Source organism: Talpa europaea, assembly GCF_964194135.1.
Source record: "Talpa europaea genome assembly, chromosome: 2".
NCBI classification, from domain to species: domain Eukaryota; kingdom Metazoa; phylum Chordata; class Mammalia; order Eulipotyphla; family Talpidae; genus Talpa; species Talpa europaea.
The window spans coordinates 10,755,686-10,898,478 of record NC_140068.1 but is presented as its reverse complement, the minus strand read 5'-3'; the positions used below and the strand labels follow the sequence as shown (position 1 = coordinate 10,898,478).

Here is a 142,793-nt window from a genome sequence, read left to right as displayed (position 1 = left end):
CTCATTGGTCACCCCTTCTCCCTCCTTCTGGAAGAGCTCATTGGTTCAGGTATTCTGCAGGCCTGACAATTTAGCAAAGATTTATTAGAGGAAGTGGAGGGTAACACTGATTTATTGGGTATCTGCTCTGTTCAACAGTAACATTAATAATAATAATTACAGTGTCCTGAGCACTCAATGTGTATGTGCACTGACTCTCATAAATGTCACAGTGACTCTAGGTGCTGTGATTATTTTACAGATAAGAAAACAAGTAGCTTAAGGATCTTGCTCAGGTTTATACAAGAGGATGATTGACAATCTAGATGTTTCACTCCCAGCCCCAGCTATAAGCAAAGAGCTTATTGGGAAAGATACTGGCCCATATATAGCTAACTCTTATGCCAAGTGTGATGGTTGAATTGTGTCCCCCAAAATGATATATTAAAGTCCTACTCCTCAGTACCCCTAATATGGCCTTATTTGAAAATAATGGCAGCACACAGAAGAGTTAAGGTAGGATGAGTTCATACTGAAGTCAAGTGAACCCTTAATCCGATATGACTGGAGTCCTTATAAGAAGAGAGACAGAGAGAGAAGGTGGCTTTGTGATGACGGGGTAGAGACCGAAGGGATGGGGCCACCAGCCAAGGAAAGCCTGGGGCTACCAGAACCTGGAAGAGGCAGGAAGGATCCTCACCTGCAGGTTTCGGAGAGAGCTTGGCTCAATGACACCTTGATTTCAGTCTTCCTGTCTCCAGAACTGCAAGACAATAAGGCTCTGTTGTTTTAAACCATGCTTGTGATCCTTTGTTAGAACCCCAAAACACTACCATACCAGGTAAAGTAAAGAGTTTTCAAGAGATGTTTATAGCAAGGACTTTAGGAACTGGCGAGAAATGCGATAGAAAATAGAACTCCTGGAATCCTCGAGATTTTCTATAGAGGCGCTTTCTGTCAGCACTTCCCAGAAGATCCCAGGCTAGACACCTTGTGGAACATACACGGAAAATCCAGTTTTCTCAAAGTGTGTGGCAATGATATTATAAAACAGCTGGGAAGACTGGAAAAGAAAAGGGAGAGTTTGCTGCCTGTATTAATCCTGAAGGAAAAGTAGGGTCAGGAAGTGAAGAGGTGAGGTCTGGGGGCTGAGGAGCACCCCTGGGAAGGCACAAGCTGAGGCACAGGCAGGCGCACCTGTGGTGGGACCGAGGGAGGGGCAGGGCTGTGGGGTGATGCTAGGGGCTGTTAGCGGTGGGAGGCAGGGTGCTCCTCAGGCTGTGTCTGCCCCCAGCAGTGCCCAGCACCCCCGCCTCCTCCTCGATGAGTCATTTCCATGGAGGCCCAAGCTGTCTGTCTCTTCTGGCCCAGGGTCCTTCCTTCTCCAGAGCAGGGCTTCCTCTGCCGGACACGATAGCAAGAAGACCACTGCCCACCCTTTCTGTCTGCTCTTCTTAATTTTGAAAAAAGATTTTATTTATTTATTTATTTATTTGTGCATACAAGAGCTGGGGTACAGGCCAGAGGTGTGGGGGGTGAGAGGATTCACCAGAGACAGAGTGGGGAGCAGAACAGGCAGATTGACCGAAGTACACTGCTGAGGGGAGCAGCAGGCAAGTCAGGAGAGGTCTGCTGCGCCATGTGGGTAGCTCCCTGGCCAGGGATCCAACTTGTGCTGCAGTGGCTGCGGACAGCTTCATAGTGCTGAGACTTACCCCCTTGCACCACCAGGGAGGCCCTGTGCCTGTTCTTGTAACAGCACCGTCCTGCTCCCCAGAGGGATGTGCTGCTGGGGTCCGGGCTCAATATGTATTTGCGGGCCCCTCAGGGGAACTCAAGCTCTTCCTCTGACCAATGGTATCTGTGCCCTCACTGGACCTGCCCCCCCACCCATGGTCCCCTCTCCTGCTGAGTCTCCCAGATACCAGCCTGCCTGGTAGTACCCCTGCCCTGGCAGTGGGTGGACAGCCTGGCTCCCGGTGCCCGCTCTGTGGCAGCTGCAGCAGGCCTTATCCTGAGCTAGTGCTCTACATGTTTGTGACAGGAACACGCTGTGTTCCAAACCACAGCCCCTGCTGCCGGGTCAAGGCTGAACGGGAACACCGCTCACGCAGAAGCTGCGTCCAGCAGGGAGAGAGAACGTAATGATCATTTGCTGGCTCAGCGAACGGTCAGAGGAGCAACAAGGTGAAGGGTACCATGGTTATTCAGGACAGGGGTGTGAGCTGGTCCGGTCAGATGCAGGACGGGGAGGGTCTCCTAGAGGTGGGCCTTGCGTTTAGCTGTCCCGCTTCAGAGCGCTCCGCCAGCTGCTGGCCCTGCGCCTGTCCCCATGGCTTGGAGATATTTGTTTCTACCTCTTCGAGTATCTGGCAGGAATCACTGGGGATCAGGTGACTTAGAGTTTGCAGTGCTCTGCACCCAGGAAATGGGAAGAAGGATCCTCACTGTAGATTCAAATTCCTTAGAGCCAAAGAACAAGATACCACCTCGGTTCTCAGGAATCAGGGGACCCTGAGTGGGGGCTACCTGGCAGGCACACAGGTGCAGGATATAAAAAATCAGGCAGCCCAGGGCCTCGTGTGGGATCCACGCTGGGTAAGGGAGGCTGGGCCCTGGAGGGTTGAGAAGACGAGACAGTGACTTGAGCAGATCTGGGCACAGCAGGGACAAGAAGAACCTGACGTGTGATGCGATGCTGGCCGCCGAGGTGTGGGGGCTGGCCGGAGCCTCTCCTGGACTCAGGAGTTCAAGCTGGGGCAGAAAGCGCTGTGCAGTGCTGCTTACAAGGAGCAAGCTACTGAGTCAACCAGCACCCAGCGACAGTTGGGGGGGTTAGGAAGGTGTGTCCTGTGCAAGTAGACCACTGTTCAGCTGTGAAAAAGAGACTAAATCCTGCCATTTACGGCAACCTGGATGGGTTGTGTTAAGTGAGATAAGCCCGAAGGGGGAAAAGGCTGCATGATCTTGCTGTTTGTGGGAAATTGACAAACAAAGCAAAGGAGCAGACAAAATCCACGGCAAACAACCCCTGAGATCCCACTGCAGACCTGAGGATCCTGGAGTGAGGGCGGGGTGGGAACAAGGGGAGGAGGGCCCAAGGGACAAAAGTGGAGGAATATGGGGCCTCGGTGGTGGGTGTGGTGCGGAATCACGTTTGAACAGGTGAGAACCTGGACCCCTAAAACATACAGTATCGTAAATCTGCGTTACCTCCATAAACATTATTTTTTAAAGATTTATTTATTTATTTATACAAGCACTGGGTACAGCCAGAAGCGAAGGAGGGTGAGAGGATTCACCAGAGCCAGAGCGGGGAGCAGAACAGGCAGACTAACGAAATACACTGCTGAGGGGAGCAGCGGGCGGCAGGAGAGGTCTGTGCGCCATGTGGGACCCTCGCTGGCAGCCAGGGATCGAATCTGTGCTGCAGAAGCTGCAGGCAGCTTCGCAGCCCAGCGCTCAACCGCTGCGCCACCAGGAGAGGCCCAACATTATTTATTTATTTATTTATTTTTAAAAAGGAAAGAAACGGGCTGCAGAGACTGGGAAACAGCAGTGAGAGGGGCTGGGAAGAAGAGCTGGGGTGAGACGAGGGGATGCGGGTGGGAGGAGGGGAGGCCTGAGAGTGAGTCAGACTCTGCAGCCAGTGGGAGTGGCAGCGGGCACGGGTGCCCTCTGGGCCAGTCTGACCTTGGCGCCTGGCAGAGGCCCTGGTGAAGCAGGATTCTCCTACTGCTCCCGCAGAGGCGGGTGTGGAGAAGGCGCTCGTTCTCCCGGCCCCCCCATGACAGGCAAGCCAGGCCCTGTCCTGCTGCATGACCCAGCGTGTTGGGCTCAGCTTTCCAGAAGTTTATGCTAAAAATGGTGACAGCAATTGTAAATGAGTATAAATGAAACACTGCTTTGAATTCTATAACAAAAATGTTCAACCTTGAAAGAACGCTTGGCAGGTAACAATTGACAAGGAGCCTGGTGGTAAAAGACAAAATATGCAAGAGGAGCAGCTCAGCCCTTGGGGCATCCCCCAGAGAGTCATTTGATTATAATGAACCTCAAGACAACCCAGGTTGGAAAAGAGGGGTACAAGGAGGGGGGAGTTTGCCCTGCATTGACATTGCCCCTGCACAGCCACAGCATGGGGTGCAGGGCTGAGCGCATAGGAGCAGAATGGGGATGTGGCAGCTTCCCCAGAGACTCCAACTGCAGGGAAGGTGACCCCACGAAGCAACGGACAGGGCTGCATCATGAAGTGACCATGCTGGAAACCCTGCCCCTCTATAGGGCGAAAAATAACACTGCCCCCCTACTTCTTTCCACGAGCTCCTTTTCCGTGGGGACTAACAACCTACAAGCACAAGGTGAAATGAAAAAGGTAACAACAGAAAATGAAGGAGAGTGTTTTGCTTTTTCTACAACAGAAAAAGAACATATTTCTAAAATTAAATGCTGAGAACACAAAATTATAAGGCAAAAAACCCAATGAGTTTGATTACAAAGAACCACGGACAAAATGAATCCAGCTGATGGAGAAGATATTTGCAATGTCAAAAACTGACAAGTGCTAGAAAACAGAGGAAACTCTTGTAAACAACCAGAAAGCCTCAACAAAAATACAGGCAAATGAGGGAACAATTTCCAAATAAGGAAATCTGAAAGGTCAACCAGCTGAGTGGAGAGGTTGCAACATGCCAGCCATCCGAGGAAAACAATAGTGAGGTGCTTTGTACTTGTGGTCAGGGCACTAAGGAGGTAGAGTAGGGTGTGGAAATGTGGGACCCCTATATTCACTGAGGGGATGCAGGCCAGGGTGCCATTATGACACCCCTTGGTTCATTTGTGCCTGTCAGAGCTTGAGACCAGGACACCCACACACCTGCTCGAAGGGCACCCTTGCTTCATGCCTCCTGTCCTGGCGTGATTAGCAGGAGGGCCCCCTCCATTCTCCACATTGCCCCAGTTTAGGTGGGAAGTTATGAGGCCACCTTCTTAGGATGCAAATTTCATTTATCTGTCCCAGGGGAATTCTCAGGTCCCTGGGGAGCTGAGATGCTGTATTCCTGGATCTCTGGCATAGCTCCAGGAGGGAGGGCAAGTTCCCTGGGGGAGGCACTAGCAGATCAGGCAGGTGGAGGGGCCTGGTGAGCCCTCAGCAACACAGGTGGGTAATAAAAGCAGTGCAGGGTGTGGGGGGTGGGGGGGAGAGGGTGGCTCGGAGGAGATACACAATCTTCTCCCATGTACACAAATCCAGAGGACATCTCCAAAACAATAGGCAAGCCCCAAAGACATATGGGGGAAAGGTGGAAAACAGGAACAAAAAAGTAATCGCAACCTAAAGGGCAGGTTCCAGCTTAGCAGGTAGGATATCTGTGCAAGGTGGCTGGGATGAGTGTTCAGGGGCTTACCCAGGACTGCTCCCACTCGCTGAGAGTCTCGCGTGCTATGGGGTGTTGCAAAAGGAGCGTCCTGGTCCAAGGGAATCGGGTGCCAGAGAGTCCTGCCATGTCCGACTCGGTGCCAGACCCGGGGAATCAGGACTTGTGCCTTCGAGGACTCACCACCACTTCCTGCCTTGACGGGGAGACTCACTGATGACAAATTCTCTCTGACATCGCTCACTGGAACATAAATATTTGAGCCAAGTTAGTCTGTCTCGAATGCTTTGAGGACTGTACAGAGAGGAGTGAGTCCAGGGTGTCACTGTGGGGAGGCTTGATTCTTGACTAGCATTTTCCAGGCAGGGCTAGAGTGTTCCTGGTGGGAAACTGGGAGAAGCCAGGAGCAGCTCCCAGGCCCTTGGGGCACTTGGGAGGGGACAGAGGCATGGGGGCTGGCGCAGAGACCAGATGGAGCTCAGCCTGGCAGGGGTCAAAGACAGATGGGTAAAAGCCTTCCTGGCCTTGACATCTTTCATAAAGCGGGGTTTTCATTTTTCATAGAGGCATCTGGAGAACAGAAGTAGGAAATTCTTGGCCCTGAAGTGAGGACTGTGCTCTCTGGAGGGTGCGGAACAGACCTGAGAGGTGGTGGGAGGTGAGAGGCATCCTGCAGGGCTGCTCTCTCCGTCCAGGCTCTGAAAGAACTGCAAAGCCCTAAAGCTTGATTGCTGATAAAGGCACTATTGGGGAAGGTGGCCCAGACCTGTCAGCAAGTGGACAACCTCAAATGCATGGGCAGGATGAGAGGACATGCCACCTCAGAGAGGCGCCCAACACTACACGTGTCTCCCGTGGGGCCAGCCCTGTAACAGGTGTGGCTTGATGAGGCCAAGCGGGCCTCTTTGTAGGCCGCAGCTGGTCCCCAGGAGAAAGAAAGGGCTGAGCTGCATGCCCTTGGGAACTCCCCCAAACTCACCACTACTCCCTGAGAAACCATCTCCATTGAGGGCGTGGGGGGGGGGTGCCACTGTGTTACCTCCTGGTGCTCCCTCAGAGGGAAGGAAATAGCCCTCAGTTATGGGAACTTCTTACTTGCAAGTTTCAGAACACTGTGACCAGGTCTTGGGACAAAGGGAAGGGACAGCCCCAGAGTTCTCAGCTCTCAAGGTTCGCAAAACCCAGCTTATCAACTGATACTTCCAGTTTCATCCCTGCCCACCAGTTGGCACCCCCTGCCCATGTCTAGCAAGCAGAGGAGGACCACCCAAGTCAAGGGGACCACCCCCTCGGAGAGTTATAGTGGCTTCTAGGTGGTGGGGGACTGCTTTGCTTTCTCTTTTGTGAAAATAATTTCCAAGAGAAAGCAGTGTCGGGAGCCATGCACCTAATATCTCGGGTGTGTCGGTGGCCCCAGAAGGGGAAACAGGAGCCTTTGCAGGGGACAGTTGTCCGGGCACTGAGACAGTGCCTATCACCCTCATGGTGTTCTCGGTCTTTCTCTGGACTCAGGGAGCACGTTTCCCTGAGAGGCAAGGAGCGTCAGTGCAGCGGGTGTGGGTCATTGCTAGTTTAGACACAGAACACAAGAGCGCTGGCAAAGAGGCGTGCAGGAGGCTGGAGCCACTCTTGGCTGTTGTGAGTGTGCATGAGGAAGAAAGGACCCAGCGGAGCTGGCAAATAGCTGTGGCCAGCTGGCACCGGGGCACTCAGCACAGAGAAGGCCTGCCAGGAGCCCCTGCTGTGTCCACCCCACACAGGGTACCCCTTTCCTCGAATACTTGCCTTAGGACAAGGCTTTGAGTTATCATGACAGTTTCCAGAACAGAAAGTGTGGCCACAAGAACCGTCCTTATAGAGTGGAAGGACACGTGGTGGGGGCTAGGGGAGCATTTTCTACCCAGTCTAGACCCATGGGGGGGGGGGCAGCCCCTGCCTGCAGTGCAAGGCCTGCCTGCAAGGCAGACTTGGGACCTGGGCGTGGGGCGTTACCCAGCACAGGCTCAGCCCCTGTGCACAGAAGACAAGGCAGCATGTGTGCCCGCCGGCGGACGTGTTTTGTGTGCCTGGCAGTGTTTTGAAAACATTTTGTAACTCATTGCCAATATTTAAGAATCAGAAAATTTTGTGTTAAAATCAGGATTGCAAGCTTTTTCAAAAGTTAGATGTGGGGCAGCCAGAACCCAGCCTCCAGCATGGCAGCAGCCATCAGTGGATGCTTCTAGACCATCTGCCTCTATGGTGACTGCCTTTCCTTTCACCGGGCTGTGGCTGCTGCAAGCCTTGCATCTGCAGCTGTGACTGAGGTACAGAGTGGGGACCAGTCCCAGACCCTACGGTTGTCCTGACCCCACCTCCCAAGCGCCACTGTGTTTCCAGGTCAATTGTGAGGGGTCGCTTGAGGACCCAGTCTGAGAAGGTCTTGGAAATGCAGGTTGGCCAGTTGACAACTCTGATTTCATCAACATCCATGCGAAATCTGCTAAACCCCCAACAGCCCAAGGTCAAAGTTTTAATTAAGTGTGAACTTCAGGGGTTCAGCTGTTTTGTCCCCTTGTCCCTCCCTGTAGCCCATCGCCCAACAAGGGACAGGAGCTCGGTAACTATTTGTCCAAGGAAGAATGTGGTCCGTGTTTCAGCCTAAAGCATGCTTAAGATGTTCGGGAGACAAGTCATTTGGACCTGAATCCCTCTTGTGTTCAGTGAGCTCTAACTGGTCACTTAACTCATCAGTCAGCTGCCACAGAGTTTTGTCCCTCCTGTTACCAAATGGCCTTTTTTTCTTGTAAGTGTCAATTCTGCAGTTTACATGACAAGTCTCTGGGAGCCATACTTGTGAATACTTGATGAGATACGTCATCACTACAGAGAACACACAGGATTCTGAGTTCAATTCGGCCTGAAAAACTGTTAACTGAGCTCCTCCTACATGCAAGAGTCTAGGTCGTTCAGCTCCCAGCAGACTGGCCCAGTCTGAGCAAACAATCAGCCAATGAAAGCCAAAACCATCAGTGTTACACTGGGTGTTTTCAGCACAAACCGCTTTATTTATATTTTTTAAAGGTTTATTTTCATGTATGCATACAAGAACTGGGGTGCAGGCCAGAGGTGTGGGGTGTGAGAGGATTTACCAGAGACAGAGTGGGGAGCAGAATAGGGGGAATCTACTGAAATACACTGCTGTGGGGAGCAGCGGGTGAGACAGGACAGGTATGCTGTGCCCATGTGGGTCAGCTCCCTGGCTGGGGATCGAACTCATGCTGCAGTGATTACTGAAATCTTGATAGTGCTGAGACTTAACCCCTTGTGCCACCAGGGAGGCCCACAAACTGCTTTATTAAGTTAGTTTTTATTTTTTAAAAAGGGAAAAGAAAGGAAAGAAAAAGTCCTGGTGATTTTTCAGTGTTTATTATTTCTATTCTATTGCAACTACACACCTAATTAATGACACTTAACTTATGTGGAAAGGAATTGGTTTCACATAGGTGGATTTTCTTTTCATATAAAACATTCACCCAAGCATGATGGAGATAAAGCAACTTTAGAACAGGCGACAGTTAGTGCTTTATTTTTCTCTCAAAAAAATCTGAAGCTAACATGATAAATATTATGACTTGCTAAATCTGGATAGTGGGTACATGGTTATCTATTGAATTATTTTCTGAAGATGCAAAACATTTTACAACGGTTTTAAATTATAAAATATCCTGTTTTCTGATAGTATAGAGCAGATGTGTATAAACTCCTTTCCTGAGAAAACTGCCATCCTGCTCATGGATGCAAGCCCCAGCCAGGCCTGCATGGCATGACCCAGCCGGCTGCACTTTGAGATCTGGGTGAGCCTCTGACTCCCTGCTGTCAAGCATCACTTCCCACTGTCTGCTAGTACCTGGCACCCTCTGTTCTCATCTGCAGAAGATATCAAATCAGACTTGCTAGACCCCCAACTAATAATGGAATTAATAAACTTTAAGGGAAACCTGGAAAGATTCTAAATAGATGGATACTTTTTTCTTTTTTTACATTTTTCTCTACTGTTATTTGGTTTTTGCTGGGTTTTGGACAGCTGGGGTTGCTAATTAACAGACTTCTAGGTAAATGAGGTACTCCTGAGGTTACAGCGGCCCAGCAGACAGCAGTGCAATAAACTGGAAAGAAAACGAAGCTGAGTACACTGCCTTTGGTGCTCACGAGCAGTGTCTGATTATTCAGAATACTTTCTGAATATCAGCTAGATGCCAGGCGCTGTGTCAACCACAGAGGGCACAGCTGTGAGGACAGACAGGAGCGGCAGTTCTTGGGGGAGAGGGGAGGGAGGGAATAAGGACAAGAAGGAGCAAGAGAACACCAGAGGCGGTCAGTCAGGTGGGATGGCAGGATGATCATGAGGGGCGGGGAGCTGGCCTTTCCTGAGGGAGGCTGCGCAATGCTCTCCCTGGGAAGACATGGCAAAAGAGAATAGGACAGGTCCAGGCAGAGACCCCCGAGGCAGGAAAGCCAGGTGCCAGTGCAGAGCCGCACCTGCAGAGGGATCGGAGCGGGATCTGAAGAAGCAGGTGGGAACGGAGCATGTAGGGCCAAGTAAAGGGGTTCAGTTCTAGTCTAAAACCAGCTGGCAGGGGAGAGACACAGCTGATCATGCAGAAATGAGGCTGTTAGCCCGCTGAGTTGGATGCATAGGGATGGGGTGGGGGTGGGACAGGATCGAGGGAAAGAGGAATTAAGGGTGACTTCAGGTGCAGGGCCAAGCAAACTGGTGGGTTTTGTTTGCTGAGAAGACATGTTGGGAATATTTTTCAAAACTCAAGAGTATCACAGACAGCAAGTATTACTCAAGAAAAGAATGGGGAGCAGAACAGACAGATCGACCGAAATACACTGCTGAGGGGAGCAGTGGGGAGACAAGAGAGGTCTGCTGCGTCATGTGGGTCAGCTCCCTGGCTGGGGATTGAACTCAAGCCATCAGGGTGACAGTGCCAGGACTTAACCCCTAGGCCACCAGGGAGGCCCATCACCCTAGTTCTTTTACCAAAAATAAAATAAAATAAAATAAAAATAAATAAAAAAACCCAAATGATTACAGCGATCAAGGAAACAATGAAAACAGCAGCAGTGGCCAGCCTCACAGCTGCCCCGGGTGACGCTGTGCGCGCAATCATCAGCGGGCTTCTTCAAACTCCTTCATCCTGGAAAGGGAAAGACCCTGACAAATTATTTCTAGGTACAATGCAGACTGGCCACCTGCCACACCGTGGGGGATCCTGTGCACTGTCACTCACACTGTAAACACCAGAGGGACCCCTCCAAGGGGCCCCAAGAAAAGTTAATCACGTCAGGAATCAGCGAGTGCAGGTGACTCTACAGGATTCCTTCTCTTTATCCATCACCTCTGCCAGCAAAAAGCTTCCTGATGTTTTATTCAGAATACTTAGTCCCACAAGAAGGTACAAAAGATGCAAAAGGGCACTGTGGGTCACCGCTGCATTAAAGACCACATTCGATTGCAGCCCACACCCGCCTTCCAGATGGTCTCCAGCTGGGATTTCATCCCAAGGTTATGGTCCTGAAAACAACCCACAGCCTTGAAATATGTCTGCAAGTCTCCCTCTGGCCTGTTGACTGTTCTTGTGAAGTGACTGGGGCGAGAGGTTGTCATGCTATCTGTGAGCCTTTCTTATTGGCTGAGATTAACTGGCACCAGCATGCAGATAGGCTCCCAGGTGATCTGATAGGAGGCCGCATACCGGGACCTGGATGTTCCACCAGACTCCAGCCCTCCCGGGTCTGAGGCTCCCCCACTCCCTTGGTGTAACCTTGCCTGGAGAAACCGTCCTTTCACCAGCAAGCCCTTCACCTGCTCAGTCAGGCAGCAGACTGGCCTCCTCTACCTGGGGGAAAAAAAAAAAAGGAAATCCTGAACCCAGGAGCAGTGGTCAAGGTCAACAGCTAGAAGGAATAAGCGCAGGGTTGGCTGCCAGGACGCCAGGCTGCAGCTCTCCCCACACCTGCCATTGATTACCCCCACGGAATAAGCCATGACCTTCACATTGGGGAGTAGCTTCACAAAATGAGGATGAAGGGAGAGGGTAGGGCAGATTGAACGTGAGGGGCCCTCAGACTTCCTTGTTTGTCAAACTCACCTGCAGGACATCCTGAAGAAAGAGATCCTGGGGTTCAGCCATGATCCCTAGGGGGGGGTTCAGTGAGAATATGACACTTAGGCTTCAGTACCAGGGTCCTATGCAATTCTCAGAGGTTCCATGGGGCTTAGTCTACTGCATGTGTCGGGAACAGGGCAGGAGAATATATAAATTACCCATGGAAAACCCTCTTAAAACACTTATGAGATCCAGTGAAATGCTGTGGAGAGAAAGCGCCCGCAAGTCACAAGCAGGCATAACACGCAGTGCTCACAGCCAGCGGCTCAAGCAACATGACAGCCTTTGGAGACAAAAGTGGGTGGATAAGTTGAATCTGAGTGAGTTAAATGCTCCCATATTTTGGCTCAGGGACACAGGACACGGAGAGCTATGTCACTGTCCCCATGCTGTGACGAAGAGGTAGAGCCGAAAGGTCGAGAGACCTGCCCCAGCCTGTACGTGCGGGGACCAGAATTCAGCCTGGAATATGTCTGCTCCAAGGCTACACTTTTACCAACAGCCACAGACCAGGTCATTTTTCACCATCCCCCAAGGGTAAAGTTCAGAAATGTCCCAGGAGTCTCAGACCACTGCTACCTTAAACATCCAGTTGAGAAGACAAGCTACTACACAAGGAAATCTCAAGATAAAAGTTTGAGGTGTGTCCTTCCTAGCAACAGAGGTGCAGACCAAAAATGGTTGCCCGGAGGCTTGGAGATTAGGAGGGGAGGTGCGGAGAGGCAGCGTGAGATGACCCATCCCATATGAACCTATCACTGCAAGTTATTTAAATGTCTTTCAAGATTTCCTTCCTACCACAGTTACCTATACATCTTCATATTAATAAAAAAGAAAGTCTTATTTGCAGCAACATGGATGGCGCTGGAAGGGATCATGCTCAGCGAAATAAGCCAAAAAGAAAAAGAAAAATACCGGATGGTCTCACTCATAGCAGGAATCTAGAAAACTTAAATAAGGGACCAGGAAAATGAATAACTATAAGATAGTGAAAATCAAAATCAACAAAAAACTATGAACCAGAGACACTTTTAGGGGGGCGGGAGGGGAGGGTTGGGGTCAGAATGGGGGGGCTGCAATTGTATGGGGAATATAACAATAAAATTTATTTAAAAAAAAATAAAAAAATAAATAAAAAAGAAAGTCTTTCAGAGGGAAAAGATGTGCCAGGATAAAGGACATTTCAGAAAGGCCTAGAACTCTGAAGTGCACAGGCTGGGAGGTCACAAGGAGGCTGGAAGAGGTCGGCCCCATGACAGGTTAGGCAAGACTAGGAGCACTCCCTGACCCCCAGGCGTGCAGGCTCCCCACCTGCATCCTCTCATTTAATCCCTACCTGTGCAGGTTGGGAGTGCTGTGGGGCATCCATACTACACTGGGAAACTGAGTCTTAGAGACTTTGATGCTTTAGACTCGTGTGCTTACTATCTGCCAGGCGCTGTTCTAGACCTCTGACGTGTCCTAGCTCCATCCGTCCTCGTACAATCCTATGAGACAGGTGCCAGGTGCCCGAGTCACAGAGGAGCCTGCTAAGCCAAAGCAGTTAGAGTGGCCAGCGAGCGCCCACCGGGAGACAGGGGTGAGGCCAGGAGAGGAGTCCAGGAGCTCTGAAGCCCACCCCACAACACCTTGCCATCCCCAGGCTGCAGGGCCTCAGCCCCCAAGTTTCTGATTCTGACTTTGTCTCTTCTGCAAGTTGCCAGGGGCTGCTGGTGCTGTCTTTCTGGGAAGCAGGCTTCGAGAACACAGCTTCAGAGCCAGCTGCCTTAAGTCACCTTGCATCAATCCTGAAGGCCGCCAAAGTACCTGTGTTTTCAGAAACTCCTCCAGAACCATTGGCCAGAAATGTTTAAAATAATTCCTAGAATTTCTCTCAATGGAGATTTTTGCTATAGCTTGGCGGTCAACAGAGGCCGCAAACTCGTCTTTTAACGGGAGCCCCGCGTCTTCTAAGTTTGTTGTTAGCCGCCCAACGCGAGCACAGATCTCGCACCCAGACCCCGAGGCCAGGTAGGACGCCCCGGGCCCGCGGTGCTCGGGAACCCGCCCGCCCGCCGAGGCGCGGGGACAGCGGAGAGACCCGACCCGGGGGGCAGCCCCACCCCCGAGCGGCCCGGCACCTGCCCAGGGCGGGTCGGCGCTCCTCGTTTTTTATTGACATTTTCTTGATTTCCCCGCACCCAGTGCGCACACAATCTGGCACCTCACACCCGCAGGAGTTGAACAAAATTCGCCAAAGTTCTTCTCCAAGGGCGCGGGGACAGGAGGCGGGCGAGGAGGGAACCGTCTCAGGCGAGGGAAGCGACCGGGCAGGTGGGAGGCGGGGGGCGCCCCCCTCTGTGGTCTCGCGGCCCTCGGGGTAACAGGGCGCAGGGTGTGGTGTGGGGGTTCTGGTGGAAATGGGGGGGGGGTGGCGGGCAGGGCGGTGAGAGCGCCCCGGCGCGGGCGTGGTGGGGCGCGCCGAGCCGGGCAGGGGGCGCGGGGCACCCCTGGCGCGAGCGGGCGGCCGCAGCCATCTTACGCCCTGGGAGCGCCTCACAGGTCGGGAGGGGCGATGAGGGGCGCGGCGCCGGACCCCGCCCCGCCGGGGCCTCTCGGGGGCGCGGGCTGCCGGCGCCCCGCGCCCACACACCGCCCGCCGGGCAGCGCGCGTCCGCCGAAGGCCCCGCGGGTGAGCGGGCGCGGCGGGGGGCGGCCGGGGCGGGGTTCGCGCCGCGCGCCCCCGGAGGGGACGTGGCGGGGGCTCGACGACAGGTGTCCGGGTCCACGTGCAGGGCCGCCCGCCGCCGCCGCCGGGCGGGGCGCTCGGGTCCCGGAGTTCCGGGGAGCCCGAGGGGTCCTGGCTCGGGGAACGGGTCTCCCGAGAGGCCCCGAGGAGCTGCAGGTGGCAGCGCCCGCCGGGGCCCCGACGCCCCTCCTCCCTGCGCGCCGGGCCTCCCCCAGGTGCCGCGGGACCGCGAGGCGGCCGCGCCCCACCCGCGCCCCTCCCGCCCGCCTGCCGGGCGCGGCCGCTTTTCAAAGAGCGGCTCAAAGGCGGGACCCGGCGGTTTCAGCCCGAGGCCAACGGTTGCCTCGCAAAGCGAAACTCGCGGCCGCCGGCTTCTGCGCCCGGAGGAAGTGCGGGGGGAGCCACAGCCCCCCGCGGCCGCGCCACACCCTCCCCGCGGGCCCCGCGCCTTCTCCGCCCCTCCCCGCCGGGGTGCCCCCTCGTCCCCGCAGGGTCGGCCCTCTACCCCCGGGGTCCCCCGCGCTCCCCACTGGGGTCTCCCGGCCCCTGCCTCCCCATGGCGCGCGCTCCCTCCCCATGGCGCGCGCTCCCTCCCCGGGGTCCCGCGGCACCCTCCGTCCCCGGGACTCGCTCCTCCGTCCCCGCCCTTCCCCCGGACTCCCCGCACCCCCTCCCTCCTCCTGGAGTCCCCGCACCCCCTCCCTCCCTGGGGGCTCCCGCGCACCCCCGGACTCCCCCCTGCGTGCCCTCGCTTCCCCGGAATCCCCGCGCCCCCTCCCCGGGTGCCCGGCACCCTCCGCCCCCCGGGCCGCCCCCCGGGCCGCCCCTCGGGCCACCCCCGCCCCGCCCCGCCCCGCCCCCCGCGGGCGCCCCTCCCGGCCCGCCCGGCCCGCCCGGCCCGCCCGGCCCGCGGTAATTGCAGGTTGGGCGGAGACGCGCCGGGCGCCGCCCGCCCGGCTCTTAAGCGCAGCGCGCGGCGGCGCCGGCCTCGGGACGGGAGGAGGCGCGCGCCGAGTCCGCTCTGCCCGCAGGTCGCGCCGCGCCAGCGCCGCGGGGAGCAGCTTCTCGCCGGCCGGGGACACCACCGCCGCCAAGATGCCGAAGCCGGTGAGTCGCCGGGGGCCTGGGCGCGCGCGGCGGGCTTGTCCCTCGGGGTTTCCTACCTGGGCGGGAGCGGGGGCAGGTCCAGGTGGAGCCGGGCGCCTTTTCCAGCGACCCCGGGCAGGAGGGCAGGGTCCTGCCTCTTTGTTGTGGGTCTGTCTGTGGCGCTCTGGGGGAAAAGGAAGGACGATGGTCCTTTCTGTGCGCGGTCTCTGTGCTGGCGAGCCTCCCCTCCATTTATAAAAATGAGTGCAAATTGTTGTAAATTTCAGCATCCTCGCTTGCACCGCGGCAGTTCTTTTTAAAAAGTGTATTGTGGTGCGACTCGGAAGTTTCCAAAGAAGTTACTTGAGTCTCCGGGAGATCAGGTGGCCGCGAGGACACACCCCAACGGCAGAGCCTTTCATTGTGCGGAACTTGGGCTCCTGCTGTGGCACTTGCCGGGCCTCCGAGGGAGGCCGCCGCTGGGCAGCTGCGTGGCCGTGGGCCCGCCTGGAGCGGCTCTGCGCGCCGGGAATGTGCTGCTGGCAGCAGGATTCCTGTCTCCGACAGGTTTAGTAATGCGCTGGAATTACAGATGCGGGAAGGCCGCGCTGGAGCCTGATAAGGAGGCTCCTTGGGCCTCCGGCCGTGCACTCCCGGCCACATCATAATCCCTCGTAAATACCAGCTGATCAAAGTGCTGCTGGGCCTCACCTCTGTCCCCGGGAATCCGATCAGGTTGCCATGGCAGTTAGACTGCTCTCGGGGCCAGGGTGTTGAAAGTTGTGTGTATGCTACCTGCTTGAACACAGGTGGACTGGTGACTAGGTGCTAGGGAGAGGCTGTCCATCTTTTTATCATAAAGATTTATTTATTTATGTATACAAGAACTGGGGTATAGTCCAGAGGTGTGGAGGGTGAGAGGGTTCACCAGAGACAGAGTGGGGAGCAGAACAGGCAGACGGACTGAAATCCACTGCTGAGGGGAGCAGCTGGAGAATCAGGAGAGGTCTGCTGTGCCATGTGGATATCTCCCAGGCCAGGGATCGAACTCGTGCTGCAGTGGCTGTGGAGAGCTTCATAGGTTGCGTCTTAACCCCTTGCGCCACCAGGGAGGCCCCTGTCTATCTTTTTAATTGAGTTTGGATTCAGAGTGGAGAAAATACCATGATTTGTTAAAAATTGCATGGGAAGGTACACATGGAATTTATTTCTAGTTTTTCAAACAAATTGGTTTGTGCTTATGTGTTTTTTCAGCCATTAAAATTTTCATTCTCTAAAGAGTTCTTTATTAATAAAGTCCTATTTTATTGCTAATTTTAATAAATTAATCTGTGAACACACTAAGAGATTCAGAAGCCATTATAGTTTTTGCCTGAGTTACATCATGGAGATGATTCATTCATGATCTAGAAATTTTTTTGCCTACACAAAATTCTTTTCATTTCAGACTTGCAGATGACATGCCATCTCGGCCTTGCAAGCTGAACTAAAAGCAGCCCCTTCCTCAGGGCCCAGCCCAGGGCAGTGTGGGTAGGGCTGTGGTCACCAGTTTACTGGCCCTGTTGTGGTTTTCTTTATTTCACTGAGAGAAGATGCAGAGTTCAGTTTTTAAGATATCACTCAGAAAAAAGTCAGGAAACAAGTTTCCAGTCACTTCTCTTTTCTCATAATGAACTGTAATTTCTTTCATTCTTTATCTCTTTTTTTTTTGTGTGTGGTAAAATAACATAAAGTAAAGTCACCATCCTAAGTATCTTTGAGTGCGCAGGTCACTGGCACTTTGGTCCCCACCATCCATCCCCAGAACATTGCTCTCCCCACACTGAGCCACACCTGTGAAACACCAGTTCCCAGTGTCCTGCCCCCATCCCCCCACCCTGGGACTTTCTGTCTTTGAGACTCTCAGCACCTCACCTTCTTGGAATCTGACTGTAGCCTTTGGTGACTGGCTCCTTTCGCTCCGCATGATAGCCTCCAGGGTCATCCTCATGGTGATGTGTCAGATGCCCTTCCCTTTTAGTTCTATTTCTTACTGCAAGTATGTTTTCATTTTCTGTAAAGGTCTTTTCAGGTGGATGAGAGACTTAGGAAAGTTCTTCTGACAGAGTGAACAAGATAGTCGTTAGACTTAATTAAGGCAGGCAGCATCCTGTGTTAGAGTCCCAATTAGCAGGACCACATTTGACAGACCATATATTATATAATATCTACAGCTCCTTTTCAGGTCAGCCTAGAAGGAGGAAGTGCCTCTCTGCCCCCCACCACTGTTGTTGTAGGAGAGGGTCCTGGAGCGTTTGCCTTGGTGTAAGATAAATAAGTAAGCCTTTTCTTGTCCAATTTGTTAGGATGGGCCCACAGGACTTTGAGGAGAGCTTGCTGACCCACACTTTTTAATGTGCCACTTAAGGCTGTTACAGAGTATCTAGCTTTTGTTACTGTTTTTCTTTTGCTGATAGTTACAGCATCCACCCATAAATAGGATGGATGCGTCCTTTCAAGAAAGGATTGTTCATTCTTCTTCACATCTAATAAGGATTTTGTAAGGTGGTTGCCATGTGATCTGGATGCTTAACAATAGGGTAGGGAGGCAAACAGCTTGCCCTCAAGATGGTAACATGCTAGTAGCTGGGCTGCGGCTTGGGCCGCGGCTTCCTCCCGCTCAGCTGCTCTGCTGAGCCTTGAAGTCGCCAGGCGAAGACTTTTTGATTTGCCTTGATTGAATCAGTGGATGACTTTAACATAAAACAGTAAAAATGAAATAATATCTGTTAGCTGCTTTTTTTCTCTTTAATGCCTTTTTTCTCTTTAATCCTCAAGTCACCACTTGTTAAAAGTTCCAGTATCCTCCCATTCAGCAAGCCTGTGTCTTGCATGCTGAGTGTGTGTGAGTGTGTCGGGGTAGGGGGTGCACAAGTGGGTGAAAGTGTTCTTGTCTGGGGACTCACAGGCCGGACCCCTGGCCCAGACTCTCACTCATGCTGAAACAGGAGCCGGAAACTGGCCGAGTGCCATCACAGGGGAAAGAGGCTTAGGTGAAGTGCCATACGGTTAAGAGGAAGCCATCAGACGGGGATACAGCACTTGAGTGAGAAGTGAGGGGGTGGCTGCGGCCTCTGGGGCCTGGCCCTGGTGGAAGGTGATGGCCAACATCCTGGGAGGGACGCTGTGTGTTTAGGGTCTGCCTTTGCTTTTCCTGCAGTGGCTTTGGCTCTGTTTATATGTGACTGTCTGACTTCCAAGAAGGGTGACTTGGGGTCCAGAAGGCTCTGTGCCCCGCTCACCGGTCTGTTTGGCTGCTGTGTCTGTCCCCTGCAAAGAGGCCTAGCGGTGGTCCTGTGCCCAGGGTTCAGCGGAAGGAGGCCAGGGGACCCTTCTGCCTTCCTCTGCCCCACTCTTGCCCTCTTGGTTGTGATAGCGCAGAAGATTGGGTGGCAGAAAGGAAACCACAGTCAAGGAAACCACGTAGGCATAAGGGGTGTGTGCGAGGCCAGCTTTGACCGCCGTTCTCTGAGACAGACATGACCGCCCTGCCACCCCAACCCCCTTGAGTGGCACCCACAGTGCACTTATTCCTGGGGTGCAGATGTGGATGTTTTGCAGATAAAAGTAGGTTTCCCCCTCCAGGAGGAAAACTCTGAACAGCTGCTCAAATACTGCCCTCTGCCCGGATTTTCAGATAGCTTCTGAGATTACCCTGCCTGCCCCGGGAATACAGCGCTTTCTGCACTGGGTTTTTCAGCAGGGAGAGAATTTGCTGATTCTGCTGATACAGTTTCCATTCCTGCCACCACCGCCGGGGACACACTGGCATCTATTTTCTGGGCTCGCCTCCTTCACCAGGGCAGATGGTGAATTAGGCGGCTCAGATTTTCCAATGTGGCGGTGAGGAGTGGTGGCTACGATGAGTCATCCGTCCTCGTCACCGAGAGGCACAATGGCTCCATTTGTATGTCCATCCATGACTTAAGCAGATGTTTACTGCGTTACTATGCTGGATGCTGAGGCTACTGAGATGAGCAGACCCAGACACAGCCCGTCATCATGGATTTACAGTCCAGCGAGGGGCGCAGACAATAATCATTGAATGCATGGGTGTCTGTAATGATGTGTGTGGTGGGTGGTGGTTGGGGGGAGGGCTAATCAGGGAGGTCAGGAAGGCACCCTGAGGAGGTGATGTCCGTGCTGAGCAATGTAAGGAATGCTGGGCGTTCACCAGCTGAAGGGGGGAGGCAAAGAACACCGTAGGCAGAGGAAAGGACTTGTGCAAAGGCCCTGTGGTAGGAGTGAGTAGGGTCAACTTAGCATTCGCGGGGAAGACCAGTGTGGTCAGAGGGGAAAGGCAGCTCTGCAGAGCCTCCTAGGCCATAGTGGGGCATTTTTGAACTTGGGATGCTCTGGCGGGTTTCAACTGGAAGGAGGTGACCTCATCAGATTGGCCTTTTGAAAGGTCAGGGCGCCTGTGATAGGAGAGTCAGTAGGAGGCAGGTTGGGACAAGAGTGGAGCTGGAGGCCTGTTGGAGCAGCTGAGGTGGACCCAAGGGGTGGTGATGCAAATGGCACGAGGTGACCACGCACCTGACCCTTGACCCTGGAGGGTTAGCAGGGTGTGGGTTCAATAACACAGTCACCTCCTTGTCAGTTGGTTGAAATATTGGCATTGAAGCCTGTGGATGGGAAGGGCCCACTCTAGTCACACAGGACTTTAAGCTGGGGTGGGGAGCATGGGTGTCCCTACCCGAGTTGTGCCAGGGTCACCTGTATTGGGGAGGGAGACTTGCTAGGACTTGGTGTGCCTGGTTGGCAGTGCGGACAAAGGGGGTGACTTCTGGTTTGCCTGCTTGAGGAGTGGTGGTGCCATGCCCGGAGATAAGGAACCTGGCAGGGGACCAGGAGTGAAGGAAGGGTCAGAGTTTGGTTTCTACGTGTTGTTAATAGATTGGCAACTGAGCTGGATGAAAGAAGCTCTGACTTTCTTTCATAACTCTAACTACTGCTCATCATATGAGCCCTGCAGCTGCTTGTGTCTCCTGAGTGATCGCACAGACAGGGTAGGATCGGCTCAGTTCACAAACGTTGGAACCTCGTGGTACTACTGAAACCCCATTTCCAGAGGGAGGTAGAAGCTCCCGCAGCTGCTCTTGATGCACCCCCAAGTTTGGGAAGTGGTGGTTTTATAGAGAAGGGAGGCTTTGATAGGTTCCCTTCTCTTGCACACAGTGAGGCCCCTGGAGGGGGTTGAGCCTGGTGGCTGAGTGTATGGTGTGGCCAAGCTGGTCGAGATTCCAGAGCCAGCCCTTCAGGCGAATGGCTCTCGGACTGGGAGCAACACACAGTCAATTGCCTTTTTTTTTTTTTTTTAGATTTATTTTTATTTATTTATGCACACAAGAACTGGGGTGTAGGCCAGAGGTATGGGGGAGGGGATGAGAAGATTTGCCAGAGACAGAGTGGGGAGCAGAACAGGTAGATCTACTTGAAATACACTGCTGAGGGAGTAGTGGGTGAGACAGGAGAGGTCTGCTGTGCCTTGTGAGTCAGCCCCCTGGCTGGGGATAACCTCAGGGTGCAGAGGCTGGTGATAACTTCTTGATAACTGAGACTTAACCCCTGCACCACCAGGGAGACCCCTCAGTTGCCTTCTTAAAGTTCCAGCTTAAACTCAAGAGTGCCACTGTTGGTGTTTGGAACATGGCTGGGTGGGGAAAAGGAGGTATCTGGACAGATACCAAGCTCCAGAGAGATAGGCTGGCTAAGATGCCATCTCTCTCGGATTTGAACTTCTCTGCAGAGTACAGTTGCATAGCTTAATTTGGCAATGACCAGTGGCCTCTCAAATTCTGGCTTTCTTTGTTTTTACAGGAAAAAGCAAGCCTAGACATTTTCTATTAAATGGCAGGGAAGAAAGACATCCTGTTTCTCTTTTTCATCTTTTCTTTTCTCACTTAGTCCTAACACACAGGCTTCTCTTGTTAATTGCTGTCATAAATAATATAATATCTAGGAAAGTTTTGGATAATTTCATTAATGGTTATTATCATTTGGTTAAAAAGTATCATTATTATTGAATTATAATTATTTTTACTTAAACTTGTGTATCTTTGATCATTTGAAGATTTTTAGGCTAAATCTATGTAGTTCTTACACTTAGTAGTGCTTAGACATTTCAGCTCTAATTTGAAGCAATGAAATTCAGTCTGCTTTCAAAATCAGTGAATGCATTTTGAGTTATCCATTATATTTCAGTAGTAACTAGACTTGGAATTCCCCAACTACTCCAATTACTCTTTAACTTAAGGACTCGATGTGTGTTAAATATGGGCTATCTGTCCCATCCCATTAAATATGGGATAGCTATTCAAGACGAGAAGGGCGTGTTGTTTTCCATGCTAACATATTTATCATTCATGCCTGAGAAATAAATATTAAAATAAAGATCTTATTCCAGACCCTGTAAATATTTATTAAAGAAAGAGAAAACTGATATAATGTGACTTAGAGACTTTTACCAAAGTAAAATGCTTAATGTATAGTTAAGGCATATAATTTTCCAAATAAAAATGCAGAAGGCATACAAATAGTTTATAATCAATATACTATTCATGTGTCCTTTGGCAAGCCAGTTAGCTTCTTGAACCTCACTCTTGGCCATCTGGTAGTAAAAGTTTTTAAATGAAACGAACGTTACATAAACTAAACTGAGGCAAAACTTCTATCAGTGAAATCCAAACGATGCAGCTGCAGATGCTATAAATTTCATCTATTCCTTGGGTGCTTTTTTCTTGTAAATACGTTCTACAAACTTTTTGGTGTAACCTGACTAAAACTAGGAATTTTTGTCACGAGTTGCTATAAGCCAGGTGAGGGTTGGGGGTGGGCTTCTAAGGGAAGTAGCAATGTGAGGTGTTGGGCTGTCTAGTGAAGGCGCCTCTGTGACTTCAAATTGTCAGAGCACCCTTGCAATCACGTGGCCTCCTTCCTGCTCAAGGGAGGCCTGTTGCATGCCAATGTGTGCTAGATGCTGGCACTATTTTAAAAAGTAAGACAAGTTTTTACATTTTAAATCTGTAAACAAAGAATTACAGTGCCTGAGGGGGAGATTTACAGATTAAGGCACCCTGCAAAGCCAGGAAGGCCTCAGCCCAGGGGAGATGCTTCCAGTGAGTGTTGAGGGTTGCTGAGGAGCTCCCCAGGGCAGAAGGGCTTCTGGCGGGCAGCAGTGGGCATGTGTAGTTAGTTTCCTCTCCTTACACTTCGCTTTTTATTCTCTAAGCCCCTTCTGCCACCGACAGATAACTCATCAGCAAGCCTGTTTCAAAGGAAAGAGAAAAATGCATTAACACAATAAATACATTTTGAATCTCATGTGTTTGGTAAAACAAACCTTAAAAGCAAAATAAAAAATTTTCTCAGCTTGATCCAAATTCTGTTGAGGAACAAAAGGAACAGACAGCCCCAGGGTAGGTCCCCTATACTCAGTTTTTGTTTAGGTGTTTGTTAGGTTTGAGTCACTTTCCACAACCTTCTTTTCTATTTTGCCCAAGAGACAATCACTGTAAAACTGTCTATATCATAAAATTGTTGTACAAATACCATAAATAATTTTTTTAACTTTAGGATGGGGCAACACCCCATCTATCTGTGACCTGTTTTTCAGCTAAAACAGGTTTCCCTACCAGCTGGTGATTTTCACATTTTCAAAGGGGCATTTTAATACAGCAGCAATGTGCAACAAATGCAGCCCCCAAGGCCTAGAATATTTCTTTATAGAAAAGATTTGCCAACCCCTGCTTTAGGATAACAAAATTGCTCTTAAGCAGTTGTTAAAACCTTATATATTTTATGGCCAAACTAATGATACTTGAAAGGAGGTCCATCCATCCTGTTGGTGCCAGTTTTCAAAAAAATTCTTCTCACTGAACAAAGCATCTGCCTTGCTGGCCAGTATCAAGTGCATCACAGGTGCCGGGAAGGCCTGGCGAGGAGCAGACGTGGCCATATTTTCAACCAGGCTGGGCTCTGGCGTGCCTTTGTCCCTATAGAGAAAGTGGCAGTATCTTGTGTCACACTTGCTAAGCTCTTGTCTAGTGACAGATTTCTGGCCTTTGCTAAAAGAAAGCAATTTGTACCTGATATTTGAGTTGGAAAGGGAATGCTATGTGTTGCTTTTTTATCGCTGATAATTTTAATTGAACTTTCCCTACCATGGGCTGTGTGTAAATTTCTGACTGTAGGTGCTTTTCTATGTCAACCCCTGATTTAAGCTACTCTCTAAAATAGAGCCCTCCCCTCACTTTACCCCTGTCCCCACTTCACAGAAAACATTTCTGCCTTTAACGGTGTTAGACACTGGTAAATGGCTTGAAAAAACTGCATCTTTATCTGCTTCTAGAACAAACTTTAAATTATTGCTTTATTGGCAGGTAAAGGAGGGAGGATGGCCAGGTAGGCAGACACGCCTGCCTGTTTGTGAGTAGTTGTGGGCAGGCTTCCTCACTTCCCCACCCCCTCTCCCTCAGCTGGGAAATAAGACTTACCTGCCCAAGGGAAGCCCCTGGCCCTTTGCCTGGCGCTCTCTGTTCTCCGTCCCCACAGAGGGCAGGGGACGCAGCAGCTGGCAGGGGACACAGAAGCCTGCTCGCTCGGTGCTGTTCTGCCTGCCAGTGCTCCAGCCTCAAGATGGGCATTTCTTACCTGACTCCCTTACTCTGATACACCCCTTCCTTCCCTCGACAAGTAGAGGCCTGCTGTGGGGGGCTTTTGGTCCTGGGAATACATCAGTGAAGAAAGGGGGAAATGCCTGCTTTCAGAAAAGCCAGGGGGCAGACAACCCTACTGGGGTGTCAGGGAACCCCCCCCCCCCCCCCGGCAGATTTCCAATGGCTCTCCGTGGTGAGGATAAAGCCACGGGCAGACTTAGGCCCAGGCAGAGCTCTGTGTTGTTGATCTTTGTTGTTTGGTCAGTCACTTGCCTTGGACAGGGAGCCCAGGAGCTGCTTCTCCAGGAACTCATTTTCGGGAAGGCTGGAGATAAGGGCGCCATCGATTGCCCCACCAGCCTCGTGTCGCCATCTCTTCTCAGACCACGTGGTTTGGGGAAGTTTCTTCTTTTTTTATGCTTTTTTGCCTGTTTGGTCAGCCTGGCACCTGTAGGTTTCTTACAAACAATGTCATAGAAAGTCAGCCATCCTTGTTTCATGCTTCTAAAGAGAAAACTGAGCCACACACAGCCTTTGGTAAAGGCTGAGAACATGAATACTAGACTGGGACCTCCTCTTTGTGAAAATACAGGAGGGATGTTAGCGTGGTGTTCTTGCTAGGGCGGCATCATTACAGGTGTCGCCTCCTGAGTGTCAAGTATTTGCTTGCACCATACATTGCTATTTGGGTGAGACTTAAGTGGGACTTAGGTGGGAAGACTGGGTGGGGAGCACTTGGTGTTAATTAAGAAACTGCCCGGACTGGGCCGCTTGGCGCAGAGTGAGATGACAGGCTGCGAAGGGCATCAGAGGATTTGAACAAGTCATCTGTAAAAGGCTGTTTTTGAGGCAATGGGGGGAAATTGAATGTCGACTAAATTTTAAAGATAAGCAATAGTTTTTAATTATGTTGGACATGATGGTGGTGTGGTGGCAGTGTAAGTATATAAAATGCTTATAGTTAAAGACCTTTAAGACTACTAGGAGGCTTTTGCACATGAGGTGATATTTGATGGCGTTAACTAGGCCTGCAGACATTGCTGTGAGTGGCAGAAAGAGCAGGAATCCCCACATGCGGGGCAGGGGAGGGGGGGGCAGGACCTCACTAGACTCTTGTACTTTGTCAAGTTTTCAAGTGTTTTAAATAAAAGGTAGTTTTTTCAAAGCACGCTATGGGAGTAGAAAGGGGAAGGGCTGCCCTGTTGCAAATCACCAAGCACGGGAGTCCACTGCAGGGAAAGTGGGGAGTCAGGGCCCCTCCCCCTGGCTGTGCCGTGGTCCTGGGGAGCCTCTGTCCTTCCTCAGAGACCTTGGTCAGGTGAGAGGCCGGTTTCATCCCGCCTGGGCCCGTCGCCCTCACATGCAGGTTTTAGTAGAGGAGCCCTTAAGTCAGAATCGCCGGGACTTGGAAACACACTGCACTGTTTGTTCCCAGCGAGCTCCACTATTGCTCTGTATTCCCACGATGTGGGGGTAGGGGGAGATTGCTGTGACCCGACTGGAAATAGGTCATTGCCTCAATAGCAGCTTTCTCAGAGCTGGAAATTGCAAGTGAGCATAATAAGACGCGGGGCCTTCTGAGAGGAGTTCCATAGGGCCCTTTTAAGAGGATAGTGTGGGGTCTGTGCTGGGCCCCACAGGGGCAGGAGGGGCAGGACCCAAAGGGGACACAGCAGACAGAGCTGCAGGCTGGGTGGGTGAAGGCAGGTCCAGTGCACACAGGTCTGTGGGATGTAACATACTGGATTGTAACCATGTAAATTGAAGCACTTGATTGGATGTGTTTTAAAGTATAATTTCAGGTGGACTAGGTGGCTTAAAAATAAACAATTAGTTTGAGTTTGATTATTCAAGCAAATTTTGTAAGCTCGGTTTAGTTTGCATTTAAAAAAAAGATTGGGGTCTAACTTTTTGATAGATGGCAAAAGTAAAGAGCTCTTGGTCAAGCTCTTCACGTGTATCTTGGCTGAGCTCTTCATAGGAGAAATGTTCTTCAACACTGCAGGATATTACTGTACATGTGATCACAGCTGGGGATAGAGATTTATCTCAAAAATGGCACAAGATTTACATATGGTTATTTTACATCTTCCCTAAAACAACACGTTAACTAAAGAATTATATTGTTTTGACATTTTCATTTGTTCATGGAGCTCCCCCACCCCCGCACACTCTCTCTCTCTCTCTCTCTCTCTCTCTCACACACACACACACACACACACACACACACACACACACGATTAGAAAGGAAAAACTCTTCGGAGGCCAAAAAAATGTGCATTTCATGTAGGTATTGAAGTTTAGCCTTTAATTTCCTATCTTTCATGTGCCTAGAATCAGAACCACCGTAGCATGTGAAGGCTGTCTCAGCCTTGTCCCTTACATCTGTCTTGTGGGATCCTAAGTACGTGGATATAATTAACCTCACTTCTCCGGGAACTAAGTGGGTGCTGAAGCATGTCCGACACAGCTAGTAAAACGGAAATCACGAGTTATAGAATTGAGCCTTCACAAGCTTATTAGATAAAGAGAAAGTGACCTGAAGTGTCATTTATTTTGCCTGCCTTGGGGGGGGGGGGGAGGAGAAGGATGTAATATTTGTGTTTCTGGGAAAAAACAGTTTCTTTTGGAAAGTGTAACATTCTTGGATTGTTCTTTCCCCTTCCCTGTGTGAAGGAGTACCTAAGCTTTCTAGTTTAGTTCCCAGCTAAATTCATACACACAATGTATGTCATTCCCGGCATCAGACACTCACCATGAAAAGAATCTTAAAAAAAAAGTCAGATGATATCAGGAATGCTATTTTTCTGTGGCATCAGCAGGTAAGCCAATGCCCAGGGGTAATGCCGCAACACAGACTTAAAACTTGGGTAAAAGGGGTGATCATTTCATGTGTCAGAGCTGGAAAGCAGACTCTTCCTGCCTCAGTTTCCTCCTTGCAAAAGCTGGGACTTAGCTCAGGAGCTCTGTGTGTGTGTGTGTGTGTATGTTGGGAAGGGGGTTGGGGAGTGGCTGGGAAAGTAAAGGCAACTGCTCACTGGGCCCTGGGGTCTCCAGGGCCTAGCTTGCTCTGAGTGAGACAGGCAGAACTGGTCTGTCCGCTTTCTGTGTTATTAGGCAACCTAGGCTGACAGGAAGTGGGTCCAGGGGCAGGAAGTGGCTGACTTTCAGAGGCAAAGGAGCTCTTTTGAAAGGGATTTCATTTCGTGTGTTTGAAATTATGGGATGGATATTGGAGGATCTGGGCTTTTCCTGTAAATATATAAACTTTCACATACTTCTCACCCAGGAATTTGGAAACTTTCTAATTCAAGCATTTAAAATCATAGGTCTGTATTTTAAAATACCACTTTAGGAATAACATTTAAGAGTTATGTAAATATAAATATTTTTAGTAGCTAATTACCGCAAGTTGCATAAACCTTTCTGGATCTCAGCCTCCTCAGCCATCAAAAGAGGGTGATCCGACCAGGTGGCCGTACCTCATCCGTCTACGGTCACCTGTGAAATAGTTTATACCTCATCACATTTTAATTGCTCAGTACATAGAACATATATGATGACATAAAATGTAACAAAATAGAAACCCGAAACATAAATTTCTTCAGAAATCCCAAGACCCAGCTTTCAGGCTCCTACTCTGGCCTGTTGCGGTCTAGTCCATAATCAGAATTTAGCTTTTTATACCTTAAGCTTAGCCTAAGGATGGAAGAAAGCAGAGTAGGACAGGAGGTGATGGGTGTGTCGTGTTAATTTTCATGATTGACTTTGCCATCCTCAGAATTCCTTCAGGAGATGCTGAATTCTCTGTGAAGTAGTTTAGAGCCACCCCTGGTGCGATCATCTCAGGCCTGAGTGTGGAGCCGAGCTCCATTCTCCAAGTGACAATTGCTGGTCACAGTTCCTAAAACCCAATAAAGACTATGCTACCTGCACTGAGTAACTACTGACTGGCACTTATAATTTGTGATGAAGTTATTGATAAATCAGCTCCATTTGCACAATGGCCACAGTTATGTCTTGCTTTTCATTATTAACTAACCTCTGGGCAAATGCTTCCCAGTGAATGCTTGTTCACACCTCCCCCTAGAAGGAATGGAGTGGAAGACAGGGGCCTTCTAGTCCAGAAGGAGGGCGCCCTAGCCAGAGGGACTGATGTTGGTGGGTTAGTTGAGTTTCTGGGTAGATTCTACCTACGGGAATTGATAGTCACCCATCCGCTGTCCACATCTATCCATGTGCAGCCAACACTGAATCTCCCTTTCAGGGAAGTGGCCACCATCTCGAGGGCCCAAGTACCTGGAGGCCGTGATGGGCACCAATGACCGAGCCGCTCACATGGGCATCCCCGGCCTTCTCGTGTCTCTCCATACTTCCTGTTCCGGCAACAGTATGCCTGTCCATCCACCATTCCTAGAAAGTTCCAGGAAAGACAGAGCTGTGGTCAGCACTTTGACCTGTGCTAGTGCTGTGCTGTGGTTATCACAGGTGTTCTGAGTGGACTCTTGTCAGTGCCACCAGTTGATGACTTCATTATTCCTGTACTGAGGCAATAAAAGACGAGTGTATCATCCTAATATTGTATGATTATAGGAATCTTTATCAGAATATGAGTTTTGTATCCCTCCAACCCATCTGCTTCTGTTAGTTTGTTGTGCTACAGGCAAAATGATGATGCATGGAAATGTTACTGACTCACCCAACGATTTTTGTTATAATTGACCCTGCAGACTTGACAAGACGTGTGAGCGTGATGGTCAGTTTTTGTTGGCACCTAAAATTTTTTCTAAGTCTAACAGTCAAGCCAGTTTTTTCTTCACCTTCTGCTCAGGTTCTTCTTTAACCTTGAAAGAGAAGATGATACATAAGATGATGTAGTTGGGCATCATTTAAACAAGATACAGAGGAACTTGAAAGAAGGGACTTGCTATCCATTGGTTTACAGATTTGCACTTGTGTTGTTAATGAGATGTTTTCATACAGTCATGTCTAGCTTCTGTGAGCGTCGTTCCAGCAAGGGAGCTTGGTGTTCAGAGCATGGGCCTAGGTGGGGGATCCAGCCTGCTTTGGGCACAGTGTCTGCCGCTGTGGGTCGCAGCATCTTAGAGTGACCATCAGGCGTGCTGGATTACCACGTCACTTCACTTCATGAAAAGTTGGGCTTTCAGGACCACCTTTCATTCTGACTTGTCTTCTCTCTGTGCAGTGTTTGGTATCTTGATAGACATGTTCCCTTAGCAACACGGTCTGCCTTTCTTGGATAAAAGTTGCGTGCTTCTAACTTACATGCATGTTAGAAACTGAAATAATATGAAATATGATGGATGTTGGATTTTCAGTGGCAGCTGCCTTTATATGATTTTTAAAATTTTTTTGTTAAAGATTTATTTATTTATACAAGCACTGGGTACAGTCAGAAGCACAGGAGGGTGAGAGAATTCACCAGAGTCAGAGCGGAGAGCAGAGCAGGCGAACTGATGAAGTACACTGCTGAGAGGAGCAGCAGGCGTGGCAGGAGAGGTCTGCCCTCCATGTGGGACCCTCACCCAGTGGCCAGGGATCGAACTGGCACTGCAGAGGCTGCGGGCGGCTTCGCAACCCAGCGCTCAACCGCTGCGCCACCGGGGAGGCCCTGCTTTTATATGATTTTGTCCTTTGTATTAACATTGTTCCCAGGAACAACTTTTACATTTAACCAAGACAAAAATTCATTTTGTATAATAGACACAAAGTTATCTTTTCATTAACCATTACTGTGACACCCTAAAACAGTCTGGTGATATGGAGGGAGAAGAGCTAAAATCAAGACATCCACTTGCCTTTGGGGCTTTCCAGCTTTACCTTCCTTGGCTGAATTCACGTGTCTGCATTTCTCCACTTAGCCGGTCATGGTTTGCTGAGTGAGCGGTGATGTTACAGGAACTGCTCTTTGTCAGCCAGCGTCCTTGGAAAGTGACCACTGGTGTCATTGCTGATGTGAGTCACTGAGTTGGAACATGGCTCACAGGGATGGATTCTATCTTTCCCAAAGATAAGGAGAATCAGGACAGAGAGAGAACTGACATAGAGCATCGTGGCTTGGCTCATGGAGTCTGTCCCTGCGAGTATAGCTCTGTAACTGTACTCTAGTAATGCCAATTTTATAAAGATATTTTCACAGAATGGTCCATGCATAGTAGCAATAGATACTTGGATCTTGCCAAAAGGAGCTGCCCTTGCTCCTTGTTGCCTTTCCTGCTGGGCTGGCTGCTGGGTGTGGCCTCACCTGTGTACTTGGTGGAGCTGTAGGTTTATGGCCCCCTTCCCAACCTACTGAGTCAGAATCTCTAGATCCAGAAAACTGTTTCAATAAGCCCTTCAGGTCATTCTCTTGCATGTACAAGTTTGAGACCCACTGCCCTAGGGAGCATTGAAGGCCCAGGGAGTAGCATGTAAGGTGGGCCTGGCCTAGTTCCTGAACCATCACTAAGGGACCCCAGAATCCATAAAACATGTCTGGGACGGCCACATTTCCTTCTGCAGCGCTGGACGGGACTTGGAGGACTTTATGTTAATCCAAGAAAGTCTAAAATACAAAGGCCGTGTTTTGTTACTGTTCTTGGTTTTCTGTATCCACCTGCTGCCAGCTGCAGCGCACTCTGCTCCACTGCCCTTCCGTGTGGGAGGGAGACTCAGTCCTGCTTAAAATGTAGGGAAAGAACATGACAGGCTAGGGAAAACCCCGCAGAAGAGCCAGGGTTCTCACCTCTGCTTCCTGGGGTCAGCTGACCTGTGCCCTGGCCTCCTTTATACAGTGAGGGGGGGTCTCCAGCTCCCCTCCCGCCTATGCCCAGGAGCCAGTGCGGCTGTGTGAGCACAGCGGTCTGTTTGGGTGGCCACTGCTGCCATGGTCCTGAAAACAGAAAGTTTCATTTGCAACTTAAACAGTTAAATCCAATTTTAGTTTTCAAGTTCATTTTCTTTTTTTTTCTTTTTTTTTTTTTTTTTAAATATTATTTATTTATTTATACAAGCACTGGGTACAGTCAGAAGCATGGGAGGGTGAGAGAATTCACCAGAGCCAGAGGGGAGAGCAGAGCAGGCAGACTGACAAAGTACACTGCTGAGGGGAGCAGCGGGCGGCAGGAGAGGTCTGCAATCCATGTGGGACCCTCGCCTATGGCTGGGGATCGAACCGGCGATGCAGAGGCTGTGGGCAGCTTCGCAACCCAGCGCTCAACTGCTGCGCCACCGGGGAGGCCCTCAAGTTCATTTTCTTTCACCTTTGTTCCCCTTCAGATTTAGTTTTCATTCATGTTGATTTGAATACCCACTGACCAGGGATCCACTGGTTCAAATGACAGTGTTTCCAACTGCTTGCTCTATGCAGCAACTCAGGCTGGTGGAAAGTGAGAGTGACCGCATAGGCCTCAGCTGATGAATGGGCAGACAGCGGGAGCCAGCCGAGAGTGCCAGGTTATTTGTCAATGAAAGGGCAGTGGAGCACCGACACATGCTACAACATGGATGAATCTGGAAAACGTGCTCGGTGAAAGAAGCCAGGCACCAGAAACACATGCTGCATGATTGCTGTTTATTCAAAATGTCCAGAACAAGGAAGTCTGTGGAGACAGAAAATAGGTTCCTGTTTGCCCGGCCATGAGGAAGGAGCAGTGGGAAAGTTCTGCTGATGGGCATGGGGCTGCTTTTCGGGGTGATGTAATGTTCTAAAATTAGTAGTGTCGGCTGCATAACTCTGAATATACTAAGAGCCACTGAATTGCACATTGTAAATGGGCGAATTTTATGAAATGTGAATTGTGTTTCAACAAAGCTATTTTTAAAGTGTGTCATGATTCAACATGAAGATTAAAGTACAGTATTGTCCCTCTGATTACTCAATTATGTGAACCAAAATAACATCCAAAAAACTTTTCTGGGCCTCCCTGGTGGCGCAAGGGGTTGGGACGCTGTCTGCAGTCACTGCAGCATGAGTTTGATCCCCCGGCCGGCCAGGGAGCTACCCACATGGCGCAGCAGACCTCTCCTGACTCGCCCACTGCTCCTCTCAGCAGTGTGCTTCAGTCAGTCTGCCGGTTCTGTTCCCCACTCTGTCTCTGGTGAATCGTCTCACCCCCAACACCTCTGGCCTGTACCCCAGCTCTTGTATGCATAAATTAAAAAAAAAACTTTTCTAATTCATTTATTATTGGTTGTAAGAATTTCCCTCTTTTCTTCCCCCATTTGTGAAAGTTCACTCCATCTACTTCCTATCAGAGTGTTTCTGAGTATTTAAAAGGACTTATCCAAATATTTGAAAGCTGTTAGAAGTTGCTGAAGTGGCACCTTTGGCAGAGGGTGGAATGTGGCAAACTGCACTGACATTTGAAGTGATTAGGAAAGGTCAGTGTAACATTGGCGGGGCCGCCCGTAGCTCTCTTCAGACTCAATTTCTGAGTAAACGCAGACGCGATAATAAGGGGATTAGTCTGTTCCTACTGAATCCACTGCGGAAATCTAAACATTCAGACACTGTCATTTGAATTTCCCTTTTTGTTCTAAATCATTGCACACCTCCCCGCTGCGGTCCTGTGGCCACTAAAGTGGATCTGGCTGCATCCTCTGGGGTGTGGGAGGTTGCTTGTGTGTAGAAGGGTGGAGGAATTGGTCTTGAACTTTCCCCTCCAGTCTCGGCCTTCAATACAGTTTGACTTAATTCTATATAAGTGTGGTTGAAGAAGTAATCCTGCCATCTTCACGTTTTTTTAAATACTGTGTTTCCTTCCCAACACGACCTTCAGTAGCTCAGCTGGTAGAGCAGAGGACTGTAGGCAAGACATGTGTGAAGTATTTCCTTCCCAAAGGAAAAATTGTGCAAGTAAATTTATTTACCCAAATGAGGGAAACAACCTAGGATATAATTTGACAGCCAAAAACCCAGCACCCACACTGGGTTAGAAGTAAAATACCTTACAGCGCTCAGCCTCCGAAGGCATTGTGATTGTGAATGCAATTTTGATGAGAATTCAGCTGCGAAGAAGAAGACAAAGACATGTTTTCTGAAGTGCATTCTAAAGAATACTGGTCCTTTGACATATTCCATGGAGAAAACCTCAGTGGGCAGAATAATCTGGAACCCAGACTGAGGCCCTTGTCTGGGATCAGACAATTTGCATGACCACAGCAGACACTCAACCTCCTTTGGAAGGAAGGAAGGAAGGAGGGAGGGAGGGAGGGAGAAGGGTGGCAGGGAGGAAAAAGCACAGCTGAGAACTTTAACATAGGTGCCCTCAACACCCTGACCCCATGCCCTCTGTCCCTCTCAAGGTCAGCTGATTTTGAAAATAACTACGCAGCCGTTGTTGGCAGGAATCAGAAACCATGCAGATAATTTTTAACTGTAGAATGTTAGCGTTGGGAGATCCCTTACAGGCAAAGTCGTTTCTAGATGCCTCATGTCACAGACGATGAGGCAGGTGGGTCTCTTCAGCTCGTGGGGCCCCTGAGGCACAGCCGAGGTGCCTGGGCCAGCGAGGTCAGGCTGTGTGTTCACAACTCCTTGGCTGTCAGGGAAAGGGGAGTGGACATTGGGTTTATTTTGTTTTAGTGGGGTGAATTGTTAGTGAGTTTATTTTTTAAAAAAACAGATTGGGATCGCATGCCTGTGATTTTTCTTTCTTACTGGAAAGAGAGATGTCCATTGCACTGGAGATGTCCATTGCATTGGAGAAATAAGACGACTGAAGAGTTAGTCTCTCCCCTAGAAATCACGACTTTTTCTTTGTCATCTAGACAATTTCCTGGCCAGCTTGTAATGCTTTTAACAATTTGTTATTTTTCGCATGCCTCTTCCCACCTCATCTGCCACATTCCCCAGGAAGGGTTTGCCTCCCAGGTCTCCTCATCTATAGCTTTGTAATCGCATCTCACCTTGCCCCTCTGAACCGTAGGCCTAGGAATAGCCTCATCCAAGACCTCTACTTGTAGACGAGGGGTCTGATGCTCAGGGGGAGGCTGTCATCTGCTTGAGGATGACAGGATGCCTCCACCCCAGGCATTCTACCTCTTGTCCCCTTGCAGTGACCCCCGAATTCATCCTGTCTCCAAATTACTCGAGTGGCCTTTAAAATGACAGAGATTCTTAGGCTGAGGCCCAGAAGCTCTGGGTATTCCGTGGTTAGTCCACTTTGGGGAGGACCACAGTGCATGGTGGCTGTTTGAGGGCCAGCTCTATTTGTCAAGGGCAGGGAGTTCTGACTTTCCTCTGTGTCCACTGGGACCCCTCATGGTGCCCGGTACCCCCAGAGGTATCTGTGTTCGTAGAGGGAGTGAGCCCCAGCTTACAGAGGCTGCTTGCCTGCTGGCTGGGCCTGCTGAAACAGCAGAAGATAAAGTCAAGATAGTTAATCTCTGTGTCCTGTGGTACCTTTGAGCTGAGCTCACCCATAATGAGAACAGCGGAATTTTTTTTTAAAGAGCTGATTATTAAGCAGGAGGGTAGAGACAGTATCATAGTTAAATTTTCATCAATTTTATCAAGTAAGGCAAAGGTAGGGGTAAATGTTAAGTCCTGATGTTAATAAATAGGGGTGGCAAATAGTCGGGTGGCTGGTGCAAAGAAATAACCTCTCAACTGCAGTCGACCCCGGGGAATAGAAATACACGTGAGTTTTGCATAAATCTAAGTTTTACTGGCCAGGTTCCTTTTCTTTCTTTCTTTTTAGAAATAAAACTAAACTCATTCCTATTTTTGTTTTTAGGCTGTTGTCTCTTGTATATACTGACACTCAAGTAATAGATACTTACCTCTCCCCTGACATGAAATCATAGCCCATGCTCTTGCAGACTATTACCAGGGGCCCAAAAGAGAAAAGACTTTCTTGCTAACTGTAGTCAGTGTGACAAATATACTTACACTCATTAGAACCCCATCTTGAGGGTTCAAGCATCTTCATCTGAGATTTCCCAATGTGCATCAAAAATAAGTCACCTTATTCTAAAATTCTGAGAGTATGCAGCTGTTGGGGGACTTCATTTTTTTTTAAAGATTTATTTATTATTTAATTATACAAGAACCAGGGTACAGACCAGATGTGTGGGAGGGTGAGAGGATTCACCAGAGACAGTGGGGAACAGAACAGGCAGACTGACGAAATACACTGCTGAGGGGAGCAATAGGCGCAGCAGGAGAGGTCTGCTGCGCCATGTGGGATTCTCGCCGGCCGGCCGGGATTGAATCGGATTGAATCGGCGCTGCAGAGGCTGTGGACAGCTTCACAGCACTGCGCTCAACTTCCTGTGCCACCAGGGGAGGCCCCGAGACTTCATTATTTTTAGTCTATGGAGTGCTGCTTAACTCTCACATGTAAACTTATTTGCAAATACCCATTATAAATCATCTGGTTCCTTAACTGTTCTAACATTTGGCATTAGCTTCCACTGGATTAGTGTTGGGAGGAGAATCATGGAATACTGGTTATCACCCACGCTGGTTATCATCCACGCTGATTATCATCCACATGGTTCTGTGTGTTTGTGGATGGGATTGGGGCAGGGGTTAGTCAACACCACCTCCCACCACCACCACCACCACTAAGCTGATGTTAAAGGGCTTGATGCTTTAGCAAGCCCGAGACAGGTAACTGCCCTGTGGGGTGGACTGTAAGGACTAGTTGCAGGTTCCTTCTCCACCTACAACCACCCTGTGAGGCTGCCTTTAATGAAAGTGTGTGATCTGGGGGACTCACCAGGACAATAAGAACTCCAGGCTGTGTCCTCGCGCGCGGCGTAGTGGTGTGTTTGCTCTGGGAACCTCTGTATTTTTGTGGGGCCAGCATCACGCTTATTAGGCATAACCACACAGTCCATTTTATTTCTGTGGCACTTGGAAATATGAGTTCAGGGTTCCAGCCTCATGCATACAATCCACTAAAATCAATTGCTCACGATAGAAATCAAAGATCATGGAAAGAACCTTGGATTTAGATGTTTCCTTAGTTGCTAAAAGTGGTCTCAAAGCCCCTAGATAAGTAGATCAGAACATGTGTGTAAATGAACTTGTCCCCCCAGTAAATGTGTCACTGGAAAATGATAAAAGTTTGTACTAATTCAGCACATTATTGAAGATCCATGAAGTTGAAAATAATCTAGTTAGCCTTCTTGAAACTGTTGAATATACTATTGATGAAGGCCCTGCCTGGCTGTGCACCTTGATCTTGATCTGGGTAGGAGACCCCTCCCTCCTAGGAAGTGTTTGGAAACATGGGGGTGGGGTGGGGGGGTCTTTTTAGACAGCTCAGTGCTGGGGACACTTCAGTAAGGGGCCTTGGGATGCTGAGTGTCCCCCAGTGCTGGGACTGCCTTGCACAGTGAACCCTGTGCTGCCTGGAATCCATTGTCCCCCCAGTGAGGAACGCTGGTGGTGATGAGAAGCAGGCGACACAAACACCCACTGAGGCGCATGCCTGGCCTTGGCACTAACACACCACTGGATCATGTGATTCCATTTCACACGCGCTCCCTTCTCAGCCTCTGTATGAAGATGGTATCGCATGCATTCTCCATGAATGTACACGTATTCATTAACATTAATTTTATAATTTATGGAGGGCTTTGAGAATGGGGATAATTCTGATGCATCCCTAGATCAGAACTCAGGGCAGTAGTATGAGCAATGGAGGCAGTGCCTGCCGCTCCCATGGCTGGAGTTCCTGGGGCCAGCTCGATCCTGGCCTTGGGCACACCACCTGGGTTGAGGTTCATGGCCTCCCGGGATTTGGAGCATCTGGGAAGAGGTCTGTGGAAAGGCCAACCCCCAACCCCCAAACTGGCCAGAGGGCTTAGCTGGAATAGCTGATGCTGGAGAAGGTCCTGCCTGGGGTGTGGCTGCAGGTCACACAGACACGCCCAGTGTCTCTGCTGGTTGAGTTCACTTTGCACACAGTCACTTCCCTCCCTCCAGCCCTATGAAAATAGTCACTTTCCAAGAGTGAACTTTGAGTCAAATGTGAACCTGCTTCAGAACCTTTGAAATAGTTCTTCTAGATTCCTACTGATCACTTGAAAAAACGGTTAAGCGACATCCTTTCTATGTTGATTATTAGCTTTGGTTTCAGGAAGTGACATTTCTCACGGTCCTCAAATTTGGAAGTGCTCAAGACCAGAATTTAGTGTCCAAAATCTCCTGTGCACAGATTCTGATGTTTTATACTTGTCTAAAACAGGGTGATGGCCTTCAGTGGCCTTGGGAACAACAGGTTACTTGGTGGTTCCGTTTCTGAGTCAGTAAACACTAGAGGGAAAAAGTCCATGAAGGGCCTACATTTACCCCCGCCCCCAACTTCACTTTGTCACTGGGGGCTTGTGAGCAGCACTTGGAGCTGTGCTCATTGCTGGAATATTTGGTTTTGTGTCTACCTTTCCCGTTTCTAGTCTCTGCTCTTGGATCCATAACTGAGAAACGTAATTGTTTTATGTTTCTCAAGAGTCATTTTGACATCCAAGAAAAATTGTCATCAGGAAAAGAAACTTAGTTTTTTATATTTTCATGCAATTGAAGAGCTTAAAATATGCCTTATTGTTCTGAGTCAATGCCGCTTCTTTCATTTGTGGGCTTGAGGTTGGAGGGGAAGGTTTTTTTTAAATCTGGAAAAGAAGACTCATTTCATCCTCCCAGTAATCAGCCAGAGCGTCCAGAGAGACTGCACGGATATAAAGTATCTTAGTCACCACGGCCTCGAGTGTCAGGGGGGAAATGACTTGTGGGAGGGGATGACTCCTGTTCCCGAAGGGAGGACTCACAGGGAGCTGACAGTGACTGTCCCGGAGGCGCTGACACTGTCAGCTGAGCCTTCACCAGTTCCCCCTGTGCCCCACGGCATTAGGGCTGTGTCGGGAAGGACTGAGGATCAGTCACCCCAGCTGTCTGCATCTTTATCTCACTTGAAAAATGGGAAGCCCGAGCATGTCTCAGCATGACGCAGGATGGTCTGGGTGATTTTCCTCCAGGACAGTGACAAACTAGCCAGATTTGTGTGTTCTTCATATACTAGGAAATCTGGGCTTTGTTCAAGTGATAAATTTGAAAACTCCTTGGAATGCGTTTTTTAAGCAAACTATTAAATGGCACCATGTTCAGGCCCTCCTGTCGCCACCACCTCTCCCCCTCCTGGTAATGCTTCCACCTTTGCATTTCACTCTCACCTTTCGTCCAGGTAGACCACATGTCACACTGATAGGCTGTGTGCCATTTGGCTTGTCATGGTTTCAATTTTGGAAGCAATTTTGTTAAGTTTCTACTGTCTTCATAACAACTATTTCTAATGCTTTACGTACCCTGAGCCTTAGTCACGTAACATTTCTCTCCTCGCTGTTAGATGGTTTCCAGGGGTGCTGTGAACATTCGGGGTATAGAGTCTTCTCTTCCTTTCAACTGCTGCCTCAGTCTGAATTCTGAGGAGGCGCCCACCCCACCCACCATTGTGAGGGTCAAGAGGTCGTGTATGGAACTTCATCCGTGGGTGTCAGTATTTCCTAGAAATGCAGCTTAGACCTAACTGAGTGTGCTCTGTTAGGGCAGAGGGCACACCTTGGAATCCAGGCTGCACAACCTGAGACTCACCGGCTTTCTCAAAGCCTATGCATCTGCACACGTGTGCACATGTGCACACATGTGCATGTGTGTGGCAACTAGCATAAGAATGGGTCCCAGGGGAGCACACCCCTGCCATCTTGCTAAGTTGCCTTGCATTTACGTGGATGGCTAAGGAGATTATGAAGAGGAAGAAATTCAGCTAAGCGTGATTGTTTCCCTGTTTTCTAGATCAATGTCCGAGTCACCACCATGGATGCGGAGCTGGAGTTCGCCATCCAGCCGAATACGACAGGAAAGCAGCTTTTCGATCAGGTTGGTCTCTGAATTTACAAGGGAAGATTCTCATTTAGGAAAACATTTTTGCAACATCTAAAATACTTGGTTTGCTAAGCCTGCTCCTGGCTTGCTGCTGGCCTTTCCGCGGAGCACACTGTTTTCCCCACTCGCGGGGGCACCGCACCCCTGTGAACGTGTCCAGGCATCCCTGCTCACAGCCCAGAAGAGGACATCAGGGCCTGCAGCATCCTCAGCAGCAGGGGGCTGCATCCAGAGGCTGGGCTGCTGCTCCCCCATCTCCATGGTCCCCGGCTGGTTCTTGTGGGAGGCTTGGCAGCTGGACAGCTGTGTGGCCAGATGCTGCCCCAGGCTTGAGCTGAGCCAGGCAAGTGCCTCTGCCAGTGGCTCCCTGGCTCTTTCTCCAACCAGTCAGCTATTTGCCTCTTTCTGTGGCCCACCTCATCTCAGCCCCCGCTCCCCATCGGCGCCCAATGCATTTTCCACCCGATAAACATACAGTAAAGGAAACTTAGTGGAAGTAAATAGGCTTAACATTTTTTTTTATTTCCATACATCTTTGTTGGGTGTATGGAGCTTGATGAAGACAGACTTGATGCTGTCATATGCAGAGTTCTGTGGGAAGGGTCTGCTTAGCAACTTGGATCAGAATGGAAGGGCTGCCTGGAGGCAGTGGGGGCAGGAAGACAGCTCAGGGAGACCAAGACCCCAGACTTTCCTGGAGGTGTGCCCAGGGGTGAGCATGCTGGGGCTGAGTCTAATTTTCCTTGGCTGCTGATACCTCCTGGAAGTTGGGGGCATCTCTGCTGCCTCATGTCCTATCTTGTTGAGGCTTTGGGGGCTACAAACCATCTATCCCCCTTGAGGTCATCAATGAGAAAAGGTCAAAGTTCTGTACTATTTCACAGCATTATAAAGCTCAGTAACAGACATTTACATAATGCCTAGTAGGAGCAAGAAAAGTGCTCTTGTCTGTTGTATAAACCAGTTTGAAACCTGGCAGGTACTGGACCAGGCTCAGCTGCAGGCGAGGAAAGTCCCGGGCAGTGCTGGTCACTTAGGGGCTACTGCCTGTGTCCCTTATATCTATGTCGGGAAGACCCTCCCACTCCGGCCTCTCACCTGCCTCCCTAGTCAGCACAGCTCACTAGATAGGTGGGTAGGTCCTTAGTCACCTCTGCCAGAGCAATTTCTCATTTCTGAATGATTATGCTTGAGAAGAAAAGAAATGAGGATTTAGAGAAAATAATTCAACCACCTTTAAAATCAGAAGATGTATTAACTATTGGAAATATCCTTTCATATTTATTAAATATTTGCCAACCTCATGTTTTAAAAAGATTTATTTATGCGTAAAAGAACTGGGGTGCAGGCCACAGGTACAGGGGGTAAGAGGATTCACCAGAGACAGAGTGGATGACAGAACAGATAGATTTACTGAAATATACTGTTGAGGGGAGCAGCGGGCAAGACAAGAGAGGTCTGCTGCACCCTGTGGGTCAGCTCACTGGCCAGGGATTGAACTCATGCTGCAGTGGCTGTGGATAGCTTCATAGTGCTGAGACTTAACCACCAGGGAGGCTCAGCTGTTCGTAATTTTGTTAATTTATTAACTATTTTCCTAGCCAAATATAATCTCAAATTGCTCAATCATTTTCCCAAAGAGATTGAAAACTATTTTCTTGTTCAAATTTTATTTGGTCTTGTTTGTCAAGCTTTATTTCAGAGGTCAGCACATTTTGTCTGTAAAGGCTTAGGTGGTGAACAGTCTGGGCTGGCGGGCTGCCTGGTCTCTGCCGTAACTCCTCCGCTCCGCTGCACATCATGAGAGCAGCTATAAACACACAAACCGTGAGCCTGACCATGTGCCAATAAAACTTTATTTATGAACACTGAAATTTTTACATAATTTTATTTTTCCCAGCCATTTAAAATATAAATATAAAACCCATTCTTAGTATTCAGGCTGCAAAATCAGTCTGCAAACCAGTTTTGGCCACCAGGCCCACAGCCTGTCCTGTCCCTGCTTCATGTGAAGACCTTCCTGGGTGTGGAGGAGGTACACAGGGGAGTGGGGGTGCTGTAATCCTAGTGCTGTTTTAAAATATCCTTTAGCTCTATCCTTAAGTTTGATATTCCATTGTCCTTTCTAATGTCTCTTAACAAAACATATGAGGTATTCAGCTCCAATAGGCCAGCCTCACTAAAGGGTGTTCATTGTGATTAAATAAAGAATCCTTTCCATGTTTTAAGGGACTCCTCTCAGTGGGATTGGGGAAAACCAATGGACTGAACCTTAGGTGTTGTAACAAACAGCCTCCCCCTCCTGTTCCTTCTCCCACTAGTGTTAAGGGCAGGGCGGAAGGCGAGTTTTCAGGTGTCTGCCCTTGAGGTGGGCAGCACAGACCAGGACTTCTTGAGACCTGAGGCAGTGCAGAGCATTTTAATGGGAACAGTACATCACCCGGAAAACCGTGATGACTTCCAGGGTACAGCTCCTAGCTTTAGAGGGGGCAGGATCTACTCTGATGAGGGAATTCCTCTCTCGGCAGGCGGGCTTTGGGACAGAGGGCAAGTGTGCCGGCCCTGTGAACAGCAGCCGGCTTCCCCAGGAGAACCCCCTGGGAGACAGTGGACTGCACTCTTGCACCAAACCTAGAAATAGGACTAGGTGCTGACTGGGAAACTGGGAAGTGGAATTTCAGCAAATTTAGAAGCAATAGGTGACTGTCCCACTTCTTGACCATCTCTCATCCCTGAAGGTGGTTGCCCAGGAGGTGAACGCCCCCATGTGCTAGGCCATCCCCGCTTTAGCCCATGAGCTGCATGCATGCATGCCTTCCTGCTGTATGCACTTGGGCACCAGGGCAGCGCGGCGCGCCTGCCCTGCGTGTGCGTGTGTGTGCATGTGCGCCATGCATGCATAGGTGCCCATAGGTGCGTCTGCATCTGTGCAGGCATATGTGTGAGCTTTAGGCTAAGTGGAAATGTCCCTGGCTCTCTCCGTGCCATTATTTTAAGATCATGCACTGCTCCACCTCACCCAAATAGGATAAAAATATGTACTGCATTGGATGGGGCTGGACTTAAGGTAAAAATCTGCAGTTTTCTGAAAGAGCAGCCTACAGCAGGAGCAGTGGCTTTGGTTGGATGTGGCTGGTAGGGCCTTCAGGCCCGGGTAGCTCTGCCTGCAGCCCTGGGCCTGTGTCAGCCAGAGTACTTGCTGTGGTGAGAGGTTGGTGGTCCTCAGGCAAGTTTGTAGCACTTACCCCGTTTCTGGGTGACAAGCAGACTCTTGCGACACCAGGCCTGGTCTGCAGCCGAGGAGGAGGCAGCGCAGAGCGGAGCCACCTGGGATTTCAGGTTGATTTTAAGCAAGTGCCCCAGATACCCAATTGGTCGTTTCAGTCTGTTTTGTCTGTTTATTCGAATACAGCAGAAGCTGTCTGTGTATAGAATGGGTACCTCTTTTTTAAAGTATTAAAAGGTACATGAGGCCTGGGACTTGGTTTGGGTGATGCTCAGCCAGCCCTGCAAGCTGCCTTCCTGCTGCCAGGATACAAGAACGACCCGCCTGGGCTCTTCTGCGAGGGAGGGGCTGCGGGAGACTGGTTTCCTGGGACTGTGAAGAATTTTAACGTGTCAAATCCTCCTGATGACTGAGGGTTGAAGTCCCCTTCTGAGCACCCCAAAGCTGCTACCGGAAGTCTGCGGCCTTCCGAGTCCTCCCTTCCCAAGACTACCTTCCCCTGAAGCCAGTGAAGTCGCAATGCCCGGGCCAAGTGGCCCAGAGGCTGAGGGCAGCCAGGGGCCCACATCCTCCTTTGCTACATGCTGGGAACCTTGAGCCTATTGTCCCCTGGGCACACCTGGCAGGTGACGCGCTCACCTGTGGCACGTGGTCACGGCAGGCTTCGGGCCGTGCCCGACGTGCTGGGTGCTCACCCTCACCCAGCTTGTCCTCGGCACAGCACAGGAGGAATGTGAGTTTTTAAGGCTTAAGGCTTAAGCCTGAGATTGCTCAAGTTGATGTGAAAGGTTAACTCACTCCATGGCTTGGGTGGAAGGGCCTCCTGTGGTGACAAGTCCATGAGCTGCGTGTGGGAGCGGCAGCGGGTGGGTGCTGCCGCCACCCCCGAGTTCTCACAGTGTGCCCCTCCCACAGGTGGTGAAGACCATCGGCCTTCGGGAAGTGTGGTACTTCGGTCTCCAGTATGTGGATAATAAAGGGTTTCCTACCTGGCTGAAACTCGATAAAAAGGTAAGCAGAGGTGACTCTCCACAGGGTAATTGGGTGTTGTTCTGCCCCGTTGACATGGAAACAGGAACACCTTACTCTGTCTTTTGTTTTTTTGTTCTTTTTCGTTTGTGCAAAAGTTTTCATAGACAAAAGGGTCGCAGGTTTCCAGTAAAGGGGATGTTGGTTGGAAATTCGATCCCGCATCTCCTCTCTGCCCTCTCACCTGCGCACGGCGGGCCTGGGCTGAGCTGTCAATTGCTTCAGGTTGTTTCTCTGACGAGATTGCTAATCTGCTAAGCCATGAATCATGGCTGTTTTGTAAGAACCTGCTACTGCTTTGTTTGAACGTTGCTGGGTTATCTTCCAACACTAAAGGCTCGATGAGCCTATGAATAATAACAAAGAAGAGCAAAAAGCTACATGTGTTTTCCCCAACTTGAAAACTAGCCCCTCCCCAGGACCTGCTGCCCTCCTGTGTTCCCGTGATAAGTCAGGAGGGCAGCTGGAGCGTGAAGGCGAGAGTCCTGTGGCCCAGCGTGGGCTGGACACAGGTGCCCCCTCACTGGCCTTGAGGCCAGGTTGCTTGTAAATTCAAGTTTTGTGGGATGGCACACTTGGTCCCGGGAGCTCCGGGGACTGGAGAGCTCCCAGGTCAATAAGGGGTCATGTGAGGTTTCCAGCTCTGTGGTGGTCCAATAGCAGGACTTTAAGTCTGCCTTTTCTGGGTCTTACATGCTAAGGAGGCAGCTTTCAGAAGAAACACCAACTCCTGAAAACTGCCCAAGGGCCCCTTTGAGTGAGTGTGACCAGCCCGTGTCTGGGCAGGCGGGTCTTGCTCTTGCCAACTGTGTGGGGCTTTGGTCGTTGTCCAGGTGTCCGCCCAGGAGGTCAGGAAAGAGAACCCTCTCCAGTTCAAGTTCCGGGCCAAGTTCTACCCTGAGGATGTGCCTGAGGAGCTCATCCAGGATATCACCCAGAAGCTGTTCTTCCTGCAAGTCAAGGAGGGAATTCTCAGCGATGAGATTTACTGCCCACCTGAGACGGCCGTGCTCCTGGGCTCATACGCCGTGCAGGCCAAGTTTGGAGACTATAACAAAGAGATACACAAGTCGGGATACCTCAGCTCTGAGCGGCTGATCCCCCAGAGGTGAGCAGGGGGTGGCAGGCCTGGGTCACGGAGGCCCAGAGAGGCCTGATATGTGTGAGGAGGCCCAGAGCTAAGGACTCTTCAAGGGCAGTTTTCTGGCCTGAGTGCAGCCCCATGCTGCCCCCTCACACTGACCAGCCAGTCTTGTCCCTGGCGCCCAATGATCCCCCCCACAGGCTCTGATAAAGAAGCATGGCAGGGACTGAGGAATGCTTGGCTTGCCACCTGGGGGCCCACAGCTGGGTGCAGCTTCTGAGGCCAGTGACTCGGCTCCTCTGCTGTGTGGTCAGCAGGCCCCGTTCAGTCTCTATCTGCTGATGGTCACATGAACGACCCCTTGGGAAGAAGAGGCCTCTTAAAATAAAACGCCTTTTAAAGAATACAGTTTTCCCGGGAGGATGGGGTGTCTTGTTCTGGGTTCTGAATCTCCCGGGCCGTTGTTTGTCATCAGCAGAAAGGCCAACCTCAGAGTTAGAAACGGGCGCTTTTTGTGTGTTATTGAAAGAGAAGTCAAGCTTTGCTTGAGGAGGTGCCCATAATCTGTCTCACGCCCCATGGGGTCTCCTCTTATCTCCCCAGGGTCATGGACCAGCACAAGCTCACCAGAGACCAGTGGGAGGACCGCATCCAGGTGTGGCACGCCGAGCACCGCGGGATGCTCAAGTGAGTGGCTGCCAGATGCCTGCCGTCTGCCCAGGGCTCCAGTCAGGGCCTCTGGGGACCAGGCTCCAGGCCCAGTGCAGGCAGAGCGGGAGTGGCTGGGTGCTGAGTGCTGTGGGGGTCCCCCAGCAATACCAGGTTTTCCTGCTTGAGGTGGGAGGCACTTTAGCATAAGCTTTCAGGCTTGGAAGCTTCTCCCTTCCTTGTTCTAGAAGAAGGTCTGCAGCTCCCCTTTAGTCTAGTGAGGGCTCTCTGCACATGCACCAGCAAGTCGGTCCTTCTGTCCAGCGCAGGGGTGCTTACTGCTCATGGTGGCCGTGTGGTTGCCTTCACTGCATGCGTAAGTGGGAATCACGGACCCTGAGTGAGAACACTTGCTAGGAAAGAGCGAGACCAGGAGGTAAATGAGCAATGTGGCATGACCTGCAGCCTGTCGGCTAGGGCTAGAGCTCCGCCATCCTGGGCCCTCCTCCCAGGCAGGGCGGCATCTGCACGGTCCTCACCTCTGGTCATGGGCAGTTTGGAGCTCAGAGACATCATGTGCTTAGCATTTCCTGCCTGACCCAAGTGTCTTTTATGGAGGAAAATAACTAATCCAAGTGATGGCTGCCAGTGAGGAGCAGCGCAGCCCCAATGCCTCTGGGCAAGAGGTAGAGAAGGCCCGTGCCCAGCACTGGACTGAGGAAGCTGCCTCCAGAGCAGCCGGTCCCAGCCAGTTCCCTCAGAATGTGTGGGGATCTGGAGCCCCACTCGGGGTCGGGGTGCACGTGGCCAGCAGAGGGACGGACTAGAGCAGGCAGCGGGAGCCCCTCCAGCGAGATCTGCCGCAGGGAGACCCTGGCAGTGGTTTCCCTTTCGGGACGGAGCTCACACTAATGCTTCTGCTCATGTTCGTCCCCACTAGAGACAGTGCCATGCTGGAGTATCTGAAGATTGCCCAGGACCTGGAAATGTATGGAATCAACTACTTTGAGATAAAAAATAAGAAAGGAACAGACCTTTGGCTTGGAGTTGATGCCCTCGGACTGAATATTTATGAAAAAGATGACAAGTGAGTGGAACTTCACAAATTGCCTCCATCTGCTGGGGTGGTGGGCCTGGAAAGAATGGAGTTCAGGGCACAAATGTGGGTTGCGGTTGACATTTCATCTAGCAATGTAACTGGCCCAGGGGAGACTCTTGATGCCTTCTCATGCCAGCGGCCAGCAGAGGCCTGCACTATTCCTCACCTGTCACCATCCCACATTCCCAGCACGTGTAGCCAGGGCCCAGCAGGGGCGCCCCAAGGTCTTGACTTGACTCTGGGCGCATACAAAGGGGCGGCCAGAGGCACCAGCCGCATGGTTCCAGCCATCCTCGTGGCTTGAGATTTGTGTTGATCCAACCAAAAATATTTTTCATACTACCAGAGACCTCAGATTCTGTAAACAATGTCCTTTCTGTACATTTTTGCTCGCTCTGGATCCATTGTTGCATAGGACCTGCTAGTACGGGGCGGCGTGGAGTAGGCCAGGCCTCCCGTTGGCTTCCCTGGCCCATCCCTGTGGCTACAGACACTGCATTTATGCCCTTTGCTGCCACCGCACCAGATACAGGGAAAACGTCATTCTGAGTCACTATGGGCACGTTTTCCATGATGGTTCCCGGAGAATAAGCCAATATTCTTGATTTTTCTAGTTAGTAGCTACCTCACTCTAAGAGACAGTAGGAGGAAACTCTTCTGGGAAAAGAAGGCTCATGTTTGCCACTGGCCTCTGCTCTGAAGGGCTCCCCCAAACACACCCCAATGGTGCCTCTCAGGCTTCAGGCACTGACTGAGAGGAACAGTGCCTCTGTCAGGAGGCTCCCCGGGGCTGTAGGCAAAGCCCAGCCTGTCAACCTGGTTCTTGCATCGTGAGCGTGGGCAGTGGGCCCAGCATTGTGGCTTGAGTGTGCACAGGCCTTGGAACTAGGGCAGAGCTGGGCGTCCTGGCCCCTCCCAGCGCGGGCTGTTCCTGCACATAGTGGCTCCTGCATATTTGCACGCCGCACCCGTCTTGCTGGTCTCAAGTGTTCGTGTTATCAGCTCCCCCACACCCCATGTTCCCCAACCCCCGGCATTTGTGATCAAATGGCACTGCTTTTGACAAATGACAGCCCTACAGCCTCTGTGAAGTCCCACCAGGTGTGCCCTTGCCACTGCACACACAGGTGGATGTCACTGGGGCTGGGTGGGGTCTGGGCCAGGCAGTGCCAGGACCTTCACTGAGTGGGCGGGCAGGAGGCCTGCATCCAAGGGCCTCACTCTCCCCGGGAGGAAGGGTGCCATTGGGCGTGACTCAGGCTGTGCTCACCAGAGAATCCCTGGCTTTCCCCAGAGCCTCTAGATAGCTCTCCCTGGGGGTGCCAACCAGGCTGTAGAGGAACACGAGCATTCTGGGAAGCAAGGGGCTCCTGGAGGCCCTGAGTAGGAGTCTGGGGCTGGTTAACTGGGCAGCAGGGCCCGTGGGATTCATGTGGGAAATAGCATCTGTCTTTGACCTCATTTCTTGAACGACCAGATCCTGTAGCAGCCACGTTCAGGGCTGTCCAAACAGGTTTTACAAGCTTCAGGAAGCAGCCATAGGCAAGAACTTGCTCATGTCAGCTGGTAACTACCCCCAACCCACATAAATGTACATTTTTCCAAGTAAAATTTCCAGCGACCTGCTCATTCAGTCCTGTTCCTACTCTCCTTCCTCACACCCCACTTTATTTTTTTTATTTTTATTTATTTGTACAGGCCAGATGTGTGGGAGAGTAAGAGGATTCACCAGAGACAGAGTGGGGAGCAGAACAGGCAGACTGACGAAATAGACTGCTGAGGGGAGCAGCGGGGGAGACAGGAGAGGTCTGTCTCGCCATGTGGGATTCTCGCTGGCCGGCTGGGATGGAACCAGCGCTGCAGAGGCTGTGGACAGCTTCACAGTGTAGCACTCAACCCACTGCGCCACCAGGGAGGCCCTCATACCCCACTTTAGTGGTGAAACTGGCAGTTCACTCAAAGGTGTCTTCGCCCCAGAAAAAGTGATGGCCCCAGGGCCAGCCTCACCTCTGCCCCTCACACCCCGTCCCTATGAAACATTAATCCAGACAATGAATCAGTAGATTTTTTTTTTCCCTTTGAAACAAATGTTGACAGCAACAAATGACCCAACAAATGTTGGGTGCCAGGATGGGCGGGAGACTGGCTCGGTGCTGGGGGGTGGGGGGTGAGGAGCGCCAAGACCACTGGTCCCGTCGCAGGACTGCCCCTGCCCCCGCCTGGGTGACTGGTGTCCTTGGAACCTTGTTCGAGTGAGAAAGCATATGCCCACCCTGGGAGCTGGGTGATGAGAGACATAGTGACTGCAAGAGGCTGCAAACACCCCCCCCCTCATTTTACTAAAATGCTTATCCTTTTTGGAATTAAATATTCTCCGTTTGGGAAATGGCTGCAGGGGTCGCTTCCATGGTGTGCGGAACCACCAGGTGGCAGGGAGGACTGAGAGCCAGTGTCCTTTTCTTTCTGGTCTTAAACCCTTAGATCAGGAGCGGTGGGGACATGGACAGGGAGGAAGTGGGCATTGGTAGCTTGGGGACTGGGAGAGTTCAGGGCAGCTGGGCGTCCTTAGACCCAAAACAAAACAGCAGAAGCCAGCAGGACAAAACTGAAAGAACCTGATCCTGCCCCCAAGCCCTGTAGTTCTTTAAAAGCGCTCTTTTTCTTCACGTGTGGAGTATACATAATAAAACTACACGTATGCTGGCAAAGCACAGCAGAAACAAACCTTAGACTTGGTGGAAAATGTGCTGGTTACCAGCAGGAACAGGGGAGAGAGGAGTGAGTGAAGCTGAAGGGAGGAGGAAAGATGTAACCCCAAAGTTATACACATGTAAATGACTGACATTTAATAATAATAAAAAAATTAAGACAGAGGCCTATTTGCCCCTCCTAGGGCTCCCCTCCTAGGGCTCGCTCCCACCTATGAAGCTGCTGGTGGGAGGGCTCCAGCTAGCGATTCAGTTAACCCTTTAAGGGAGAGGATGTTGAAAAGGCTTTGCAGACAAGTTGGGGACCAAATCAAGAAACAGGGTTCTTTTCCTTACTTGGGGTTGTAAACGAGATGTTTTGATTTACATTTCCATTTGATTAGCTGTAGAAATGATGTTTCAGGCACATTATAATAAGCCACTGAGAAGGGTCGTGCTGTCTCTGACACAAGGCTGTCAGAATATGGTAACTGTGGCTTCCCCGGGGTGCTGGGACGGTCCACCTGGGATGGAGGTGATTGTGCTGATTGTGTGATTTTGTTTTAGTGCCTGTGCCCATCACAGGTGTCAGACCGTTCTCTCCTTTCTGGTTTTGGAACCCCAACTTGAGCACAGACATGTCCAGTAGTCTCTTATAGAAGTTTGCCATGGCGAGACCCCCAGCTCCATCTCCTGTAGTGAGGAGCTTGGAAGTTCCACTCACATGGGCCAAGGAGAGAGCCCATCCTGCGATGGGCCAGGAGAGGTGGGGTCCTGTAAGTGTGCCTGGCAGACGGCAGTAGAGAAAGGAAGTGGGGAGATGCAAAACAGTGTTACGGTCGTCAGTGTGTTTTGAACTTAAATCCTGAGCTGTTTTTTCCAATTGGAAATATTTCTAGACTTTATCAGGTTTCCAAAAACAGTCAGTGGAAGGAATCCCCACATGCCCTTCGCCCAGCTTACAGAACCATAGCGCAAGTTTGGAAATCAGGAAGTAACACCTGTAGCCCAGGTAGCCGCGTGAGTCATCTGCCCCAGGACCTGCCAGGAGGCACCTCTGTCTCCCTGTGAACCCCCTCAGCCCCTCTCCTTCCACCTGGGACGTTTCCACAGTCTGTCTTATGATGTCACAACCTTGCCACTTCTTGCCTTAAGAAGGCCCTCAACTTGTTGGCCTGGTGCTTTCTCTGAAATAGATTCAAGTTTTGCATTTGGGGCCAGAGCCTCACGCAGGTGCTGCTGGGCCTCCCAGGCTCTCGTGGGGTGGTGCCGCTTACTATGCCTGTCACTGCGGCCCGGCCACAAGGTGTCTCCCTGTGAATCCACTGTCCTTCCTTTCATGACTGAGAAGTGTATTTCAGGAAGACACTTTGAAACTATATAGATATCTTGTTTCTTATCCTGTTTTCCATCTTTTAATTCTAATGTCCATTGATGAGTCTTGCATGAAAGTTATCACACCATAATTCCAGAAATGAATTTTATAAAATTATTTCTTTCACATGTGTTATTTGTATTCTGTAAGAAAACAATTTCTCTTCTCCATTTGTTGTTTAATTATTGATATTACTATGGATTCTTAGTAATATCAATAATTAAAGCCACAGTGAGGGGCCTAAAATTGAAAGACTGATGTGAACAGGAGCATATCTAAAGGGCCTAGAGCCTGAGCCGCGGGCCGCCCCTGGCTTAACCCGGGACTCTAGGAGCTGTTGGTGACGATGAACTGGGCGTCCTGGCTTCCCAGCTTTATACTTGTTAAGTTCCGCTAACGTAATGCAGTCACGTACCTCCTGTACCTCTTGGAGCCAACGAAGCACACACCTAATCTCCCACCTTTGTTTTTTCACCTCAGGTTGACTCCAAAGATTGGCTTCCCGTGGAGTGAAATCAGAAACATCTCTTTCAGTGACAAAAAGTTCGTCATTAAGCCCATCGACAAGAAGGCACCTGTGAGTTCATATGGGTTTGGCTCAGGCTGCCATCTGACCTTCTCAAGGCTGAGTGGGTTTCTGGGATGACAGTCAGACTTCCTGTCCGAGTGAGCAGGAGCCAGTGATACTCAGAAGCACCTGGGGGCTGGGAGAGTTTCGAGCAGGTTATGCTGAGGGTCAAAGGGCCCTGGGGGCATGACTGACCTCCATGGGGAGGTAGCTGTTGAGTCCAGGTGTCAAAAGCTGGCTGTTCCTGTTTTCAGTGTTCTCCATTCTTACAAAGAAAAGGGCAGCTCTGAGTCACTGTGCTTTTCTCAGTAGTAAGCGTTTCACAAAATGCTGCGTGTCTGGGCTCTGGAAGATGTTCATGTTCAAGTAGAAAACCCACTGCCTCTGGTCAGGGTGCAGGGGTGCAGTGCCCACCCACACCCAGCTGGGGCATGACTGCTGGTGGCCACCACCATGAGCCTTGGTGTGATTTCATTCAACCTTGTTCAGAAAAGTCACACTTGCCTCCTGAGCACTGCTGGTCCCTGCTGGCTTCCCTCTCCCTGCCCTCTGCCCCGCGGGGTCTTCACACTGCACCCTCACATGAGCGCTGACTGGGAAAGGTCGGTGGCAAGATGAGAGGCGGGCGTGGTCCCAGGAGCACTCAGCTGCAAGGACCCTCGCCTCCTGGAGCTGGAGGAATAGGGTCTGTTAGCTGCAAAATCTGGTGCCTCGGAGCAGTTGATTTTGGTTTTTATGTTTCTTCTGCTAAATTTAAATTGTAAGTTTTGTTTGCATGGAAGATTTAAGACATGCGTAGTGTAATGTGTGGTGGAGTGACTGAGGATTTGATTTTGTAATCAGAAATCTGGTTCTTTAAAAAAATGCCACTTGGAGAAATTCTGTTCTCTTCCTTCCAGCCTTGCCTGAATTTTACCAAAGGAGTAGCCTGGAAAGGATTTGTGTCTCAGTTACAGAGTCAGGCTCAGTGAGGTAGACGCAGATGGTGGTCCCGGCCTCGGAGCCTAGGGCCCACACTTGGCATGGCTGACCCCAAGCTGCAGAGTGGGCGTCGCTGTCCCGCTGCCCCTCCCTGGGTGGGCAGTGAGGCCCACAGTGTGAAAACCCAAGGTCTAGACACAGCCTGTGGAGGTGTTTTCTTTACTGCAAATGCTTCCTGCTGTTTGCAAGCTCCAGACCGCTGCTCCAAGGGTAGTTGTAGTCATTTAACGTTGAACTGACATTTAAGTCAGACCCTGCGGTGCTGGGAAACCCTAAATCCATCTGCAATACATGACGCAGGTCATCGCGGGGACCCCATTAGCCCTGAGACTGGGTGACTGGCAGAGCAAGATGCTCCTGGTCAGTAAGGGGCTAATTTTTCAAATAATTTTTGTTTTGTCTTTGTTTTAAATTTGGCTGACAGAAGCAGGGGGCCTAGAGCAGCCTGTTTAAGGATTAAGTTGTGTTTTTTCAAAAATTTTGTCCCAAGTGTTGCTTTTGAAAAGCTGCAGAGTATTTCCCGGTCATAAACTTCCAAGCAAAGACAACCCTGATGCCCTCTGCGTGGATCAGGTGATCACGCTTGTACTGTGTGAAGCCACCGGATAGAGAAAAACAAGGAGGCAGACGCTCACTGGCTGCAGGCTGCACGCTGCGTGAGCAGACGGCCCGCCCGCCCGCCGAAGCCTGCAGTCTAGTGGAAAGAAGGAGAAAAACAAGTAAATCAAGTAATACAAACTGGCTGGCAGTGGGTTTAACAGTGCAGCTGTGATTAAATAACAAATCAGGATAAGGGGGTGAGAGAGGAGATGAGTTGGGCTGGGAAAACCTCCCAGAGGAGCCCCGTGGGGAGGGGTACGACGTGAGTTGCCGGTGAGGAGCGTGCACCTTGCACCCTCCACGCCTCCCTCCTAGGCCGCATGGCCCAGACTTTGTACTTGGGCCAGTGGAAAATTTCCCAGGTTAACCTTTCACCGAGAAGATAGAGAAGGAAACCCCAGAGCTGGAGCTCACATCCTGGCAGCTCAGAGAGTTCTGTGTCTCAGGTGACATGTGCAGGGCACCCCACCACACTGGTGACCATGTCCAGTCCTGCTCAGTGTCCCAGCACCGGCCCCGAAAAGCCCATTTCTCCTCCCTGCCCGGGGGACCGTGGTTGTCTGGAGCCGCATCCGGACACTGGCTGGACCCCCCCCCTCTCCCCCCCCCCCCCCCCCCCGCATACGGAGGTCCAGAGCCTGCCCAGGTGCCCTGTGTGGGGCCGGGACAAGCTGTCCCTCCCACCCCCTTCAGGGAAGGACCTCGTGGGAAAGGCAGAAGGCCCTCGGTCACCTGGCTTAGTATTTAAGTTTTGAGATTATGCAAAAATGAAAACCCATGTCAGACTGTGAGCGGCTCTTTGCTTGGCTTCTCCATCTCCTGAGCACTGGGGGATGCGGCCCCACTCTCCTCCTCCCTGGCTTCCGTCGGGGCCATTAGTTCTCGGCCGCTGGAGAGGCCGGCGGGGTTGTGGGTTGTGTTAGAGGCACGCATGGCTGGCTCGGATAAGAAATCTTTAAGTAAGTAAATACTAGTTTTCCGTTTTTGTTTCTAACTTGACACCAAGGCAGCCGGGGAGTCCCTCGGCCCGGCCCCATCAGCCGGGGCCCACGAGCTGCATTGTCCCTGCACTTCTCGGCACCATCTCTGGCCCTTGCTCTGTGAGGAGATGCTTCCTGCAACTCTGTCCCTCAGGTTTTTTTTAGAGGGACTTTTCTAAGGAGGAGCTGGTGCTGGTCAGAGCTTTTCTGCCAATGCCTCGGAGCCAGTTGAGCCGTGTGGCTGTCACGGCCAGAACACAGGATTGATTTCTCTTGTGTAACAAGAGATAGGTGGGTAATAAAAATACCTGCTGCTCCCAGCTCTGCAGACGCCTCCCCGGGAAACCCGATGACTTAATCACAAGTGTGTGAAACCCCAAGGAGGGCCCCACCCTGGAAGCCCGTGGGCTCCGGACAACAGGGCACTCTCCCTGCTTTCTGGGGCAGGAGAAGAGATGGAGACGCTAAGTAGGCCTCTTCGGGCATGTTGTGCTCACCCGCGGGCCTGTGGGTGGCCCAAGTCACCAGCACTGTTGATCGCAATCACCCTTTTCCTGGCCCAGTGATGGAATCTGGGTGCCGAGGGCCTCATGATCAAGATTGAGACAAGAAAGGAAAAAAGGAAAAGGAAGCACACAGGCATTTTTAAATAATGAGGATTCCCAAGCTGCAGTTCCCCTGAGTCACCCACATTATTCACAGCACAGCAGGAAGCTGGGGAGCTGGCTGCTGTGACCCAAACTACTACACACGCAGCATGGGGTTCTCACGAGAAGGCCTCCCTGCTCGCAGCCATGAGTGCTGGTGACCAGCCAGCTCGGGCCACACCGCCCTGAGTCCTTCAAGCCTCATCTCCTTTGCTCCTGCGGCTACCCCACCCAGCAGCAACTGTCCTGTCATGCCTTTGGGGGTATAGGGGTGTCCGTGCCGCATGCATCCTGTGGTCACAGGCTGTCAATCACCCCCAGATATGCTCTGAGCCCCTGACTCCTCAGCTTCGGTTGGTCCTGGAAGTAGATGAGCGAATATGGCCCTGCTCTCAGGGGAGCGGTTGGTGAGGGCCAGCACCACAGCTGACCCTTCTGTCAGGTGCAGGCCACAGGAGTAGTGCAGGGAGCAGGCAGGGCACGGGATGAGCTTCCGTCATCCCAGACAAGTGTCAGTGTCCTCAGGCCTGTGGGGCTGGACTGGACATTCCAAGGAGCGGGGGCTATTTGAGGCAGTGCCTGGGTATAGAGGAGGCCAGTGAGGTGAGCAAAGGGAGGTCGGGCCAGAGCTGAGCCCTCCCGTGTGCCAGGCCAAGATGTCTCGACCCAGCTAACAAACCAGCACTGAAGGCCCAGTGTTCCTGCTAGTAGCCTAGTAGCCGAGGGAGGTGAAAGGTCAAGGCAGTGGAGACGGGTGCTTGGAAGGTGAAGTTGGGGTGGTCCTGGAAGGATCTGAGGCAGCGGCTGCAGGGCCCGCGAGGACAGACAGGTTGACCTGCGGAGTCAGCAGCACAGGACAGAGCTTGGGCAGGCCCCACAGCCCAGCATCCTGGCTCTGGCACCTCGCTGACCCCATCGTCGGCAGAACCCGTCTGGCCCCCGTGTTTGTCCTTTTGAAACGGTATCTAGAACTTCATTAGTTTTGGAAGAAGAAAACCAAGGAAAGGGCCCGAGTCAGCATCCCCTGTTCTGTCCACAGGACTTTGTGTTCTATGCCCCTCGCCTGCGCATCAACAAGCGGATCCTGCAGCTGTGCATGGGGAACCACGACCTGTACATGCGCCGCAGGAAGCCCGACACCATCGAGGTGCAGCAGATGAAGGCCCAGGCCCGGGAGGAGAAGCACCAGAAACAGATGGAACGGTGAGCGAGGGAAGGGGCGTGTGCCCTGGGGCAGGACGGTTGGGCACCGGGGCTCTGCTGCAAACCAAGTCCAGACCCCGGCGCGGCCTGTGATCTCTGCCTGCAGCTCCAACCCTGGGCCCTGGACGAGGCAGGTGAGGCACTTGGGATAACTGAGTGGTCCCTGAGGTGACTGGCTGTTAAGTGTGTTGACACAACTTGCTGCCAGGCCTGAGCCTGCCCGTGCCACCTGCAAGGTGCTGTCTCTGCATATTAGTAATCGGTGTAGTGGTTGGACCGCCCTGTAGTTCAGGGCAAGGTGATTGGCAGTGACCTTCGGGAAAGAAGGTTTATTACTTACAAGGCCTGGAATTTCCCAGGCACTCCTGGTCACACAGCGAGGCCTCTGGAGAGAGTGCACGCAGGAGTGAGCGTGCAAGCCTGGGGTCCTGCTTTCACTGGGGTCAAGTGAGGGGGGGGGGCTAGGGTTTCGCGGGCTCACCCTTTATAGGGAATTTAAAACCTCAGCAGGGATTTAAGTGCTGGGAGAGAGAAAAAGGGAAGAGACACACACGTGGCCCAAATGACCAGTTTTCTCAGCGAGCCAGCCCCAAAAACAAAGGCCCGTGGCTGGCAGTGTGCGCCGGGACACCCTCTGCAGGGATGCCCGGCCACAGAGGCCAGGTCAGGCACTCGCGTCGCAGCCAGAAACCCCCACGCAGTGCTCACACTCCCTCCCCCCCCCCCCCCCACAGGCAGCAGCTGGAGTCCGAGAAGAAGCGGAGGGAGACTGTGGAGAAGGAGAAGGAGCAGATGCTGCGTGAGAAGGAGGAGCTGATGCTCAGGCTGCAGGACTATGAGCAGAAAACCAAGAAGGCAGAGAAAGGTGGGCGGCAGCCTCATGGCAGGCGTGCGTCGCTGCTGGGTTTTGGGGTGTCTGGACATCTGAGTCCACAGAGAGGGATCCAGACACCCAACCTCCAAGAGCACGTGTCCCGGCTCACACAGAACCCCAGGAGAGCGATGCAACCATCGGGTCTACACCGCACGGAAAGTGGCCACACTTTATTCCCAGCGTGCTGCTTGTGCTAGTGCTCTCTGCACACTGCCTTCTCACTTTCCCTCTAGTCCCATGAGGTGGGTGCTGAGGTCTCCCCACTTTCCAGGGGAGGATGTTAAGGTTAGCAGGCAGGAGGATTTGCCTGAGCTCACACCATTGGCAAGCAAGCCATGAGCCCCCCCACCCTATACACTGATCCGGGGGGGGGGGGGCAGTGCGGGTCATCCAAAAAATGCCAGCAATATGGCTGCTGCCACCTGTTCCCTGGACATGGGGCTTGCCGGGCAGTGCCAGGAGAGCCGTGTCCACAGCTCCCTCAGCCTAGGAAAGGTCCTGATTCAAAATATAGCTTCTCCTTAGCGTGTGTGGCTCCCGCACCTCAGAGTCGAGTCCTCGTTGAACCATGGGACGATGAGGTACATGAGCCCCGCCGGCAGGGCCGCCCTGGCGGCTCCTGGCGGTGAGCGCTTCTGACCTCCCTGCAGGCACTGCCACAACAGGTGGGGCCCTCGGCCCATGGCTTGGTCCAGGGCTTTAGAGCTATTGGGGTGATTCCCCCTTCATCCCACCCCACGCACCCAGTAGGGCAGGACTGCAAGGTCCCTGGCCAGAGCCTTGGAGTAGATCGGTTCTGTGTTCTTCGCAGAGCTCTCGGACCAGATTCAGAGGGCCCTGCAGCTGGAGGAGGAGAGGAAGCGGGCCCAGGAGGAGGCCGAGCGCCTGGAGGCTGACCGCATGGCCGCGCTGCGCGCCAAGGAGGAGCTGGAGCAGCAGACGGTGGATCAGATAAAGAGCCACGAGCAGCTGGTAGGAGGCCTGAGTGTCATGATGCTGAGTTATAGAGAGGTCCCTCTGGGAATCAAAAAAGTGGCACCTGCCTTATAACAATTGTATCTGGGCTGTATAAAGTGATCTGCCTGGAGCGGAAGCAGGGGCCGCTGTGGGTCAGGGCGGCGGATGTGGAGGTCCGGCTGGGTCTCAGATCCCCTGGGCCGGTGGACACTGCTGGTGGGAGGCAGGGAAGGGCCACTTGGCAAAACGTGACTGTTCAGTCACAGATGAACCCTGTGGGAGGATTCCAGAAATGACGTGGGCTTTGTTCTCCGTGCCCAGGCCGCGGAGCTCGCAGAGTACACCGCCAAGATCGCCCTCCTGGAGGAGGCGCGGAGGCGCAAGGAGGACGAGGTGGAGGAGTGGCAGCACCGGGTGAGTACAGGCCCCATGGCCAGAGCAGGCAGCCTGGCGGGTCAAGCCCTGGGGCCTCAGTCCTCTGCCGAGACCAGTTGTGCTCAAGCAGAAACCCACATAGGAGCAGGCTCGTCCCCATGCTTGGGATTAGTGGGGGTCGGGGTGGGGGGGGGTGGACAATGAGCCTCCTGTTCACTTCCACTCACTTGCTCTGGCCACCCTGAGCAGCTCAGCCCAGCAGCAGCCCCCCTTCAGGAACTGGCTTAAAATCCGATTGTGCGGGCGCCCTCAGCAGCCGCTGTGGTGCCTCCTCCCCGCTGTGCTCAGCGTGGCACCGAGGAAGGACCCAGACCCTGGAGGTTTCCCGACCAGGGCCAGAATGGAGGCTGTGCTGTTCATTTGCTGTGTGACTGGAGCGAGGGGCCTCTGTCTCTGGGCCTCTGTTTCCTCCTTGCAGGTTGGAAGTGATATCCAACTTGTAAGAGGACCCCCCCGGAGAGGTTTAACGAGCTGCAGCAATGATAGCTGCGACTCTGTGCACCTTCACGGCCACAGGGTGGCGCGGGGCAGGGCTGCTCAGCCTGCACCTCCATCCCTGGCCCTCACCCCATCTGGTGGCTCCTCCTAGAGACACCTGTGCCTGCCCCTTCTGCTCTTCCCTGCCTTCCCCCCACCATCCCAACTTGCCCCCAGACTTGGGTCCTAAGGGTTTTTGGAGAAAGTGCTCCCCATAATGAGAAGCTGGTAGCAGCACAGGTATAAGCCAGGCTGGGGTGGCCAAGAGGTGGGCAGGGTTGAGTGTGTGTGCCTGGGAGAAGTTGCTGGAAGGTTTGAGGGGATGGGTAAGGAAGTACTTGAATTCGGTGCCATCGGGCCAGTGGGGATGAGGAAAACCACACAACATTCTAGTGGCTTGAGGAATTTTCTCTTCGTTTTTCAACAACATACAATGAACATAGACTAGAATTACAGACAGATGAAAGAAGTTAACTGTACCTGAAAAACGCCAGTCCTTGTGCTATGGACGTGGTTGCTGTAGTTCACGAGATAGGAGGCCCAGGCCTGGGAGGGGCTGCCAACCCTGCCGGACACTTTGGTGGCCACCCTGGCCCACCTCCTCTATTCAGGGTGCCCAGCCCCCAGGAGGCAGGGTGATTGTTAAGAAAATAACCACACAGGAGGCTTCTGTGAGTTCTCACCTGTGTTCATCTGCTTTCAAAGGCCAAAGAAGCCCAGGATGACCTGGTGAAGACCAAGGAGGAGCTGCACCTGGTGATGACGGCGCCCCCGCCCCCACCACCCCCCATGTACGAGCCAGTCAACTACCTTGTGCAGGAGGACCCACAAGAGGGGGGCACGGAATCCGCAGGCTACAGCGCCGAGCTGTCCAGCGAGGGCATCCTGGACGACCGCCACGAGGAGAAGCGCATCACTGAGGCGGAGAAGAACAAGCTTGTGCAGCAGCAGCTGAGGGTGAGCAGACGTGGCCCGCGGTGCCCTCCAGACCGGACTGGGGTGGGGGCCTGTGCCCAGGGGTGGGGTGCAAGGTCCTGTTGACCCGTGTGTCCTGTGTTGCAGACCCTGACTGATGAGCTGTCCCAGGCCCGATACGAGAACAAGAGGACCCAAAACGACATCATCCACAACGAGAACATGCGGCAAGGCCGGGACAAGTACAAGACCCTGCGGCAGATCCGGCAAGGCAACACCAAGCAGCGCATTGACGAGTTCGAGGCCATGTGAGGCCGCAGGGGCCCACCTGGCGCTGCACATCCCGCAGACGCCGACCTTGTGTTTGTAGTTCTCTGGTAGGCCCCACCTCCTGGTAGGCAGTAGTTGTCCCTGTGGGGACTTGGGGGCTGGGGCCCCATGGGAGCTCCCTGGTTTATCTTTCCCAATTGTATCATAGTGCCAAATAGGCCTGATTTTTATTATTATTATGGAATCACTTCTTGTTTTATGCTTCGAGCAGGACTGATTGAATTAAGGAGAGATGCCTGTAAAGTTTGAATCAAACACACTTTATACCTGCGTGTAGGGGACGATGCCTGCGATGGGGGTTGGGTATAACGAACACGGCAGCGTTGCTTATATTCTGTGCCATACTTTTTTTTTCTGTTTGAAATTAGGCCCACATGATTGATTAATTCCTGATTTCTGCAGGGGCTCCATCCTTGTATATTTATGTTTTGGGAGGGTTGAAACTTGTTTTGGAAACTGAGTCTGGCCCACACTCCCATGCTTGTGCCCCCAGGGATTTCCTTCCTTCGGTCCTTCAGCCGGGAGGACAAATCCCGCTGTGAAGGGATCACTGTGGTGAAATCATACAGGCTGCCACGCCACTCCTGGGCAAACTTTCCTTGTTTTGTCTCTGCTTTCCTGCTAGATGGTTACTTTGTTGGACTTACACACCTAATTCATGATCAGCTACCAGCGTATAGTATTTATATGTAAGCGACAATATAGGTTTGTAACATTAGTTTAAAAAAGGGAAAGTTTTGTTCTGTATATTTTGCTACCTTTTACAGAATAATAAAGAATTACACATTAAAACCATGTAACTGTGGCACTTGACGTGATGGGACATGAGGGTGGTGGTGGGGCTAATGGGCCACTCTCATCCCATCCGCCAGGGGCTTTTGTGGGTGCTCTTTGCTCACACAGCTTTTCTCTCAGAGCTTTCTGAAAACACGCTGCTAACTCATTCAGGCCACGGGGGTGGGGGAGGGGAGAGGGGGGGAGCTCGTCCTGCCTGGTCTTGCCTCTGCTCCCACAAGAAGAGCTTGTGCTGACCTATTTCCATTCACCCACACCCCTAAAAGCTGTTCAGATGTTAGCCCAAATGCCAGCTCTGTTCATCCGTCTCCTCTTCCTTTGTGTTAAGCCACTCTCTACGGGTGGACCCCATCTCACAGGCCTGAAATAAAGTCCTCCGAGGCGAGAGACAGGGTGTCTGCTGCTCGTCAAGGAGGGACGTGGTCCCTGGCCTCGCTGACGCTTTGCAGGACCGGGTGTCCTGGGGTGGGCCTGAGAGCTTCCCACTCCAAAGTGGGCAGATTCCCAGCACCCCACACACCAGGCTCCCTTTTTCTCTTTGAAACACACAAACCTGGGCCCTAATGTCCACTATGCGACCAGCCGGGGAGACAGGTAACTTGAGCATTTATTGAAGTCTGGCCAGTTCCCACATCCGCACGATCACGGTGAGACTTACTTCTGGAACCCAACAACTGGTCTGTTGAACTTTAAAGTCATGCATTGCTTAACGGCATGCCTATGTTCTGAGGAAAGCATCCAAGGGCACATGTCCAGAGGTGGCCAGCACCTCACTCAGCAGCAGGATTCTGGGGTGGCCACGGGGCCATGCAGGCAGCCCTCATTGCCTGCCAGAGAGCCGGAGCAGGGCGGGCCGGCCCAGCTCAGGGCGTGCTGGGGTGCAGGGCATACTCTTCCAAGCTGCTCTTCCCGCAAGCAGGGCTGAGCTCCCTCACGCTGGAGCGGCCTCATTGCAAGACGAGCGTCATGTCTGTCCATAAATTGGGGCTGGAAAGAACTTTCTGCCACTGAAGCTTTGCCTGTGAGCAGGAGTCGGTGCTGCCAGCTGGGTCCTCCTCTAGCGGGTGAAATGACACATTTGTGAGAGAGCTGGGGACCACTTTACCACCCCTTTTCTTCACTTTACAAAATGGACATCAGCAGCAGAGACAAAGCATCTTTCACCCCAGCCCGAGGCCATGTGAGGATGAGAGGGAAGCCCCGCCCGACCAGACCCTGCTTGGGATGGGCGGGGGCAGCTCAGCCCCGGCGTCCCCAGTTTGAAATCAAGGAGAGGCCAGCTTTGGGGGGGCTCGGCCTTCCAAAAGGGGAGTCAACAGTCCACACATTACAGTAGTCTTGGACAGGTGGGGGTGTCTCCACCTGGGGTGTCAGGGTAACCATGGAGAGGGGATCCTTAGGAGAGGGACCTTTAAAAATCCACAAAATTCTCGAGTCCTGTGAACTGTAGGGACCTTGGTGGGAGGCTCAGAGAGGTATGGGGGTGTTTTGCTTGTCACAGCATTTGGGGGACACAGCTGGTGACCAGCAGACAGGGCCACAGTCACCCCACAAGATACTAGCCACATGACCATCAAGCAACCCTAAAAACATCACCCGCGAGCCCCCTTGTTAATGAAAAGCTTTCTGAATTGGCATTTGTTTGGGTTAAGAAGATATTTTCCTTTCAGAAAATAATCCTGTGATTGAAGCCAGAAACAAAAGCAAATACTGTGCCCACATCCTTTTGAGGCCTATAACTTGTTTCTCTCGCGGATCTAAATCTGATTTAAATGGCTGAAATGCTTGGCTGTATTAGCGCTCTGCCGTGGGGAGGCTCTGAGCCGACTTGTGATCCTCACTCGGGGCAGGTCAGGCAATTTCACAGCCAGTTAAGTCACCTGCCACCCTGGGATCTGGGATCGCTTTCCCACCACAGCATCCCCGCAAGACAGTCACAAGGACACGCCCACCTCCTGGGCCCAGCCAACATCACGCAGACTTACTGGAACCCAGCCTGGCTCCTCCCAGCAGGCGGTCGCTCAGCCCGAAGACGGCCTGGTCCCAGACGGTCAGCTCCAGGCTGGCCTGGCGCAGCTGCGCGGTGCTCACGCCGCTGAACACGAAGGAGTGCTTCCACTGCGGGCAGCCCTGCCTCTTCAGCACCGGGGACGTCAGCCTCAGCTTTTGCTGGTCGGGCAGGGTGAGACAGCTGCAGAAGGGAAGCCAGGCAAAATTTGGGGTGCTGCATCTGCACCCCACCTTCCCCTGGGTGCTTACTCACCAGTGGAATGATAAGTGCAAAGGACTAAATCATCAAAAAATAAAAATTTGAAACAGGGCCTCCCTGGTGGCGCAAGAGGTTAAGCACAGCACAATGAAGCTATTAGCAGCCTCTGAGGCATGAGTTCCATCCCTGGCCAGGGAGCTGCCCACATGGCACAGCAGACCTCTCCTGTCTTGCCTGCTGCTCCCTTCAGCAGTGTATTTTAGTCAATCCACCTGTTCTGTTTCCCACTCTGTCTCTAGTGAATACTCTTTTCTCTCTCTCTCTCACACACACACACACAACACACACACCCCCCACACCTCTGGCCTGTACCCCAGCTCTTGTATGCATAAATAAATCTTTAAAAAAAAATTTTGAAACAATGAGAATGGGAATCGCGAGACTGGCTGTGTCAGCTCTCGCTAGGATGCTCCACTATGTGGAAAATCAGGGTGTCTTGGGATCCCTGCTTCTGGGTACCCTTCCCCCAGGCAACAGCAGGGACCAGGGCTCCGAGCACATGGGTCACCTCAATGTAACCCAGGAAAAGAAATTTAAAAAGCCAGTCACTTGCCCAGGTGCAGGTGAGGACCCACTTGGTCCTGTCTCCACAGGGTGGGTGGCCATTGTGTTCTCACTTCACGGGATCGAGCAGTTCAGTATCATAACTCATGTTTGCTTTACTTTGGGGACACCAACACCCCTCGTGAATAAAAATGAAATGCGGAGTGTGACCTAATATTAACTCAGGAGGAAATGTTAAGCTAAGGAAATATTTACTAAATACGCTACTTTTTTCTATGCTCCACTTCAGTCAGTAAATGCTGATTTATCCAGGTAATGAGGACAAGTAAGCTCTGGGCTCCAGGTTAAAAGGCAGTATTCCAAATCTAGCCTCAAAGCATCCAAACCCTGGAAGTCTACCATGTGCCATGTTGGATTTTCATCACAAAGCTAAAATGAGGTGAGTCTAAGACACTACTTGAGTGGCCCTTACAGGGACCAGGCTGATAGCACATCAATAATTGGCACAGGGGGCCTCCCTGGTGGCACAAGGGGTAAGTCTCAGCACTATGAAGGTGTCCACTGCTACTGTAGCACGAGTTCGATCCCCTGGCCAGCCAAGGAGCTGACCCACATGACGCAGCAGGCCCTTCCTGTCTCGCTCGCTGCTCCCCTTGTTAGGGGGAAATGATGTCCTGAGCTAGTCCCATACAGGCTTTGTGGACCCCACCCCCACTCCAGACCAAAGCCATCAGGACATTGGGAAAGACAAATCCCGTCACCACCAAAGGGAGGGTGGCTGGGACCTGAGGGTGGAGTTGGGCAGCTACGTTGGATATAAAAACCAAACACGTGGGCCTTGGGGGGCTCGCTCTCTTGCTTTCTCCTCGCCTCCTGGCTTCACAGCTCCTGGCTCGCGTCCAGCTCTCAGAGCGCCATTTGGGATTCCAGATCGGCGGATCGGGTAGGACTCATTTAAAACTTTGTCTCCCACTTTTCTCCCTGAGCTGTACATTTCCTCATTTGCCCTTCCCTTGTAAATAAACCTTTTATGAACCTTTCGCGTGTGCCTGCAGTAGAGCATTGATAAGTCCTTTTAAGCACGCGGGTGAGGACCCACAGTCAGGAACCCCGTTTTGTATCAGGGTTGCTCTACAACACCCTCAGCAGTGTATTTCACTCAATCTGCCTGCTCTGTTCCCCACTTTGTCTCTGGTGAATCCTCTCAGCCCCCATCTCTGGCCTGTACCCCAGTTCTTGTAGGCATACATAAATAAATCTTAAAAAAAATAGACACATATTTGAATCTAATACCTACCCCTTAACAAATGAGTTCAAGGTGCCATCTGACCGCACAGGTAAATTCTTGGCTCCCAGCACGACCAAGCAGAGCTGGCCATTCCCTGATGGCTGGTCTGTCCCTGGAGAGAAAAGTTGGCTTTTGAATCTGCTTCCAAACATTAGCAGGCAATGCCATCCCCCACCCCTCACAGAAAAGTCCTGATTGATCAGGACAGGACCCCAGAGAGCTGGCAGAATGGGGAGCGTGGCCAGCATGAGGCCCCAGGAAAATGGAAGCTGCAAAGGCAACAGGAAACCCAAGGAGAGGAAGGAGGCAGAAGCTGTAACCTAACGGTCGCGGTGGCTTTGAGAAAGTGGGGCCCCAAGGCCTCTGTTCAGGGGGGTTGGGATGACCATATCCCAGCACAGGCAACTGTACTAGGCACCGCTACCATTTGGGGTGAGCTCAGGCACCAAATAGGAAATCACTAAGCTCCACAGAAGAATTGCATGGACGCCCTGCTCCGGATCCCGCCTGCCCCTACCATCTCCTTAGGTTATTGAAGGTGGTTAAATTCCCCATAAGGTCCTCAAGGACCTGTCCTTAGTGGGCTGTCTGGAAGGACAGTTGCCCACTGGCCCAGGAGCCATCCACTCAATGCCCTGCAGACCCTGGGGTCTGGACACGCGCTCTTGCTTCCTGAGAAGTCAAACTCCCAACTGCAGCTGGGGCTGTTCTTCAAGAGGTGTCCTAGGGGGCTGTTTTCTCCAGGAAGATCATCTGAGCTGGCCCCCTGGGAGGGAGGCCTCTGGGCTAGTGTCTGAAGAGCCCCATAAAGTGGGCATCAAAGACCTGGCCTGTTGGGGTGTTCAGTTCCCTTCCAGGTTGTGGAAGAGAGAGAACGGTTTCCAGGCTGGGCCTCACATCTCTTTTGAGGTACCGGAGCACGAGGCACCAGTGGGCAGCAGAGAGGAAATGCTAGGAAACACTCGCCCCGCCTCTCAGCCCACCTGCTGCCCCAAGCTTTTGGGGACAGTTGACACACTGACAGACGCCTGGGGGCTGGCGGCCACCTACCTTCTTGAGCCTCCTGGGACTTCCTGGGCTCTTCCGGGATGACCAGTTTGGCCCTGACTGCAAGTTCTCCATTACTGGCAGGAAAAAATCTGTCTTCGCATTTCTCTGCCTGGGGGAGGAGGTTGAACTCAGGAACAGAACCCTCCACACACACCCCTCATCCCTCAGCCCGCAAAGCCTCCGCAAGACCGTGCACGGCTCCAAAGACCTCCATTCCACTTGCAGCGACTCCAGCCCTCCCCAGCCCCACCGGGGGGAGGAGAAATCGCCCAGGCTCCAGCCTCCCACCGGGCCTCCCTGCCAGCGGAGGCAGTGAGCACGGGCCAAGGAGGCCCAAGCCCTGCACCTCCCACAGGACGGTTCTAAGACCTGGACACATCACAACCTGAGCTGGGGAAAGTAAATAAAACCAAACCCTCCATCCATTCCAAGACTGAGGCATCTTTCTGGGCCAGCGACGGCCTCAGGCACCCAAGAGGAAGGCCCCCGGGCTGGGGTCCCCAGTGAGTGAAGCTGGGACTCAGATAGTGACGACCCTGTAATCAATCTCACCAAAGGGACAAGGGGGGTGTCAGGAAGCATCTAGACTCATTCAATCCCACCAGCAGCGAGGAGGAACAGCCTCCTGGGGGACTCCTGGGGGCTCAGCGGCCTCAGCACTGCCAACACTCCTTGGTCTCTTGGGGCAGGAGGCTAGTCCCTGGGTGCAAATGAGATAAGGTTGCCTCGACCCTTAGCTTCTAGAAACCCACACCAACCCCCAGGCCTGCAGAGGGAGCACCAGGGGTCATGATCTATAAGCCGGCTTATAGGGTCGCCTTTTAGCCTGGTGCTTGCTGCTTCTCACGGCCTGCCAAAGAATGACCAGCCTTGGGGGTGGCCTGTCTTGTCCTGAATAAGGGATCCTGAGGGGGACACAGAGTGTCCCTAGTACAGAATCCCCAGGGAGACCACATCTGCCAGGAGCAATCAGAGAGGCCTTCATGGAGAGGTGGAGTTTAAGCAAAGTCCTGGGCAGACTTGGACAGGTGCAAGCATTCCAAGTGAATATTCCCAGAGGCTTCTCAAGCCAGACCGCAGCTCAGACGACGTAGGGAAGGTGGGGGAGAGGGACCCGCCGCACCAAGACAGATGACCTGTGGTGGCGCCTGCAGTGGCCCCGAAACCAGACATGTGTCCTAGCAGAGACCTGGTGAAGTGGAGCCTCCTGACCAGGAAGAGGCACACACTGGACTTGGCCCCCGATGGCGCTGGCCTGGCGCTAGACTCATGTGCAGGGCTGGCTCTTGTCATCATGCGAGAGCAAAGGAGAGGATGGAGCCCGGGCTCCTCGTGTGAGTCCTCCCCAGCTTGGATCTCACACGCAATGTGCAAAGAGGGCATCCCAAGATGAGCTAGCCTTTCTCTCCAGCCTCCCTGCTTCACAGCCCATGAGTTCCTGAGCAGGCCAGCTCCTCCCCTCCAGTGCCCTGGGGTGGCTGGGGCCAGTGAACAGGAACATGAAATCCCCAGAGGTCACGACCTTCCCCCGGATAGCCATCAGGTCATCCTCCCCTGTCATTGCTTGGGAAGGCCTGGGGTGGGGTGAGAAGCAACAGGTCATACCTGCATGTCTGAGGTGGACTCAGCCTACTGGGAGGGTAGGGGAGGAAGACCTTGAATGGGGGGTGGGGGGAAGGACCCTAGGGGCAGCCCAGGAGGACTCACTGCTGGACCTGATCCTGAATGGGCTCCAGGTACACTGAGGCCAGGACTGCTGAACAAACCTGAGAAGAGAAAGGCCCTCAGCCCAGCCCACCAGGAGGGCCCACAGAGCCTCTGCCCCAGGCCAGCCCTATTTAAATGTCCCAATGGGCCAGGGACAACCTCAGGCACCCAGGGCTTCCCTGGAAGGCGTCTCTTCCTCCATCCCTTTGAAGAGTGAGGTCAGCACTCATGATGGGGTTGGGGTCACTCAGTCTGAAACCAACATCACCTTGGCCCGGAGCGGATACCAGCAGAAAGACCGGGTCTGGCTGTCTTCGAAGTCCCACGTGTCCAGAGGAATGATCACTTCTCCAAGAAACACCCTCCGGGCGAGCGTGCCCAGGTGCCACACAGAGACCTGCAGGCGCCGGGTCGCCAGCTGGGCCGGCTCCACCTGGTACTGTGGGGGCAGAGAGAGGGGTCAGCCTGGGGTCCCGGGGCCACACCCCCAGACTGCAACTAGGCCCACCAGAGGTCACAGTGGGCCAGGCTGCTTGGAACCAGGGGCCTGCTTGGAACCAGGGGCTCCCCCCGTAAACATTGAATGTCCACACTCCCCAGTGCCAGTGCCCTGTGCCCTGCCCTGGGAAAGGCTGGCCATGCTGAGCCCCTTCCACTGTCAGGAGCAAAACACAGAGGAAAACCCTTGTGCCCCCAGGTCTCTTCGGAAATCCAGCTGAGCTCTGTCCCCACTTGGGGTCTGGATGCATCTGGCCCAACTGCGCTCAGCCAGAGTTGACAAATGGCTGAAAGATTTTTAAATTGCAAAGCACACATTTTTAGCAATGGCATTTGCCTTGATGGACATGTGTGTGGTGGGCACGTGGTGGGTGCTGCCCCCCAGAAGCTGTCCACACACACAGGAGGGTAAGAAAGCCTCCTCTCCCACCCCCGGCCCCGGGCTCCCTTCCTGAGACAAGACAGGGCCCCGCCTCCACTCTGAGAGCTTCGTAGTTGGATTTTCTCAATAATGAGCAAAAGTTACAAGCTCTTACATGCTCGCTCCACGTCAGGGGTTTTAACTTTCACAAGCCTCCCACGAGGTCAGCTCACGACACTTGCCTCCCAACATTACAGGTGGTGAGGCTCAGAAAGGGACTCCCCTTGGAGCCAAAGCCAGTGCAGGGCAACCAGGATCCACAGGGACCAAGGGGACCCCCAGTTCTTGCTGCTATTGCTTTGTCCCATGCTACTCCCACCCCAGCTTCTCTGGGGTCTGAATCCCGACTCCCCTGGGCACGAGGCTGTGTGCTTCGGGGCTGGCCTTGCATGGCCACTCGAAGCAGGTGGATTTGTGTTCCCTCCTCTCAACCACCCTGCACCCACCTTTCTGTTGGATGGAAGAGCTGGGAATACAGCATGAGCGGAGAACTGCCTCTTCCCTCCTCCCTCCCAGACACGGAGGCCCGCAGCCTGCCCTGGATGAGCGCCGTGGAACCCGTCCAGGGCTCTGCTGACGCTCTGACATCTCCCCCCCTCGTGGCCGGACACCCGCCGCCCTCCTCTTCTCCCCTGGGGGGATTCATGCCGTCAGGGCCGGGTCTGGAGCCACAGCCCCTTTCTCCTGTGGTGGCTGGGTGGGCTCCAACTGTTTTCCTCAAGCCCACAGTCCACTCGACATTGTGGCCCCTAGTTCTCCACGCACACAGACACCAACTCCAGCTTAGCCCCTAAATCCCAACTCGAGGCGGTCCCACCCCGGCTCTGCCTGAACCACAAATCCTATTTCTTAGTGACAGAAACAGTGAAAACCCAAACAATTCCTCTCTCCATATTTTTCCACAGATAGCTACTTTTTCCCCTAATATGACAAGACACCTGGGCTGGCCAGCTGTGATGGTAAAGGCGCACTGGCACCAAGCTCTGATCAGTGGCTTCATGACAGGACTGTCCTCGAGAGTACCCCCCATGCAGACATTCATCGGGACAGACCAGTCTCACAGTGACAGGCCGCCAGGCTCTCCTCCACCGTTTTCTCAGAAATCGTTCATCAGAAGCCATTCTCCAGACCAGCAGACACATCCCTTTTCCTGTACAAAGGCTGAAATCTATTTTCTGCGCCTGGCCATGGATCACCAGGGCCTCAGAAATGTCTGGGCATCTGCACTTATATTTAACTGACTCAAGAGTCCAGAAGGCCCCTGTGCTGGAGCATGGCCCGGCCCGGCCGCGAGACACAGCACGGGAGTGTCTGTCCAGCACGTACCTTCAGGGTCTCCTGGAAGGCCGGATCCACCGTGTTCTTCTGGACTCGGGTCTTGCGCTTGCCCTGGGAGGATCTGTCAGGCAGCAGATAGGTCTTGACGTACCTGGAAAGCAGACACACAGGACAGGACGCATGAAAGCTCAGGGCAGGGAGCTAAGGGCAGGGGAGGAAGAGACACACGTTGGCGTTTTCTTAATTCTGCTTTCTGCTGATTTGGAGGTTGATGGAAAGGGTTTTGTGGTCACTGCCCACAGGGACCGCATCAGCGCTGCCTCTGCAGCCTCCAGTGGACACAGCCTTCACAGCATCCCTTGGGAAGTTTCTGGGGGTGTTCTCTCCTGCCCTAGCCTGGAGTCTTCATGGCTCGCCACCTGCCTTTGCCTGACGATTATGGAACTCGAGGGTCTATAGGGAGTAGAGACTCTGCCCCACCTGGATGTAGGGCCAGGTGCCAGCCTGAATGCTTCACCTCCACCTGTCACTCCCGCCAGCCCACAGAAAAGGGGGCTAAATGCAAGTGCATGCCTCACCTTATTTTTCTCTTGTAGGGTCTCAAAGATTGTCCTCGAACTCCTGAGGACTGACTCCCTGGGCCCTTACTGAGTCTGGGGGCCACACAGACATCTCCACCTGGACACTGCTACCTCCTCACCCCTGTTCTAGGCTGATCCCTCCACTCAGGTCCCCACATTGCTCTTCCTGACTCCTCTGGCTGGGTCATTGGTGGCAAGGACCCCTGGCCATACCTCGTCCCCACAGGCTGGATACAGGCTCAGCTTTCTGCAGAGAAGAACCAAACCCTCCTTCCTTCGGGGGCCCTCCCAGGACCCCAACTCCCCGAGTCCCCCCTCTTGCTGTTCTGTCCTCCGTTCCCACTCTCTCTTCAGTTAATACAATATTTTTTTTTAAAGCTCTTTATTTATTTATTTTTAAAGATTTATTTATTTATACATGCACTGGGGTACAGTCAGAAGTGCAGGAGGGTGAGATAATTCACCGAGCCAGAGTGGGGAGCAGAACAGGCAGAAGGACCGAAGTACACTGCTGAGGGGAGCAGCGGGCGGCAGGAGAGGTCTGCCCGCCATGTGGGACCCTCCTCCGGTGGCCGGGGAGCAGCCGGGGATCGAACCGGCGCTGCAGAGGCTGCGGGCAGCTTCGCAACCCAGCGCTCAACCGCTGCGCCACCGGGGAGGCCCAATACAATATTTTTATATATCGTTTCCACTCCTCTCTTGGTATCTTCACTCTCCTTCACTGTCTTATTTTTTTTTTTTTTTTAAATAGAGGCATGCTTTATTTATTTGTTTGTTTGTTTACACAAGCACTGGGTACAGTCAGAAGCGCGGGAGGGTGAGAGAATTCACCAGAGCCAGAGCGGGGAGCAGAGCCGGCAGAAGGACCGAAGTACACTGCTGAGGGGAGCAGCGGGCGGCAGGAGAGGTCTGCGCGCCATGTGGGACCCTCCTCTGGTGACCGGGGAGCAGCTGGGGATCGAACTGGCGACTCGGGCACGGGCGGCTTCGCAACCCAGTGCTCAACCGCTGCGCCACCGGGGAGGCCCACTGTCTTATTTTTTTAATGGTCCTTCTAGGGATTGCAACAGGCATTCCTAACTCACCAGATTACACTCTGCATCTATGGTAGGCAAGTCCCCCCATAACGTAAAAACCTTAAAGCAATATCTTTCCATTTGTCCCCTCCTAGCCTCTGCACTGCTGGAGTCAGAAGAGCAATATGGGGTATTTCTGTCTTTTGCTGTTGGTTTCTATATGCCTTGTGGCTGCCCCCCCTTCGGACCCTGAATTTCTATCATCTGTTGTGTTTAGTTGTTCTTTGTTTTTTTGGTGGTGAAATGTGTAAATTCCTTTCTTATTTTCTTTTAGGTATATTCTACAGCTCTTTTCTTTGTGGTTACCAAGGGGATTACATTTAACATCCTAAAGTTATTAAACTCAAATGTGAATTTACACTATCGTAACTTCAACAACATTCAAAATCTGCTCCTTTTCACTCCATCCTCACCTCTTACCATTAGTGAGGTCACAAAAATCACATCTTTATACATTGTGTGACCCCAAAACACAAACTAATCTTTCTTTTTTAAATGCATTAGTTTCTTAAATTATTTTTAACAATTATGTTACCATCCAAGTTACAATAATAATGAGACTAATAATTGTTTACATGTATTTGTCTCTTAAATTGTGTAAGAAAACAAGCTTTTATAATTGCCTGTGTGTTTACTTTTGTTGAGACTTTACCTCTTCACACTTTGCGGGTCCTTTCATGTTACCCTGCAGGACTCCCTGAGTGCTTCTGACAGGAGAGGTCTAGCGGTGACCAATTCCTTCAGTTTTTATTTATCTGACATTGTCTCAATTTATCCCTTGCTTTTGAAGAACAGACTTGTTGGCAACGGGATTCTTAGTTGACAGTTTTTTTCCTTTTAACACTTTGAATCTATTGACCCACTGTGCTTTGGGGTTTAACGTTTCCAGTGAGAAATCTGCTGATAATCTTATTGATCCCTTGTATGCAACGAACCACTTCTCTCTGCTGACAAGATTCTCTTTGTCTTTCAAAAGTTTGTTTATAGTGTGTCTTGGTGTGAGTCTCTTTGTGTTCATCTTACTGAGAATTTGGTGGACTCCTTTGATGTCTGTATTCATGTATTTCATCATTTTTGGAAGTTTTCAGCTATTATTTCTTCATAAGTTTCCTCTTCCTCTCCACCCCTCATCCTCCCCTCCTGTGCCTCCTTTTGGGACCCCATCATGCATGTGTTGTCCACTTGATGGTAATCTCAGCTTCCTTAATTTCTGTTTGCTTTTCTTCACCCTTTTTCCTATCTGTTCCTTAAACTCCACAATTTCCATTGTGCTATCTTCAAGTTCACTAGTTCTTTCTTCCACCTATTAATATTTGCTCTGTGTTAGCAATGAATTATCTCATATTAATCCTTCAGAACAATATTTAGAACATAATAGTCAGACTCTTGATGCCTCTGTGATCATAAGCAGCAAATCAGAGACAAACGCATGCTATTTGGATTACAAATCCTTCTGCCCACCTTGGCCCCTGAAAGCTGTGTGCTCCCTTCTCCAGCAACATTCTGCATCTGCCTGCCAAGTGCTGGGTGGGGGGCGGGGGTGGAGACTTGCTCTTAGGCTAAGAACTGAAATTAACCCTATTATCATCCAAGACTTCCCATGGAAGTTTCAAAATTTCAATGGAGTCCAGAAGTCCCAAATAGTTACATGTGACAGATTCTGACAGTACAATTGCAGTCTGCATAAGGAGATGACTTCCTGATCCTTCCTATTCTGCCCTCTCCCTGGAATCCTCTCTGGATTATGTCCCCACACAAACACTCTAAAAAGTGTTGGGTTTTACTCTAAGTGCCATTTCAATTCAGTTTGATCACATCAAGACTTGATTTTGTTTCAGTAGAATGAATTAGAATAGCCCTAACTCTAGGTCTAGAGGTGTCCTACTACTAAGCTATAGTTTTTCTGTGATCCATTGAGTGACCTGGGTATCCAGCAAAGTCTCCACTCAGCCTGGTCAGCATCCCAATCTTTCCCAACACTGTGCAAATCTCAGATATTTTTTCTTCACTTCACCACTCCCCAGAAGTTCACCACCCTCTAAAAGTGACCCTCCAACAGATCTCATGAAGTCTTATCCTGATATGACTGTCTGAGCATAGAGCAAAGTCAGAGGATCCCTATGAGGATTTTTAGGCCTAATTTTCCATTTACTTCTCACCCACCTGCTTTAGAATATTTGTTGAATGTCTATTATATTCTAGATATTGTTCTGAAGGATTAATATGAGATAATTCAGGGAAACACTGCAATAATCCTTTGAAGTAGGTGCTATTATCATTCCCATTTTACAACGAGGAAAGAGATATGGCAGGTGGAGTGACTTCCCCACAGTCAAACAGTGTACAGCATGGAGCCAGGGTTCACACATCCATACTCTCAACCACATCACTGAAATCTCATTGAAAATTGCAGGAGACCAACAGATGGTCACGAGTTGGGTAAATACAATTGATGCAATTGGAGATGAATCTGAAGAATGGACAGGACTGATTTGTACTTATGGGAGGAGTATAGGAAGAATCATCTCAACAGAAACATGAGAAACATCTCACATTTAATAAAAGTTGGGGGGTAGTTTTGGAACAGTGTGACTATTCCAAATTTCTGGAGCCTTTGGGATAGGTAGGGGTACAACAGAAGTTAAGTACTAAGAGGCTAGGGGGTGTCCTGTTAAGGGGAGCCATCATACTATAGCAATGATAACGATGCACTTAATTTCTCTGCAACTGAAGTTTGCAGAGCAGCAGAGTTTTATTGGCCCAACAATTCAGTCCTTCCACCTAAATGGTACTTAAAAATTGTGCTAAAAGTTTTCCACTTAGGAAAAAAAGAAAGGCAAAATGTGCTCCATACCTTGAGCAATACACAGAAAATCAATTCCAGTTCTAATATGAAAGAACCTGAGTGTGAAAAAACTATTAGAAGAAAATAGCAGAAAAAGCATTTATAATTTTAGATGGAGTTCGTTTACAGATTAAAAAATCTGACATTTTAAAGGTAAAGATTATCAAATTCACCACAAGAAAAGTAACTGCTTGGAGAAACTATATAAGACACATATAATCAATGAAGAATCATATTCAAAATGGGGGGTTTTAAAAACCCAAGCGCCTATGAATAAGAAAATGACCTTCCCCCCAAAAGCTAATAAAATAATCCAACAAGAAGGCTCCCAGGAGGGGAAGCCTGCATGGCTAGTGCTCATAAAAAATCACTCACTGATAACCAGGGAAATGCATACTAAAATAACATTAAGATACTGTCTCATATCTACCAATGGGGCGGGGGTGGTGGTGGAATGTAATGTTATGGATTGTGTGAGACAGGATTTTAATCTCATTTTTTCCTATACAGAAAGTCAAATTTTCCAATATCCATTACTGAAGTTCATCTTTTCCCCAGTGATTTTTAATCACCCTCTGTTAGTCTAAGTTCCCTCATCCGCTAAGGTCTCTGTGGATTTTTGATTCTACTCTCCTGAGTAGAATTTGATTCTACCTGCTTACCTGGCTGTGGGTCAGTAGCACAGGTGTGAATGAGTACAGTTCTAGAACAATATTGACGTGTTCCTTGATGTTTGTTTAATATCGTTGTCTTGTTTATTCTTGAAGCTTTACTTTTCAACATAAACTTTAGAATCAATATGTTTATCGTCTGAAGTCAAAACACAAAAAGAAACTTACGGATTGCACTTTTTCTTCTTTTCTTCCCCATAGGCCAAGTTCCTACAGGCCTTGATGCAAATTTCTAAAGAACGGGTTTCGAAGCAATAACGAATGGCGAATTCTATTTCTCCACTGACATTAGCGTTGTCAAAATTGCCCATCTCTGTACAAGTGCTGTTAATGCTAATTAAACTCCCCTGAAACCAAGAACAACAGATATAATCAATGACTTCACAGTCAATCAATGTTTTCACAGTTCTGGTTGCAAGATACCAAATAAATCAAAATTCCCACAGAGCACGCATCTTGACTCACATTAAGTTAATAATGTACCAGCTTGTACTTTGCCAAAGTAAGTTGCCACATATTCTGTCCTAGGGTGAGGGGGGCTCCTCGGAAGGTCCTGTCTTGCCAGATATGGCTGTTGCCTAGCAATAAAGTTTGCACAACCTCATTCTGTACCACAAATCACTGGGGGTGAAACGGGTCATTTCCTGTGCAGTTTTGCAAAGATATCTCTTACACGGGCAGGGATAGCCACGTGGAGAGCAGCACTGGGGGGCCAGGTGCCTGCCTGGGGAGCCGACGGAGTTGGACTCACATGCTGCTTCTGCCACTCAGAAGTCGTGTCAAAATCTGAAGGGAAAGTTTAACATTGGTCTCAAGGGGTATGGCGAGGAGAGAATGAAATGACGCATGCACAGTGTGCAAAGACAGCAATGGATGGTGTTTAAATCTCTTCGCGTGTCTGAAATGAAAACCAGACCCAAGGTATTATGGGAGCTTCTTCTACTTGGCAGGGAAAGGAGAGTAGATTGGGTGCAGATATGGGGCTGTCAATTTTGGTAGCAGAGGATTAGGGCATCCAAGCTGATTTATTTTTCGTTACAGTTGGAGGAAAGATGTATTTACTGAGAATGAGGAGGAAGAGGGAGGGAAGCTTTGCAAAGAGGTTTAAAAACAATGACTGTTGTGGGTGCCGGAAACTGAGCTGCCCAGAGATACCCCAGGAGGACTGCTGGCTCTGTGGGGTGCCCCCACAGTAGAGTAATAGTGACCCCCACACACTCATATCAGACACCAGGTCTGCACACTGTGTGCACAGCTGTGCAGAGGCGGTTACGCCGGCTCATCTGACATGATGGCGAAGCACCAGGATGCACTAGGATTACTCAGTGTTCATTTTCTAAGATAAGCAGAGGTCAAGGCAGGTTGGGATCCATACGAAACCTGCTCAGCAAGTCAGAAGCAGCACTGGACGTGGACCTGGGCTAGTTCCTTGGGCCAGGAACGTACAGTCACGTCTCTGAGTAATTCCACTGCAATGTCCGCTCCGCCAGGAAGGTGCACCTTCAGATAATGGAAGGGCAGGGAGTGCATCCTTGGGCCCAGCACATTCCTTCTGCGATAGCCCTTGACCCAACCACCACTGCCCTGGCAGGTTTCCTGAAGCAGCTCAGAACTCAGTCTGACTCTTAGTAGGGCTGGTGGTGCTGTCTGTGTTGGAAAGAAAAGCAAATCTCAGCAAAAGCAAAGAGAAACTACTGAAAGCAGCCTGGAGCCTTCCTGCCAGTGGCGTTCTCTGAAGGTCACAAAGTTATCTTACCAGAACAGGAACCCAGAATTTCTTCTATTTGACAAAGGAAGAAAGTGAAGAGTCGGGTGGACCCACAGTTATAGCCATAAACATCATCCTGGTCCCTAGGAGCCTTTGGGGGGAGGGTGCGGGTGTCCCTGCAGTGCAGCTAAGAGGCTGGGGGTTGGGAGTGGGGTGCGGGTACAGCCTCCCAGCCCCGCCCGACACCTTGTGGCTGTGTGGGCTTTAGCAACATTCTAGTTCTCCTGCGCCTCGTTTTCTCTTCTGTAAAATGGGATCAATTTTGTGGGCTTGGTAAGAGACTTCATAACATGTGTAGGACTTTGAGCCCTGCCTAACATGTAAGTTCATCATTAACCTTCCAAAAATACAGCTGCATGGTGCCCTTTGTAAGCTGAGCAAGGCATTTCTTTCTCCTTTTCCCCATTTTCTACTGTTAAATATGTAATATATTTTAAAAGCACAGTAGAGGGTTGGCACAGTAATGATTGTAGAGTGAAGATCCAACGTCTACCACTCAGCTTCAGTAAAATAACACAACAGCACCTCAAAGTGCCCAACCCCCGCCCCCCCATTTAATCCCCTCTCATTCTCACCCCTGAGGAAACTTGCTGTTTCAACATTTTCTGTTAATCATCCTTGCTTCTCCTTATGGCCTTATTACATGTGCCTCCCCACTCCTCACCCCCTACAGTGGTTAGTTCTGCTTGGTTTGCAGTTTATGTAACTAAAATGACGCTGCTCACAAATTCACATGTTCTTCTGTCACTAATTCCCCTGGGCATTACCTTGTTAAAAATTCATCTATGCACCAGGCGTGGTTTTAGTTCACTCTGATACTCCTCATGTTCCTCTGGACAGAGGCCATAATATATTCATCCTTATTTTGACTCCAATTTTCAGTAAAAATGTATTCATGTGGGTAGGTAATGGCTCAATAGAACGCTCAACAACAACAACAACAACAAAATCCCTGCAGCCAGCATTGTTTGGGAGTCTTGGGGGGGCAGGGAGGCTTTTCAAAACTCAGTGCAGTCTGTGTGGTGGGCATGTGACATTTAAGGCAGTCCTTACTTAGAAGTGACCCAAAGGGGCCTCCCTGCTGGTGTGGGGGTTAAAGCCTCAGCACTATCAAACCATCACCAGCTACTGCAGCCTGAGTTCGATCCCCGACCAGGGAGCTGACAAACAGGGCACAGCAGACCTCTCCTGTCTCGCCCACTGCTCCCCTCAGCAGTGTATCTCATTGGGCCCACACGTTTGGTTTTTATACCAAACCTGGCTGCTTAACTCCACTCTCAGGTCCCAGCCACCCTCCCTTTGGTGGTGACGGGATTTGTCTTTCCCAATGTCCTGATGGCTTTGGTCTGGAGTGGGGGTGGGGTCCACAAAGCCTGCATGGGATTAGCTCAGGACAGCCTTTCCCCCTAACAGATCCACCTGCTCTGCTCTCCACTCTATCTCTGGTGCATCCTCTCACCCCAGCACCTCTGGCCTACACCCCAGTTCTTGTATGCGTAAATAAATACATCTTTTAAAAAAAAAAAGTGACCTAAAGTCTACTCCAAAGTCCCACACTGTGCATTTATGTTTTATCTATAAGGCGCCTGCAGCCTCACACCTTTTTTTTTTTTAATATTTATTTATTTATTTATACAAGCACTAGGTACAGTCAGAAGCACGGGAGGGTGAGAGGATTCACCAGAGACAGAGCGGGAAGCAGAACAGGCAGACTGACGAAGTACACTGCTGAGGGGAGCAGTGGGCGGCAGGAGAGGTCTGCGCACCATGTGGGACCCTTGCCAGCAGCTGGGGATCAAACCGGCGCTGCAGTGGCTGCGGGCAGCTTCGCAACCCAGCGTTCAACCACTGCGCCACCAGGGAGGCCCCTCACATCATTTTTTAATGGCCATTTTTTTTAATTTGTTAAAATGCCCTAAATTGTGCTTGATTCAATGTTGCGCTGATGGAGCAACTTGGAAGGCTGAGTGTTTCTCCCTATTTATTGCCCATTTGTAATTCTCCTTTTGTAACAAGTAGAGACTTAGTAAGCCTTGTCTAGCCCAACTTTCTGTTTTTCAGAGAAGGTAACTGTCCCTTACTTGAGGAGGCTAATCTCTGGGCAAGAAACAATAACCAGTTCTTAGCTTGGTGGGTTTAATCTCCTCTGTGTCAGTCTTAAGAGAACTGGTTGGGGTTAAACACACATTAATAGTTGATATCAGGATGATGGATTTTAAGGGCACAAATCTGAGGAGACTTTAGAAGAAGGGAGAATAGAGAGCCTTCTGGAATCTGCACAGTGGTTGGAGGAGCTATCTTAATAAAGGTAAAGTGAATGAAATGAACACACACCCACCTTCAAACCGTCACCCCAAACTCTATCACCCCCAACTCTACCATGCCCTAACTCCATCATCTTCCAACTCCATCATCCTCCCACTCTGTCACCCCCAACTCTACCATCCCCCAACTCCATCACGCTCCAGCTCTACCATCCCACAACTCCACCATCCCACAACTCCACCCCACCCCAATTCCATCACTCCTGGACTTCTCCATCCCAACTCTTAAAGGTTTTCCAGGTGGGTCTGTCCCGAGTGGGTGAAGCTGACCCAAGGGTGGGGTCAGGAAGACCTCTCAGTTAAGAGTTCAGTAAACCCACTGGCACAGTGCAGAGACTCCCGGGACACCTGGGTTTGGACTTGCTGCTTGGACTCCCGGGACACCTGGGTTTAATCAAGATCCTGTAGCAACACGTGACCTGAACAAGCCACTTCACCTCTGTGAATCGCAGTCTCCCCCTTTGTTAAATGGGATAATCACATGTACCTGCCAAGGTGGTGCCAACGATGAAGAAGTGAAGCACCCAGCCCAGTAGTGAGCACATAGTAGGACTTCAATAAAGGATTTATGCAGTAATTCCATAAGCATTTACTGAGTGTTATTTCTGTGTCAGGCACTGCTCTGGGCACTGAGAAACTACAATAGATAATAAACAATAGATAAGCCAATCTCAGAGCTGTGATAAGCATATGGGTAAACATAGCAGGGGAGGTGGTGGGGGGGCAGAGGGCAGAGGGCAGACCTCTTGAGAAGGTGACCTTAGAGCAAAGGCTTGAAGGAAGGGCATGCAGGAGCCTGGAGTGGGGCGGCGGCAATGCCCCAGGGAGCCTGTGCCTGCGAGGCCGAGGGCGTGCAGGCAGGGGCAGGCCAGTGGATGAGGCTGAGGATCGGGGTCAGTGGGCCAGGGCTCTCCAACAACTGTCAGTGGATCTAAACCCATGTCCTTCACTGTGATGGTTTCTAGGCACACACAACATGAAGGAATTTGGTGTTTCATCTTGTGGCGACCCTGGGCAGCTCTGGGAAAACTGCCCCGGGGATGGGCTTTCTTGGAAGGCTGAGCCTCATCCTCCCAGACCAGCCTCCTAAAGGATCCTACTGGATGGATTCCTGGGTCCTTGCGTCACCTGGGGGAGGGGCAAACTCTGGGTAAACCTTGGAAAAGCCTCCCAAAGGCCACTCCTAAATTCTCCCTGTATCTCAGCCATCACAGGGTTCAGCCCTAGGAGAGAATGTTTTGGAGTGGCCCTCAACCCCCTCCCTCGCCCTCAGTGCTTTCACCTTATAAACCCTTTTCAGGTATAAACAACACCTTCTGCCTCGAGCCCACTGAGCTTGCCTGGCGGGACCATCCCAGAACTTCAACCATGGTCTCCTGAACGAAATGGCCCCCAAGGAGGCGGGGGCAGGCCCTCGGTGATCAGGCTAGGCTACAGTCCACTGTGTTCAGGGAGATGGCTACTCTCAGCAGAGTGTTATAAGTTGCACCCACCCCCCAGTCCCCAGCCTCTAGAGGGCTGTGTGACCCACATTTGCCTTTAAGAACGGAATCCTGACACTTGACCAGTTTGGGTGCACAGACCTGTTTGAGAACTGAACAAAAACAGGAGTCTTCCCAGGAAGGACCACAGAGGCACAGGACACATTTCAGATGCTGTCCAGAGAGCAGCAGCTGCTCTGTAACTCACAATCACAGATCCAGACCACAGCCATCCGAGAGAAATAGAATGTGAGCCAAACACGGAATCTATTTCTCCAGTGGCCACATTTAAAAATCAGACAAAATTTGGCCTCCCTGGTGATCTAGGGGTTGAGTCTCAGCACTGTCACCACTACAGCCTGAGATTGATCACTGGCCAGGGAGCTACCCACATGGCACGACAGACCTCTCCTTTCTGCCCACTGCTCCCCTCAGCAGTGTATTTCAGTGGATCCACCTGTTCTGCTCCCTACTCTGTCTCTGGTGAATCCTCTCACCCCCTGCACCTCTGGCCTGTACTCCAGTGCTTGTATGCATAAATAAATAAATCTAAAAAAAAAAATCAGACAAAATTAACTATCAGACAGCACAATCCTAGATTATTAAAGAATCTTCAGCAAATGGCCTACTTTACTCAAGTGTGAAACAGCTAAGGCTCAATCAGTGTTTCCCAAATGTCACTGTGTTGTGTATCTCCCAAGGCTCTTGTTAAATTTCAGATTCTGACCCAGTAGGTCTGGGATGGGGCCAGAGGGTCACACTTTCTGATAAGCTCCCAGGTGATGCCAGTGCTGCAGGACCCCATATTTCAGGTGGAGGGGGCGCAAGGCAGTGGGATCACCTGCAGGAGCCAACGAAGGTGGCTGCATATAGGGGGTCATGAGTTAGGGTATTAGTTTTCCTCCAAAGCACATGTTTGACTGCTTCTGACACAAGTTTTAGAAGTACCAGTGGACATTCATGTCAAGGGAGGGAGAGTTCATCATTTTCCATAAAAACACAACCACCCCAAAGCACAGAAAGGGTCAACAACTTGCTGCTAATGAAACTGGAACATGAACCAAGAGGCTGGTTTCTAGAAGCTGAGTCCTCATCCACTATATCTACTCCATGGAATCTGGACATTCATTTGATACTCAGAGAAATCTCATGACATCAAAAGAATAATGCTGATGCTCATGGCCTTGTCAGTCACTCTGAAGTTCACAGTTGTTGTGATTGTCTAAGTCATTGAATTTAGTTAAAGACTCTAATTAAAAAACCGTGTCCCCCCATCCAAGGCTCTATCGCATACCACGTATCACAATTTTAGGCATAGAGTAGTCATTCATTTAATGTTATTGAATAAACGAACGAATGAATAAAGAGACCTGCCTATAAACAAACACTATGTTTAAAACATCACAAAGAATCTTGACAAATAGAGCAAAGTTAAAGGACTTACATTATCTGATTTTAAGACTTCCTACAAAGCTACAGTAATCAAAACAGTGTGGCATAGGATAGACAGATCTGCAGAGCAGAACCACGCACCCAGAAAAAGACCCCATCTTTGAGTTGTAATCATTTTATTTCCAATAAAGACACCAAATTCAATGGAAAAATGAATATGGGTATCCATATGGAAAAAACTAAACCTTAGCCACTACCTTATACCATTTCCCCCAAAATTAATGAGCTGGAACATAGACCTACACATAAAAGCCAAATTTTTATAAAGCTTCTGAAGAAGAAACAGACAACTACTTTCATGAGTTATGAGTACACAGAACACTAAATAACCATAAAAGAGAAATTTCAAAATTAAAAGTTTCTCATCCAAAGATACCATTATTTTATAGTTAATTGCTATTAATGTTACATGAAAACATTCATGATAAGATATATTAGAAAGAGACCACCATCAAAGTATAGCCAGATCCCCCAGTTTTCAATCTATGCCACCCTTGCCCACCCATCCAATTCGATGTCATGATACCAACCACACATTGTATATCAAAAGCATTAGGTGAGACTCACATGTCTCAAGCCTCCTGAGAATAAAGTGTTGGACACTGGACTGGATGAGAGATCCTCTGGCTTCAAAACAGGGCTGGTAGGGCGTTTGGGACTCTCTGGATTGACAGGCTGCAGAATGGCTGGTGCACTAACCTTCTGTAAAAGGAAATACAGAGTTAATAATATAGTCTGCATTCCAGCATGACTGTGTTCAAGTGTGGTGACTTTGACAAACATGGCCTGCATCCCTGTGTGACCTGGTGGCACCAATGTACAGGCTCTTGGATGCTGGGCACACTCCTTTTGGATAATTGCGCGTGCACATACACACACTAGTGGTATCCCGAGGCAGACACCATCAAATGTATTTCATGAGCAGTGATGGGGCGGGAGGGGGAAGGTTACCTACAGATTAGTAAAATCTTAAAGAAATTGAAGTCTGTATTTTGAGTTTGATAATGATGCTGGCATTTCATCATATAAAATGTAATATTTAGCCTGGTAGGCAGAATTTTAGTTCTAATGTACACATGAGAAAAGGAATAAAATCAAAATATGTGCCTAAATTTTATACAAATTCTGTTAGTAGTTGGTACTTCTATAGTGTTTACAGCTGTACTTCCCAATATGGTACCCGTTAACCTCGTGGGGCTATTTCAATTTAAATTGCAATTTATTAAAAACAAATATAGTTAATTCCAAGTGTTCAGTAGCTATGTGTGGCAGTAGCTAGAAAATTCTGCTGGACAATGCTATTCTAGATCGATAAACACAATAGAAAATTTCTTTCCAGTTAATAACACAAAGTTTGCAAATCGAGACCTTAGGTTTTGATGTTGGGTTGCAGAATTTGGAAACTCAAGAATAGTCCTCTCGTCCTGATTTCCAGGAATAAAAAAACCAAGAATATTAGAGGAAAAGTGAAAGAACTGGTTACCTCTAAATTATCTTACGTGTTCATCCCTAGAACATCAACTCAGTTCCACCAGGTATTTGTCAAGCAACACTCTCGTTGCCTGCCACTCTAGGTGCTGGGCTGGGGAGATGAGAGCAGCAAGGGAGAGAGTGCTGAGGGTGGAGGAGGGAAGGGGAGGAAGAGCTCTGGAGAATCTGCTACCAATTAGGAGACGGACACTCCATCATACAGAGATCCAGCAAGTCAAAGAGGAGAGGCACAGCTCAGACTGATGGCAGCGCCCGGGGGTCTCAGTGGGAGTGTGAGCTGAGTGGGGGTGAGAGGGTGGCTGGGCAGAGACCCGGGTCGAGCGACAGTGCTCTGGTCAGGTCCGGAGGGTGCTCCTGCACCAGAGGTAGGTGTGAGCCACAGACCCTCAAGAGACCAGCAGAGAACCAGGCACAAGTTGAAGAGCACACAGTGCGGAGTGAGATTGTCCGGACAGTGGAGGAGACAGAGGACTGAAAGGCCAGGGAGGAAGAGGGGAATTCAAGAATGGAGAGTGCTCCCAAAGGAGAAGCGAGCACCACCCGCTCGTCTGAAATGAGAGCTGATGCAAGCTTTTTAAACCGCCTGTCAAATCAGCACAGCAAAAAAGAACGTGTAACGTTCAGGGCTGGCGGGAAAGCTGGAAAGGGGCTGCTCCGCTTCTGGCGGTATAAACTGAGTCACCTAGCGGAGGGCAACTTGGCAACACAAATTACAGCCCTCAAATGTAGCCATTAGAAACAGCAAAATGCATTTACAAATGTGAAAAATTTCAAGCCAGTCACAGGGGTTGTGGTAGGATGAGCTGCCGTGGAAGGCAAGATTGCGGGGTCTCCATGGGGCTCCCCCGTGGGCAACACTGCACCCCACTTCCCTCCTCCTGTCCATGTTTTCTGAATTGTCACTAGCGTGCAGGCACAGATTTTATTATACAGGAGAGCAACGTCCTTTTTTAAATTAAGGAAACCAACGCAGTTCTGATGGACGGTGTCATCAGCACAGCTTGATGGGGAAGACTCCAGAAGCTGCTGATTTTTGTTATTTTATTTTATTTTTTGCTGACAGCTGCCTATGGGAGCAGTTACTTTGCCCTATTCTCTTTAGGGCTGTTTCCAAGTTTTGGGTATTTCGAGAGTTAAAAAGCTTTCTATCGTTTGAATTTGCAACCTTTCAACTCTCAACTGCGGATGAATCTGTGTTTGAGTTTTGACTGGTCTTTCTGTTTTCTCTTTTGAATGTTATTTATCTTTGCTATCTGCCAGGGTGTCCTTATCAGAATCTCAGCTACTCCCAGCAGTGTCAGGTCACGCACACAAGTTCTCATTCCTTTCTCTTTCCTTCGTTCTTAGAGATTGAGAAAGCGATTTTGACATTTGATTTATATATGGGAACGGTATTGTGGATGACTAAACAGGACAACGGCAGAACAACTCACTGCTGGCTTCGGACAGTTAAATAGCTCCACCCTTCTCCAATTTGAAGTGGCAGGCTGAGTCTTTAAACTTTGCCTATTTTTTTAGTTATTCTTAGGCACCAGGAAATGGCCCAGATGTTTTCACTTTTCAGGGTGGCAGTGTTTGCATTTCCTCTCTAGGGCCCTAGTCCCTGAGGATGTCTGTGACCCTTGCAGTCCACTCCTGCCTTGCCCCAGCCCCAATGGAAGCACCAGTGGCTGGTGTGGAGCATCCTCAGTCACGCTGTCGCTTTTGACACAGTCCACCAGAACTCCGCTGGTTTCCTTAATTTAAAAAAGGACATGTTGCTCGCCTGTATAATAAAATCTGTGCCTGCACGCTAGTGACAATTCAGAAAACATGGACAAGAGGAGAAGGAGGAGGGAAGTGGGGTGCAGTGTTGCCCACGGGGGAGCCCCATGGAAACCCGCAATCTTGCCTTCCACGGCAGCTCATCCTACCACAACCCCTGTGACTGGGGACTATTGGGAGATTGAAGAGAAATGGTCTCAGAGGAGAGCGAGAAGGGAAGTGCTGAGGTGCGTGGCAGGGGGCTCGCCTGGGAAGGAAGGTCCACTTGTGAGACAGGAGGAGGAACTAGCAACCAAGAGAAACCCTTCAACCTTGGGAGCAAGGTCAGGGAGGGTCCTGCCAAACGCGGAAGATTCCACGTGGAACCGTGTGTGAGGACATGAAACCAAACAGCAATATGAGGCCTGCTGCCTCCTATGTGCTCATACAGAATCATTCAGCTAGTCCTCTTGAAGGCAATGTGGCTTGTGACTCATAACAAAATTGATGACAGAATGTTCTGAAAAGGAACGGAGAGAGTGATCTTTATCACAGCAGTCACATGGCGCGGCCAGCTTGCAACTAGGGAACACTGTACTTTTAAATATTTCAGGACGCTGGCAAAGCGTGAACGGGCTTAAATGCAAGTATAAATATTTTAAAATGATTCGAAGTGGATACCATTCTGAAGAACATGCCTAGTTTAATGGACTAAGCCCAATTCCAAGTTTTGTGTTTAGCTCTTCCCGTAAGGAGGCCTTCCCAGAGGACTTGGTCTCAGCGTCCTGTTCCTGGACATCAAGGCCCCGACAGCCTGCCATGATTGAGAAGGGCCATTTTCCCCTGTATTCCAGTCACTAGTTTGGGCCAGATTGCAGAGAAAAGGCTTTGTCCTGAATGAGGTCATTCAGTTGAATGTTACAGGCTGACAGGTCAATAAGCACCGGATTTGCCTTCATCAATATGGACTCTGTGGCCCCCCACACTGTGTGACTTTCTGGTTTTGTTGGCCTCAGAAAAGAAAAAGAACATAGGAAATGAGAAGGAAGAGCCACCACCGCTGCCTCTGGAATCCACCTGAGGGTTGCCTTATAGCAAAAACTGGCTTGGGTATCAAGTCAGAGAAAGATTTAGAGGGTTTGGCCAATAATACTGCCTCTGAGCAGATTAAATTCCAGCTGAAAAGCAGAGGCTGCTCCCACCTTCCCTGGAAAGATCAGCTGCCCTCAACCTTAGTGTTTGGACAACCGGACCCCAACGCCCTTGCCTCCTCCTCCACTCAGCCTCTGAGATGCGACCAGTAAGTAGAGAGGGAGAGAAGATGCAGCAGGCGAGCCAGGCCCCCGGTGGTCAGCTGCTTTTGGGTTTCAGGCCCCCGGGCAAACTGCATAGCACAAGGGGCTGACAATGACACAGTTTCCCTGCCTGCCTCTGTTCTCAGGCGCTGGACTCAGAGCTAGCCCTTTCCAAGAGCTTTTTCTGTTTCCTTCCTGCTTAACAGGTGTGCGCGTGTTTATAGGTAACATAGATTAACCACACATTAATAAATAGCAGAATAAAGTCCTGTGGAATGCCCATGAAATGTCAAAGGAAGAATTCTCTGGAAGAGTCTGGCCCCAATGCCCAAACTGAGGGTCTTTGCAAAGGCATTTTTAGAACCCACGGCTCAGATCCAATGGTCAGAGAAGGGAGCTGGCAGCACCTCGAGCTGCTTCCTCAGCTGACCTCCCAGGGTCACCATGTGGCTCTAAGGAGCTCACCTGCTGCTGCTGTGCCGTCCCGCAGCCACCTGCAAGAGGGCACCGCATGAGGGAGCCATGGCCAGATGCCACGAAGGCCCCAGTGCAAGTGCACCTGCCACTTTGCGAGCTCCCCGGCAAGGCCCGAGGGGTTGCAGGCTGACAAACGTCCTGCTTAAAGGTGTCCTCCTGAGGGTCCAACCCCACAGTTACTTAGCATTTATAGGTCAGGCCTTGATAGCCATATAAACACAGCACTGCACGACTCCTCAAAACATGCCAGGTGGGGTACAGAGACGATGCGACCCCAAGCTACAGGCTTGTCCTGGAGGTACGTGCAGTGATGGGGACAGAGGGAGCGCACCCACACAGCGGGGCTCTCACAAGCACCCCTCCCCATTCCTCTTCACATCCCCCCTTGGCTCCATCGGCCCAGCAGGCACCGCTCTTAGTGGTCGTGAGTGGGGGTCGTGAGTGCCTCTAGGAATCAGGGAGGCTGCCCGGAGGGTGTCGTGGGGGACCTGGGGAGCCCAGGGAAGGACGTGCTGAAGTTCTGAGGGTCAGAGACCTTCCAAGGACATTTCACACACTCTGGACGCTTGACCCAGAGGTACATACGCGCCTCAGTGTCCCCTGCCCACCCAGGAGCCCCTTAGCATTTGAGATTCTGCATCTCCCTCCCAAAGCCACACACGCAAAATCTGCATTTCCACCACACCCCAGTGACACAGTGAAGTGGAGACTCCAGGCTTCAGGGCTCAGCCTCCCAACCAAGCCTGCCCACCACGCTCCCGTTACAGAGCCAGGGGCATTGACTTGATTTCCCTACGCCTCAGTTTCCCTACCTGGGAAATAGGCCAAATGCAAATACCGAGCTTAACAGTTATGAGGACAGCAGGAGATAGTGCAGGTGAAGCTTTTAGTACAGAGCCTGGCACATCACAGAGATGCTGGCAATTTAGATACCCTAATTTGATAATTTAATGGGGGGCAGGTGTCCTTACAAGAACCCTCAGCAGACCAGTTTATGTTCTCCTTTCACGGGGTAGGGTGGAGGTGCTTCCTGAGGAATTCCCCTCCACCCCGTGACATGCCCAAGCTGTGGGCAGTGGGTGGGTGGGTGAAAGCAGGATTTGAAATCCTGAGAGTGTGGACATCCCAGCAGGAGGGTCCTGAGCGGAGCCCACACTTGCAGACAAGGGACCCCGTCACGTCCTGCCAGCCAGGCCGTCACACGGACAAGCAGCAGCCAGGGGACAGTCCTTGCAAGGCCAGGTCACCGCAGTGGGGCTGGAAGCCAGGCTCTCTGATTCTAAGTTCTGGTTCTCGCACCCCCACCCCCAGGGCAGCTACTCAGGCTTGGTTCACCCTTGTGGAAAGCCAGAGTAAGCAGCGCCTTAAACACCTTCATCAGGGGGGCTCTAGACACCCAGAGTCTCCCTCAGGAATTGGGGTGTCATGCAGCACTTATGAGTTCAGTAGTTTCGGTCAGAGACCAGGACACACGGCGCCCGAGGCTGCGGGAGTGGAAAGCAGGACAGCCTCTCGCTTCCCAGATGGGTCTTCACAGACCCTGGGAAGAACTTGGTCCATCTGGTGCTCAGGGAGCCTTTGACCTTTGATATGACCTTGAAGCTATTGGGGGAGCTCAGGAGGACACACAGAAGCCCGAGGGACTCCAAAGGAAGCTGGGGTCTTTCCTGCTCTGACAGTTTCCCAAATCAATCTTAAATTCTGACCTTCCCTTGGCCAGGCCTCCCGACCTTCGGGGCTCGATCTTTAGGCTTTCAGCTGCTTTGGATTTTGCTATAAAAGGGAAAGTAAATCTACAGAGAAGACAGGCTAGAGGCAAGCTTGTGGCGGCCAGGCGGCCCCGGGGAGTACCCTGGTGGAGACGTTGATGGCAGTGTCCGACAGGCTCCGTCTGTCCGTCTGGCCTGCACACCGCCCGGAGCCCGCAGCTCGGAGTTGCTTGTCAGAGGTCATGTCATTCTGGGACTTGGAGAGTTCTAGAAAATAAATGCAAGGATGACAGGTGGGAACACACAGCTCCAGGGAGCCAGGGGCACCAGCTCCAAGGTTCCCTGCAACCAGGCAGGAAGGAGCTTGGGGGCACCGGGACTGTCCCAGACGCAGGGGATGGGGGACATAGCCAGGTCCCTCAAATATAAGTCTGTGGCCACCGATGGCAGAACCATCAGGACAGAGTTAAGGGCGCCTCCTCCGGCCAGGCTGCTCTGCTCTGGGGGCCCCCCACCTCCCTCATGTCCCCTCACCAGTAGCAATGGGCTGCCCAACAAACCACCAGCTTCCTTGGCAGTGCTCGTAACAATTTCATAACTAAATACCATTTCTTGTGCCTCTTTGAAGAGAGGTAAAGTAAAATTTGGGGTCTAATGACTTAAGTTAACCCTGAAATTTTCCCTTGAATTTGAATTATTTCAAATTTTCTAGTAGCCACATTTAAAAGGGTAAAAGGTAAAATTAATTTTAACACTATTTTATTTAACATAATACATCTTAAATATTGTTAAAATAGAAACTTGCTCTTAAAATTGCTAATGTAATTTTTTTTACTGTTTCTAGGCCAAACCTTTGGAATCTGATGTGTTTTCGTTCAGAGCAGCCCATTGTAAGACCCCTCTGCGGTTAGGGTGACCCCACTGGACAGCCCAGTCGGGGCACCCCTCTCTCTTCATCACCCCTTGAACTCTTATTCTTTGCTCTTATTTGCTGTGCCTCTATCTCCTGCACAGTGGGTCTGCAAAGGCCTCATTTTTCTAGACAAGACCCTGCAAGGCACCCCCAAGAGCCCAGGGCACTCACTTTCCCACCAGGATGTTGGGCCCTCACTACCATCCATACTGTTCTCAAGTCTACTGTGCAAACTTTGGGGCATCTCTCAGTGTCCAGCAGCCAGAGGGGTGTGAGCACACACCAGGTCCTCTGAGGTGGTGAACATGCAAACTATGGCCACACCCCAGCCTGGGTGGCTGTGGCAGGCAGAGCAGCTGGAAGCAGCCCTTGCCCCTGCCATGGCTCACTGTGCACCCCAAAGCCCGGGCTCCGTCTGCTCCATTTATGTTCACAGACAGGTGACAAGCCTCACTGAGGCATTCAGGCTCTGCCAAGCAACCTGCAATGGGCACTGCAGGATGCAGAGGGACAGGAAGAGCCCAACGCAGAGGCAGGTGTGAGGCAGGACGCGATTGGTCTCACTTCCTCCTCCTTCCAAGGGGCGGTCGTGCTGAAATCTGGAAATGCAGCGACAGTGCCCGGAACAGCCCACTTCTCCCGCTGACCTGGCTCCACTGGAACCCCAGCAGCCGGAAGTGGGATTTGGGGTCCGCTCCCGAAACCACCCAGCCTTTCCCTGCAGACCTCAGGGCAATCCTGGTTCCCCCGTCTGCAGGGCCCAGGCAGCAAAGAAGATGACAGGGACACAAACAAAACAGCTCAAGACCTGAAGACACGAGAATCAGCCCTGAGAAGCCTGTGTCCCTCGCAGGCAGGATGTGGGTGTGGGGACGGGAGGAGACGGGCGGGATGGGCCTGCAGAAAGGGAGCAAGCACCCAGGAAAGGGCTTGGCACGGCGCCCCTCCCAGGAGAGGGGCTCCTGTGCTGAACCTGTGAGGCGGTGGCACCTGGTCAGGCCGGGAGGGGGCGCAGGTGGCGGGTTTCAGCTGGTGTCCCAAGGAGGAGGTCACTGCTCTGCTCTTGGATGCCCCCAGCTGTGCCCCGGTCCCCTGTGCTGATGACACTGTGACCGTGCCTATTGAATGGGCACGTCTCAGACATGAGCATGTGCAGGGGCAGCTTTGGGGTCAAGCGTCCTGAGCATCCCCATCTGTGGCCGCGTCCCAGCGCACGTCAGTGGGACAAGATGCAACATATTCCTGCCTTGGTCAGAGTTACGACCCCTGCGTGAGTGCAGAGTGGCAGCAGGGGGCAGGGAGCACATTAACCAGGGTTTGGGCAGAGGCAGCGCTTCTGGAAAGAGACACGGAGACATTCCCACAAGAAGAGTGTCCGTTTGAAGAGAGCCAGCTGCCCAGAGCTGGCGCCGCTACATCAGCCAGCTCCCAGGCTGGCTGAGGCCAGAGGGTGGCAGTCATCCCAGACCCCAGCGGAACAAAGGGTGAATTTTAAATTTGCAGGTTGCATGAGCAAAGGGGTAGTGTAGAGTCTGCTGCTCCCCCTTCTGAAGCAGAGGGGCCAGAATCCCGTGATTTCATTGCTTTTCTGAAAAATGGTGCTTTGATTTCCGTGGCCGTCATGCCACAGCTCAGAGGAGGCTCGTGGGGGTGGGGGGCGACACCCACCAAACACGACTGTCTCAGAGGCAGGCACAGGGTCAAGACAATCTACAGCCACTGTAGGCGTGATGGGGAGGAGCCTGAGGGAAACAGAGAGGGGACCCTGAGGACTCGGGTCCCTGGGGACCCCCCTCCATGCCTGGGCTGCTAGGGGCACCTCAGAGGGCTATTCTCATGGACGTGCGTTTTAAGAGAAATAGGTAACGAATATCTGAGGAGAAAGAAAGAGACCAGATTCGAAGCCTTGATAGTTCTGGGCTCTGCATGTCTGCAGACTGCATGGTTCCTGCTGGTTGAGTCAGTTTACTGAGAGGAGGCAGAGACAAGAGTTCTATGCACATGGCAGGTACTGGCCCCAGTCAGGCCCAGAAGTTCTGGATTCTGAGTCACTGGAATCGCATCACTGATCTAGTGGCAATGTCTGTGCCCAGTTCCCCTCCTCAGGAGCAGAGCCAGGTGGGTGTGGGCTGGATGGAGTGGCCAGAGCCAGTCAGGAGACTAAGGGGGCTCCTCCCGTCCCAGGGAATCTACCTGCTCTGCAGGGGGAGGGGCAGAGGTGTTCCCCAGGAGCCAGAGACAGAGGGAGCAGCCCTCTTGCCAGCGCCTTGGCCAGGGGGCTTGGCCAGCCCGGCGGTGGTGGGACGGGCACATGGAAGGGGATCCACTTACTTTTCATGTGGGTGGTAACAGACAGAAACAAATTTTCCAAGGACTTATTAAATCCTTTAAACTGACCAAGTTCCTGCAACTAAAACAGAAACAGAAGGAGAGAGAATGAGAATTATGTTTGAGGACCTGTGTTTGCCCCAGGCTGGCAATCCCCAAACCCTGGCCCATGAGTGCAAGTGTGTGTGTGCCGGCATGGGTGCGAGGTGCCAGGGCGCCTGTGGGTGTGTGTGCAGGCGTGTCTGCAGGGCAGAGGGCACCATCCTCTCAAGAGGTAGGGATCCTCTTGACTTGGCATTTCTCCTTGAGTTATTAAAGGAAGGGCCATCACCCACGGTTTCTGACAAGGTAACAACCACCTCCTAGAAATAATAACTGACGTTTCATTGGCTCAAAGATTGTACACAAGTAAATTATTGCTTTCATGACCTTTCTCTCATGGCCCCACCCAACTCTACACCGAGGAGACAGCAACACGAGCAGAACACCCGTGACTCAGCAGCTGAGACCACAACTAGCCGGAAGCCAAGGGCTAATCCCACTTCCCAAAGCAGAGAAGAAAAAGGAAGAGGAAGCAGCAGAAAGGAGATCACTTCCCTCTGCAAGGCTCATCCATCCATCCACCCACCCACCCATATGTCCATCCATCCATCCATTCTTCATCCATTCGTCCATCATCCATCTACCCATCATCCGTCCACCCACCCACCCGCCCATCCCTCCACCCATCTATGCATCCAAAACTCACCCACCCATCCATCTAACCGTTCATTCAACAGTAAATATGTCCTGAGCACACCAGTGCTGGAATAACATCTGAGAATTTAAAATCTCACAGACAAAGTAGTGCTGGATTTTGAAGGTCACCCTCGGGTCTCCATCTGCAATTGGTAAGGGAACATACATATTTTCTGTCTCTCACTAGTATATCCTCTTACATACAGATATAGTTACTCCCTGTAATTCACGGAATAATAACAAATATAACCAAGATCATATGTTTCCTTGACATTACAGTTCCCAAGCACCTGCACAGACATTATTTCATAATTTCTCACAGAGGCCATGGGTGGCAAGCCAGAGGAGTATAATTATTTCCACTTCCCATGCGAGGACCCCAGGCTCATGCGGCCCATTTCTTCATACAGTAATGGTGCACTTTCTCTTAGCACGGACTACACCCAAAGACACACACACATCCATCCCACACGCACTCCCACACCTGTGTGTCTCATGCACCTGTGAGTCAACCTGTATTGCCTCTTTCTTCCCCTGAGCCCTCAGACGCTCCGCAGCCTGTCAGGCCCCAAGCCCCGCCCCACACGAAGGCACAGCACGCAGTAGGGAAGAGAGCAGATGACACCGCAAGAGAAGAGGACTCAGGTGCAGGCAGAGGGGTTTCGGACATGCAGATGGTCCTGGGTGGAAGCCCAGATGCTGGGCAGGTGCAGCTGTCAAAGGACCTCAGTGGGGGCCTCCGTTTGACTGGGCTGCATGACCCCCTGCAGTGAAAGTTGGGTCCCTTTGCCATGAGGCCCTCCTCAGTTCTCTATCTCTGCCCTGACCCCCAGGAAGCACATGGAGCAGAACACGTTACCCTGCTGCCGGGGCTGCCGCTGCACTGGCTTTCACTGAGTGGAGGCGGGGTAGGAGGCACCACGGAAATATTGCTGCTGAAGAAAAACACAGGGATAAGAAAGCAGTTGGGAACGTGCACGCATGAGCCTTACACACATACCAGATTCACCGTGACTGATGATGCACGTTCTCTACCTTTTTTTCCCTTAACTTCCTCAGTGGTTCGATGGGGCCCAGCAGCCTTGATGGCATGCTTCTTCGAGGGGCATCACCCTCTGTACGTGGACGTGGACAACGAACGCCAAGCTGTTCAACATCTGGATGCTTCCATCCACATGTTCTTTTTTAAAATAATCTATTTACTTATATTTTACATCACTGCTCATTTTTTTTTACAATGTTTGCTTTCTTTTCTCAGGTGTAGTCCCCATAGAATTCCCACCACCAATTCACCTGTGCACCAGCTCCATGGTCCCTTGTGCTCTTCCCGCCCTCATTTTGATCCCTCTCCCTCCCCCTCCCCTGCAGAATGTCTCTGATTTATAGTTGTCTGTTTTAGTTTTTTTTGTTGTGTTTTTTATTGTTATTCCCCCCCACCCAGATCCATCCACATGTTCTTGAAGGAATGGTGGACAATGCCCAGCTGTGTGGCTGCTCGAGACATCACATGTGGGGCCCATAAGGACATGTGTGTTCTCCCAATGGAAACCACATGAGCAGAAGTGCCAAAAAATGGTGGATGTAAGCAGCTACCACAATCCAGCAAGCCCTCTCCTAGACAGGCCTCAGGGTGCCAATGCAGAAGAGACAAGCCCTCCTGTGTTCACTGCAGCCCTGTTTACAATGGCCACATTATAGAAATATCCTCAGTGTCCATGACAGAGGAGTTGGGAAAGAAGATGTGGTATACATAAGCAATGGAATATGGCTCAGCCATTAAAAAAAAGAAAGAGCAAGAGACGAAATTTTGCCAGTGGCAAAAACATGAATGGATCTGGAGGGTGTGATGTTAAGTGAAACAAGTCAGAAGGAGTAAAGCAAATTCCAGATGATTTCACTCATGTGTGGACTATAGAAGTTACCAGAGAGGGAGGGTGGAAGGTGGGGAGCAAAGGGGGAGGGGGCCCAGCAGACTGTGGTGGAGGATTATGGGTGCTTTTGGCGATGGGTGTGGTGTGATAACATACATTTGTAGAGATGTGAAACTACACCATGTCAATGTCACCTCTACAAACATTAAAAAAAAAAATCTACCATGCAAGAAATTAGAAGTTTGGCTAAAAGAAATGGGAAAAAATGGGGGAGTAAAAAATGAAAAAACTCTGAGATTGGAAAATCTCATCATGGGCCAAAAAATTGCTACCAGTGAGGAACTTTTAGTAATACTTTAATGAATTCAGTGAACTGCGGGTGGAATTACTGTCAGCCTCAAGAACACTGGGTGTCTAGAATTCTGTGTAAGGAAGTTAACATTGCTCAGAACGTTGTTCAGCAACACCTGAGTTTCTTCCACAAAAGTCTCTGAGGTGTGTCAGGCACGGGGCAAGATGTTGGCTATGGGAATGACCCACAACCGCAAATTCTTGGCCTAGAATTTCATTTCATGTGCCTTCGAAAATGCTACTTCATTTCCTTTCAAGATGTCAGGAGAGCTTAAGAAACAAGAGAAGACCTTTAGTGAGAAGATACCAGACCAGCTCCTATAAAAATCGGAAAGCACCTCTGAATTTCTTTTTATCACTAAAGGAAAAAAGGTTGCATTCCAAAGCACTGACTTCTGCAATTCTAGCGATCTAGAAGTTCTTTCCCAGCATCCTTCGGCTCCAGCCTGGAGGGCCTGGGACAGGTTGTCCTTTACAGCACTCACCTCAGTTTCTGATAAGATTGCAAGAGCTTTGCCCCAGCTGTCTCGTGTTTGCCTGGAAAAGATATCAGTAAAGGTCATTTATTAGTAAGACTGTAACTGCGATGATGCAAATAGAGGAAGCAGTAAATTAAAATCACTATTTTTTCTAACATCACTTCTTGTGGTTTAAATCAAATACAGCATGTTGGAGTGATCGAAAAGCTCTGATGCTAGACGGTGATAATGGAGGCATCCCTCCAGATTTACTAAAGATCATTCAATTGCACACTTAAAGTAGGTGAATTTTATGTTATATAAATTACATTCCACTAACACTGCTGCTAAACATTCACACAAAGTAAGAGATCATAATTACTGGAAAAGACTGCTTTTATTAAAAGTTGATGTGGGGATTAGATTTTCTGAAGCTGGGTCATTTGAAAAATAACTCAAGCAGCTTTTTGTTGTTTGGAAACATTTCATAATTAAAATGACTATTCCTTTAAGTGCTCCTTGTTATGGGGATTAAATTAATCTTTCAAAAAATGTAATCTTCTTATTTCTAGTTATAGCGGCTAATAATTTCCTAAAGAAGACTGCCGCTGACATAATACTCTTTTTGTTTCAAGGAAAGGGGATTTGATGATGTCTTAAGACCCCAAAGTAACTCTCTACATGGCCATAGTTCTATGAACACCGTGTTTCATGGCCCCAGGCCTGGCAGGGGTGAGGGCATGGGCAGGGGTGGACACCTGACCACTGCCCGACACACGCAGTCCACACCCCAGACCTGAGTTGGGGGCAGTGCTGCTTCTGTCCTCTGTGTTCGGAAGGTCCAGCCCACTTCTGTGTTGGTATCACCTTCCATAAGACATGATAATGGACAAGCAGAGTAGGAGAAATGAAAACAAGATGGAGGCCTTTGGGAGGGGGCAGAAAGCCTCTGGGATCAAACCTGAGGGGGGCCACCACTGGGCTGGGCTGGGAGCGGGGAGACCACAGGGTGCCTGGCCTCAGGGAGCACCTGGGCCCTGAAATCCTACCTCAGATTTGGAGCTGCCCATGTGCATTTTCCTGGGGTTCTGAGGCTCAGATGTGGTCAGGGTTATGAAAGGAGCCTGCCAGCATCCCTGCCCCCACCTAGAATCATTTCTCCTTCTCTCTGGGCTGGACAAAATGTCCTGGAGGCAGAGAACTAAACTAGAAGAACCAGCTTTTAAAGGTGAAATCCATCCACGTTGCTGCGAATGGCATGCGTTTATCTTTTTTGACTGCTGTAGAAGGAATTATGCTCAGTGAAATAAACCAGAAGGAAAAAGAAACATATTGGATGGTTTCATATACAGGGGGACCAAATAAGACATCAGTGTAAAAAATAATAACGGTACAAAACACAATAAAGCAAAATCAGACAATTATAAATCAGAGCCATCCTGCAGGGGAGGAGGCGGGAGAGGGGTGACAGGGAGGAAGGAGCCCAGGGGACTGAGGTGATGGTGCACGGGGAGCATTGGGGAAGGAAACTCTATGGGGGCTGCACCTGAGGGTGGGGGGAAGCAAATGTTGTTTAAAAATGAACAATGCTGCAAAAATAAATAAATAAATCCCTCATCTGCCAGGACCACTGGCGGGAACAGCAGGGCACCCAAACGCTGCCCACCGTGAAAGCTGAGACTTATGGGAACAGAGGGAAACAGTGACACTTTGCTGGGCTGTGGTCCTGTGGGGCAGTCCGGATGGGCGAGCCCTGGCCCCGGCCCCTGGGCTTCTGCAGCCGCAGTCATCGGGCCCCTGGACTGCGAGCACAGCCACCCTGGGGACAGCCCCCGCCCCCAGGGCCACGCTGTCACCCCAGCGCCTCCAGTCCTTCCGTGCCCCCCACTGCTTTCACCTCAAGACCAAGGCCTGGCCTCCCTGGCCCTCGGGCTGGAGCCCCTCCCCGCCCCCTGGCCCAAAGGGCAGCCCTGCCTTTTCCCCTCCAGCAACACTCACCCCACCCGCCCCTCCCTCCGCCCTCCTCACGCTCACGGCCCGGCCCGGGATTTCCACCTGGGCCCATCTCTCCACCCTAAACTTCAGCTTCCCGCCCCCGGCCCTCCCTCCAGGCCCGTCCGAGGCCCCCGGGTTGGTGCGCGGCTCTCTGCTGCCCCCTGCTGGCCGGCGGCGCGCGGGCCTGTCCTCCCGGGGTCACGCCCTCGCCCGGGCCGGGAGTAAACGGGTCACTCCTGGGCACACCCCGCCCTCGGCGTCCCCAGCGCGCAGCTCGGCCCTGGCACAGCCACAGCCACGGGGGACAACACTAAAGCAGGAGAGCGTGCGTGCTCCGATAACGCTCGACGGACACTGAGGTTTGAGTCTTACTGTGTTAGGTCATAGATAAATATTCTTTTGACTTTTTAGACCATTTTAAAACTGTAAAACCCATTCTAGCCTCATGGCTAGAGGGAGAAACAGGTGGAGGGACAAGTGTGGCCCGTGGGTGCTAGGAGGCCCCTCCTTGCCACCCAAGCGCTCACGCACCAGCGGCCTGGGCTGAGGGGCTCCGGGCCTGAACTGTGACATCTGTGGCTTAGTCTCCTAAGACATGATCACTGACGTCCCTTCCTACTCCTGAGGTCCCGCAGCATTGGAATCCGCCCTGCAGCCCTGTGCGGTCCAGCTGTGGAGCCAACAGAGAGGGCAGTCAGGTAGAAGGGGGGCCTGGCCCGTGGTCAGCTCTCTGCTGGTGCCCCTGGAGCAGAAGCAGCCAGGTAGGAAACATGCCCTGGACTTCTGGATGTGCCCAAAGCAAAACACAGGTCGGGTTGCCATGGGAACCATGCCACTTGGCCTTCCTCTGCGTCCAGCCTAGCTTAATTCTGTTCAAACAGCACGCTTTGCTGCATCTTTCAGAAAATCATCACAACAAATCTGGGATGTCTATAATGCAAGCAGCACCTGCTGAGGCGCGGCACCCTGCATGTCACCATCCTGAGGGCTGGCCCTCGTGCAGTGCTCAGCCTGCACAGCTGCGTGTCACCGTCCCAAGGGTTGGCCCACACAGGAACTTGAGTAGCCTCCAAATGCCAGAAGAAAAGTGAGTAAAATCAGGGGCAGCAGGGGTGTTGGATAATCACAGTATGTTTTAGGACTTTTTTTTTCTTGAACAAGAAAGCAAAAGTCTAGAACAATACAATTTTAAACCAATCTTTGAATCATATGTGCAAAACAGAAGGTGAAAAAATAATCATGATATCCAGTCACAGACGGTTTCAGAGCTGGGTTCCAGAGTCATCCTTAGTTATATTTTGGCCCTTCAGAGAAATTCTGAGCTTCCATAGCACTGGGGTTCAGACACTACCCCAGGATGGATGGGAAAAGATAAAGGATTCGACTATGAATCAGCAACAAATGCCTTCCAGGCGTGCACAACTTAATAACAGCAGCTCTATGAGCCTGTTGGCAGAAAGCATCTCTCATCCAGTGTCATCCTGCCACTAGCCATTACTCTTTTGTTTAGGCACAAGAGAGAAAATAATTTTCCCTTTTAATTAAGCTCCCTACATTCTATCAGCAGGAATTCTGGATGGCTTCCATGTTAATAATGTTACAGGGCAGGGAGAGGGGCAGCCCAAACCACGAAAACCTGCCTATTCTAAATGGGTTCTGCCATCTGCCACATCAACACAAAACATGAGATTTTAATGGGAAGGAACTTTAATACAACTAGCAAACAATATAGGAAAGGCAAAGAATCTAGTTTCTAAATCAAGTACCCATAGTTACCCGTCCCCTCATGGGTAAAACTCCATCCAAATGGGATTGGCCCAGAGCAAGGCCCCAAAGCCTGCCACAAGTCTAAAGCATCTTCCAGTGGGGACCCACAGAAAAGGGTCAGAAACAACCAGACAAGCCAGGAAGGAAAAGAGCAAAGTCAACATCAAGATAAAAGTTGCCATTGTCACCTCCCCACGGGTCTCACCCACATCTGTGTCACCCCGTCCACGACCAAAAGACAAGCACAGTTTCTTCACGTGTCTCTAGGCTCCATGTGTCTCCTCCAGGTGTCCTTCTGGCTCCATCCTGCTTCCTTCCTCAGTCTCTTCTGTAGCTTCTTCTCTCCCTGCTCAGCTCCACCCTCCCTTGGGTGGGGCAGGGAACCTCCCCCTTTCCTGGGGACCACCCTGTTACAATAACAGTCATCCAGGATGGGCAGTGACTCTTCTAGAAGGTATGCTTATGGCTGCTGGTGACTGGCCTAGGTTTATTGACTATGATATAAACTCCTTCTCAGCATGATTGCTTTTTTTTTTTTTTTTTTTCAATTATCAGGGGCTTTCAGAGTCTTCCAACCAAAAGATTTGGGCTATTAAATCCTTACCAGTTATGTGATTTACAAATATTTTCTCCCATTCCATGGGTTGCCTTTTTACTCTATTGATAGCGATCTTTGATGTACAAAAGTCTTTCATTTTGATCAAGTCCAGTTTGTCTATTTTTTCTTCTGTTGCTTCTGCCTTTGGTATCATATTCTAAAAAAATCATCATCAAAGACAATGTCTTCTTTTCTTCTAAGAGTTTTAAAGTTTTAGGTCTTTGATCCATACTGAGTTAATTTTTTATACGGCATTAGGTAAGGGTCCAAATTCATTCTCTTACATGTGTCCATCCAGATTTCCCAGCATCATTTATTGAAAAGACTCATTTTTCCAATGAATGATATTAACACACTTGTTGAAAATCATTTGACGACCTATGAAAATGTTTTCTGGGGTCTGTATTCTACTTCATCGGTCTGTTCGTCTGCTCTTATATCAGGGCCTGGATTCCTGTAGCTTTGTAGTAAGTTTTGAAAATGGGCAAAGGGCTTGAATAGACATTTCTCCAAAGAAGACATACAGACGGCCAGTAAGCATATGAAAAGATATTCAACATCATGAATCATTAGGAAAATGCATGTCAAAACATCACAATTATACAGCCAGTATGGAAAACAGTGTGGAAATTCCTCAAAAAATTAAAAATGGAACTATTGTACTATATAATTCAGCAATCCCACTCCTGGTATATACCTGAATAAGAGGATATAACTATCTCAAAGAAATATGTGCACTTCCACGTTCATTACAGAATTATTTACAATTGACAAACCATGGAAACACCCTAAGTATCCACAAACAGATGAACAAAGAAAAGGTGATTATATACATATATACACATGCACACATACACACACACATATATGTATGTGTGTATGTACATATGTATAATCTGTTGTACATACGTATACGTGTGTGTGTGTATATATATATATATATATACACACACAACAGATTATTATTCAACCATAAAGAATAATGAAATCCTGCCAGGTATGACAGCATAGGTGGAACCTGAAGGCATCATGCTAAGTGAAATAAGCCAACAGAGAAAGACAAATACTACATAGTTTCACTTATGTGCTGAATCAAAGAAACAGTGAACTCAGAAAATGGAATGTTGGTTGTCAGGCTGAGGAGTAGAAGAAATAGGAGATGGTCAAGAGTACAAACTTCTAGTTCTAAGATGCGTATGTCTGGGCTCCAATGTATCATCACCAAGGTGACTGGAGGTAACAATGTGGCAATGTGTCCTTGAAAGTTGCTACGAGCATAGAGCAGCTATCGTCACCATAACAACAAAGTGGTAGTTGTATGAGGGAAAGCACTTGTTAACAAACCGCCTTGTAGCAACCATTTCACAATATCCGTGTATATCAAATCATAAAAAATGATCAATGCACAAAATGAAATAAATGCCAGATTGTTAACATACAACAAATGCCAACAAATTGGATGACTAAAAAAAAAAATCACAAGACATCACATTATGATGGCTATTATTTAAAAAATGAAAAAAGTAAGCATTCACATGGATACAGAAGAATTAGAACCTGTGTGCCTTTCTCATGGGGACATAAAATGGGGCAGCCATTGCAGAAAAAAATGGCATGCACTTTCTCGACAAATTAAACATAAAATCACCATTAGATCAAGCAATTCCACTTCTGGGATTGTGTGTACATCTATGCTCACAGCAGCATTATTCATAAGAGCCAAGAGGTGAAAACAACCCAAGCATCCATTGATGGGTGGGAAGGTAACCACCCATATACCATTGTGGTATATCCATACAATGGGACACAATTCAGCCTTTAAAAAGAAGGGAGTTCTTTTTAAACACATATGAACCTAGAAGACTTTATCATAAGTGAAATAAGATACAAAATGACAAACATATTGTGATTCCACTATGAGATCACTAGAATAATCAAATTCATAGAGACAAGAAGTGGAAGAGTGTTTGTCAGAGTCTGGCAAGAGGGTGGGGGAGTTACTGTTTAATGGGCACAGAGTTAGTTTTGTTTTTAAACTGTTGGGGTTTTTGTTTTTGTTTTGTGTGTGTGTGTGTGTGTGTGTGTTAGGTTTTTTGTTTTTTTTTGCATAGAGGAACTAGATGTAGGCCAGAGGTACAGGGGAGTGAGAGGATTCACCAGAGACAGAGTGGGGAGCAGAACAGGTGGAGCTACTGAAATACACTACTGTGCGGAGCAGTGGGCGAGACAGGAGAGGTCTGCTGCGCCATGTGGGTCACCTCCCTGGCCAGGGATCGAACTCAAGCCATAGTGGTGATAATGCTGAGACTTAACCTCTAGCCACTAGGGAGGTCCAAGTTTTAGTTTTTAAGATGGAAAACTGGAGAGAGATGGTGGTGATGGCTGCATAACAGTATGAATGTACTTAATACCACAGAACACTTAAAATGATAAATTTCATATTATGCATATTTTGCCACAATAAAAAAAAAAGAATGTGAAGTTCCTAAATTCAAACTGATATTTTAAGTATATGTGTCTGGTCTTTTAAAAAAAGTTACTTATATAACATCCAATTGTCAGGAGACTCCCTAGAAGCTACCCTAATTAGTGATTTGGCCTGAACATACAAGCACATTAATTCTTAATTCAGAAATCCTATTCCATTCAATGGTTTCAATTTGCTTTCCCATTCTTTCTGTTCATTTAAGTAGGAAAAATGACAGTTATCAAAATGCTGTGTTTTTTATCAACTGATCATCTAGAACAGAGGGCAGTAAACTTTTTCTGTAAAGGCTCAGGAGGAAAATTGTCCTTGCCGGCCATACCTGCATTCTCTGTTCAATTACCCAACCATCGTATTGCAAAAATGGCCATAGACAGAGACGAGCACAGCTGCATTTCAATAAAACTTTATTTACAAAAATAGGTGGCTGACCAGATTTGGCCTACAGGCTTTCATCTGCCAACTTCCAAGAGAGCAAGGAGTATTCAATAAAATAAAATATTGACTAGTCTAATAACTAGCCCATTTAATCACGGTTCCCATGCCAGGCTAAAAGCAATGGATCAAAACTCAAAAGAAGCAATGGATAGTGAGGCAAGTCCTAATAATTCAGGACCAAAAATGTAGACTGCATAAGGGGGACTCACTGAAGGGTGGCAGAGAGGCTGCAGGATGGTGGGAGAGGTAAGACAAGAAAGAGATGGTAGGAATGCTGGGATTCAGAAAGCAGCAGGCAAGCTCCAGTCTTCTTAGGGGATACTTGAGATGTGGAAATATATATATATATATATATATGTATATATGGGTGAAATCGGTGGATTCAAAGTGCCTTAAACAACCTGAGCAATTCAGTGGTTGCACAGCTGCGATGTACAAAGCCATGAAATCAAAGATGACTTTTTCAAGAACTTGCTTTCAGAAGATTCGCCAGAAACACTGGTGAAAACAGAAGCGTTCAAGGTGAAGGTGTGACTTCACTAACTAATCATCACATCTGACTTGACAGTCTCTGCTCTACGCGATTCTAACAGACCCGTGTGCAAATCTGTCAGGACAAAACAGTCTCTCCAAGGAGCTCTGAAAATCACTAGCTACCCACAATTCCCTTTTGTGAGTCTGTGTTCATTTTGCCTTTCCTCCTAAGGAGAGGCGTGAGAAGGAAGAGTAACCTCTGTAAGGTGCCATCTTTTCTGTAAAATAAGGCAAAGCATACACTCAATTTCATATCCGGAAGATAAACGTAATTTCATGTCGACACACGCATGAACATAAACTGGGTGCTGGATTTGCAGCTCATGGAAGCTCGATGGAATCACCCCAGAAGCACTCGGTCAGGTACAGGGCTGGGGTGTCTTCAGTGAGTCAAAAAGCAGACAGGTGATAAAGGCAGGGCCAGGCCAGAGTCCCTTGTCTATACATCTGCCACTTCTTTCCAGTCATCGCCCCACGGCTGCAAACCCACTCAGCCCCTGGGATCCTGTCCTGACAGCTGTAATCAGCGGGGCCATCTGAGCCACCCAGGGAGAAGAATAAAACTGCGAAAAATCACTTGAAGAGCTAAATCGCACTTACTCAGGGGAGGAGGCACGAAAAGAATAAAAGTCCCTTCCCATTACTAGACACACAATCACCCTGGTGACTGGATCATGGAGAACATTATCTGAGGGCTCATTAAGGCTCAACCTTATAAATTATTTAATTTCCCCAACTGCTAACAATAGACGGAGTCACAGGAGGTTGCTTGTATATTAGATTTGACCGTTTTTACTTCAAAAATTATTAGTATTAAAAGCATAATGTTGGGCCTCCCTGGTGGCCTAGGGGTTGAGTCTCAGCGCTATCACACTACTGCCTGCGGTCGGGCCCCAGCCAGGGAGCTGACCCACATAGGGTTTCTCGTGACTCGCCCGCTGCTCCCCTCAGCAGTGTATTTCAGTCAGTCTGCCTGTTCTATTTCAGTCACTCTGTCTCTGGTGAATCCTCTCACCCCCCACACCTCTGGCCTTCACCCCAGTTTTATGCAAAAAAGAAAAAGTATTAATGTTCCTCTCTTTCTGCTTTGAAGCTCAAATATCAAGAAATCAAATGCCATGATTGTAAAATCTAAAAAATGGGGGAGGTGGGGCTGAGAGGAGTAAAATATGTGTGTTTGCAGCAAGGAGCCAGCAGAGGGCACTCTCTTTGTAAACTTGGCAGATGTCAAAGAAAGTTACAGGTTGGTTTTCCATGTCCGGTTTTCTAGTTATTAGTGAGCTTGAAAATTTCAATCATAATTGTTTTTTAACTTTGCTGCTTTATCTGTGACTCTCCAAGTGCAGAGAAAGAAAATCTTGAGGACTTAATATACACATTTGGGCCCCACCTGGTCCCAGCCAGTCAGCTCACAGCTGATCCTCTAGTAGGGGTCTCAGAAACACCGAGAAAACCCCCTGTGCAGAGGCAGCCAAAAGCGGGAGCTGAGAGGCAGGGATGACATTACCTGCCCCAGGCGACAAGATACCCCCAGAGGCCTGAAGGAATTATTTTAAGATAACACTAAATATAGAATTATAATATCTTAGTATTAAAAAAGCCAGTCCAAAATCATTCTTTAAATGCCTAAGGAAAAGCAAACTATTTAAAATATTTTTTGTGCCATGTCCCAGCAAAAGGCAGAATCTGGGTTCATTTATTCCTGTTTTGCAAACCTTTTGCATGATTGGAAAATTGTCCCAATGGTCACAATTAATATCTACAGTTCTTCCTTGGGCTATTACTCATGCTTTATCTGCTTTCAAGGAAATGTGTGAACATTTATCTTCAATGGCACGTAGCCAACAGGACCATTAAAACAGAGACATGTAAAAGTACATGAAAAGGGGATTGGGTGATTCTTGAAATTGCTTCAACTGGACATTAAACTTAGCTCTAGGTTTCTGGTGGCCAGAACGGGCTCTAAATTTTCACTGCAGGTGCCCCCTTGATACTAAGCACCAACAATGGGACATCACTACCTGCAACATCACCTTTGTCCTCCAAACGTCCCTGTCCTTACTTCATGCATCCTCACTGAGGCAGCGTGCTGACCTTCAGAGAATCCAAAGTCTGGTCAGAAGTGCAGGGCCAAGAGCAGCCAGTGGAGGGGGCCACATCAATGTGGTATCCAAGCATAGAACTCATGGAACCCCAGAGCTCTGGCTGGGGTGCAAGGTGAGCAGGTGAGCCCACAGCCTTGGCCAGTGAGGGACGGAGCAGGGACTCACCATGTGACAAGTGTTCCTGGGGACTGACAGTGGGAGGACATAGTGAAATCCCATCCTGAAGCGCTGTGATGAATCCAATGGAAACAAACCCATAAAAGTCAGATGATAAATGTGGATAAGGAGCCTCTAAGCATGAAGACAGAGAAGGAAATAAACAGGGACAGGTGGATTTGACTACAAACAGGGGTAAAAGCTTCCACTTGTCAAGCAGTATGAAGATACAAGAGCAGTTGATGTGGCTGCAAAGGGCCATCAGTCTTAACAGTGAAGAGCATCTATAGAGCCAGAAAGGTGGGAAGGTTCAATCCTGTTATTAATTCAATGAGTGCAAATTAAAGGAAGAAATCATTTTTGACCACTCATGTGGTTTCACCAAATTGACAGTATCCTTTCTGGAGAGATTTCTAAAATCTGGTCCTTCTCTTTTAAGAAATATTCAAAGATGTGGTAAAGATTTCTCTACTAGAATAGTCATTGCGCTTTTATTATTTATTTCAATAATATTATGAACTCCCAAAACTGTAACAGCAAAACTGGACATTCCATCAGTATCCACCAAATAGGAGTTTGGTTAAAAAATTGATGTCACGTTCCAATGTTAGACAGGCAGTCATCAGAGATCATGTAGCTGATAATGTTCAAAGATGTGGAGAAAAATTCTTTTGAAAACTATGATGTGATGAAATATCTAGATACACAGTCTGATATTTGAAAACCTAGATAAGCAGTCTGATCCCACTTATGCAGACCCGTCAGCTTGCCTCATGAAATTGCCTCTATTCAGTACTTGTTTACTTAAAACATTAATTTCTTCTGGTTTAACCTAAATGTGTGTATATATAGTTGCGTGTGTTTACATGTTGTAGATGTGCATGTGCACACCCACATATACACTTACAAGCATAGGCACATATTCACAAAGAACAGAAATGAAGGTGCCAAAGTGTTAATAGTAGTTCTCGGGTGATCACTGGATTTTCACCCTTCTTGTTAGGCTTTTTCTCACTTTGTAGCTTTGTCAATGAATGCATGTCATGCTGACAGTCAGAACAGAATCACAACGTCATTTGAAATCATGCTATAGGATGGGAAGAAAAGGGCAGCGTGTGTGAGAAAGCAGCCATCACCCCTGCTGGGGGTGAGGAGCACTTGCTGAGGGTAAGGAGCACTTGCTAGGGTGAGGAGCACATGCTGGGGGTGAGGAGCACATACTGAGGGGAAAAGGAGCACATGCTGAGAGGTGAGGAGCACATGCTGGGGGTGAGTAGCACATGCAGGGGTGTGAGGAGCACATGCTGGGGGTAGCAAATCGCCAATCAAAGTAAATCTTCAAGGGTTCAGATCAGTCATTCTACTTCTGAAATACCACCTGAAGGAAATGAACAATACTGGACTGGCAGGTACATGGTGTTCATCACAGGTGTCTGCGATGGGGAGCTGGACACAGGGATGGGGTCACTGACGTGGGGCGGGCTGAGTGGCAGTGCACCCGCACCTGGGGTGCTCCACGCAGGAGGTGATATGTGTTGAAAGAAATCTTAATAGCACAAGGAAAATGTTTGTACTACACTGAATTTTACAAGATAAAAGTGTGTATATATATAATCTGATCACAAATGCATTTAAAAGTGGACGTCCATATGTGCACACATGTGCACAGATTGCTTAGGAAGAAGCCAGGGAGGCGTGTGTGTGGATGTATGGACATGTGCGTATGGGTGTGTGTGATTAACTGTAGTTTTGACTAGTGGGGCAGGGGGTATTGTTTTGCGTCTACTGTTCTCTGCTTCCCCAATCGGTCGCAATGAGGACGCAGTCCTAGAATCAGAAAATAGAGGAAAAGAAAGTTCCCTCTTCACAGCAAGGAGGCCGGAACAAGGTGGGGGGGCTAGAATGGTGGGGGTGGGGAGATGGAGAACGGGACAGGGGGAGGAGGTAGGTGGGGACCAGCCGGGGGCCACTGCTTTGCAGGTGAGAACGAAGGGCAATGGGGAGACTTGAGAGATTTGGGGAGACACAGGTGTCAGGATTTGCTGGCAGATTGGATAGGGGTGGGGGTGAGGAAGAGAGAGGAGTCAAATGCGAGAATCACCCCAGATAAGCATTCCGGATGTGGCAGTCAGGCTCCTGATGGGACCCACAGATTCCTGCGCCTGACAGCCCCATCTCCTCTGGCCCCCTCCCGCCCTGACAGAGCCACCCTGTGCAACCAAGGGCAACAGCGGAAATGATTAGCTGTGACTTTTGCAGCTAGATTATAAAAGATACTGATAGAGACAGAATGTAGAGTACAGGGTACCTGAGGCTTTGGGGAGGTGGGGTAGGGAAGGTTTGGGGATGATGGAAAGTTCTGGAAATGGATGGTGGTGATGTTTGCACAACTCTGTGAATGGATGAATGCCCTAGAACTACTAGAAATGGTTAAAATGGCAACTTTTATGTATATTTTACCATAATAAAAATCCTCTTTTAGTATAAAAGTCATCACTGCAGGGCTCTGCCTTTGTCTCCTGAAGCCCAGGCCAGGACAGCTGGCCCTGAGGGGCAGGCCCAGGTGTGCAGCACTAACGGGCCAGGTGTGTGGTGAGCCCCCCTAAAGCAGATGGCCCCTGCCCTGGCAGGCCTGCGGCTGAAGGCAGAAGCCATATGAGATAGTAACATAATTGTTTTAAGCCACTCGGCGGTGGGGTGTATTTCCAGCGTAACTAACGGGAAGGGGTGCAGACTTGACCTGTCTGTGCCCTTTCATATTTTAAGAGCCACCTTATTTCTCTAGCTCCCTGTAGGACAGAGCAGGCTGGAAAAGGTGTTCTCACGCAACATCAAAAACACCAGATAACATGCAGAAACACAGATTTTCTGGAAGACTCCAGAGAGCCAAGGTTGCAGCTGGGTCTTAGGGCCTACTGGGGGGCAGAGGTGGTACCAGAGGGGGCCGGGAAGGCTGCTCCTTCCCCCACCCTTGTGTCCCCCATAAGCCTGCCCGGAGGTGGCCCATGACTGCTGTTTGCTCCCCGCAGTTAATCTCTCTGCTTTCCTTCCGTGTTCTCTTTTTTGCCTTTTCAGTCACCCAATAATACCTACTTAGCCAATTCCCCTAATTACATTCTCTGTGCTCAAATCACCGTGTGGCTTCTCTTTCCGAACTGGCGCCCCCGCCCTGCTGATGCAACACACGCTGCAATTTAGCTCCACGGCAGTGCCAGGTCCCTCAGGAGCAGAGGCAGAAGCGAGGTCCGGGGCCAGGCAGGCCTTCCCCGCAGACCCTGGGCCGGCTTCCCCACTCACCTCCTGCCCAGCACCATCCACCCCTGGTCTCACCCACAGTGCCTGGGCACACACATGCACACACATGTACATGCACACACACGTGCACACATGTTCTGTCTGCCAGTAAATTTCCCTGCCTGACATATGGACACTGAAACTTCTAGTGGTGCATAAAATCAATGCCAGGAAGGGTCTTCGCAGAGTTGGTGTTGAGAAATGACAGAAAAGTCACACCCGCAGGCTGTGGATGAACTAGGAGCTGAAGTGAAAAAATGGGAACTAACCACATGAAGACCCTAGCCCCCAACAAAATCTGTATTTTTTTTGTAAAGATTTATTTTTATTTATTTATGCATACAAGAACTGGGGTGCAGGCCAGAGGTGCGGGGGGTGAGAGGATTCACCAGAGACAGAGTGGGGAGCAGAACAGGCAGACTGACTGAAATACACTGCTGAGGGGAGCAGTGGGCGAGACAGGTGAGGTCTGCTGCACCATGTGGGTCAGCTCCCTGGCCAAGGGTCGAACTCATGCTATAATGGCTGGCGACAGCTTGATAGTGCTGAGACTTAATCCCTTGCACCACCAGGGAGGTCCCCAAAACCTGTATTTTAAAGAAGCAAGTGAAGCAGCCACCTAGGAATGGTCGCGGGCTGTGCCCACAGGGTCTGCATTCGCTGGGGGTAGGGCGGCTAGTAGCACCAAATGGGAGATCCGGTGCCTGGAGGCTGAGCTGGTCATCACTGGGGTGTGAGCTTCGAGGGGCCACAGGCCATAGCAGATACGCAATATATTGGGGTATCACACTTTCAGGAGGGTTGGAATTTAGGGAAAGTGTTGTCTGGGCTGCAGGGGCAGCAGGGAGGCCATCATGGAAAAGGAAGGTGAGGCCTTGCGGAGTCACACAGGCCTGCAGCCTCTTCTCACTCTCGTGAGCACCACATTTCCCTCCAGAGTCCCAATCAATGGCATAAACACCCTCTTTCCTTGAGGAAGAAGAGTCAGGACTGTACCGGGGGGCTGCTGAGTGCCCCTGCACTGGGCCTCCATCCACCACCCCTTGATAGATCCTGGGCATCTGCACTTGGCCTGTGGCTTGGTCTCCTTGCCAACACACTATTGGATGCAGCTGAATAGCTTTTTTTCTCCCCCTTAAAGTATCACGTTTTCCAGAAAAAGAAAAAGGGTTTCGAGCCAGCCCTTCCTGCAGGGTCAGCTTGGGCCCTTGCACGCGGTCGGCACCGTCACGTCACCGCTCCAGCCGGAGGTGAGTCGGGGCTCGCTGGCTGCCCTGATTGCACGTGTGCGCCCGGGGCTGATAAGTCGCCCTCTTATCTGTGCCACTCACATCCTCTAACAGGGCCCATGGTCCCCAGGGCACAAGGGTGCTCGCCATGGTTTCGCATTCCAGCTGCGGATGACACCGTCGCCTCAACCCAGCAAAAACTCCACACAACATGCCTGGCGCCCAGGCCACGCTGCCGCCTGCTGGCTCCTGGACACGCCACGCACTCGCCCAGCCCCACAGGCCGCAGCTAACCCTAAGGCAGTTGCTTCTCTGGCCTCGTATTCATCCAGCCACGCTGACCCAGTATCAGGAACAAGGTCTGGTGCCTGGTACTATGAGGGCTGACAGGTTTTAAAAGCACTTGCTGCTTGTGGAGAGAGAGGTGCCAGCTAGGGGTACAGTGTACACCCTTTCCACAATTAGGGGAGAGCTGCTGCTGCTCGGAGGAGGGAGGCATCACCCCCAGGGGCAGGAAGACAGGGAGACTTCGTGGTGAACAGGGAGGCTGCAGCAGCAGAAACGGGGTGCACAGGGTTGCACCCCAAGCAGAAGTGATGAGCAGCAGGATGAAGGGGCAGAGGCAAGGTCTATAGACTGAGCCCTGAAAAGTTCCCGCATCCGACTATTTTAAGCTTCTACACCAAACACTTAAGAGTCCAGGAATATATCATTTTACTTTAGAAAAAAAAGTAATGGCCCTTACCTTCAGTTGGAAATTTCTTGGCTCGTTCCTCAAAGAACCATTCTCCGGTTTTTATCTTTACATTTCTGAAAAAGAAAGCAGAGAGGAAGCCTCAGAGAGAGAAGGGCTGGGGTGGATCTGCTCTCAAGAGGCAGGCAGACCACACCACAAAATGTCAGCCTCCAGGGCCTCCGGTGCAAATCTCTGGCCCAACCCCTCATTTTATAAATTTATAGATTTTATAGAGGTTGAATGATTTGACTAGCTGGCAACAAGGCTGGGAGCCTCTGCTTGGGTATGTTACTCTGTGTAATGTTCCATGTGATACACACATATGAACACACGTGTGTGCCAACACGCAGTCAGCACTTGGTGTTTTCTGAGTGAACACATCAAGAGAAAAACAATTGCCCTGAAAATAATGCCTTTATCAAGTCGGCAGTGAGACGCATGGGCATGAAGGACAAGCCACAATGCAAAGCTGTCAAGTGTGAGGTCGAGGTTGGTTTGTATGAAGCACATTTGCCATGGGCCCACAGAGGAGAGCTGACTGGAGGGCTTGGGGGACTTGGGATCTGGAATATGGGGGTCAGTGTGCCTCACTGCAGATTCGGGACCCCTTGAGAAACAGGGGGATGGCCTCTCCTGGGCCCACTGGCCTGGTGGGGGCTCCCTGAGCCTCAGGACCTCTTCTCTTGGTGCACACAGAGCAGACGGAAGGTGCGCACATGCCAGCTGCTGAAATCCTCAAGTGTTTTTGCTCCTGACAGTTTCCAAGTTGCTGAAGGAACATCCCCATGGTCCCAAAGAACCTCAAAAAGGCAGAGGAATTTTTTAATAGTATTTTTTTTGCATAGAAAATTGGGGTACAGGCCAGAGGTGAGGAGGTGTGAGAGGATTCACCAGAGAGAGTGGGGAACAGAATAAGTGGACCTACTGAAATACACTGCTGAGGGGAGCAGTGGGGAGACAAGAGAGGTCTGCTATGCCATGTGGGTCAGCTCCCTGGCTGGGGATGGAACTCAGGCCTTAGCAGTGACGGTGCTGAGACTTAACCTGCAGACCACCACGGAGGTCCAAGCCAAGGAATTTTAAGAAAAATTTAAACTTTGACTTATGGGCAAATTCTCTAAAGTTTTTACTCAAAGAAGTTCTCTATTAGGTTCCTTTAGACTAGATATGAACCCAAGTGGCTTTTTTAAAGTTAATGCTACCAAATGCTGTCAATATAAGTAAATTCACAAATCTATGCCAGTGTGCATGTTTTTCTTTAAAGGAAACTTCCTGTCTTTCTCTCTGGCGTTCCAGTGGTCAGAAGGCCTCAGTGACTTCCTCCCCTTCACCTAGCTGGAGACTGTTTCATTCCCTGGCGTGTAAGTGACCATGCCCCAGGGTTAGGGACAAGAATGAGGAAAACACACATGGCACAGCTCTAAACACCGACAACAGAATTCCCATCCCCAGTCACTACCACTCAAACCAAAAATAGCTAAAATCTTCAACTATTACATGAAGAATGGCGGGAACTGTGACTCCACGCAGCCAGAGACTCGAGACCCTGATCTACTGAACTAACACCTCCAGGAGAACCCAGCATCTCAACAGCAGCTCCCGCTACCCTCACCCCCTCGACACTCCTCACCCTGCACTTGAAGGCCTGCAGAGGCCAGAAAAGGGGGGGGGGGCAGTTTGGAGAGATTCCTGGAATCCACACTCCTTTGAAGAGCCACACCTAGCAGCTGCTCCATTTCTGGGGCTGCCTCTTCTGTCTTCATTAGCAGGACAAGACCTCAGATGCGAGAGAGTGAGACAGCAAATCAGAGCAAGCAGCCAGCTGCAGAAACCAGCGGCTTCCCTCTGCTGCCAGCGTGTCACTCACTTCCTGAGTTCCTTCCGGTGCTGGTGACCGGCTGGGCTAATGGCCTCCTCCTCTCCAGCCTGCTCCCCTTGTGACCATTTATGTCCAGAGACAGGTGCTGGGGACAGGGACCGCCTCAGGGTAGACAAGGGCCTGCGCTAAGAACTCAGCAGCAACCACACCTCCACTGTCTCTACCGCTGCTGAGTCAGCCAGTCGGCGCACCTCGGAGGCACAGGGAATGAAAAACATGGGGGGACAGAGAGAGTGGAGGGTGCAAACCCCTGCGTAAATCAACATGGCCAACTATTACAAAGCACTCCTCCGGCCTGGTCTCAGAGTCTACAGAAGCAGCTGTAAGGGGCAAGAACGGCCCTAGAGCAGGATCTCTATGACCCGAGCAGATGGGTGAAGGAGGAGTCCTGGAGCCCTCAGTGGCTTTTCAGGCTTTTATTGGGATTTACCAGGTACAGAGCAGGCAGGGCAGGCCTCCCAGCCCCCAGCAAGTCGTCACTCTTTCCGGGCTCTCCAGCCTTCTCTCTCATTCTTTCTGCTTCTCTGCTCTCCTCATGGCTCTGGTCTGCTCTCTTGGCGTCCCCGTGAAGCCACCCTTATAAGCCCAGTCTTAGACCAGGTGTACCCACTTACGCATGCCCACACCCCCCTCCAGGTGCCCGCCATCAGGCATGCATTCAGGACCACAGGGATCCATCATCAATCCTAATGGCGGGAGGGCAGAAAAGCCTGATCCTTTTTACCTTACCCTTCACAACCCAGTTAAGGCGCCCGCCAGGAGTTTATGGGCACAGAGGGGTGTGGGCACCAACTTGCAGTCTCTGGGGCTTATCTGTGACTCAAGAAAGGGGCGGGCCAGCACTTTATGCATTTGGGTTGTTTCATTTCAGAACTAGATTTGATTTGGAGTTCCAGAAACATCTCTGGCAGGATCAGCCATTTCTGATGCAATGATCCACTCACTTCAGTGGCGGTTCCTCCCTAGGAGCATAAAGAAAGGCTCCCTGTCCCCATCAAGCCCACATTCCAAAAGAAGGACTGTTTGTGGCTCTTACTGTCCAGATAACACCAGGCAGCTCCTGCCTTGCTGTGTCCGGCAGTGCCTCTGTCCTCGTGGGGCCAGCACGAGGCAGCCTGTTCACTGTAACAAAGGCAGAATTATGAGTATGTCCTTCTGGGTGACTACATCAGAAACTGCCTGTGAAAGAGTCTTGGAAAGCTTTTGAGTTCAGCAATAGGTTAGTGCTTTGAAATTTTCATATAAAATCGAGACTTGCTTCTTTCCAACGTTTTGGATCAATGGACAACTACATCTCAAAGAGGGAACACCTGGGAGGTAAAGCCAGGAGACCTGAGTTCAGTTCCTCCACTCACCCTGCGTGAGGACCACAGGGACCATGAACGTGAGACACAAGCAGAGACAGCTCTTAATTAACTTCTGGAGTCAGGGCCTCCCCAGTGGCCTAGGGGTTAAGTCTCGGCGCTGTCACCACTATTTTCTGAGTTCCATCCCCAGCCAGGAAGCTGACGCACATGGCGCAACAGACCTCTCCTGTCTTGCCCACTGCGCCCCTCAGCAGTGTATTTCAGTAGACCTACCTGTTCTGCTCCCCACTCTGTCTCTAGTGAATCTTCTCATCCCCCACATCTCTGGCCTACACCCTAGTTCTTCTACGCAAAAATAAAGTCTTTCAAATAAATACATAAAATGAACTTCTGGAGTTGCCAGTGTCCATGTTCATAGCCTTGAATTCTGCCGATGTCGTCATTTCATCAGAAAAAGAGCAATAACTGTTGAACAGCACGTTGCAAACTCTACAATACACCCATTCAATATTATCACCAGGAGACCCTAACATCAGAAAGGTGGCTTGAGCTCATTACCGTCACCAAGCACTGAGCCAAAGAGGCCTGTCAGAATGGACTTTCATTTTACATGCAAATGATCACACCTGTAAGTGGTCAGGCTGTCTCATCCATGCTTTCTGCTCCCAGAGAAGCCAGCATGAGTTGCTTGACCTGTGCCCACCATTCAGCAGACAAGTAGAACGCTGGCCTGCAGAGTGGGGATTCACAGGCGCCTCCACAAGCCTGTCTCCAGTCCATCGGCTCCCCACCTAGCACCCACAGCCAGGAAGCCTGGAGACAGCTGGGGGTTCATCAGACAAACAAGCTGCAAAAACTCCAAAGAAGCTGAATATTGTAAAACTGAGATCTGCCCAATGTCTTGTGGAGGCCTGTCCAACCGCAGGGTGATTCTGCAGAAATAGTCCATGCAGGCCTACAGTTGAAACATTTTTCTTTACTTCAAATCTTCATGTCTCTAAGTCAAATCTTCGTGTCTCTAAGTCAAATCTTCGTGTCTCTAAGTCAAATCTTCGTGTCTCTAAGACACATTTTAGTTACAAAGCCAGTGGTGAGGTTTTTCCAGCTAGCGCAGGTGATCTGATTTCAACGTCTGACAAGAATGATTATTGTGATTAAATTCTCGGTAACCAGGAGGGACTCAGAATCTAAATGAGGAAATGGTTTCTCAGGCTTGCTGCAACCACGTCTTCAAAACATTACCAAGCCTGTGACCCGACCTCGGAGAGAAGGCTTCCCCTCCTGTCACATTCCCTGCCCCTCATTCCGAGTCCCAATGGGATGGACATGCATGGAGGGCCCGAGAAGAGGGCAGTGAACGAATGAATATTCCCACCTCCTCAGGGAGCAGCCTGATAACTGGATAGGGAAGGGAGTGCCCATGCACTGAGGGCACCAGGCAGAAACTGCAGGTGGGAGATGGCTGGCGCGGAAGGCGTCAGGGGACCTGCCAGCCCCTGCCCCATTTCAGGTCATTAAAATGATGCATTCAAGACACTGTGCAGGCCAAAGAGACAGGTCTGTGGGCGTCATTCTGCGGCCTGCTGGCCAGGAGTCTGCTGGTTCGTTACATCAGATAATTAGTCAATGACAGTAAGAAAAATCCGACCGCAGCAGGACAGCTTGTTAAGGCTTTGGCAATAGAAATCAAGTCAGATGCTGTGCCTCACCTTGCCCTGCCCACAGAGGGTTCACGGTGGGCAAAGCGGCACTGAGAAGGGCAGAAGACCAGGGGCACGCCCTCCCGGCCAGCAGACTCTCAGCCCGGATGTCTTGCGAGACAACGAAGAACTCTGATGGAAGAATGAGTCGGGAGGAGCAGACAAATGGGCTCCTCTGTGTGTGCACCCCAGGGATCCAGGGGAAGCAGTCAGTCCCCAAAAGCATTTAAGACCCATCTCCAAGCAAAGAAAACAGAAAGATATCTTGAAAAGCCAGGCCAGAGCAAAGATACGACAGGCCGGAACATTAGGAAATTAACAAGCAAATGCAACCCCAGCAGTAAGAGAAACCGAGGGTCTGGAAGGTTCATCAGTGAGGCTGACTCGTAGAAACCCTTCCTGGAACATGAAAGAGAAAGCAACAGGCACTGAATGCTGAGGGAGAAGATAACAAAGGGGCAGGGGATGGAGAACAAGGTCTCCCCCAAAGAAGCCAGGGCAAGTGGCATCGCAGGATATTCAGATAATCGTACTTGATTGAACAAAATGTGGCTCAATTTAAAACACAAGCAGACGTCCACCAAACATCGATTAGGATGGCTACTGCCTAATAATAGTAATAATAATAGCAAGGATGGCTGGGCATGAGGAGAGGCTGGGGTCTGCCCTGCTGGCGGATGTGAAATGTGCAGCTGCTAAGGGGACACTAAGGCAGCGCCTCGGAAATTCAGCACAAACACTGGGGTCGTGGGTCCCCTTCTGGGTATTTATCCAGAAGATTTGAAAGCAGGGTCTCCAGGGGCGCCGAACATACCCCTGCTCATAGCAGCGCCGCTCACGACAGCACAGGGGGCGCAGCCAAGTGTCCATGCAGGACGTGGGCAAGCGGATGTGGTGGACACATGGACTGCATCGCACCCCCCTTTTGCTGTTTTAAAAACCTATTCTTTCTTCTGTTCCCACAATGGATCCACTTCTTGAAGCTCCAGTCTCAAGATGAGCAAGAAGCAGGCAGAAGAAAATGATGGAGCACAAAACCCTTTTCCAGTTCCTAGTTCAGTGAGGAACTGCAAACAGCATGACATTTTAACAAGTCTCTTCTTTGTTTTTGGGCCTAAAATGGGTTGGCAGCCAAGGGTGGACACCCCTGGGATGAGAACAGGCTGCAGGGATCAGGGAAAGTGGGGTCGTAAATGACGTAGCTCTCTCCCCATAGGATTTCCTGTGTTGGTTCACCCGTAGATATCTTGAAAAACACCCTATTTCAAAATGAGGAAGCTGAGGTTTGAGAAACCACACTGGGTGGTGGAGGGTCAGGTTACAATGCAGGGCACTATGCCCTCGGGGTGGAGATTTCAACAGGTTGCCTCAGCCTGCCCTCAGGTTTTGCTCTTCAGCTTATTTAGGCTTCAAATGTGTACGTACGGTGGGTTGGAGTGGAGCAAGAAGATCTAAAGGCTGTAATTCTTTGGGATTGTTACCTGGTGTCTCAAGAGTGCAGGGCTGCCTGACACCAGCGGGACCAGGGTGGCTCATATTCCTGTCTCTCCCTCTCAAGCCCAGGAAAGTTCAACAAACCAGAGAAACACGAGATGCTTGGAAGCAGCGAGGCCGAGGCCGGTGGCTGGGCAGGCACGTAAGGGAGGCGTGAGGTTCAGCAGCACAGAAATCTGGTCGAACAACCTCCCCTTTTATGCATTCAAATGTATTAAGCTGTGCAAAGGGACAGGAACTTAGGAGCTTAATGTCGGGAAGTCCAATAAACCCAATCCTCGGATTTAATGTGGAGAAAAAGCTGCAGGGTGAGCGTGAACCCCTCCCTGATGTGTGTCCAGGGGCACGGGCCTCTGCAGCAATATTTAGAAGCTGTTTTCCTATCACAAAGTTTCTGATCGCCCTCTGAGATTCAGAGTGGACAAATGTTTCTCCCTCCTGGGGTTTTCCATGGTGCCCTGTGACCCCGCACCTACACAAAGCCTGCCCCTGTGTCCTCAAGGAACCCGCCACCAGCCTGTCCTTGCTTTGAACAGCAGGAACATGAGACAAGTAGGTTCTTTCTCATTTTCAAAATGGTTATTCAAAAATAATAATTCCATGTTAAAAACTAAGTTAAACCTCATGATACCAAAGATGCAGATAAACATAGATTCAGTCTTATGCTAACAGAAAGCAGACCCATTTCTTTATTTGAGTAAGTAAGTTGGCTGGCTTCCTTCAAAAAGGCTTTCTTTCAAGCCACGCAGGGATCTCTCTAAAATTCATTGGATTACAACCAACTCCACTTTTCCTGAAGGACATCAGTACAGCTCTAAGAAAACTGAGACAGCAAACCAATAACCCAAGTGAAGCCGTGGTGGAGCCGCATCCTTGGCTGTTACAAACCTCAATAAATTAAAAAATATAGAAAAAAATTTTAAAATATGGAAAACAAACGTGTGAGTAGATGTTGAGTCTGGAACGGTCACGACACACTGGCCACACTAAGCATTTACTGGTTGAAGCTGGGCTGTGATCAGTGCTTTGTCTGGGGCCACCTCCCAGGCCTGCCCGCGGGCCTCACCTGTCCTCAAAGCACACGGTGCACTTCCAGGCGCCAGTCCGGTGCAGGAACACCCGGCACTGGGAGCAGACGCGGTGGCTGCAGCCCTGGCACACGGCACCCCGGTTCAGCAGGGGCCCCAGCACCCGGCGGCAGCGGGCACAGGACTTCTCTTGGTACTCCCGGCTCACGCCCTTCACCCCTTTCCAGCGGAGATGCTGCAGGTGTGTCTTCAGTTTCCTGCAGCCAGAGAGTTAAATGGACAGATGGGATGGGGTGGAAGGACATACTCCCACACGGCTGGCCACAAGATCCACGGCTCGAGCAAAGGGGCTTTGGTGACAGCACCCCAGGTTCCAAAGCGGCCATGCAATCTGGGGTCTCTGGGGCAGAGGCTTCTTAGAAGAGGTTACTCAGCTGTGAGACAGAGCTAAGAAAACCTTATCTCTAGGGTTGTCACAAGAACTCAATGGCAAAGCATAAACTATTCGCCCAGCAGAAAGGCGCTAGCTGGCTTTTTGTTCTAGGTTCATCCCTTTGTACCCAAAGAGAATTATAATGGTAAGCAAGAACAGTGTGAAGAGGGAAGGAAACAGAATGCCATTAATTCTAATATGCAAAGCATGTAAAATCTATAAATATATCCCTGCTGGTGTCTTAAGTTACCCGATAAAATTATTTAACTGATGCTGTGCTTTTGCTACAGGTTTTTGTATGAATGGTTAGTGGCCCCCAGGTCCTATTTCCCTGAGGCATCTCCCCGGTGCAAAGAACATTACTTTAGATTCCCAAAAGGCATCATGAACCAGAGCGCTCTTTTATGAGATGTCTCTGTCGCTTTCAGGCATATTCTGCAATCGGCGCCTTTTGGAACAAGACTCCTGACCGTGTCCACACTGCTGGCTGATACTCAGAATGATGTTTCTGATCACAAAAAGATCTTTAATCAAAGAAATTTTCATCAACGAAAATTCCCTTTTGTTCCATGTATCCTATTTTTTAATTGAGAGTTTGGGGATAACAAGGGAGACTAGAAAAAGAACATTGTACCTTTTGGTTAACCAGAAAATTTCCCTCATCCTTCCAGCATTCGGGTATACAAAGTTTTATTTTATATGTGTGTTTTTCTTGGCAGACTCTGCAAGAGTTCTGCCATTAAAAATAAAAACAAAACCAAACAGCCTATTCCACCGACATCCTCGCATCCTCCAGACAAATCAACCTTCACCATATTTAAGGTCGGGTCCTAACTGCAAACAATGGACATCGCTGGTACACCACTTAGCTGTGCGTTAGTGCATGTTGGTAAACCAGACAGCTGTGCACTTCGAGCTGGGCTGAAAGCAGCTCCCTGTTGACATATCAGTCAAATTAGGGAACAGGCTGAGCCAGTTCAGATTTTTACCACCCCCTTTCCTATAAGCCAACCAGGAAGCCAAACAAGCAAAGAAAAAGACAGGAATGAATTCCGGGACATTTAATTTTCTCAGGTGCCCTCCTTGCACGCTCAGTCTCCACCGACAGTACTCTAGGAAAACCCTTAATTGGAGGTCTCTCCCTCGAGGGACATATAGGAAATTTGAAAGTCTCCCTCATACTATTCTAACAATTTAAACAAATGGAAAGGTAGCTAGAAATGGTGCCCCCCAAAAGGCTCTATTTACAAAGACCAAAACAGCCTCTGGGTCCCCTGACAAGCTTCTAAGTTAGTTGGCTGACAAAGGCGCCGCCGCCCACCTTTGCACGCCTGTCAGACAGAATGCTGAGCAGTAAACCCAACCTGCAAGGAGCAGTGAGCAGAGAAAGCCAAGCCCAAGCACCCCGCCACCCCCACCCTGTTTGCAGGGCAGCCTACCGTATCCTCTCCTCCTCCACGTTTTGCACGGTCTGGTCTCGGTACAGCACCTGCAGGATCGCCTCGCGTTCCAGTTCCTGGAGGTTGTTCAGATTGACTTCTTGGGCCATTTTCTCTCTCTGAGACGAGAGCCGAAGGCTCCGTCCCTGACCCTGTGCGCTGGGGGAGTGTCCCGAGCAGCCCCAGGCTCTGGACTGGATCTGCTGCTATTTCCTTGGTGGCTGTGTTGATTGTGGCTCTTTTCTTTCGTCACCTTGTCACACTCCTCGGGAGAAGAGAGTCCTAAGAAGCTGTCCCTTGTACCAGCCCCACTCCTGGAGCCTCAGGCCACCCAGAGCCTCAAGCCACCTCAATGCTGGGTGCTGCCGCAGCCTCCGACGTCCAGTGAAGTCTATCTTTTTCTGAGGTTTTGCCAAATTATTATAAATTATGCATGACTCCAAGCCGATGACTTGTGCTAAATGTGAGAAACCCCCAGTCTGCGGGAACCGATGTATCACAACAAGAGTGTCCCGGACTCGCAGAAGCTCAGCTTCCTCCTCGAGGGCGCCACGGTCAGCAGCAGGGATCATTGTCCAGCCCGCGGGGACCTGTGGAACCGACACAAAACAGCATTATGTCCCCGCCTGGCACGCCCCCAGCAGCGCTCCAGAAAGGAGAAAACGCTCTACCCAGACCTTTGCATTTTCTGTCCTGGGAATAATGTAAGATTTTAAATGTTATTACATTGGCCTCCTCACATTTCTAAAAGCCTTAAACTTCCAAACTTGAAACGTTTCTAATTTGATCTCTGCCTCTCCAGGGGTGAGGGGGAGAAAGGTCTGTGTTTAATGTACATCGTTCTAATGACAGTGCATTAGGAGAATGATGTTCTCAACTGTTAGCTATTACTTTTACAATTAACTTCAGAACTCAAAGGATTGTGCTCAATTAGGGAGGTAGGAAGGAGCTTCACCAGCACCTCCGTTTATCAATAATTGATGGTCTCTAATAGTTCTCATGACTGCCTTATGCACCGGGTCTTGCTACTCTCTAGTGCTAGTTGAAGGGTCTGTGAACAGTCTTCCAGTTTCTTCTGTCAGTAACTTTGGGGACACAGTCCCTTTGATCTGTTCCTCCCCCAACCCAGAAAGATGGTGTTGAATTGATAAAACGCTGAGAAGATGTATATCGAAGAAAAGCAGAAAACGTAGAAGATCAAATCAATATACTTACCCTGGGGCCATTTTGTTATCAAGCCCTTCATCGTGTGACTTCCTCTCAGTGCTTTGGAGGCCAAGCCCCCTTTCTCTGGTTGCAGCAGAAACCTACACAGGTTACTGCACGAGCCACTTGCAGACCAGCAAGTGGTTAATGGAATCCTAAGGGAGCATTCTCTTCAAGCAGAGTTTCTAACCTTTTGCTCTGAATCTTTGGTAATCTGGTGAAGGGTACGTATTTAAATGCCTAAGACGAAAGACATTGGTTGGGTTACAAAGGAAATCAAGTGCAATGAAATATGTACATTTTATATGTAATACATCTTTACTGATGCACGAGAGCTGACAGTGACCTAACAACTACCATGGTTTCAAAGTACCAGTGATGACATCTGCACACACAATGGGTAGGTAGGATGCGCAAGTGTGTAATGGAAGGAAAAGCTACATTTTAGTTAGAAGTTCATGAAAATAAAGATGTGACTTTGCTCCCCATCCACATTCATGAACTTACAGGTTAAGGGGCCCTGCTCAAAGGGATGCTATCTGTATTTGTTGGCTTCTATTGTAAAGTATAGTTAAAATACTCTGTTCGTCCAAACTGCAGGGCTACGTGAGGAATAGAAGGACTCAGGCCTGGACAGGGATGTTCTTGGCTTCTAGTCTTCAGGAAGGAATTCTCAACCTGCCCTCAAAAGGCTTCCTGCCTAGTAGGTGGGCGAATGATGAGGTGGCCAGGACTCTGGACCCCAGCCCAGACTGGCTGGCAACTTACCACACCACCAGGAGCAGAGCCTCCACCCTCCTTGGTCCCCAGTTTCCAGATCAACATAAGGAACTAGCAGATCTTTCTTCCCCAAAACTTCCAGTCCCTGGAAAAGAGGAAAGCAGTCTGCATCAGCATGAAATCAGCTACCAAGAGGTGAGGCACCAGTCAGCCATCATGTCACCAGCTTGGCGAGCCCATTCCTTCTAAACTCGCCCCCCACTTCTGCTTTTCTTCCTAGTTCCACTCCACCAGCCATGCTACTGGGCCAGTTTGTTTGATTCTCAAGTGTTTCCTTTCTTTCTTTTTCTTTTTTTAATGGGATTTTTATGCCTACAGGAGTCAAATTTATTTTTTCCTAGATAACCAGTAGTTTATGGAGATTATAAGATTGCTTTCTACAAAGTTGCAATTTCTTATAATTAAAAATAATCTCTTTTGTATCTGTGGTGAAACCTGGTACCTTCCCTAGTGCTCAGTATGTAAGCTTTCTGTCTTTTTGCTTTATTTACTAGTCTTGCCAAGGATTTCTCTCTTATTTTTCAATCTTACTGTTTGTCTTTAAGACACCTGTTCTTGAAGTTCTGTGACACTTTTACCCTTTTTTCCTCAGTTTATGTTTTATTAATATCTATTTTTATCTTTACTCTTGTTTCATTCTCTTGTTTTCTCACTTTCTCATTTTTTATTTGGCTGCTAGGTTTATGCTTAATAGTTAATCTTCCTGCTTTCTTTTTTTCCATCTATATTAATTTTTATGATGAACATGCATCTCTTTTCCCAACACCATCACTTGAATCCCTTCAATTTTTTTTAAATGAAGATTTTTTCCTAATTTGAAGAGCTAGATGCACTCCATGTTTATTGCAACTACTACTTACAATAGCCAAGGAGTAGAAACAACCTAAGTGTCCACCAACAAATGACGACTGGACACAGAATAGATGGTCTCTACACCCCCAGCGGAGTATTACTCAGCTGTAAAAAGGGAAGTTCCTACTATTCGCAACAACACGGATGAACCTTGAGGGTATTCTGCTTCATGAAATAAGGACAGAGGAAGACAAACACCATGTAATTTCACTGTCACGTGGCGCACAGAGGAAACAAATGAATAGATGAATTAAATGAAACAAAAATAAACTTCTGGGATATAAGACCAGTTAGTGGCTCCCAGAAGGGAAAGGGGAGGGTGGAGAAATCCCAGAAGGCAGGGCAATGGTGGGCTGAAGCACAGAACTAGCCAGTAGCAGTGAACTTAATGTGGTGTATACGCATGTTGATTCTCAACGTGTTCCTGAAGCTCATGTAAAGCTATGACACAGTGTTACTTCAATGTTTTTAAAATAATAAAATTTTTTAAAATTTGCACTTGGTTCAGATCATGCAACCTGTGAGATGAGTTTTCTTTTACGTGGTTCGACGTGCTCTACTCTCTGCTCTCCAGCACCCACCTTGCGCAGGACCAGTGTCGTCCTGCCTGGAAATGATACCACCAGGACTCACTCACATGTTCATTCATTCAGATGGCTAAGTCAGGTGCGTTTTGGGGATACAGGATTCACTTCTCATTGAAGACATTAATGGCACTCTATGGAATGCTGCCCAGAGACTCAATGGAAATGATCTTTTCATGGACGAGAGGAAGCACGTCCCCACCCCCTTAGTGGCCATTACTCCAAGTTACAGGAAAATGAGGTTCAGTTTGTAACTGGAGCCATGCACCCATCACTCAGTAAATATTTACTGAGCACCTCCGGCTTGATTGACAATTTATAGCCCCACCCTATAACTAGCAAGAATAAATACAATAATTTACAGTTAAAACACATAAAAAGGGCCTTCCTGGTGGTGCAAGGGGTTAAGAGCAACCTATGAAGCTGTCCACAGCCATTGCAGCATGAGTTCGATCCCCAGCCAGGGAGCTACCCACATGGCGCAGCAGACCTCTCCTGGCTCCCTGCTGCAGCAGTGTATTTCGGTCGCTCTGCCTGTTCTGCTCCCCACTCTGTCAGAGAGACATCAGCTGCCAGAGTGAAAGGGGCAGATGTCCTCCCAGGAAGCTGCCAACGCACGGTACTTGGGGACTCGAGCGTTCAGTGTACCTCTGACCTTCCTGGTAGCCAAGGCGAAGCCAAACAGAGTGAAACAAAACAAAAAACCAAGATGGTATCTATGGCTCTGATAAACCCAAAGTGAGAGGGGAGGACCTTCTGGGGTGGGAAGGGTACAGAGAGGGAGTCACCTAAGTGTGCAGCAGTTGGACTGAGATGCAGACTGTGCCTCATGTATCATTATTGCATCCACCGTGAGTTAAAGCTAAGATAAAGCACCAAGAAACTCATTGAAAGCATTTCAAATACGGACCTGAACACAGTGCTTTCTGGAGTTCCAAGACGGTACAGGGACAAAGCTAAATAAACCAGAGGTGTGGAGTGTTATTCCTTGTCCACATACTCTGCTTCTAGTCTTGACTTTCGGAGTTACCGTTCTCCATTTTAACTCTTCTATAAACCGTCCGTCATCAAGCTCCCTGTTCTTTCCAAAGCTGTCTGTTGTTGGACTGCTCTATCATTCTTACTTTAACCAAGAGGACCTGTCTCCAGATCTTTTCTAAACAAGAGGTGACTTTTTGAAACAATGGTTCAGTTCTTCAGCAAGCTGCCCCCAGAGCATCAAGATTTAACAAAAATGCGAGAAGATGTTTTCTCTTGGGTGTCCCACCAGGCTTGGTGGCTTGGACACTCCACTTACTAAGCTGGAACCACGGGTGCTTCATCTCCGTGGGGCACACGCAGGATTCCCAGCACCTCTCTTGTGTCTGTGGCTTTGGAGGTGAGGGGAACTTGTGGTTGTCACACTGCAGTGACCGAGAACTGTCCTGAACTTCCATTCAAGTGCTGATGACCTTAGCAGGTGTTTCTTTTTTCTTTTCTTTTTTTTTTTATAAAGATTTATTTATTTATTTATACAAGCACTGGGTACAGTCAGAAGCATGGGAGGGTGAGAGAATTCACCAGAGCCAGAGCAGGGAACAGACCAGGCAGACGGATGAAATACACTGCTGATGGGAGCAGCGGGCATGGCAGGAGAGGTCTGTCGCACCATGTGGGACCCTCGCCGGTGGCCGGGGATCGAACTGGCGCTGCATAGGCTGTGGGCAGCTTCGCAACCCAGTCTTAGCAGGTGTTTCAATTAGGAAAGATTATAATTGTCTGGTAAGAGAATTTAACTCTTAAATGAGCACAAAATACATTTTACTCTGTAAGTTTTCCAGAATGCAGCTATTGTCTAAGTTGAGGGAAGACGGTAATTTGTTTCATTTAGAACGTTAAGAACTGTTTATTGTTTCAGAACCCTGGGTCGCCAAGGGCGACACTGCTTGTCTTCTTCGAGTCATGGTGACAGTCTGCATTTGTAGATATCACATTCAACTTGATTCTATGTACACCAGTGTCTGCTGTCACTGCATCACTGCCTTCCCCTATAGTCGACCTGTTATATTATAATTTATTGTCCCTTTATTTCTGCCTTTATTATGGTAACGACATTGCATCATAATCATCACTATTGGTATTATTATTACTGTAAGTAGGTTATGCTCTACAAGAATTCTATTTCCAGGTCGTAAAAGGTGTCAGCTACAAAAAAATTGCCATAGTGAGCACTGGGGCTCATAGGTTTAAGAATCAGAGGCAGCAATCATTCCTCAGGACACGTCAAATTAAATTATATATTCTCTTGTTTTATTTTCAACATATGGTTGGGCTGGCAGGAGAGAGTGGAAGGGAGTAGAGGTGAAGTTGCGTGGGTCTGGATTTGGGCATTTTGGTTTGACGTCCATTTATTGGATGTACAATTCCAGGTCTGATTTCCAGGTTACAACTGAGAGCTCGGAGTTTCTCTTTAAATAGAAATTATTTACACTATTTCAACCGTATCTTTTCAATCCTCTTGAACAAAATGGACGGCTCTGTCTGCATTTTATCCCATTTAGCCTAGCATTTGAATTCTTACCCATTTTTATCCACTGCAAACTTGAAGATTCTACTCTGTGATCCAAATTACTCAAAACAATTCACTAAAACCACTCCCAGCAACTAGTCTGTGTATCCAAGCCAGGTGCCCTAAAGTGGGATGACAAATTATACTTTTTTAATTTTGGGGGGTTGTTCTTTAGTGAACCTCTTAGTCCCGGTGGCAGATGGCATCAGTAAGTAGCAGAGGCCTCTGGTACATGCCAGAACAGAGAGCATCCACCCTCCCCACTTGGCAGGAGGAGATCCACCTTCACAGATCCATTTCTGGTTCCCTGGGCTCACCAGAAATTAGAACCCACTGGACTGTTTTTCACAGTCCTCACAATGTAGCTCAGGTGAGTACACTTCTCTCTTGGGCGCTTTTGATTTTGGTGACGTTTTGGAGTTGGACATGGAGGTAGCCAAAGAAGCATCCCAAATCTACCGAAAGTAGTTTGCCTGCTCCTTGCGCTGCTGGATGACAGAACAAGGTGAGCACCAGCACTAGGGACAGCACCCGCGGAGCACGGGGACAGCGGCTGAGGTCCAGAGCGGGCGGCCCACGACCTCGCGTGAAGACAGCCGCGGGCAGCAGCAGGCACTGCGGGGATGGCCCAGGGTGTAGCGGGGCAGCCTCTGGGCAGAGAGGAGACGGGCGGGACAGGGGACTGGAAGCGGCTTGAGCATGTCGTTTGCACTCGGCATTCCACCACCACTGAAAGTCCTGCCCTGCCCTGCCCCGCCCTCCCCTGCTCTCCCCTGCCCTCCCCTGCCCTGTCCTGCCCTGCCCTGCCCCGCCATATGCTTTTGTGTGTGTCTGAAATTCCCCTTAACAAAAGTATTTTTTAGCAGTGAAAGTGGAGAGATGACAGACAGACAGACAGAACTCACCAGCCCCACACCGTAGCAAGAGCAAAAAAAAAGGTGACTTGCTGAGCCTGGAAGAGGAGGAACTGGCCTGAGGGGGGAGGTGGGGGGGGGCGGGGGGGGCGGGGGAGACAACATATCAACAGCACCGAGGCGGGACTCCATCACTGCCTCCCAGGGTCTCCCTTCCAAGAAATTCTAAAACACGGCCTGGCGTCCTGACCTCCCGCACAGCCGCCTCCCTCGTCTCTGTCCTCAGCCCCACGGAGCAGGCCGGGGCTCCCCGGGTGACCCGCTGGAGCCCCCTCCCTGAACACCCCTGCCCTGTCCGCGGCCATGCATTTGCACCTGCTCTTTCTTCTGCTCCCCAACATCTAATTAGCTGGGGCGACTGGGGAGAACGGGGTGAGCAGCCTGATGGTGGGGGCAGCTACCCTCGCCCCTGACTCACCGCTGAGCTGTGGGGCAAGTCATCTGCGCCATCCCACACTTGATTTCCCTATCCGTAAAGCGGGGAGAATGCCAGCGCCTGCTTTACAGGATTGTGGCGGGATTAAATGTGTCGAGACGTGTGAACTGCGGCGTGGCGGGGCTGAGGCACAGCTTGGCCAGCAGGAGCTGTCGCGTCGTCATTTGGTGTAAGAGCAGCGGACGGCGTCATCCGCAGCGCTCACCTCTTAAGGTCTAGCTGACTTGCTCCCGAGCTCAGAAGCCTTCTCCTTAGTTAGTCACAGTCCCTCAGCTCTTCATCTGTAACCCCTGCCTGCCTTGCAGCTTTTCCCGCATGACCTAGGTCAGCCTGTCAATAGCTGACATTTGTGTATTTCCTTTTAGTGGTGACTCTGGGTTTCAGTGACCCGCTCAGCACCCGGCAAGTGGGTCCTGAATGTTTGGCTTGAGTTGAGAAATCCAGGGGCTATTGTGACATGTGGGTTTGCCAAGGCAGGAAGCGCAAGGGCAAGCAGAGCCGGGAGGGAGGAGAGTCAGGGGAGGGAGCAAGCCCTCATCTGAGAGCGGTCTTCAGGAATCAGAGGAACATGGAGTCACTGCGGAATGGCAGAACATACTGAAAAAGATATTAACGACCTCATGCCGTAACTCACAGTCTTGGACGATGACATCTTCCTGATCGTCTTTCTGGGATGCTGTGATTCAATGACCCTCTCGCTCACCCAACGCATTAAGTTGTGTTGGTTTTGTCCCACGCGCCGTCCTGGCCCACGTGGCACCGAGTCCTGTCTCTACTTCATTAAAAAACTCGAGGATCTAGAGAGAAGGCGAATGCTCAGAAGGCACAGCCCCTCGGTTGGGAGACAGCAGAAGCAGCTGGTGGGGTTAGGCAGGGCTTCCCAGGGAGTGAAATATGCAACCACCTGCTGGAAGTTTGAAATAAATCTCTCTTACTCTTTCTTCAGCCTATCAGCAAAAGTTGACTTTCAGATCCCAAAAGGAGGGAAAGTGCAAGAACTACGGAGCTGAAGGAGAGAAGGGAAAAGGGGAAAGGAAACAGTCTTTCTCTGCAGGGAGTGGTCCCGGCCCCTTCATCCAATTAGCTGCTATCTCCGAGCAGCTGGTCACCCGGCCATGGAAATAAAGCACCACCGCCTCCCTGCGATGCAGGGAAATGCCAGGAGTAGAGCTGTGGCTCACGCAGAGGCGCGAGGGTGTGAGCACACAACTTCACCACTACCCAGAACTTTCAAGGGAAGGTACAGAACATTCTCAAAGCCCAAAGCCGCAGCCCCGCTGGGCTCGCAGGACGAGCCGCCCCGCTGCCGCTGTGCTGTTTGACCACAACTATTTCCTTGAGACGCCTGTCTCAGAATCAGCCACAGTGACGGCCGCCTCGTGAGCAGGGGTAACGTTGAGTGGCTACATCGACCTTGAATGTACCTGAAAATGTAACCCTTTTCTGGTGAGAACATTGACCCCCCAAGGAAGGCAAAGCATGGCTGTCGTCTCTGTGGTTCCAACCCAAGCTAGGCCATTCCCTTCCACTCTGGCGAGGCCACCCGACACGCCATGTGTCCACTGCCAGGCTGGCACTGTGTTTATAATCGCCTCTTCTCACTCGTTCCTTTGCCCCAAGTGGAGTCTCTGAGGAAGCTAATGAAGGGACGTTCAAGCCCTCCTGACTTACATGAGCCCACCCAAGACCTGAGCCTGGTTTCGTGTTCCTTTTCTTAAAGAAGTGTCCACACGTGCAAACTTCAGGTCCCTCAACATTCTGTCCAAACACGTGAAGTGGAATGTATGTGGCTAAACTCTAGAAAACTCAAAGATGGAAGGTGGCAACTGCATCTCCTGTCCCGACACTTCAACTCCCTGTGGATTCCCTGCATTTCCTCTTGCAGGGAGCAGGAAAGTGATCTTAGAATCCATGCAAAAGACTGACTTTCATGGGCTAAATCTGACCCCTTAAAGAAGAGTAAAGAAAGGAGAATCTAAAAAAAAGAAAAAGAAAAAAGAAAGGAGAATCCGACTACATCATTGTCGGTACTGCTCATGATTGTTTCTGCCCTTTTTCTTGTACTGCCAGTGCCACTGATTTGGCACGTACCTGGTCAGACAGTTTAACTAGTACCCTGCACACATGTTCTCAGCACTCGTGACAACAACATGAATGCACACATTTCACAGATGAGGAGAGTGAGGGGTTCAGTAATTTGCCTAAAGTCACACTCTACCTGGATCTGATTGACTCCAGAGCTTGACGCTTTGTTCAGGCAGAGAAGTTAAGAAGCTGGAATCTCCCTGGAATCTCCACTGTCCTAGCTAGTCTTTTCCTACATCCACTCTAACTTGTTAACAGATTCTTCACAGCTAACGTACATTTTCCTCACAACCTCTCCTCTTGCCAAGACATTTGTTTGGGAGTTAAGGAAGCTTAGTGAAAATTTAAATTAGACCCCAGCTATTTTAATTTTTTTTTATTTTATAAAGTTATATTTATGTCCCACCTCCAAACTAAAGATGATGGGTGAGCACAGCAATCTGGATCTCGGCAGCAGATTCAGAGCAAAACAGGAACAAGCACAAGCTGTATGTATAAAAACGGCCAAGCCAAAGAACTTGAACAACTTTCTACATGACCTTCAGAGCAACTCACTCTTCTGGAGTGATTTTTGGTTTCGTCTTGCAACGAACTCTAAGGTGTTTCCTCTATCCCAGTTCAATTATTATCACCCTACATTTCATGGGTGCTGCTCAACACAGTGACAAATCACCCTTAGCATTGTTTTTGCTTCCCACCTTCTCACTGTCATCAGAATAAGAAAATATATAATAACTGGCATCTCTACCCACACCACCCCTAAAACCACGTGCCCAAATGACTGGGCTTGGTCTTCAGCCTACCTTGGCGTCTGCTTCCAGGGAGACCAGACTGTTCTGGAGAGAAGGAAGTCTGTCTTTCTTCAGGTTAGGAGTCAGAATAACTGACGTATTTGTCCTTCCTTCCTGTCAAGTGCAGGGCTGAAGCTGTACACCTTAAGCCCGCCCTGAGTGCCGCTGTGGCTACCCCCACATCACTGAGAAGCCAGGAAACAAAGCTGCCCCCAAACCACAGCCAGGGGCTCTGTATGCCAACAGCTGACATTTTAGCTGCAGGAAAGTCCAAGCTGTTGTTGCTGGAATGTTTCCTCCCTGCCAAAGAAGCCCCAGCAGAGACTAGAGGCTTCGGTAGCAAACTTTCCCACACCTGCAAGGGATTTCACACTGACCTCAAGTGTGAATGATTAACATCATCTCAAAGAACAGCTGCTAGCTCAAGACTGACTTATAACAACAGCCAGTGGGTGCTAAGACAAATCACAACTGCCGCTTGATAAATTTACCCCGAAGGAACACAGCCAACCACACACACAGAACTCTAGCACCTTCCCAGAAGCCCTCGTCCGCCCCTCCCACTGAGCGCCTCCCCCCAGTGACAGCTGCTATCCTGGCTTCCAGCACCACCCATGAGTCTTCCTATGTGTGCATTTTAGATAAATCGCACCGGAACTGTTTTGAATCTGGGTTTTTTTGTTCCACTTGTTTCTGAGATTCCTCCACACTGACACATGCGGTCACAGCTTGTTCATTCTCGCGCGGTTGTATTTCATTGGCGAGTACATAAAAATGTATTTATCTGTGCAGGGTAAGGTAAAAAATCAGGCTTTTCTGCCCTCCCGCCATCAGGATAGATGAGGGAACCCTGTGATCCTAGAGCATGCCTGATGGCGGGCACCTGAAGTGGATGGCGGGCACCTGGAGTAGGGTGTGGGCATAGGTAGATGGGAGTCAGCTGAGCTAAGACTGGGCTTTTTAAGGGCGGCGTCACGGGGACGCCAGTAGACGCCGAAAGAGAAGAAGCCCGAAGCAGAAGCAGAGAGAACGCCAGAGAGCCCAGATAGAGTGAGGATTTGCTGGGGGCTGGGAGGCCTGCCAGCCTCCCGGCCCCCCAGCACCCCTGCCTGCCACGTACCCACTGAACCCCAATAAAAACCTGCAAAACCACTGAGGACTCTGACTCCTCCTTTACCTGGTCTGCATGGGATCAGAAAACCTGCACTGTGTCCTGTTCCTGTCCTTATAATCTGATAAATCGCATTAGTCATAGTTCAGGGCTATTACAAATACCGAAAGTATTGATATGAAACTTTTTGTAAAGTTTCTTAAATATTGGTGTGTTTCTGGTGGTTACGTGCCTATGAGCAGAACTGCCACGTCATCGGTGAGCCATTTATTCAGTGTTAGAGGGTGCTGCCCAAGTTTTCCTAGCAGGTGCACTAGCTCACAGCGGTACCAGCAACTGTCTCATGGCTCACGCCCCCAGCAATGCGCCAAAGCCTTTCCGACCTTATCCACTCCAGAGGGTGATGCTGTGGTATCAGACCTGAATTTTCATTTCCCTGATGTTTTAGGGTCCTGTGAGGTAGGTGTTTAGGGGCCATTTGGAATCTACTATGATGTAGGGCTTGTTCAAGGCTCAAGTCTGGGCTTGTTCAGGATATCTGTTTTTCTGTTATTGACTTGTAGAAGTTCTTTATATATTCAGGATATGAGTCCTTTATCAGATATTTATATTATGGTTCTCTTCTTCCACTCTATGGATTTTTTAAAGTACTTTTTTCTAACATTGTTGTTAAATTTTGCACAGTATTTGATTTCTCCCCTCAGGTATAATATCCATAGTTTTCCCACTACCACAGCTCCCGTGATCCATCACCACAGTCTACATAGCTATGGATTTTTTTAATTCCTTCAATGGGCCCTTGGCTCATAGACAGTCACCTTTTTGTAATCTCTCTGTGCCTTAATCTCCTCTTCTTCTAAGGCCATCAGACACAGTGGATTAAAGCCTGTGCAAATGACCTCATTTTAACTTAATTACCTCTTTAAAGCTATTTCTAGGCATAGAATGTCACATTCTGAGGTGGTTAGGATTTCAATGTGAGGAATTGGAAAGAACACAATCAGCCTAAAACACTAAGAAAAATCAGAACTTACAGTTATATTTATTTTTAAAGCAAAAAATGAGACTTTATTAATGCTTAGTAAGTGGTTCGTAATCAAGTCTATCATAGTTGAATTCAGCATGCCTTTGGGATCCCAGCTTAAAAGTTCCCACAGGAAGATATAATTACAGAGGGTGGGGGTGCCTGCCCTAAGGTTTCAGCCTGCAGTGGACAGCAGGGAACAGCTGGCAAAGGCAGGATATACTGGGTGTTGATCTGCAAATTACATCATAGCTGAAACTAAAGGGAGGTGACACAGGCTGACCTGGGGATTAGAGCAAATAGTAGTGGATGGGGGGAGTGGGCAGGTTGACAGATGGGCAGGACAGATGGGCAAAGACACAGTGAATGTGATAAATCGCCCAGGGAAACCTTCAGGATGCTGTGTGCAGCAGGTGTGGCTCCTCTCCTTCCTAGGTGTCCCTGTACTATCCGGCAAGTTCTATGTCCACTGATGAGCAACCCCTTCCTGATCAGCATTCAGGCCACATTGCCTCTTCCTTGATAGCTCTCAATGACTCAAGCCAGCTTGCTCCATCAGCTTCGTCCCAGCCTGGAGAAGACATGGGGCAAAGCCACAGCAGAGTCTCAATGGTCATGCAGTGGGAATGACAAATGCATCTCTGCTGTCATCAACCAACAGTCTAGCTTCATTTGTTTCTGCAGCTACTTTAGCCTATGCCTGTTGATGCAGCATTTTTTTTTTTAAATATACACAAAACTGGGCCTCCCTGGTGGTGCAAGGGGGTAAGACACAACCTATGAAATTAACCGCAGCCACTGCAAGCACGAGTTGGATCCCAGCCAGGGAGCTACCCACATGGTGCAGCGGACCTCTCCTGACTCGCCCGCTGCTCCCCTCAGCAGTGTATTTCGGTCCGTCTGTCTGTTCTGCTCCCCGCTCTGTCTCTGGTGAATCCTCTCACCCTCCCGCACCTCTGGCCTGTAACCCAGCTATTGTATAAGTAAAAAATAAATCTTTAAAAAATAACATAAAATATACACAAAACTGATAAACTAATAAAGACTACAGAATGAACATCAATGAGTCATAATAAGTGCCAATTGGTGACTCCTGTTGGATCATGGCAGTGGTGTCCCAGGAAGGGGTGGGAGTTGCCAGGATCGGGAGGAAGAGGAACCCAAGGCTCAGCTCAACAGAAATTTCCAGTTGGTGCTCAGGTATCTTGGTCTTACAGTGCCTGTACTTTCCAGCTGACAGCAGACCTAAGTACAGGCATTTCTTAGATAATTTCTTAGTACCTAAGTTCTCAGCACCAGACTCTCTAGGTTTGTGTCAGCCACAAGTTTATGTTCCACTGCAGTATTAAATTCCTCAGAGTTGAGTGTTTTAACGTTGCCATCTTTGTTGTTTTCTGCTGCCGCTGGCGATGATGAAGACTGACTTAGCTTGGCTCCGTGGCTCAGCTCAGCAACGCGCTCCCTAGACACAGGGAAAGGAAGAAATCTCGAACATCCACACGGCTGGAGTCAGCGGTTGGTCATAGACAATGGCGTGAGACCCAGCTGTGGCTGTTGATATCATTTGCCGAGGTGCAGTCTCTGAGATTATAAGGCCACACTTGCTAAATACAGGTGTTGGCAACGTCAGTCTCAGCAACTTCTGCCAATCTAACTCTGATCCTCACACTGGGAAACAGACCTAAGATTCACTCCATCCGATCACCGCACAGAAACTCAACCTTGTTCTAGACTATGGCTGCACACCAGTGGTTATGTGCCTGCGCACCTCTACTCCAGTGCTTCTGATGACGTTCATTCTTGGGGTGCTGGACACGGCAGCTAGTGCACTGGCAAATGCACAGGCCCCTAAACTCCTCAGCCCTACAGTGTTCCCCGTGTGGGCAGAGAGCAGAAAGACCGCATCACAGGACCATGACAACGCAAATCCCACTTACAGAAATTCATTTTTTAAAACTTTCCCTAGAGACCACATCTTACTCAGCTTTGTAGTGTCAGGTGCAGCTCAGAGGCTGACACAAAGCAATTTGTGTGGGGGGAATAGTACAGCGTCCTGATGACAAAACAGACCAATTCAGTCACTTCTGGGGTGGACTCGAGAGGCCATCACAATCATTTAATGAATGTTCTTTGATAGCCGAAACTGGAGTGTGACAGCCAGGGCATATAAGCTAATGCAAAACATTTTAAACTCCTGCTTCCGTGTTTTCTGTTGATTTGCTAACATGCTGTTGATGTTCAGTTACGATGTCACTTCAGATCCATACATGGCCGATGCCCCAAGCCAGCAGGCGTTCAGGACGCTTGTTTGAATTAGGAAGTTCTGAAGAGCTGTGCAGCAGTTTTAATAAGATGCCCCAAACCTCTTACTCTGCCACTCAGATGCTCACTAAGAACCTGTGCACCCTTGTTTTGCTAAGACACTTAGTAGGCTTCCAAGCACAGCACAGCAGGGGAGCAGCAGAAACTTAGGAGAGTGAAAAGGCTCTCTCCCCGCACCCCATGGCTCAGGAGCCAGGACCAGGAGGCAGGGTCAAGTGATTGAGTAGTACACTTGGCTCTGGATCTCAGCTGTCTAGGGTGGAAAGAAACCTCCTCTCTCCTGGCCTCTGCTTCCACGGAGAGAACCGGTGACTGCAGCTTCCTCCACCCACCCACCCGCCCCCTCAATTCTCTGATTTGAGACAGAACTAACACTTCTGGGGAAACACCCAGGACAGTGTAAGAGGCAGGGGCTGCATCAGTGAATACAGAGATTCTACCTCTATGGAACTTAGGTTCTCTAAGGTAGAAAGGAAAAGGGTGCTAATGGGTGGGGTTGGGGCTCTGCACCTTAATTTTACCACGGCCCTGGGACTTGTCGTCAGCTCCTGGGGAAAGGGACGTGGGCTTTGCAGAGACGAGAAGTGGCCATCTGATTTCTAGGATATGGTAGAAAACCAGAAAAAGCGGAGATCCAAGTCGAAGATCTTGACCTCAGGGCATGCAAGTGGGCACTGGAGCCTGCCTTCCCGGAGAGCTCTGCCCAGCATCCGGAGAAGCTACAGGTCTGCAGAGGGCACGTCTAGGTCATTCCGGCTAAGGTAGCAGGGGAGTGTGCAGCATTTTACAAGACGGTTTTTTGAATGGCGCCTAAAGGGAAAAAAACCTTTATATGGAAAGTATATCTCCCCACACACCTCCGTTCAGAAACAAAGTTTCCTAATCCTGGATGCTCAGGGGCCCTGTAACCAACATCTCACATTACCCATTGCGTCGACTGAAAGCACCGTGCAGTTTGCTACTAGGCGTCCGAGTCTGGAAGTTGAAACGAACCCACACGCTACGAGCCCGAGGGAGCGGTCAGGAGGCCCCGCCCTTCCTGGACGGGCTCTGGTACCTTGGTTCCGTTGGGTTGCTGCCGGCTACTTCGTTGCTAGGCGACCTAGACGGCTTCCCTGGAAACCCGCGGCGGGAGAAGGACCTGCGGGCAGGGGGCGGGGCTAACTCCTAGCCCCCCGCCGGGTGGCCGGGAGGAGGGCGGGGTCTGGGCGGGGCTCGAGTCGGGGGCGGGGCCTGAGGGGCGGGGCGAGGGGCGGGGCGGGGCCTGAGTGCGCCTGCGCGGCTCGCTCCCTCCAGAGGCGGCGGCGACGCGCTGGGGGAAGATGGAGGATTACCAGGCCGTGGAGGAGGTAACGGCCGGCGGCGACGGGAGGGCGGCGGCCGGGGGCGCGGGCCGTGTGGCCCCCGGGCCTCGCGCGGAGGGAGGGGCGGCCATCCCCGAGCGGGCGGCCGGCGACGCCCTGCGTGACCCCGGGGCGCCCGGGGCGGGCGTGGCGGGCGCTTCCCGCCCCGAGGCCGCGCCGGGTGGGGCTCCCCGGCCTCGCCCCGCCCGCTGCACCCCGGCCCCCAGCACCCCATTCCCTGCGCCCCCCTCCTGCCCTGTCCACGCCCGCCCCGCAGCCCCGGGCCACCCCACCCCCGCCCTGCCCCCCGGACCCCCGAGCTTGCTCACCCTCCAGCCCCGCTGGGCCCCGCGGACGGGCCCCCCCCGCGAGCCGGGACCCGCACCCCGCCGAACGCAGGCCCCGGGCGCGCGGGCATCCCGGGATCCGCGTCCACACCCAGCCCCCCGCCCCTTGCGCCCGGACCCCGCTCCCCGACGTCGCCGCCGGCCCGCGAGGGGCCCGCCGCGGGGGTGGGAGACGCGCCCCTTGGTTTCCCGGCGCGCCCCGGCCCTGGGGAGGGTGCGCCCCGCGCAGGCCGGAGGCGCGAGGCCGCTCGGGGGGCGAGCGGGGGACACGCGCCTGCAGCGCCCTCGGGCACCTCGGTCCTGCCGGGCCGCGTCTCCACCGGTGCAGACCTGAGACCCGCGGGCGGGGCCGCCTTTGTCTCCTGCACACCTGGTTCCTGCGCCGGCCAGCCCCGCCCGGCGTGCGCCGTCCCCCGTCCCCGTCCCCGTGCCAGGCCTGCCGCTCACATTGGGGGAGAGGGACCCCTTACTGCCCCAGTGCTGGAGTCGGGTCAAGCACACGATTATTTGCCCAGCAGAAGAGAGTCACCGGGTGCGCTCCTGCCCGCTCGGTGCCATTCTGGAACAGCTGCCCATTTTCTTCCTGCTAAGCAATTCTTGTTGAAGTTCAGATAGAGAGTCCTCCATCTTAGTCATCTGCCAAAAATAAAAATAAATATGGAAAGACTTGAGAAAAACAAACTGCCCGAGGTTCTCCCCGGGTGCAGCGCTCCCCCTGCGCCCCCACGCAGTGACCCCCGCCACCCCCGCCATGCTGGAGTGGACGTTCTCCTCAGTGAACAGCCTGGCTGGACTGTTTCTGAGATCATCCTTTCTAAATTACGTTCATTGCCTAAATGTGCATTCATCAGTCCATCTTCTACCTTGCAGACCGCCTTTGTCGTGGATGAAGTGAGCAACATTGTAAAAGAGGTGAGAGGAGAAAGGCTTGCTTCTTAAATGTTTGACTAATGGCTTATGTGAATGAAAATAATGTTTTAAATACTCTCTTGGAATTGTTTCGACTGAGCCTGTGTGTTTTGGCATTTCAAATAACAGTTTTCACATCAGTGACTATTTAGATAAGCATTACTCCCATATTATGTAAATTATATATTGTAAATCAGACAGGAAGTTTTATATATATAGCTTATTATTGAAGATTACAGTATTCAAATGAGTGCGTCCAGTGTTTAATGAAGAAAGTGTGAACATAAAAAATTGAGCACCTTCCAGTTATCTGGTACCTGGTGACCCAGTTGGAATTTATTCATTTATTACTCTCACATTTCTAAATCATCCTCTTTTTTTTAGAAAAAAAAATTATTTATTTATACAAGAACCAGGGTACAGGCCAGCTGCGCGGGAGGGTGACCGGATTCACCAGAGACAGAGTGGGAAACAGAACAGGCAGACTGATGAAATACACTGCTGAGGGGAGCAGCGGGCAAGTCAGGAGAGGTCTGCTTGCCATGTGGGAATCTCCCTAGCCAGCCAGGAATCAAACCCGCTCTGCAGAGGCTGCAGACAACTTCACAGCACAGTGCCCAACCGCCTGCACCACCAGGAAGGCCCTAAATCACCCTTTTATCATCACTGGACACCCTACCTCCTTTAGGTGATAAGAATGGGGGATAAAAAGTGTATTTTTTCTTCATCCAGAAAATACATATAAAGTGGGCATGCGTGGACTGGCACTGAAGGAGTGCCCAGAATGGGGGGAGAGGGACAGACATTCACCAGATTACCATCCTGGAGCATGTGCGCCTGCGCACCCTGTGGTGCTAGGGTATGTGCTACTCTGAGGAATTGTCAGAACAGGAATTTGGGGAATCATTAGGCATGGGGGTTCACTAACAGAACAGAGAGAGCAAACGTTCCTATCCCTGGTAGGAGTGTGTGTGGTGTTTGAGGGACCAATGGAGCCGCATGACTTGAGTGGTGGAGAGCCAGGGCAGGACAGGCCAGAAAGGCTCTCCTGGCAGCTGAGCATAGAGACCGAAGCCCTTATTGGAAAAGCCACCAGGTGATCTGGGCTTAGTAGCACTCTGAGGTTATGCTGGTGATTTGGAACTTTCAGTGCAAGTTGTTATCAATGCAAACTGCTGACTAGGGCCCTAGTAACAGCGCCACGCCCGCATTTGTGACCCACATCAAAAGACAATGGTTTTGTCCTGGCCTCTACATTATTCTCTGGCGTGATTTTGAGTTGCTTTGCAAGATCTTTAACAGGTTTTTTTTTCCCCTAAATACAGCGTTACTCTGGGGGTTTGGGTGAATGAAATAATCACACTGAAACCCTAGGGAATGGGGTAGGTTTGCCAGGAAGTTCCCCTTTGGCCACGCTCGGCTTCTGCATGATCTCTGGTGGGGTTGCCAGGCTGCCAGAGTTGGAAGTAGGCTTTCCCTTCTCCTCAGTAGCACGCAGCGTGGTGTTGCCAGGCTACTCGCATGTATCGCCAGTCTCAACAACTATCCTATTACCCCCCTTCCCCCTCCCCCGGAAATAGATTAATTCTGTCCTGGAGCTATTTTCAGGATGGGGTAGTAGTCAGTTTGGGTGGGTCCAAAATTGGAAGAGGGTTTTCCTTCTCCCTGAAAAGCAGTGAGTTTCAAATTGTGTATGGAGTTGCCAGAGTTAGAGGTTTAAATTGACTGGAAGTCATCATCTTACCCCCACCCCTGGCGATGCCCAGGTCTAGTCATAACCAGAGAGCCTTTGAATGCCAGCCTTATGCTGGAATGCCAGCCTTATGCTGGGGAGGAGAGCAGGACGTGGCAGAGCAGGAGGAGTTGTGATGGGGTGGGGGTGTCGGGAATCCAGGATCTCTGGCTCAATAGAAGCCAGGGTGTGACTGCAGCAGGTTTGTGTTCCTCCGGAGGAGTGGGTGGGGCTTAGGCCCTGGCATTAGACCCCCTGCCCACCCTCCAGCCCTAGGACTGTCTGTGCCGGTCTGAGGACAGAACTTGTTCCGCTGAATGTTTTTGTTGTAGGTTATGACTGTGATAGAACTGAGTTTTCTGGTTTCCAGCATAGCAGGTTAGAAAAGGGTAGAGAAGAATGCTGCTTAGGAGCAGACACACTGGCATCAGCATAAGAGACCCAGAAAATCATGAAATGGGAATTCACTATAAACTTGAATCAAAATGCAGGCAAGGAACCAGGCATAATTAGTCTGTTTTTAAAAGGAATTTTTCATTAAAAATACATACCAACTTAGAATCTAGTTTGGATTTCACAGAGCCGCTCTTTAGTCATCTGCAAATGCCCTTACATGGGCAGATTCCCGGGAAATGCTGGATCAAGGACGTGCATTAGAATACATGACTATTCGGATAGGTTTGTACACTGTTGCTTATACAGACAACCAGTCAAGGAATAGGCCAAGGAAAATATTTTGTAGCCTCAGGAGGAAATATTGTTGCTTATCTCATGAGAGTAATCACAATAGTGAACATTAAATCCAATCAGAATGTTAAAAAAAAATGACAGACCTTATTTAATTATGAGAGCTTGTTTGGAGGTTCTAGCAGGGGAGCGCAGCTACTCGTATACCCTCGACCGAAGACCGGTCCGTCTCTATTCGGGGAAGGCCGTCCTCTTCGACCGAGCGCGCAGCTTCGGGAGGGACGCACATGGAGCGGTGAGGGAGGAAGGGGACACCCACCTAGCCAGCCAGATCAGCCGAATCAACCCTGGCGATCAATGGGGTGACAGATGTCGCAGCCAGATCGCCCTCACATCCCAGACCTTATTTAATTATGGATTTTTTTTTTAATGAACATAAATCTTAGCTAAACGAAGCATGTTAAACAAAAGGTAATTTGTAAAGGATTCCTCATGGTTACCGATAAGCTCACTGGGTTATATTTTAGTTGTATTTCGCGGTTTTTGTGGGGAGGAAACACACCCAAGGTGCTTGTTCTGCTCATGGGATCCCTGCTGTTTTCCAGGCCATAGAAAGCGCGATCGGAGGCAATGCCTATCAACACAGCAAAGTGAACCAGTGGACCACAAACGTAGTGGAGCAGACTCTAAGCCAACTTACCAAGCTGGGGAAGCCATTTAAATACATTGGTAATGGGTTTGTGCATCTCGAATGTCTCGGTGATTCCTTAAATATTGGTCGGGGCACAGCTGGCCTGACTTCCTGGTTCCCGGCAGGGTTTTGGGCGTTTACCAGCCCTCAGGCCTATTTAGCTGCTGGAACCACTGACAGGCACGCCTCAGGGTTTCACAGCACGAAGAGCAGATGTTTTTAAGACAGGTGTGTGGTAAAGGACAGGGAGGTGCACCTGTGCATGCTCTCAAGCCAGGCAGCCTGCCCTGAGCATTTTGTCACATGCCTCCTCCCGCAGTGACATCTATGTGCTGAAAGTGGGCCAAAAGATGTATGTTGCCACGTAGATTTCTCTAATGAACGTTCGTTTTAATTGAAGTGACCTGTGTGATTATGCAGAAGAATGGAGCTGGGTTACACACGGCCAGTTCCTGCTTCTGGGACAGCTCCACTGACGGTACGTTTTCATTTGTTTTGTGAAGGCTTGTCATGGGCATTTCCTTAAGGGTTTTCCAGTACACTCTTGGACTCTGCGGGAATGTAGATCACTTGGAATGGTGTTTCTGTGAAGTTGTGTGCGCAGGTGTTTCATATCTCCAAGTCCATGTTTACTGGCCTCACTTACTAGAACCTAGTAGAGCTTGGCCATGCTTCTCTGTAAGCCACAGAGGCGAGCACAGGATGTTTTGGCCTTAGGAGAAATCAAAATAAAGGGTCCATGGCTTCCCAGAGTTTTCAGTGCCAACCTGCCCTTCCCCCCGCAGGGAGCTGCACGGTGCGATGGGAAAACAAGACCATGTACTGCATCGTCAGCGCCTTCGGACTATCCATCTGACCTCCCAGGCCTTATCCTTTGTCTCAGCGCGTCTCTCCGTCTTCTGCTCCCACGTGTGAATTGAGTGAACGCCTTTCTGTTCTCTTTGTGTTTTGTGTGGGTTTTTTGGTTTGGTTTTGTTATCGGCGGCACTCCCCAAGTGTAGAAGAAACCAAATAGCACTGTTCTAGGACCTGCACGCCCATTTCAAAGAAATCATCACCCCTGGTCTTAACTCTGAATATTTCTTTTCAAAGGTGCTAAAAACTGGAATCTGTTAGTGTGAAACTTTCTCTATTCTCTGAAATGATTCAAATACACTAATTTTCCATACTTTGTACTTTTGTTAGAATAAATTATTCCAATTTAAAGTTTGTTCTTTTTTGTAGAGACTGTCACAGCTGAATTCTTTATAGTTAGTAGCTTCAGAATCTATAAAATTGTAGAAGAGACAGCTGCAGTGTGCTCCTCTCTGACACAGTGGTTTGCTGGGTTCCCTCAGGGCAGGGATCCCATAGCTTCCTGTGCTCGGCTACATTTCTTCCTCTGGGCAACATAGCTTCATCTTCTGGTCCCTCCCCTGCAGCACCCGGTGGGAAGTAGGCAAGATGGTTGACTGTCCCTTGGCCAGAGTGCTCTGATCTCACCTTAGGCCCAAGTCCCAAACAGTACAACTCTCCCACGCGCGCGCTTTTCAGTAGCAATCACAAAGCATGTCTTACTTTTTCAAGCTTCCAGAATGCTTTCCCACTCATTCATTGTGTCCACACAATTAGATATTTATAATCATAAAATGTGGGCGTTATCTGAATTTTAAAATCACATCCAAGAAAGTGGGGAGGGTGGAGCCCAAAACTTGATCTTCTGACCTCATTTTCAGTGCTTGTCCACCAGCCATACTGACATGGTGAAGACACTTTGGTCACCATTTGCTGAGAAAGCCTCCTGCTCGCCCAGAGCCCTTGCATTAAAGCACGCGTGCGAGTGACTAGATGAAGGGCGGGTGCACAGCACACAAAGCAAGATGTATGTGCCAGGGGTGAACATTAAACATGTATTAACATTTACCAGAAAGGTAGTCTCAGAATGAAGCAATTCCCAAAGTGTGAGTTTGCCATAAATAAACATTTATTCACTTGGATTACAGGGACATTCTGTGATCGGGTCCTGTGCTTGGGGGCACAGTCCCACGACCTAATACAGAGCGCTCTCCTTGAGCCTACAAGATTAGTTGTTTGGTTTTACAAATATTTACAGTCTTTTTGTAAAAAGGCAGTTTTCAGTAGCAGAAAATCCATTTGTGTTTCATAGTATGATTTAGTTACCAGTAGTATATTTAAAATATGTCAAACCAAGGTAACAAGACATCACAGACTAAATCAACTTTCCTTTGGCCTGGGGACAGGGGGTGGGGGGGGAATTATATCTTCTTTTTTTTTTCCCCTCAAAAGTCTCTCACCTCTAAGGCAACTGGTTTCTAAAACCTTCAAAATATATATTACTCAAAATACATCCTTTAGTGTTTGTCTAGTCTTCACTGGATGTCCCTGTTAATCAGCTGCTGTGTTTTCCCTGTGGACAGGATTCCGGAAGCCAGTACCACATCGTAACCTGTTTAACACAATGACCTCCAGTGAACCAGTGAAATACTTGAGGCTGGTGACATTTGTCTGGTACCTGCTCATTCAGGGGTTGGGTTTACATAATATAGCTAAACTTTTATTGCAATCTGTAATTATATACAGTAACCTTACAAACCTTGAATATATTGTATACCTCTCCTCCAGCCTTTCAAACGGGGCTTGAGAGAGAGAAGGCTGCGTCACTTCACTGCTGTAATGATTTAATAATAAATCAAGCGGACCTATTATCCACATGGATAATGGAGCTCTCCCTAGGGAAACTGTTAAATACCTCTGGTCATCTTCCAGGTGCCCCTAGACAGGACCAGTATTAAAAAATTATCCCAAAGATGATGTTATTCAAGCCATTACTGTGAGAACTAAAGTCAGCCCTTTGAATTTATCATTTAAATTTGCAAAACATACCCAATGAAGAAGAAAAACAACTTTCTTGCTACTGTTCAGACTTCAGTGTTTTAACCTAATACCTATGGCACACATAATACATGCTAAATGCTGTGTACTTTAAGCAAATTTTCACATAGAATATGTAACATGTTGATATACATGACCAGAGAAGTTGAAAATGCATAATTTAATAAGGACCCTTTTCCCCCTTTAGTACTTCTATAATTTTTTTCTTGTTTCCAACTTAGTTACAAAAACTAACTTCATACTTTTCAGTTCACTGGCTGGATGCCGTGAAGACAACGTATGAAGGTATCAGTCACCGGTTTATAATTACACTACAAGACAAAGACAAGTTTAAGTTCCAATGTGCACAGCTAATGCCTCAAGTATTTTACAAGTATTGATAAATAACAGCATTCCAAATCATGGACAATTACTTTATAATGATTAAATCTTGTAAACTATCACATACTAGAGTACGTTAATCAGGAGTAAGTTTTCATCAATTTACATAAAATTATTTATAGTTACTCT

General features: G+C 50.1%; 3 protein-coding genes across 5 annotated transcripts; 2 read left to right on the top strand and 1 right to left on the bottom strand.

Annotated features, from left to right (window-relative positions):
* Positions 1-29,935: 29,935 nt before the first annotated feature.
* On the top strand, positions 29,936-59,012 carry EZR (ezrin; the record flags this gene model as incomplete). Its single annotated transcript, XM_084257775.1, has 13 exons — positions 29,936-30,001; positions 38,826-38,909; positions 43,057-43,152; positions 44,004-44,278; positions 44,858-44,941; positions 45,843-45,989; positions 50,544-50,640; positions 54,879-55,042; positions 55,777-55,907; positions 56,728-56,888; positions 57,195-57,287; positions 58,491-58,742; positions 58,848-59,012. 13 exons carry the CDS (start codon positions 29,936-29,938, stop codon positions 59,010-59,012), a joined length of 1,815 nt encoding a protein of 604 aa, XP_084113901.1.
* Positions 59,013-60,772: 1,760 nt separating this feature from the next.
* Positions 60,773-119,255, bottom strand: SYTL3 (synaptotagmin like 3; the record flags this gene model as incomplete). The annotated part of the gene is made up of 15 exons (XM_084228294.1): positions 119,030-119,255; positions 117,196-117,414; positions 109,759-109,823; positions 94,440-94,491; positions 92,592-92,667; positions 90,998-91,076; positions 87,896-88,020; positions 81,606-81,740; positions 74,182-74,360; positions 68,889-68,991; positions 66,912-67,082; positions 64,937-65,045; positions 63,896-63,998; positions 61,801-62,016; positions 60,773-60,914 (listed from the first exon to the last, which is right to left on the bottom strand). The coding sequence occupies exons 1-15, from the start codon at positions 119,137-119,139 to the stop codon at positions 60,773-60,775; spliced, it is 1,884 nt and encodes a 627-aa protein (XP_084084420.1). The 5' UTR covers positions 119,140-119,255.
* Positions 119,256-135,004: 15,749 nt separating this feature from the next.
* Positions 135,005-140,247, top strand: DYNLT1 (dynein light chain Tctex-type 1; the record flags this gene model as incomplete). Of its 3 annotated transcripts, XM_084228187.1 has the most annotated exons (5): positions 135,005-135,031; positions 136,243-136,284; positions 139,306-139,429; positions 139,792-139,869; positions 140,177-140,247. In XM_084228187.1, the coding sequence occupies 5 exons, from the start codon at positions 135,005-135,007 to the stop codon at positions 140,245-140,247; spliced, it is 342 nt and encodes a 113-aa protein (XP_084084313.1). The 3 variants fall into 3 exon arrangements, with proteins under 3 accessions (XP_084084313.1, XP_084084314.1, XP_084084315.1); XM_084228188.1 differs by lacking the exon at positions 136,243-136,284; XM_084228189.1 differs by lacking the exon at positions 139,792-139,869.
* Positions 140,248-142,793: the final 2,546 nt, after the last annotated feature.